The sequence below is a fragment of the Chiloscyllium plagiosum genome, chromosome 17 (genome assembly GCF_004010195.1).
Source record: "Chiloscyllium plagiosum isolate BGI_BamShark_2017 chromosome 17, ASM401019v2, whole genome shotgun sequence".
In the NCBI taxonomy this organism is placed as follows: Eukaryota; Metazoa; Chordata; class Chondrichthyes; order Orectolobiformes; family Hemiscylliidae; genus Chiloscyllium; species Chiloscyllium plagiosum.
In genome coordinates, this window is record NC_057726.1 from 4,342,733 (window position 1) to 4,449,019 (window position 106,287).

Sequence of the window (106,287 nt, forward strand, 5' to 3'; positions counted from 1 at the left end):
TTGTGGGACTATGAGGTTGGAGGCGGTGGATGGGAGATCCCCTGAGGTGATGAGGTTATGGATGGTCTGGGAGATGATGGTTTGGTGGTGGGAGGTGGGGGTCATGGTCAAGAGAGCAGTAGGAGGAGGTGTCCGCGAGCTGGCGTTTATCCTCAGCAATGTAAAGATTGGTGCGCCAAACTACCTCCGCGCCTCCCTTGCCTGCCGGTTTGATAGTGGGTTGGGGTTGGAGCAGAGGGAGTAGAGGGCTGCATGTTGCGAGGGTGAGAGGTTGGAGTCGGTGAGACGGGTGGACAGGTAGAGGCAGTCAATGTCGCGGCAGCAGTGCTGGAGGCTTCGGATTTGTTGTAGGTACTGGTTGTCCTGGTTGGGTCCAAATTTTGTTGGTCTGAATGTAGTCTGGAGTCCATGTGGGGTCATTCGGTTCCGTAGACAGATGCTGAGGAAGGAGATGTGGCTGTGGATGACTTGGGAGGTGCAGTGAGAAAGGGACTCACTGAAATTCTTGTAGAGGGAGGAAGAGAGCTTCTTCAAGGAAGGCATCCTTGCAAGATGGCCTCCTTCTTCAAAGACCGCAATTTCCCCTCAGACGTAGTTGACAATGCTCTCCACCACATCTCCTCCACTTCCCGCTCCTCCGCCCTTGAACACTGCTCCTCCAATCGCCACCAGAACAGAACCCCACTGGTCCTCACCTACCACCCCACTAACCTCCAGATACACCTGCACCAACCAACCTAACCGCCCCGTGGCGGAACACTTTAACTCCCCCTCCCACTCCGCCAAGGACATGCAGGTCCTTGGCCTCCTCCATCGCCAGACCATGGCAACACGACGCCTGGAGGAAGAGCGCCTCATCTTCAGACTACAGATGGGAGATGGAAGACCTGGGAAAATGGTGCACTGAGAACAACCTAGCTCTCAATGCCAGCAAAAGTAAGCAACTCATTATTGACTTTCGGCGGGATGTTATTCATGTCCCCCTATACATTAACAGCACACAGGTGGAATGAGTGGAGAGTGTCAAGCTCCTGGGAGTGGTCATCAACAACAAGCTTTCTTGGACTCTTCAGGTGGACTCACTGGTTACCAAGCCCCAACGACGTCTCTTCTTCCTCAGGCAGCTGAGGAAAGTTGGCATGATGGCAAATACCCTTGCCAATGTTTATAGGTGCGCCATCAAGAGCATTCTGTCTGGATGTATCACTACCTGGTCCTGATACTGAATGGCCACTGTACCATTTAAGATCGGAGATGGTTACAGAGAGTGGTGAACTCAGCCCGGACAATCACAAAGGCCAACCTCCCATCTATAGAATCCATCTACCAGGCCCCGCTGTCATGGAAAGGCCACCAACATTCCCAAAGATCCGTCCCACCCTGGCAATGTTTTTTTACAACCTCTACCATCGGGGAGAAGGTACAGAAGCCTAAAGACATGCACCAGCCGGTTTCAAAACAGTTTCTACCTGCCTGTTGTTAGGATACTGAATGGACTCTTAAACTCTTAACATTCACCTGTACCTGTGTTTTTGTTTTTGCTGTTGTTTACCTATTATCTACTTATCTATGCTACTTAACTCTGTGATCTGCCTGTGTTGCTCACAAGACAAAGCTTTTCACTGTGCCTCGGTACACGTGACAATAAATTCAATTCAATATCTGGTCGGCAAGGACAAGTTGGACTGAAGGGTCTGTTTCCATAGAGACATTTCTATGATTCTATGACAGTATAACAGCCTGAATCATCCGCCATTGAAGAGTAGACATGAATAATGGCTACCTGAGGGACATGAGGAGGTGGGACTTGTAGACGGTGCCATAACAACAAGGAGTAAACAGTGAAGAGCCCAGAGGTCTGGAATTCACCTTTTAAACCTCTGCCTCATCCTCACACTTCATATCATTACTTAAAATCCATCACTTTAACCAAACCTCTGGTCTTATGTCCTGATATCCCCTTAGGGCTTTGTGTTAGACTTGCTTTGAGAATTACTCACATGACTCAAGTTTTGGTGTTTTGATTGATAATTACTAGCCTAACCTAAATGTGGCTGGGTTATCTTATTAAGAAGGGTTGGACTGGCTTGTTTTCACTGATGGGACATGAGCATTTCTGGTTGGGATACATTTATTGCAGAAACCTGAGGAACTCCTGCTGTGATGTTTTGGAGTTTGCAGTGACTGACCTCCTACAACTACAACCATCTTCCTATGTGTCAGGGATAACTCATACCTGCTGAGAGTTCTTTCCCTTGATTCCTATTGACTCCAGTTTTGTTAGGGCTCCTTAACTAGGAACTTTGACAGATTGGATGTGGAAAAGATAATTCCTCTTTTTGAGGAATTTAGAGCTGTTTAAAATAAGGATCGCCCATTTAAGACAGAGATGAGGTAAAACTTTAGTCTTTGGAACTCTCTTCCTCTAAAGGTGATGAGTAGTAAGGCAGAAATAGATTGTTGTGAAGCAAGATCATCAGGGGTAGGTGGAAATATGGAGTAATCAGATGAGGCATGTTCTTATTGAATGGCAGAGCAGGTTTGAGTGGCTACTTTTCCTAATTTATAAGTCATGACTTGGAGGTGCCCGTGTCTCAGGGGTAGGTGGAAATATGGAGTAATCAGATGAGGCATGTTCTTTTTTTTTTCTCTTTACCACCTAAGTGCGGTAGTGCTTATTTTTTCCCCAGCACCCATGGTGGAGGCATGTTCTTATTGAATGGCAGAGCAGGTTTGAGTGGCTACTTTTCCTAATTTATAAGTCATGACTTGGAGGTGCCCGTGTCGGACTGGGGTGCACAAAGTTAAAAGTCACACAACACCAGGTTATAGTCCAACAGGTTTATTTGGAAGCACTAGCTTTCAAATCACCGCTCCTTCCACCTAAACCTGTTAGTCGATAATCTGGTGTTGTACAATTTATAAGTGCAGTTGTATAATTGCCTTTCATGAGATGTGGACAACACTGACATGGGCAACATTTATTGCCTATCCCACCTGCCCTCCTGAACCAGGACGGTTTCATCTAGACTTTGGTCTTAGAGGATAGCTTGAAGAAATTGAGGTTATTCTCTGGGAAGTAAAAAAGGCTGATCTGACAGAGTACGTAGGGACAACATGTTCCCACTTGCAAAAGGAACAAGGACTCGAGGGAATATTTTAAAATAATCTAAAAATGTAAGGCTGAGGCAAGGAAATACTTTTTCACACTGAGTAGTTAGGATGTGGAATGCAGTGCCTGGAAATATGGTGGAGGCAGGTTCAGCAAGTGGGGCACTGGATGGCCATTTGGATAGAAATAGCATGCAAAGGTTAGGTGTGAGAGGTAATTTCGGTTTAAACTTTAAGATGTGCCTGGACCACAGACTGATCTATAATAAAAGACAAAACTTTTGTTTCTTTTCTATAACATTTTATATACTCAAAAGTAGAATAGTTTAAATTGCGCAGAATGCTGACAATTTGTGAGCAGAGTAAAAAAACAAACAGGCCCTTGATTGATGAAACCATTAACACAGGCAGGGAAGGATGAGTCCTTGACTGATAAGACTCCAGGATAGGGAAACGACTCGAGAGACATCTGCTACAGATTGATAAGGCCGCTAGCACGGACAGAGAAGAATAAGTCTTTGACTGATAAGACTACAGGGTGAGAAAAACAACAACTTTAGAGACTCTGAAGACATTTGTTGCAGACTTTGTTGATAAGAGTGTAAATTGGAGAATAATGATGTTTTTAAGAATGTGAACCTCATGGCTCGTTAGAGCCAAGGAGGGGAGGGACTTGTACTGTATATAATGGGAGACTTTGTAAGCCTCAGCGCGCCTTTTTGTCGTTCAAGGGTGCCCAACTCTGCAGACTTGTTAATAAAACTTTGTTTTCCTGAATTTGTCTAGAGCGATTATTGAGAAGCGATTTTCGTTTCTAACATTAGGTTAAAAGCAAGAGATAGGCACTGGTTAATGGTGCCCTTCAATGAGCCGACGTAGCCAGGATAGGCTGAAAGATCTCCTTCTGCACTGTAAATCCTCCGTGTTACATAGTGGACCCACAGTTGACATAGCTGGTGTTGGGAACCAGATGAGTTCTGACCGGATTCTAAACAGAACCAAAGATCCCATCGGAGGAATAAAAGATCCCAGGATGACTACTTTGACAGAAATGGTGAGCAGTGGTACAGGGGAAAGCACAGAATCATACAGTGTAGAAGAGGCTCTTCAGCCCATCCGGTCAGTAATGCTGTCACTAATACCTGCAGTGCTCCTATTTTCCTGCACATGGCCAGTAGCCTTGAATGGTGTGACACTTTGTTACATTTTCCCGCCTCCACTCCAGACCCTGTCACGTGTTCCACTCTTGGATGACACGCCCCGCGAGAGATGACGTCATCTCCAAAACGTCACCAGAGGTGACGTGTTCGGCGCTATTCATGGGGATGACGTCGCGCGACGTGTGACGTCACCGCGGACCTCACACGTGACCCTGGCGCCGTGGCCGCGCAAGGCGAGTCGTTAAACAATAAATGATCATAAACACGCTGTCAGGAGCAGCCGGAGAGAGCTGTCAGTCACCTCACATTACCGTAAAACACCTGACTTTACCCCCCACCCACACGCTCTTGGTTGTGGCTGAACCCCTACCAGCGCCTGAACTGTTAACAGAAAAACAAAAATAAATATTAACCCGTGTGTTAGGGTTTCGGGAATGAATTAGAATGGAGCTCTGACTTCATGTGCAGCCTTGTTGTTGTTCCCTCAGGCGGCAGCCACGGTCCCCTCCTTCCTCCAGGGGCGGGGTCCTGCCGGACGCCTGACGTCATTGATCCGGGTCCTCGGCCGTGGCTCAGTGGCCAAGATGGCGCCTGTGGGGGAGAGGAAGGTTCTGGGCGGAGCGGCAGAGGGGCAAGAGGCAGCTGAAGAGGATGAGGGCCACAACCTCTGGTAGGTGGCGGGGAGGGGGAGACCGTGCTGAGGTGGGACGGTTTCTCTCTGTATCCTTCTCCTGTCCAGGAGGGCACTGGGCGGGTTTCCTCCCTCCCCAGCGCCCGCCCGGGCCGGCTAGGCGGGCGGGCCCTTCTCCCTCCCGTTTCCTCTCAGTCCATCTCCCCGGAGACACAGGCCGCGGGCGGGCAGGCTTTGGTTTTGATGTCTGCACACCTCTCTCTTCTTCCCGCCCACCACCCAAAAAAAACCTCTGTCTTGGTTTCTAACAACAAGCCACCTTTATTTATACAGCGCCGTGTACTCTGTCTTTCCCCTCCTCTTCCCCACCCACTGAAGGGAAAACCCTCCACGGGGACATCAGAAAGCAAACTTAACTCTGAGCCGTGTTCATTGATGTCCCAAATGCTTAGTCAAACGAGTAGGCATTCTCGAAGCAGCGAGGTATAGAATGTAGGGCCCAGGAAAAGAGTTAATGAAACTGGGGTTGCTGGTGACCTGAATTAAATGAACTATTTCTCTTCCCCCCCCCCCCTAAAGGGCTGTTGTGGTGCAGTAGTAATGCCCCAATCTGGAGCACAGGTTCAAGTCTCATCTGCTCCAGATTTGTGACATCACATCTTTAACCACGTTGATTTACAAAAAGTCTGTTTTCACCTGATATCTCTTCTATGTCTGCAGGACATCTATCCTGAGTGAAGTGTCCACCCGCTCTCGATCCAAATTACCCACCGGGAAAAATATCCTTGTATTAGGTAAGTCTGTGTCAAATAGAATAATGTGAAATAATTGCAATGTGCTAAACATCAAAGCTTCTGCTTTATGGGTCTGAAGGTATTTTGTGCTGTCACAATGTCAAGCAGTTGTCTCCATTTCTGTAATAAAACCAAATGTTTGCAGTGAGGAACAAATGATGTTACATGATGAGTTGGTGTCTCTTAAACTAGCTTTTCTTTAAAAGCATAATTTCTGTGCTGTATGTGTAATTAAAGCAGACTTTTTTGAAATATGTAATCACTGCCTTCTGTAATTAGAAATGAATGCTGTAAAAACTCAGATCTAGCTGCTTCAGTGGAGAGAGAAGCAGAATCCAATATGATTTTCTTGAAACATTGTGCCTTGTGTATTGGGCAGGGCTATTTGTATCAGCCTGCTGATTTTGCTGTTCCTGCAGTTTGTTTATTGTTTCTGTAATGCAGCTATTGCCTTTCAATGACTGCTAATGAATGCTAACTCTCTCTGTAGGTGAAGATGGCTCAGGCAAGACAACACTTATGGCCAAACTCCAGGGTGCAGAGCACTACAAGAAAGGGAGAGGATTGGAGTATTTGTATCTAAATATACATGATGAAGACAGAGATGGTCAGTGAGTCATCTGTTAAAAACAGCATGATGATTGTGTGTCTGTGTGTCAAGTGCTGCTGTGTTATATGAGGGATTGGGTTAGAAGCGCATCACAGCAGAATTTGATTTGGTGTGTGATGTCATTCTACCACATGTTAATTTTATTCTTGTTATTTACCTTTTTTTATTTTCACCCAGTGAAGTGAGTTTAAATGCTGAAATATGAGCTGATCTGGTGGTTGAAAGGTGTTTAGTTTTTTTTATGCAAGTCACTATTGGGAAACTCTAATCAAAATGGTTTCTCTCACTTCTCTGCATCAATCCAATCTCCCTGCCTGCCCACCTGTGGCTCAACAAATATTGTCTTCAAGTGGCAAAAAACAAACTGACCTGTAGGTGGACCTTAGGATGGCATGGTGGCTGAGTGCTGCCTTACAGCGGCAGGGATTTGGGTTTGGTTCCACCATCTGATGACTGTGCGGAATTTGCACGTTCTACCCGTGTCTGCATGGGATTCCATTGGTGTCCTTCCACAGTCCAAAGGCATGCAGGTTAGGAGAGAGGGAACTGCAGAAGCTGGCGATCAGAGTCGAGAGTGTAGTGCTGGAAAAGCACAGCGGTCAGGCAGCATCCGAGGAGCAGGAGAATCGATGTTTCAGGCATGATTCCTGTTGAAGGGCTTACAGCTGAAACATTGATTCTCCTGCTCCTCGGATGCTGCCTGACCTGCTGTGCTTTTCCAGCACCACACTCTCAATGCAGGTTAGGTGGGTTGGCTGTACTAAATTGTCCATAAATCTAGGAATGTGTAGGTTAACTGGATTAGCCATGGGAGATGCCTGGTTACAGGAATGGGATAGGGGGTGAATCTTGGTGGGATGCTCTTCAGAAGGTTGGTCTGGACGTGATGGCCCTAATGGCCTACTTCTATACTGTAGGGATTCTGAGTAAACCCAGACGTTCCTAAGATGTAAACTGTTGAGATGCACTTGCTAAGCCACTTGGAATATCTTGAAAATGGTTATCCTTGAAGTTTGTGTGTTTCAGAGGTAGAGCTAGAAAATGTGTGATTTGACTATAACTGAAGCAGTGATCAACCAACCAATTAAATTTGTTTTGAACTGTGTCAGATAAACTTTTGTTTTGAAGTGGCAAAGAAAGTGGTGTGTGCACGTTGATGTTTTTCATTGCAGATGGTTACGTTTGGAATGTGTCTGAAATGGGTACAAACCAATGTGTAATCCAGAATGATATCTGCACATTGTGTTATGAGAGCTTTGTTATTTTCCCTTTTTTTTTTGTACTGTTTTAAGTGGAATTCTGTTTTTGACTACTTACCTGTATCAAGTGAGAGCATCTTTTCAGTGCCACCGTTTGTTGTGAAAACTTAAGATTTTGTCATTGCTAAGATTAATAATATTCAATTGTGTGACAGAGCGCTGGATGGTGAATTGTTTTCTATAAATGTTCTGGGTCTCTGAGTTGCTCACCATGCATTGTTACACAAGTCTATCAAGATGAAAAAGGTGAAAGATTTGATTCCCACTGAGATGATTTTAACAGTTCGAGTGCTCCCATTAAATAATATTCTTGTTGGTTAATGGAAAGTTGTTTGTATTTGGCTGTAATGAGGGCAGGTTTGGGTTTGTTCATGCGATCATATCTAACTCAATTACATCCTGAAAATCTGGAAACTTGCTGATGGTGGAACTAGACAACAGTAAGAATCATTCCCTCGGTGGGGAAGAAATAATTCAAAATTATTATAAAATGTATAATTTGTGAAAGTAAGATTGCTGTGATGTTGCCTCAAAGTAATGCTGATTGGAAAGCTGTTCTAGGCCTTTTGCTATTCATTTTGTTCAGACAATCTAGTTGGCTTCATCAATCATTTCCACAAACCTGGTTCTGAGAGAGCATAAAACATTACACCGCAGGACAGGCCCTTTGGCCCTCGATGTTGTGCCGACCTGTGGAACTAATTTGGAAACCCATCTAACCTACACTGTTCCATTCTCATCCACATGCCTGTCCAATGACCATTTCAATGCCCTTAAAGTGGGCGAGACTATACTGTTGCAGGCCGTGTGTTCCATGCCCCTATGGTGCAGTTATTGTGGAATTGTGTACTAGAGTTTTGTTTGTAGGTGCCATCTAAAGTTCTTTGCAGTATTTTATTTCCGTACATTTTAATTCATTCATGACTGCTTAAATGATATACATGCTAAAGAGCCAGGAGATAAACTGGGACATAATTGAGTTTGGGGATTGACATATGGACACCCATAGTAAGGATCAAGTTAGAATATAATCAATAGATAACGAGTACAGGACTTCCATATATAATTTAGCTTGAATGTGTATTACTGATAAAATGCTGCTTTAAGTGTTCTGGTTTTTGGTCGAGATTGAGGTATTCGCTGTCTGAGTGGCTGAGCTGAATGTGAAAGGTTGTTTCATTCTGGCCAATAAAACTGAGCTTTGGACTCCATATCCTCTCTGCTACAAAGGCAGCCTAATTGATTTACACAACATCGTGCACTTAAGCTCCTGTTTCAAGGCTTCTGCTGAAAACTTCAACCATTCTTTAGTCATCTGCAGATTCAACTATTCCTGTACTGTCCTGAGGACTTCTCAGCCAGTGCATGCTCTAAAGTTCAGCTCACCTGAAACTCTGGTCCTACATCCTGTCCTGCTCACATAGGTGAGCCCTCATTCATGTTCATTGGCTCCTGATCTCTCAGCACCCTAATGTAAGATTCTCTTTTGCCTAGATCACTTCAAGGCATAAGCCCTGCCAATCTGACTTGCAGCACCATAAACCCCTTGACCCGTTGCCTTCAACCACACACCATCACTGCTTCCCATCTTCTATGCTCTTCCTTAAAATTCATCTTTCCCATGTTTATGGATACACCTCTTAATGCCTCTTCCTTTGACTGGGTGTCCATCTATTTCTGATCATACCTCGGAAATGCCTTCAGATCTTAGGATGAAACTCATTCTTAGCTAGTCATATTAATTTAAAGTTTAATGTCCATATTCAGCTTATCTTGCCTACTTCAAAGACTTGGGTAATTCCACAGGTATCTCTGTTCCTGCATTCTTTTTAAAATTGCAGTAAATAGTACTATTTGGTGCAGTATACAGTGACCTGTCATTACCTGTCAGCCTGTACTTAAGAATTCATTTCCTGAGTGTATACATGGACAATTTTTTTTTTGAAGTGACAGGATGAGATGAAAGGCTCTTTAAAGATATTCACTTTAGTTGAGGAGTATGGGTCAAGAAAACTGGCTGAACATTTTAGAAAGAAATCTACCCCAGCCTCAGCTGGAGTCTGCTGTCCAGTTCTGGGCCTTGCGTTTTCACAAGAATCTCAGGCCTTAGAGTGTGTACTGGAGATTGATTAACTGCTACTGGACTGCATACAAAGACTCTGGAAACTTGAGTGGAGATTTGAGAGCAATGTAACAAATCTTGAGTTTTGAAGGGGTAAGTGTGGCACAGCTGTTTTCAGTGACAGAGGGTCAGTAACCAGGCGATACGATTGGCAAAAGCACCAGAAGCAACATGAGGAAAGGTTTTCATGTGGCGAGTTATGAGCTGGAATGCTGTACATGGAAGGGGTGGTGGATGCAGATTCAGTGATAACTTTGAAAGTGAAATTGACTGAATGCTTAAAAAAGATGAATTTACTGGCTGAGACGAGGAACAAGGTCGATGGTTCTTTCGAGGACTTGGAGCAGACTTCTATGACTTTGACCCTATCACTTTCATCTCTTGTAGACATTTTGCCTTCCAACCATCCCATGCTCCCTTCAGTTTTAGCCTCTTGTATGTCTCCGCTTCTTTGAGGAGAAAGTGAGGTCTGCAGATGCTGGAGATCAGAGCTGGAAATGTGTTGCTGGAAAAGCGCAGCAGGTCAGGCAGCATCCAGGGAACAGGAGAATCGACGTTTCGGGCATAAGCCCTTCTTTTCCTGTCTCCGCTTCTTATCAGTTCACGATTGGCAGCTGTGCCTTCAGATGCTGACACTTGGAGCACTGGAATTGTCCCTGTGCTGCCCCAACCCAGATTTTCTGCCCCTCTACCTCTTTTCCAGGAAGACAATCTTTTAAACCTCCCTCCTAAAATCTTTGGCCTCCTGTTTGGATTGTCCTCATTTATTTGTCTGAATGTAGGTTTGATAATTGTTCCTTTTGAAGTACTTTGGGATGGTTTACTAATATGGTTACCAATAGATGCAATTTTTTAAAGACATTATTATTTAAGAATTGGAATTTAAACTAAGGGCAAGAGAGGGTTTGATCTGAACAATTACTGAGTGCTAGTTTCATTACAATTCTCTGATCGCTGTTGCCTGAAAAACTACTTTACTGACTCGAGACAGGGTTTGTATATTAAAGGTTGCTTTTAAGCTGTTGGAAACTTAGCCTGGTGTGTTATGAAGGTGTAGGTGTGTACTGTACCTTTTAAGACAAAGGAAGCTAGCAAGGACTGACCAAAAGCGCACAGTACTGGACAAAGTAAAAATGTAATACTTAGTTGAAACAAATAGCTGGTATTGTGTTGCCATGGAACAAAAACAAATTCCAATTTGGCCCATCAGTTTAAATTATGCCCCAGATACCAAAATCCAATCGAAATTGAATTTATTGTTTTGATGACATCAAACCTAATGAAATGATCCGATGTTTTGGGGTATAAAATCAGATATTTTGAATAGTGAGAGGGAAAGCTGCCAAGTACCAACAAGTACAGACTGCTAGCCAAATAGCTCTTTGAAAGGTACCTGTCCATAAGTAACATTGTGCAGCAGAAGACCGAAGGTCAACGGGAGGAAGGTCGTTTTGAAACGTAATTTTTTTTTCTAAATCTTAATTGGGTTTTTTTTATTGGGCTAGTATTATAGAGTGGGAGGTAAATGATGGATTTAAAAGAAAGGAGTTGTAAATAGTTGGTTAACGTTCTCTCTTTCACTTCAAGAATAAATTTGTTAATTTTTAGTATAAATGAAATCTGGGATAATTCTTTGCCTCAAAATGTAACAGATTACGGCGCGAGGTGAGCTTCTGTGTGTCCGGTTTAAATTAGCAGAGGGGTTTAACCCATGTCGTAACAGGTATCCTTTAAGCATCTTGCTTTTATGTCATCCTTTTTCTTGCTGCATGCCACACTTTGGCAACAGCATCCAAAAACATGTTCGGGTTTGTGTCGGCGCTGACAGTGCACAGCTCCAAGTCACAGTTATCTTTCTCCACCTCTCCACTGGCTAAATTGTCTGAATTCTTGTCTGACGTCCAATACTGGTTGAGCAGGAATGTTCAGCAACTACACATTGGGAAGGCCAAAGCTGCGCCATTATGACTATCTTGGTTCCTTCACCCAGCAGTCTTACTGAACCAAGCTTTTCATAATCCTTGCACCATGTTTAACCCTGAGATGAGCTCCAACTGCCTATTCCATATGAGCATTACATATTTCCATTTTTTGATGTTGCCCCTGCTTCAGACCGTTTGCTTCTGAAGCTCTCATCCGTGCTGTCATTAGCTTCAGACTTGACTTTTCCAACATTCCTCTCTCATATTGTACCCTTTGTAAATTTCAGGTCATCCAAAACTTAGGCTAAGACCTGTTTGTGGAAAATGTAAGGAGTCAAGTGGGCCACTTGACAAACCCACCGACTCCCACAGCTACCTGGATTACACCTCTTCCCACCCTACCTATTGCAAAAATGCCATCCCGTATTCCCAATTCCTCCGCCTCTGCCGTATCTGCTCCCAGGAGGACCAGTTCCACCACAGAACACACCAGATGGCCTCCTTCTTTAGAGACCGCAGTTCGTGGATCCTTCAGGGATCTATGGATTTGGACACCAATGTCCTTTTGTTCTCCAGTACTCCCTCGGGACCGTTCCGCAAAGACCGTTCCCTCCGTGTCTACCTGGTCAGTTCACGCACCCCCTACAACCCACCCTCCCATCCTGGCACTTTCCCCTGCCACCGCAGGAACTGTAAAACCTGCGCCCACACCTCCTCCCTCACCTCTATCCAAGGCCCGAAAGGAGCCTTCCACATTCATCAAAGTTTTACTTGCACATCCACCAATATCATTTATTTTATCCGTTGCACCCGATGCGGTCTCCTCTACATTGGGGAGACTGGGCGCCTCCTAGCAGAGCGCTTTAGGGAACATCTCTGGGACATCCGCACCAATCAACCACACCGTCCCGTGGCCCAACATTTCAACTTCCCCTCCCACTCTGCCGAGGACATGGAGGTCCTGGGCCTCCTTCACCGTCGCTCCCTCACCACCAGACGCCTGGAGGAAGAACGCCTCATCTTCCTCCTTGGAACACTTCAACCTCAGGGCATCAATGTGGACTTCAACAGTTTCCTCATTTCCCCTTCCCCCACCTCACCCTAGTTCCAAACTTCCAACTCAGTACTGTCCCCATGACTTGTCCGGACTTGTCCTACCTGCCTATCTCCTTTTCCACCTATCCACTCTACCCTCTCCTCCCTGACCTATCACCTTCATCCCCTCCCCCACTCACCCATTGTACTCTATGCTACTTTCTCCCCATCCTCACCCTCCTCTAGCTTATCTCTCCACGCTTCAGGCTCACTGCCTTTATTCCTGATGAAGGGCTTTTGCCCGAAATGTCAATTTCAAAGCTCCTTGGATGCTGTCTGAACTGCTGTGCTCTTCCAGCACCACTAATCCAGAAAGTGGGCCACTTGACCCATGCAGCCAAACCCCACCTTTTAGCTCTTACCCTGTAGCTTATGGAACTTCGAGTACATCTCTAGTTAAAAATCACTCAACGTAGTTATAGTCCAACAGGTTTATTGGGAAGTACAAGCTTCTGTAATGCTGCTCCTTCATCAAGTAGTTTGTGGGGCAGATTCCTAGGAATAGGATTTATAGCAAAAGATCAGTGTCATCAACTGATGCGATGTATTGAACAAACCTAACTGTTGCTGTTCAGTCTTGATCACTTAGAATGATTAATGTGTAAATCTCAGAGCTTCTTTCAAGTCACATTCCTGAGATAACTTAAGGCTCTTTCAGAAAAAAAGTGACATCCTAGCTCAGATAATGCATTAAAGGTGAGGTTAGAGTCTGTCTGTACTCAAACGTTGAAGCAGACTGGATCTATTTCCAAAGTAGAAATTTATAAAATGTCACTAGGATTGACTGCCTCAGGGTTATTGGACTCAAAGCGTTAACTATGATTCTCTGTCCACAGTTGCTGCCAAACCTGAGTTTGTCCAGCAATTTCTGCTTTAGATGTTGAGAAAGATGCTAAGGAATATCTTTTCCAGAACATGGGAAATATCTGAAATTTTTTACCCCACAGAGGTTTTTTTAGATTAGATTAGATTACATTACAGTGTGGAAACAGCCAACAAGTCTACACCGACCCGCCGAAGCGTAACCCACCCATACCCCTACATTTACCCCTTACCTAACACTACGGGCAATTTAGCATGGCCAATTCACCTGACCTGCACATTTTTGGACTGTGGGAGGAAACCGGAGCACCCGGAGGAAACCCACGCAGACACTGGGAGAACGTGCAAACTCCACACAGTCAGTCGCCTGAGGTGGGAATTGAACCCGGGTCTCTGGCGCTGTGAGGCAGCAGTGCTAACCACTGTGCCACCGTGCCACCCACGGTGATGATCACAAACTATTTAGAGGAGGTAGCTAGAGTTTTGAAATATTGAGGTTCTGAAGAGTATGAGGAGTTGAGGCAGGTCAGCCATGATCTTGCAGAATGGTGAGACAAGCTTGAGAGGCTGAATTGCTTACACATGTTCACATTTCTTACGTCCTTCAGAATATTTGCGAGATTGATTTACAGATTGAGTTGTCTATCTGGATTTTCACCCTTTCATCTTCCATTCTGTTTATAGCTGTTTCTTAAATATAATGATTTACTATGCATTTTCCCTTTCGTATCTTGAACTTTTGTCATCTTTGGCCTTGTGTGTTTTAAAGTGCAGATATCTGGGAAAGTGCTCCAATAGTATGGTGGACTTATCCACTTAACAAAGTAAAGCATTGTAGGTTTGAGAAACTGCAATAATATTGAGTTGAAACCGTGCTGATATACAGCGCTCAATACAGTTTTAAATTGGCTTCAGTATTTTGTCATATTATTGCTCCTCTTTTAGGTGTATGTTCTTTTACATGCATAATTAATACTGTCTAATATTGTCATGTCCATGTGTGAAAGAGACTTTATTTATTGATAAACATTTAAATTAATAATATCCTTCCACCAATACACTTTGGTGTCTAGCAATGGATTGATTAATTGGAATTTTTTGATATTATTTTTGAGGCAAGTGTTGTCCAGGAAATTGAAACTTTTATGCTTGTATATCAATCATGATGTGTGATCTTTATTCATCAGATCAGGCATGTAAGATCTTATCCTTTTGAAGGATAGCATCTGGACATTGTAGCTGACACTTAACCTGAAAGCTACAGATCAAACTATGAACAAATTTAGATGTGGATGAAAGAAAAATCAGACATTCTTACCACAACCTGCAAGCACTCTTAGGAAATAGTCAATGTTCTGTAAGTTGCTTAAACATAATTCTCTCAAACGTATAGGTATTGAATTGTTTCTTATGCTCCCTAAAATAGCTTTCTGAAAGATGTTGCTCTTGAAGTTTGTCTAATGAAAAATAGATTCTAGTTGAGCAATAATTCATGTAATGCTGACAGATGTACATTAAGATGCAACAATGAAGGATTGAAGACGCAGGCTACATACTCCCTTCTGATCCACATAGCACATGCTGGAAATGCTTTGAGCCATTTCACTTAGTGTTTATATCTTTGGGAGTTTAATCCTGTCCATCATGAGGGAAACCTAATTTAACAATAAAATTCCTGCTGTGTGGCACTATCAATCTGTTAGTGCTTAGAGTTTGGAAGCAGGAGAATAGAATATTTTAATTCTCTTTGTAATATTGAATGTGGTCATGAAAAGTGACTTAACCCAACATTCACCTGTCTTCTCTAGTCACAAAACTTACATATCTGGATGATAATTGGTTTACTGAAAAATTGTCATGGTAGCAGGTGTTGAATTGTGATGAGAATGCAAATGAAACAAGAAACGATAAATAACATAGAAACTATCATTAAAATGTGTAAAGTGAAAAAGTACAGTTAAAGATACTTTGCTATACAAATGTAAATTTGCGGGTCTGCTTAATTAACACGAATGAAAAGTCTATGGACTACAAAGCATCAGTAGATTATGTTATCATGTAGAATTCATTCATTACTTAAGTGCTATTTAGGAATCTTATAAAGTAGGGGATTAAGCTATCTCCTGGTAAAGTTCTACTATATCTTATTTGTAGAATGGCATGTCTTCTCTTACATGCGGTTATATAGTTGTAGTGCTCCCTCATGACGGTAGTGTGCTTATGTATTGCAATCATCTTGCAGCTTATGATGATGGGCTGTTTTGGTTCAACCAACTTGTGCAGTCTTTGATGTCAGCTGCATGGTGCTGGCTGGATGCTGAATCGCACTTCGACATCCCTTGCATTTTGAGGGTTGGAGTAATCAACAGTGGTCAGGCAGGACTCAATCCAGCACAGAATGGAACATGTGGTACAGGGAAACCAGACTCCAGGAGGGTTCCAGGCTACAGAAAATAAAATTGGATGAACAATTTAGGACAAAGGAGGGCTAGTTGCCTTCAAAAAAAGCTCAAATTAGTTTCTGGGGAAGTACAGCTGCTGGTTCCCAATGGCTCAAAGTGAAATTCTGTTTTTGGTTTGTTATCAAAAGCCTTTTTTATAAATGGAGAGGGCAATCATCATTTACTCATTTGTGGATATCTTTCCTTATTGTAACAATTGAATTTTATTAAATTCCAGGGTTTTTCTTTCCTCATTCTATCTGAAAGTTTAATTAGTGATTCAACTATTCTGTGAAGAATTATATTCTAACATCAATCCTAAACTTACCATTATCTACTATGCCACTCCAGTTTGTTTTAATATTTTGGGTGGTTTGTTTTTTACTATCTAGATTCCTCAGGAATATTTCTCCAGTCAGAAAGTGAAATTTCTACAATATTTTTCCTTCTAATTAATTTCTTCTGTGGCTCCTTTATGCACGTTAAATGGGATTTATGAATCTTTGCTATGAAAATTACATTGCAACATCCTTGGCGATGTCCTTTTCTTTAATTGAGTCTGAGGCAAATTGCATACACTGTGGTGTCATTCGTCCTGCTAACGCGAATCATTTCAAAAATGTCAATGTCAGGAGCTTTTAATGCATCTTGCCAATGGTGATCATTCCTGCAACTCTGATCTCCTTTGAGCTTTTTTTTGTCCTTTTCTATTTCCTGGAACCATAGTTTGTGCGAAGATTTGTAGCTCGGGTGCTAGTTGTTGTGGTTCTGTTCGCCGAGCTGGAAGTTTTTGTTGCAAACGTTTTGTCCCTGGCTAGGCGACATCATCAGTGCTTGGGAGCCTCCTGCGAAGCGCTTCTTTGATGTTTCCTCCGGTGTTTATAGTGGTCTGTCCCTGCCGTTTCCGGTTGTCAGTTTCAGCTGTCCGCTGTAGTGGCCGGTATTCTTCCTGTTTGTCCTATATAGTGTTTAGTGCAGTCCTTGCATGGTATTTTGTACACTACATTCGTCTTGCTCATGTTGGGTATCGGGTCCTTCGTTCTGGTGAGTTGTTGTCTGAGCGTGGCTGTTGGTTTGTGTGCCGTTATGAGTCCTAGGAACCATACCTTACTGCTGTGGCTTTTTATTTTGTTTTCGATCATTCTTATCTAGGTAACTGCAAATGTATAAACTTTTCCTTTGTTCCTTCCTTTGCCAGCATTTATTACCCATTCCTACTTGCCCTTGAGAATTTGGTGAGCTACCACCTTAAACCACTGTAGTCTATTTTGACCAACATGCTATTAGGCAGTTCCATGAATTTGACCCTGTGATAGTGAAGGAATATGCTCTGTTCCCAAGTCACAATTGTGAATGGTTGGAGAGAAACTTGCAGGCAGAGATGTTCCTATGTATTTGCAGCGTTTGTTCTTGTAGCAGTTGTGGGTTTGAAAAGCACTTTGAAGAAGCTTTGGTGAATTTCTGCAGTGCATCTTGTAGGTAGTACACTACTGCTACTGAATGTTCCTGTTGGAGGGAGTGAATGCTTGTGAATATGGTGCCAAATAAGCTGGTTGCTTTGTCCTCGATGGTGTTGAGCTTCTCAGGTATTGTTGGAGTTACACCCATTCATGAAAATGGGCATTATTCTATCACACTCTTGTGCTTTGTGAATGGCAGACGTGCTTTGGGGATTCAAGAGGTGAGTAACTTGGTTCAGGATTCCTGGCCTCTGACATGCTGAATTATTTGTGTGGCTAGATTGTTTGTTTCTGGTTGATGGTTGCCCCCAGCATTCTGTTGATTGAACCCGGACGTCAAATTCAACTTGTGATGTGCTCTGGGTTGTTTGACTGTTTAAAAGATCAATCTGGCAACTCACATCAGTGAACCAAAGTGTGGTCAAAAGATGTAGCCTTTAGGGGTGACTTAGGAGGAGAGACAAATCAGAGCTCTTACAGTGCGGAAGGAGGCTATTCAGCTCATCAAGTCTGCAATGAACTTGCGAAGCGCATCCCACCCAAATACAGCCTGCATCCTAACCCTGTAACCTTGTATTTGCCATAGCACCTAGCCTCTATGTCCATGGACACTACGAGGCAATTTGGCATGGCCAGTCCACCTAACCACATTTTTTGGACTGTGGGAGGAAACCCAGTAAAATCCACGCAGACAGTGGGAGAATGTGCAGACTCCACACAGACACCCAAGGCTGGCATCAAACCTGGGTTCCTGACATTGTGAGGCAGCAGTGCTAGTCACTGAACTGGCCCAAGTGAAAAGTTTTATCAGTTCCAGAACTGAGGACTTGGACAGCTGAAACCACCGCCACCAATCACAGGCAAAGGAAGTTCTGAAAGTGTAAGATGCCAGAATGGGAGCAGTTGTAGAGTTGGAGTTGACAGCAGTAATTATTTTGCATGCTGTTGATCGGAACCATGGCGTTCTGGGCAGATATGTAAATATACAATTTCATTCGTATCAAATTATAAAATGCAATAAGGTGTCAGAATCAGGACTGACGATCACCTCTCCCCATTCAAAACAAACTATCTAACCCAACAGCTGCAAAGTGCCGGTGCAATGTACGTGCTGTCAATCCAGCTTGCGTCAGGTAGTTTATTTCAGGAGCTGTATCTTTTTAGTATATCTGATTTAGGTGCTACATAATACACTAGTTTTATCTACTCTGCCTTCAAGGATTAAGATCTACCTAACTATTTACCTAACTTTCTACCATCTGCAGTCACTTTTATGTGAAAAAAGTATTTTAGAAAACAGTCGTTGTAAATGTTTAGTGTTGAACTCTGATCAGAGAGGCGTCAAGGATACTTTCTCCCTTCGAAGGGATAGAGAAGGATCACTGGACAGATTTTGAAAGTTGGAAATCTGAGGGTCAAGAAAGCACAATTTTAAATTGGATCATGACTACAGACAAGAAAATGCAGGAGCACACTGGTAAAAGTGAAATCTACAAGTAATATTGAGTCAAAAAATTCTTTTGAAAGTCTGATATGTTCCTGGATTGGCCAGTATTCCAAACTGTTTGGAATTGGCTTGTGAAAGGGTAGTGAAGACATAAGTTATGCGAACAGCTTCTTTTGGGGTAGGAGATGTGGAAGAAATCTTTGTTTCTCTTTTTATAAGCTTATGATTTCCGTATATGCGAGTTGTTTGTCTGTTTATTCTGACTTGAATTCCATGTCTCCATGTGGAGTCTGTTTCTATTCTAAACCAGCCACTGCAATATATCGAATTACCCTTCCCACACTTGTGTAATGGAATGTATGGGATAGAAATCATGTCAGCGAGTTGGTGGATAATAGGAAGTTCAAGCATTCCTTCATGTCTGGCTATTAACCCTCAAACAGGCTGTAGAACGTGGCAGTATGAAAAGGCTTAAGGCAACTCATAAACCTCTTCAAATATTTGTGTTTCTTTCTGGAATTGTTGGTAGGAGAGCATTCCTTTTGCAACTTAAGTACAAACTGCAATGGTGACTCAGTACTTGAATGATGGACGAACTTCATCACTTGAAGCTTAATGTAGGAGAACACAATCATGTTAAGTATGTTGTGTTCAAATTTACCTTTTGAAAGTAGCTGGTAGATTTTGAAATATTGTTTTGTCTTGCATCCACGTGTACTTAATAGCCTGTTTCTGTGCTGATAAAGCTCTGCAATTCATTTCAATACTAATCAGATTTGGGTTGCCAAATGGTAGGATTCTTTGCTTTTTTTGGTGAGGAATATAGGGAATGAAATGAAACCTCACAGATTTAATGGTTTCCCTCTCCACCGTCGTCATTGTGTCAAGTGGTATTTTTATTGGAACAGTTTACTCAACAGCATGTTTTGTATTTTGTTGTTGATGATACCTAGGTGTGCCATCACTCAGATTTCTCACCTTGACTAAAGTGACATTACCGGAATCTCCCCTGTTTGTGCTGAATGCCATAAGAAGTTTCACAGGAGCATCATCAAACCAAATTTCAACACTGAATCACACGAGGCATTAGGGAAAGTTTGTCAAAAGCTTCTTCAAAGCAGTAGGCTTTTTAAGGATCATGAAAAGGAAGTTGAGGAGGAGAACCGTTTAGGGAGGCCATTCTAGAGCTTAGCTTCAGCTGCTAAAGACTATGCTGCCCATGGTGGAGCGATAAAAATAAAAAATCAGGGATTTAAAATCAACCAGTTAGTAATGAAGCAATTCATCATGAACGTCCCAGATTCAAGATCAGATCTGTCTTGAGAACAGCGTTTGATGGCTGCATATGGATTTATGTTGAGAGTGAGTATGTTCGTCCATAGTTCACAGTCATTTCCATTAGTGTAAAATACCTGACGCAGTTATGATATCTTTTAAAATGGAATAGCAAATTGATACTCTCTGCCCAGGCTAAAGTAGGGAGTAGCCACCTTAGTCCCTCTGGCATTTGCCACTAAGCATCTGTCAACTTGTAAACGTTCCAGATTGGAACATAATCTAGCTATGGCATTGAATGTGGTTTTATGGTGTTGATCCAATGCAGACCCTGTATCAGCCTTATTGCTGACTAAGATTGAAATCTGTATTCTGCTTTTTTTTAAAAGAAGTGTACATAATGGTGAGAATTCATTTTGAGATGCTTGATTCCAATACTTAAAGCTTTAATTTGTTGCAGTTAGCAATTCTGCACTAACAAGAGAATTCAAGCATTAAGACTTTGGTAACACCCGTATGCAGCATGTTTCACCTCCCTGGATGTGGTGGTTCCCTCCTTCCCCTCAGGCTATTGTATTCTTGTCAATGGTTGTAATATGAGCAGGTGATGTCCTGGTTGTATACTTTCCCCTCAGAAAATTCAACTGTATTTCATCTGCGAATATAGTTAGCATTGCTGTTAACTCTCAGAGAATTTAGAGGAATATCCCTATAACAAAGCCTTTTCTAGGGCCCATATGTTGCTACCCTTGCTACCCACTGTTTTCCTTCATTTTTTCTCAGCATCTTTTCTCAGCATCTTCAGGAATTAATTCCCCAGTAGTCCTGCAAACAAGCCAGTAACACCCTGACAAGGTGGGAACCAGCGTTAAAAAACATACGCAGTGACAGGATTAGGTCATATGATCCTGTTAATATGGCTGATCTTTAACCTTACCTGCACTTTGCTGCCCTTGCCACATTTCACCTTAATCTTTTATGTTTAAAAAAACTTAATTCAAGCTAATAAATTATTACCAATACTGAGAGTGCATGCACACATTATTTATTCGTCAATGTTTAAAAATGCGCATGAAGATTTTGGTTGATACTTAGCCTCTTGCATTATTAGATTAGATCTTGGCTGATATTTTAATTTTAACTCATCCTGATGCCTTGTCTAACAAAAAGCTAAATTTCTCAATTTTGAATGGTTTAATTGACCCCCCCACTTCCAGTTTCAACAGATGTTTGGATAGAGTGTTCCATTCTTCCACATTTCTTGAATGAATGAGCGTCCTGACATCATTCCTGAATACCTGTCTCTAATTTTAAATGTTCTGGACTTTTTCAAGAAAGCAAATATATTCACTATTGCTCCCCTTTTAATCATCTCAAAGGTATGTAAAATATTTGTGTAAGATTTACAGTTGAATAAGGAATAGGATGGAATACCAGAGAGCGCGCAAAGTTTGTTTCACTGTTGAGTGTTGGTTGGGAATGGTGGGGTGATGTTTAACTTAACAAGCAGGCCAGAGGTGTCTCGTCTTGAGATATCAGCTCAAATCCTACCATGACAGCTGGGGATAGTAATGATGACCAGGTAACAACTGAATTGTTGTAAAATCCTTTATTATTCTTTGGTGTGGGTGTCACTGGCTAGATCAGTGTTTATTGTGTATCCTTAATTGCCTTAGAGGAGATTGTAGTGTACTGCATCTTGAAGCACTGCAGACCGTGTAGTGTCGGGACAGTGGCAGTGCTGTTAGGAATAGAATTGCCAAATTTTGATCCAGTAACAGTGATATAGTTCCATAATCTGATTCACCAATGTATTGAACATGTGACAAAATATTGTGATATTGCTCAATTTTTTTTGTAATAACAATGCATTTTGTCTATCGTCTAAAGGTTGAGCTTTCCAGGCTGACTAGCTCCCGTGTTTTAATCTGTATGGGTAATCCTAACTGTGTTTCTCTCCACAGATCACACACGATGTAATGTATGGATTCTAGATGGTGAGCTGTATCACAAAGGCCTTCTTAAGTTTGCAGTTTCTGCAGACAATTTAAACAACACATTAGCAGTCTTTGTGGCAGACATGGCCAGGCCTTGGACTATCATGGATTCTTTGCAGAAATGGGCCAGTGTATTGCAGGAGCACATCGACAAACTGAAAATCCCACCTGAAGAAATGAGGGAACTGGAACAGAAATGTGAGTATGTTTTTTTTTTATTATTGATGTGGGATAATTTCAGTTCACTTAGTTTCCATGTGTTGCTTTGAGTTGGGTGGGATGCACTGGAGAAAATGTTACCATACTGCTAGAAGCTCAGGTGCATTCTGCAAGAACTATTCAAGGCTAGACACATCTAGTGCTGATTTATGGCTGTTCTTTCCATTAATAACTTTGTGTGCACGTACAACTTGTGATAAGGTCCAGTTTTTGATGTTATTATCTCGGTTGCAATGATTGGTTTTGTTAACTTGGTTAGATGTGTTACTTCTGAAATTCTGGAAAGTAGTCTCCAGAAAGGCGAAAAGAGTTTTTTTGCTTTGGATTAAATTTGATTTGTACTTTAGAGAATGACAGCTAAAACAACAAAGAAAGGTGACAGCTGGAAATGTTCTGGAGGATCTTGATATGGTCCTGTCTTGTTTTGACGTGGTGCAGAGAAAGATAGCCACAGTGCATTAGGAAATGCTGTTACTCACTGCTCTACCCTCCACCTACACTCTCAGAAGATCTTTGATAGATCAAATGCACTGAACTTTGCAAATGGATGAGTTTATGTTCTCAAAGATACAATTGTTTTCAGTTTTATGATGCTGTATTACTTGTTTCATGATGCTTGCTGGAGATTGAGCTTCGTTGCCACGAGGGCATGGGTCAGCCTGGTAGTTGTGGTAGTGCATCAATGTGGAGGTTGAAGTCCTACTGTGGCAAATTGTGAAATTAAATTCCAGGGAGTTTGTGGGCTCATATCCTCAAAAGATATAAATAAAGTAATTTTTTTCAAATATCTATGGAAACTTACAATATACCCTGCTTCTGGCCTTGAGATCAAAACATGCTGAAGACCAGACATAAAGCTCTCAAACCTTTATCACGGCCATTACCTTTGAGGACCTGTAAACTTTATTAACATTTTTGGATTTTGGAGCTGGTTGATGCTGAGGGCTTTTGAGTTTCTGAGATCTTGGTCCAAAACCGAACCAAAGCAAATGTCACTTGGTGGTACAGTGGCTCAGTGGTTAGCACTGCTGCTTCACAGTGTAAGGGACCCAGGTTCAATTCCAGCCTCAGGCAACTGTCTGTGTGGAATTTGCACCTTCCTGTGTTTGTGTGGGTTTCCTCCCACAGTCTAAATCCAAAGATATGCAGATTGGGTGAAATGGCTGTGCTGAATTGCTCATTGTGTTCAGGGATGTGTAGGTTTAGGTGCGTTAGTCAGAGATAAATGTAAAGGGTAGGGGAATGGATCTGGTTTGGTTACTCTTCGGAGGGTCAAGGTGGACTTGTTGGGCCAAATGGCCTGTTCTACGCTGTAGGGGTTCTCTGATTTGCTGGCTCTGCATTCTTCATCTAGGAAACATAATTATGTTGCAGAAATAAACTGTTTTTCCAACTTTGGTTTCACCCCAGAGTATAATGATGCCGCACTTCAACCAATGACATCACAGCATGACAATAATGTGGCTGTGCGCATATTTGTCAACTTGGGGAATGGCCTCAGGGGAATAAATGAGTAGACTCCAGATTTCCACTCAATAACTGGCTTCCCTAACTCTGAAACCAGAAATACCTTGGTTCCCTGTCTGAAAAATCCCTTCATTTAATAAAACAGTTAGAACCATTGAATCCCTAAGTGTGGAAGTAGGCCATTCACCCCACTGAGTCCACACTGTCCGTCTGAAGAACATCCTGCCCAGACCCACTGCCTACCCAATACCTTTATGCCTGCATTTCCAATGGCAAACCCACCTATTCTGCATATCCCTGCATGTTATGGGGCAATTTATCAGGACCAATCCACCTAACCTTCACACTTTGGTCTGTGGGAGGAAACTGGAGCACCCGGAGGACATCCACAGAGAGCATGTGCAAACTCTGTGTACAATTGCATGAGGCTGGAATCGAACCTTGGTCCCTGTACTACCTATTTCCAGAAGTTTGCAGAGGTATTTGCTTGAAAAGTGACTCTTGAACTGATCATGTTGCTTTGGCAGCTGACCAAAATAATTGGACAGTATGTATTAAAGATGCAGCTTAACTTCGGTTCCACACACGTCCGGGAACCCCTCTAGCCATGTTGTCGGTCTGTTTCTGGCTTCTTTTCCACTATCACATGTCAAAGATGACCAAAGGCTCAAGGTCCTTGTTGGCTCAGTGGTAGTGTCCCTACCTCAGTAGTGCAAATTGATCAAAATACCTAAACCAAGGCTCCTTCCTATTGACTTTTTGAAATTTGTGAGGTACAGTGTTTCTTTAAAGCAGCTCCTGGTGATGTCTTGACATTACTGGCATTCAATTGAACCATGTTGAATGAGCAATTATGTTGTAAATTAGTGGCCACTTCATTTTGGAATTGTTATCTTTGACCAGATGTAGCGTGTCACAGATCGAATTATAAACCCTAGATCTCCACTCATTCTGTGTATATCATATGTATGTGGCCATCTGGGCTACGTTGCCTTCTAAGAACAAAACATTGTCAACAGATAGAATGGTTATACCACAACTTGCTTGTGTGAGTAAAGATGCTTTAGAATTTGATTGGTTCATTTGTGACTAGAATCTGACTGTAACTTAGCCAAATCATAACAAACATCCAGTTCTTCCTCTAGTGTACAAATCTGTCATAGACTTAGTTCTAAACAGCACGGAAAAAGGGCCTTCAGCCCACTGTGCCCATTGTCAACCGTCAACATATATTTTCATCCCACTTTCTGACACTTGGCCTGGAGCCTTGTATGCTGATGTTTCAAATGTTGGTCTGAATAGTTCTTAAATGTTATCATTTGTTTAAAATTAATATTGGAGAAATTTTGCTTGTGGCTACATCATTCTTTTATCAGTGAATGGTCTCTGCAAAAGATATGAAGGTCATTTTATTCATGACCACATATTCCCAGACTAGTATTATCCAATAGAAATAGCCACCAATATGGTTCCAGTGAATCAGTTTTAGCCACATTTACTCATTTTACCAAAAAGCACTTGACTTGCAATTCAGGTAAATTCACATCGCATGTACATTTGCTTAAAAATCAACCATCTTTTAGTAAACAAGGAAATAAAACACCAAGACATTTCAGACTGTTTTCATCTTACCATTTGACAAAATAACACTGAAGGAGTTATTTGAGTAATGTGCTTATTACTATTTGCAATTCTGATATTTAAATAGAAAAATGTTATTATCCATACTTTGATTCCCTGTGGCAAATGACTGTATTAAACAATATCATCCTAAGTTATGCACCTTCCATGTTCTGAAGGTATGGGAGAGTGATATAGTACCATATTATCAGCCCATTAATCAACACCACTTACTTGATTTTACCTTGTGTTGATTACAACAAGGGTTGCACTTCAGGCTCTCAGATGTCATTCTAAACACTGTAAATGCAAGTCATTCTTCCTTTCTTGCTGTCTCTTCCCATCTATTCACCCCAAGACAGTTGAGACACAGTGATTCATACTTTGTCAATACTTCCAGCTTTCATACAACATTTATAACTCATTATTGATTGAATATCGATGTTTCAGACATCAAGTATGATCTTAAATATTTTTTCCACAATGTTGAGGTAAATGACCAATTAACCTGAGTCTCACTTGGTTATGTTTGAGCAAAAAACATTAGCTACACAATAAAGAGAATTCAATACTGAATGAATATTGCTGTGGGATCTGTAAAAGACACTGCAAACTTTGAATTGAGATGTTGGCTATGTGTCAGTGATTGAATGTTGTTACATGGTTGTTGATTTGTCCTGGAGACTCGAGCTTGTGATTAAGACAGTTACTTCCCAATACAGAGGGTGTGCTGCAGAGTGCTACATTGGGCAGATGAAATGTTAAAGATCTGGCCATCAGGATGGATGTAAAAGATTTCATGGCACTACTTGCAAAAAAGCTGGAGAATTTGCCTTGAACAGATAAATTCTGTTCAATATTTATCTTGTCAGCAACATAGAAGATTATGTGGAGGAGGTTTCCAGATTTTCACTATCCTTTGTGTTTTTAAAAAAGTGTCCTAACTGTCCTGACTTCAATTTGAACTAAATGCTCCCTTATTCCAGATTATTTCTCTACATCTGTCCCTCAATTTTCTATTCATTTGAGATGTGGACTTCTTTGTCCAGACCAGCATTTATTGCCCATTTCGGTTGTTCAAGGAAAAACAGTAATGAGCAGTCACATTAAGTGACTGCAATTTATTGGTATAGATAGATAGACCCACGATGCTGTTATGAAGTTCCGGGATTTTGACCCAGTGACACAAGGAACAGCGATATTTTTCCATATTAGAATGGTGTGTGGCATTGCTGGCGGAGAGAATGAATTTTTGTGCATGTGGTTCAAATCAAGCTGGCTGGATTTTCCTGGAAGGTATTGAACTTCTCCAGTTACACTCATCCAGGCAATGGGGTGTATTCCATAACCCTTAAGCCCCAAAATCCTGCTACTTTTCTCTGCTTTCTCCTTCTCCTCTGAAGGCATAAAGGTATACTGGATTACAATTGATTGAGTGCTGGGAACTCCCAGTGTCTAGCCCAAGTCGTCAAGCGACGCTCTGTTTGACCTTAGAAACTTGCCAACTGAATGCATTCAACACTCGTTCAAGCTCCAAGCATCATTGGCTTGTATTCCAGATACCAGGACACTGACTTTAGTTCCAGTTTACTCCTGTCCCAAATGCCTCACGTTACATAAACTGAGGCCCATTGTAGCACTCCAGTTAATGTTCCAGGAGCACTTCATACAAAGGACAGGAAATTAACTCTAGAGGCTACTATCCAAAGAAACTGACCCCAGGCTAATCCTGTATCATTGTAAAATTACCTCTTGTGGACTTTTTTTCTACTTTGACTGTGCTGAGTAAATTTGTGGGCTATGCCTTGGTGCCTTCTCCTCTAAGGCTTTTGGGGTGGATGAGTAAGCACTTGCCTTTGTTTTTAGTAATTGCTTTGCTGGCAAATTTTAAACTTTTTACCAGCAGACAAGCCACTATGTAAATTCAGGAAAACGTTGGCAACACATGTAAGAGTGTGTTGATTTTCCCAAGACTTTGACGAAAGAGTTTACATAGCAGGGTCAGCATAGGTTCCCACCTCCCCAGAAAGATTGTTTTATTTCAGGGTAGGTATGCATCCCATTTGGCTCAAAGATGAGCTCATGCATCACAAACAAAGCTTGTATTCTTGAATGCAGTGTACTGGCTGCCAAAAAGATTACATCATACACAGTCATTGCTACAGAATGTCTAATCCTCTGCATGGATAGATTACCATCTGAATGAAAGCTAGAAGCAGATTTACGTTTTTTCTTTGTCAGAATGAGACATGACGGGTAGTGCAGCATGTTCATGCTCACCAGTTGCACATAGTGGCGCGAGATACTCTTTGAATTTTTTGTCCTTTCTGAAGATACTGACTCTTGGAGGTGGGATCTAATGTAGCCACTTTCTACTTTTACATGTCCTCCTGAACTCAGATGGGCTGATTTTCCTGCATTTATTTCAGATGTTTTTATGTTCACCTTATAAAGGAGACAGCATTGCATTTTATCAACTCTCCCAGTGATTCCCTTTGTCCCTTATATACTTTCCTCTTTCTTGTCCTTGGCAACGATCTGGAAACTGCTGGACAGTGAGCAGGAACACAAACACTTGCTTATTTCCCCCTATTCCCTAGAAGGCTAAAGTACAAAGATTCTCGTTCTATTTTGTTTACTTGAGTGGTCAGTGTAACCAGAACAGACAAAGGATCAAATATGTTAGCACTTGATCTGAAACGGTTTACCAACTAGACCATTATCACGGTGCCATCATTGTAAACCTTCATGACAGTTTCATGACCGTTCTAAATATGCAATACAATATACGTAAATACCTATACTTTTTAAAAACTTGCCATTGCATCCTCACTGATGCATTGCTTTTGTCTCCAGGTACTGTCTCTGAAGCACATTGTTTCCTGCATGTTTTGTGCAGATTACTGATGGGATCTGGTGTAATTACACTACACAGTGATATTGCTTTCAATGTTTGCTCTTTTTGAAGCTAAAAATAGTGTGAATTCTTGTAGCGGTCATTGGCTGTTTGCAGTATTTTAAGAATTAAACGGTCTATTAAATGCAGTGTATCATTAAGCAATGACTGGCATCTGAGTAGTTCCAAACCAGTTTCCAAGTTATAGAATGGGGCAGATATATCAGAAGTTGATGGGACTTTTGTCTGTGGCTCAGTTTGTTTTGCTATTGTCACAGACACCTGGACCTTTCAAGTGCTGTCCAACTCATATAACAGGAATACAGTATAAATATTCAATATTTATAAGCTATTCTCAAAGTGTCCTGACAGAAATTAAAGTCAGTACCCCTCCATTTAGCAGGAGTGATAAGCGGATTAAAATTATTCAGGAAAATGTGCTTTGAAAATCCTTAATTCTCAACTTTTCCTAAACTAAGTGTAACAATAGGACAAGAAACACAGGTGCAAATTTCTCACAGGTCTTGAACTACTTTACTTGAAAGATGATCAGCACAGGACAAATGCTACTCAGAGAATGTTGCTGTTGTAATAGGACCTGGAGTCTTTGGCATGAGTATCATCCTGAACAGTAATCTATGAAATTTTGCAATGACTCTCTATCCACTGAACTATTTTCGAGGCTCAGGTGGAAATTCATAGTGTCTCATTTAAGAAAGTGGCCACACTTGGTTTAACTGCTTCAGAATTAGCACCCAGCACAAAAGACCAAGAAGGCAGTTTCTGAACCTGTGCTGATCTTGGCTAAGCTTGTTAAGCATTATGATTAAATATGTGAGATTGTTAGTTGCAAAGCAACGTTGACACTGAAGAAAAGATGGTTTCCTTGTGAATAGAGCTGTTACAGAGGGCTTTTCTTGTAGAACATGGAAATGTTTAAACCCTGCAGTAGTAGCTCATGCCCGAAATGTCGATTCTCCTGCTCCTTGGATGCTGCCTGACCTGCTGCGCTTTTCCAGCAACACATTTTCAGTAGTACAGCACTGCCAATTAAGTATAAGAAATTTAATGAGAAGCTGTTACTGCCAGTTTCTACTTAATCTGTATTAGCTGTCCACATAGGCTTTTAGATGCAAAACTCTGATATGAGTAAATAACTTTCTGCATTATCAGAAGGTAGTGCAAGTATCTAAAATTATATCTCATGACTGTCATAGTGTCCCACAGATAGAAAAGAGATGGAAAGATTTGGCCAATCTGTTTCAGGAAAGTCTTTTGCCAGAAGCATGATACCAAACTATAATATTTTCTGCATTCAAGTGAGCATGCAAGAGAGGACATTGGATCAACCTGTTTGCGATGAATAATATTTGTAACAATGTCAGGTTTCATCAGTCCTATATCTGTGATTGAAAATGCATGATTTAAATATATTAATGTCACTTTTAGAGTTTGGATTTTAAACTAATGGCATCATTAGTGGTGGTCTTTTTATATAAAGGGGTTATTAATTAGCTAGAGTGGTCTTTTGGTACCATGATTTTAAACCAGCATGTTTTAGAGAGCAAAATGATGAAAGGCTTCCTCGTGTGTTAATGGAAGCTTGTTCATATTATGGGGTTTATGAAAAGAGTGGGTAAGAAGGCACTTCACTTAGCGGAAGTGAGGACAAAGTGTTTTAAATTGGTTTAAAAACTTTTGACTTCAGTTTGAAAGTGACCTAATGAAGTTATAGAGTCATAGAATTTTACAAAACAGAAGGCCATTCTGTACCAGCTCTCAAAAGCTAGTCCCATTCTCTGGCTTATTTCTGTAGCCCTCTAAATTTGACACAATTAAATGTATGTCTATCTCTCTCTTGAAACCAAAATGGATGCAAGGAAAAATTCTTTCCAGAAAAAGAAGTTTGTTCAGCACCATTAAGGGAAGTTATCTCCAATGAGCATTTCAACTTCCAGGCTAGGTGGCGTTTGGTTAGAAATTTGCAAAATTGACCAAGTCCAAGACCTTAGTTGTGGCAGTTAAAGAAAAAATGCCTTGCAACTCATTGAACCTGAACTGAAAAGAAGCAGTTAAATTATGTGATTGTGTTAAGGAGTAAATGGGATTTTGTTTTACCAAATGGTTGAAAGCTTTTAAATGGTTATGAGGATAATTTGGTTTGTTTTGTTCTTTATTTTGTATGATAAACTTCTCTTCTATTGTTAAAAGTAAATCTGCAGCTTGGCATGCTTATGCTTTAGTGGAAGATTGCTATGTAAATTAAGAAACACACAATATGTCAAGCCAAATTTCATTCTGGGATCTGACTTGTACAGTAGCATCATCAGCTGCCACCCTAGATAATCTACTCAGGTCCTGGCAGGATTTAAACCTATGCCCCTCTGCGACGCAGGTAGGGTACCATCTCAGCCAAGTTGACACAGGTTGTGACTGAAATAAGGCTTTAGCATGTATTATTCTCAATCAACATTCAAACGTGTTGTGACACACTTTCAGCACAGATGGGATTTTAACCTAGACCTTCTGGCCCAGAGATAAGGACATACTAAAGTGCCATAAGAGCCCTGACCCTTCAGCAATTCTAAGTTTGTACTGTCAGCCCTATTACAGATTGCACACCCTTCATTTTTTTCGTTCTTTGACAGCAACTCCTTGTTATCTATATGATAGTTTGGACTTGGACAGAAGCCAAACTAACACACAATACAGAGTCTGTCAAATGGGAAGTAACAGATCTAATTATAGAGTAGGCCAAAAGGAAGTGACTTGATGTGTTGATACAAGATTGCTGCGTCCATTTCTTCCATTTCATAGAATGAAACAGACCAAAACCTCTGGCCATTGGCAACTGAGAGTAATTCAATTGTACGCTTTTAATTTGAAGAATATTTGAAAAGTGCTGGTGTTTTCATAGTGCTAATGCTAGGCTATGGAAGTACTTCATAAAGGAATTAATTTGGTTTGCAGTAATTGTCATCTAGATAAATAAAGCAGCCTCAGATAGTGTAAGCAGAATCCTGTGAACAATGAGATGAATGAAGTTCACCTAAACAAATAAAAGGAAATGAAAATTTAAGCAAATGAGGAGTGAGAGTTACCACAGTAACAACTGTGATAATACAAGGTTGTGGGAATGCTGTACTTAAATCATTGATTAGGATAGTCACAGTGTAAACCTTACTCATGGCCTGGATTTGGATATACAAGACAATTTCAGAACTTCAGAAATAGCTGCTAGCCCAGCTGTCCTAGTTCACTTAGAACAGTAACATCACTCAAACTGATGTAGAAAAATGCCCAGGTATGTCCAGTTCATAGTGTCAAAATGTGACCATGTCAGTTATCAATCTAATCTAATTCAGCAGCACAATGATGGAAAGTGTTGTCAGCATGACTGCTTAGTAGCATTTAGTTTGTAACTTGCTCATCGGTGCTTTATTTGGGTTCTGCTAGGATCATAACTTCAGGCTATGATCCAAATGAAGATAAAAGAGCTGAATTCCTGAAATCTGAGTGACTACCCTTGATATCAAGACAACATTTGACTTGAGTGTGGCATCAAGTAAGCTGCGCAAAATTTAGGTCAAGGGTTTGGGGAAATGTCTTCTGGTTGGACTCGCACCTAGTATCAAGGAAGATGATGTGTTATTTTGAGGCCAGTGATCTCTGTCCCAGGACAATGCTGCATGAGTACCTCAGTGTTATGTAATTGGTCAATAGCACCGTCAATGAAGTCACCTCAATCAAAAGGCCAGAAATGAGGATGTTTGCTGAAGACAGTTGAGTCTCCTTTGTAGTTAGTGTGATCAGACTTGTTTCATTTGAATTCCGTTGCCATTGCCGTATTTCTGAGATGTCCTCGCATGCAGTCCTTTTCCCAGAAAATAAAGTTGAGTAGCCTTTTGCACTGTACATCACAATTTTGTCAGGGATTCTATCTGTTGTTTTTACAACTCTTGGATGAATTTCTCAACTTCACTCTGAACTGGAGTGATGCTGAAACTGAAGGTTGAGCTATGAATGTTGCAGAATGTACCCATAAAATTGTTTAACAAAGTTCGAGGGCTGCTTTTTACTTGGATTATTTTCATATAACTTGATGCAAAATGCATCTTAAATCAAAAACAGAAAATGCTGGTAGCCCTCAGGATGTTATCCAGTACCTGGGATTGAGGTGTTGCTGATAAAGTCCAAGTCGATCTCACTATTCACACTGGCTAATTAAAGGTGTACACTTCTCAAAACTGGCTATGTACACACCAGTTTGTGTGTCATTAGGTTCTGTAGTCCTGAGTTTTTGATTAGATTAGATTACTTTTAGATTAGATTACTTAGTGTGGAACTAGCAGGGCGAGTGTCAGGTACGATTCACATGTAAATAAACAATGATTTAGTGAAGGGATACCAGCCTTCAATGATGACTTGAAATGTTGACCTGTTGCATACTGAACATTTTCTATTTTGATTGCATCGTTTTGTGGGTCTCGTGAATCAAATGCCCCAGACAGCAGGTAGGAATGAGGCACATATCATTTATACACAAACCTGAACCAAACACCACCACAAAGGCCCTTTGGCCCAACAAGTCCACACCGACCCACCGAAGCGCAACCCACCCAGACTCATTCCCCTGCATTTACCCTTTCACTTAACACTATAGGCAATTTAGCATGGCCAATTCATCTAACCTGCACGTTTTTGGACTGTGGGAGGAAACCGGAGCACCCGGAGGAAACCCATGCAGATACGGGGAGAATGTGCAAACTCCACACAGTCAGTCGCCTGAGGCGGGAATTGAACCCGGATCTCTGGCGCTGAGAGGCAGTAGTGCTAACCACAGTGCCGCCCACAGGCCATTACATATTTCAGTTACCCTGAATGTGGTTTCAAGCTTGATTTATTGCCTTTTATTTTAATTTTCAAACCATGTATGTATATCTATATATCTCTTTTTCTGTCCATCCCTCTGTCCTGGCATCAGGATGTTCCCAGATTGGCCACTGCACAGTGTAATGTAACACCCATTAAGTCAACTTCTAGAGAATCAAAAAGTGAAGGATAGGTTCAGATCCTAACCTTTACACATTTGAACACAAATTGGAGGAACTAGCAGCAACATTACAACTGAGGTGCCATACTGCAAGATAACGAGTTATTCAGCTTCTGTTACCAGGTACTTTGACCCTTCAATGCAAGTTAGGAAGGAAGTGTTGGATTACTGGACGTTTGCTGATAGTTGGACTGTGTGAACAATTTAAGTAGTAATTAACTGCCACTGTTAAATAGTTTGCATAATTTGTCGTTTTGTAAAATAAAAACCTTCTGCATAGCCATACTCAGCTATGTTATGATGGGAGCAGTTTGTGTTTTTCAGTGGTTTAAATAGTCTAGGTTGTGGGAGGGTAATGCTGGTGCACAGAACCTCATCTCTGCTTGATAAGAACCAGCAACACTTGCATAAGGACTGATCTCGTTTGAACCAAGTCAGCCCCAAATTGAAAATGCTTTAGTGTTAAGTTTTAGATGTCCTATCTTTCTCTTGTGGTTATGGTTTTGGTTTTGGGGCAGCATGGTGATAGTGATTAGTAATGCTGCTTCACAGCACCGAGGACCCAAGTTTGATTCTAGCCTGGAGTGATTCTCTGGCGTTTGCATGTTCTTCCTGTGGTTTTCTTCCAGGTGCTCTTGGAATGTTCAGGCTAGGTGAGTTAGCCATGGTTTTAGAAAGTGCCATGCAGGTTTGGGGTGTAAGTCTGGGTGGGCTGCTCTTTGGGGGTTTGGTGCAGACTTGATAGGCTGAATGGCCTCTTACTGCACAAAAGGGAATCTATGGTCCCAATAGATGATCTACATTCATCTGCCTTTGTGGTAGTGTTTGGTTCAGGTTTGTGTATAAATGATGTGTGCCTCATTCCTACCTGCTGTCTGGGGCATTTGATTCACGAGGCCCACAAAACGATGCAATCAAAATAGAAAATGTTCAGTATGCAACAGGTCAACATTTCAAGTCATCATTGAAGGCTGGTATCCCTTCACCAAGTCATTGTTTATTTACATGTGAATCGTACCTGACACTCACCCTGCTAGTTCAGAGACAGCTCCTAGAGTGAACAGAGCCCCTGACACTCATGTCTATATTTGCCAGCAAGGACTCTCTGATGGACAAGCTTAACAGCCCCAATCAGGAACTCTTATTCTGAGATCCACCTGACTGACCTCATTCCAATCACTGCAGTCATTTTCCATTGGAGCAATAGGTACATTTAGCTATCATCGTGAACAGTTTCACTGTTTTGAAAATATTTTTTCTCATCAACCTGATCAGAGATGTTACTTCGCATCTTCAGCCCAGGTGAGACTTGAACCTAGTCTCTTGGCTGAGAGGTTGGGATGCTACCACAACTCCATAAGAACCCTTGTAAGTTCATAATTGAGATATCTGAGAACTGAACCCAGATCAACTGCTTGGGAAGTGGCTGTGCTCATTGCTATACCACCATCACTATCAGTTTGATTATTTTGTATCTAGATGTGCTCATACTGTTATGAAGTTGAAGGCATGTACTGTACCTTTAAGAGAAATTGAATGCTGTTCTGCACTGAGATTACAAGAGCAGTCTCATAGTGTACTGGAAAATTGAAAATATGTAACATTTGGCTGTGAAATAAATAACTGAGTTGGTTGCTTTGACAAATAATTCAAACTTAACCAATCTGTTTAAATCATGCCCCAGGATACTAAAACCCCATCAAGTTGAAATTTATTGTTTTTGCCAACGTCGAAACAATGAGACAATCCGATGTTGGGGTTATAAAAAAAGGCAGGAATTTTGAAAATCGGACAGAGCAACTGCCATAGAGAGAGAGAGACCCAAAACGTTGAAACACTCCCAATCAAAGGTACCTTTTCATATGAAACATCATCACGGTAAAAAGCAAGAAGACAACCCAGGGAGATCTTGAGCCGGAAGAAGAAAGACACAAAAGATGACAGCTGCTGTATGGTTTTGAAATTAAGTTGATGTAATTTTAGTAAGTGTTTTATTGGAACAGTGTGTTATAGAGTTGGGGGCAGGTAATCAGTTAAGAGAAAGGATGACTGAGTTGTGAATAGTTGTTTAATGTTCACTTTTAGAGTTAAAGAATTAATTGATGTTATTTTCTTTAAGTCGTGGAATTTGAGAGCTCTGTCACTTATACCTTAACAGATTATGAGGCGAGGTGAGCTTTTCTGGGTGTTAGGTTTAATTAGCAGAAGGGCTCACCATTGTGTTGTAACAGTACACACAACTGTACACTTTGTTCCCATCACCAAATCAAATGTGGTACTTTTCACCTGTTATCCACTGCCATTAAATCGTAGCTTGACAGTTGATTTATATTTTCTGATCTACTTGTTCAGCAATGTTGTTGCATACCTCTCTGGAGCAACTGGGTTTTGAACCAGGAAGACTTCCTGACTCAGATAGGGACAAGAGCATGGTGCTACCAGAGCCTTAAATTAAACCTCAAGCTTTTCATCCTCATGTCCTTAAGATATCGTTTGCAATTTTGTTAAAGCTTGACCGTTTACCCACGTTAGAGGTGGGGATGTTACCACTGCACCACAAGAACCCCTGAGCTTGAATGTTTGTTTATATTTTGTCTTATCAACCTGTTGAGAGATGTTAAGGTACATCTCTGGAGCTAATGCAATCTGAATCTGGGGCATTGCCACTGCACAGCAAAAGCCCCCAAGTACCTTGGGTGGCACAGTGGTTAGCACTGCTGCTTCACAGCGCTAGAGACCCGGGTTCAATTCCCGCCTTCGGGCACTGTCTATGTGGAGTTTGCACATTCTCCCCGTGTCTGCGTGGGTTTCCTCCGGGTGCTCTGGTTTCCTCTCAGTCCAAAAATGTGCAGGTTAGGTGAATTGGCCATGCTATGTTGCCTCTAGTGTTAGGTGAAAGGGTAAATGTAGGGGAATGGGTCTGGGTGGGTTGCTCTTCGGAGGGTTGGTGTGGACTTGTTGGGCCGAAGGGCCTGTTTCCACACTTTAGATTATTTACATTAGATTAGATTACTTAATCTACCTGTTCCTACTTTTTGTGCCCTTTTTAATCAAGCTGGTCAGAGATATTTTGATGCATCTCTAGACCAAGTGAGACTTGATCCTGTGTCTCCTAGTGCAGTGGTAGAGACATTACAACTGTGCTACAAGGCCTGAGCTTAACTGTTTACACTTTACCATTGACCACACCTGACCCAGGTGAGAGAGTGAGAGAAAAGGGAGCCTCCAGTGGAAATAGGGGATGAAGGAAGCAGGAGATGACAAAGGACAGAGGAAGCTGCAAAGATGAGGTTCGGTGAGGTAAGAGCAAGGAAGAGGTTCTAAGGAAAAGAGCAATTTTAAGCCTGTCAACCAAGAAATGCTCAGCTAAATGAATTGCTTTAATTCTGTAGTTTAAGGCTGCAACTAGTCAAGAACTACTATATGGAGCAAAGTGCCATGGATGCGATGATGATGAATACTGTCAGTTGTTAAACTTGTGAAGTCGATGATGCAGTGAGAAGAATTCTTTGCTGAATTCCTTGTTAAAATATTTTTCCAGTTTTGTGTATGCACTGGAAACTTATGAGTTGTGATGTCAGCAATCTGGAAGGTCTTTATAATATTGACTTTGTGTGTAGAAGAGTCAATTATGTTGAAAACTTTCACTGGTTTATGCCTTTGGTCTTTTGCCAATGTATGTGCTATAGTTTCTGTGAAATTAATGTCTACCTTGTGTTGTGGCTTAGTGTTGATGGAGGATTAATGATTGAGTATATTGATAAGTTATTCTAATTCTGGTGTTGTTTGCGAGTCCCAATGTCCCAAATGTCAACTCAAATATAGAAGTACTCCTACTATGTGACTGCATCATCTAAATGAGTTAGTGAGAATCAAAAAGAGCTCCTAAATCAAGAGAAGAATTCAAGACCAGCTCTCCAATAAATACATATGTTGACTCATGACAATTATTCTGTTGCATTTGTCAGTCTAAATTATTTGCTTAAATCTTGGGTGGAGCAAATAACCTGAAACTTCTAATTTGGAGCAAAGGTGCAATCATGTTGAGTCAAACTGAGTTATATGAAGGCAGTGACAGAATGAGTTTTTTTTTTAATGCAGATAACCTGAGCATTTTTGTATTTAACCAACTCCCCGGAGAGAAAATAAATGGTCTAAGATTCAGAAAATGACTGGAATATTTATTGGATCACAAATCATATCTGTGGTCAAGTAAGTTAATCACGATTGAGTGTCTTGTGCTCTGGGTGTATCCAAAACATGATATCTCTGAAAACTGAAAAATCAAGAATTCCTTTTAGGAAATAAAATGTATTTCAATGGTCTGTGACTAGCTTCTTACAACTAGATTTCACATTTTAACCAGTAAACTTGCTGGAGGTTGGGAATTCTTTAAATGGCTCAAATAGCGAGTACTTAACGTCAGGCAATATTAGAAAATTCATAACCTTAACTAAAGATTAGAAAGCATAGCCTTTTCCCGACAGGACAGTGAAAATATGGAATAGCACACTGGGATAGTGAGCTACATTGTGATGTAGTTGCCTTTTTTTTGAGACAAAGGAACAGCTTGTATGATTGTTGACGTGCATCTTTTTTGAATCGTGAAGGGGAGAGAGAAGAGGGAAAGGACCTTCTGGATTGAGTGGTATAGAGAAAGCTGGCACCTGATCTGAAATGGACTGAGGGATTAATGATCCAAATAACTTTTTTTTTTGCTCTGAATTTTGTCTCATGTCATCTTGTCTCTAGTGGTGAAGGAATTCCAGGAGTATGTGGAGCCTGAGGAAGGATCTCATGGGTCCCCGCAGAGGAGAGCCCCAGTGTCTGGTCAGGAAGATGAGGAGGTGGTTTTGCCGCTGGGCGAGAATGTACTGACGCACAATCTGGGCATTCCGGTACTGGTCGTCTGCACAAAGGTAGGATTGTTATCCCATGAGGCTCAACGTAGCAAAAAAATCTCAATGTCCTGTTGTTTAAAAACTAAGTTACACTGGAGCTTGTTTAAGGTTTTTTTTTAGCAGCTGGAGTACTGTTCCAGTGCTCGAGGAAAACTCCTCTCAAATACAATAGATTTTTTTATGCAAGAATACTTGTTGATTTTGTACTAGTGATATTTTAGACAAGTAAATCTTTCGTTTATTCTTGTTTATTGACATTTTGAGCTAGTAGTAGACAGAGTACAATTGGGCTCAGTGCCTTTAAGAAATATTGTGTGTGTTTGTTGACGAACAGGAGGATTGTGCCAGGTCTTGATTTACCCTCAATCCCTGTCCAGATTAGGCTGTCTTAAATTCAGCAACTTGAGATTCTGGCTGACTGCCATTACCCATAAAGCGCAGCCCCATCCTGTCTTCAAGAGGATGGTGAATGCAAATAGTTATCGCCAAGATGACATGCAGTCAGGAGATAAGCAAGAATCCTTTCGAATTGGTACACAGACCTGAAATGCTATCACTGCTCAAGTTCTCTCTCAAGTTGCATGTTATTGCAATTCTCTGTACTGATGTTCACTGTTGTTATTCTGTAATCCAAGAAATTCTGACCTAACAGCATTATAGGTTACTTTGACCATGAGGACTGCAGTAGTTCAAGAAGGCCTGCTACTACTACCTTCAGTCAACTGGGGATGGTAGTGTTAAGCCATATCCTCATGAAAGATTTTTTTTAACATGTTTTGGTTGTTGTGTATAGGTAAGATGTAATCGCAAGGATTAGTGGTTCAAGAAAGCAGCTCAGTACTACCACTTTCCAGGGCACTAAGGGAGGAGCAATCCATGCTGGTCCAATAAGCAACACCCACATTTAAAATGTAACAGAATATTGGTTAGTGGTGTGTCCCCGCCTGCCATTCTTGCGAACTTCTAAAAAAAAAAGGCAGTAGAGTCATAGAGATGTACAGCATGGAAACAGACCCTTCAGTCCAATTCACTGCCACCAGATAGCCTAACCTATTCTAGTCCCATTTACCTGCACTTGGTCCATATCCCTCTAAACCCTTCCTGTTCATATACCCATCTGGATGCCTTTTAAATGTTGTAATTGTATCAACCTCCACCACTTAACCTAGCAGCTCATTCCATACACAGTGTGAAAAAGTTGCTCCTTGGGTCGCTTTTTAAATTTTTCCCCTCTCACTGTAAACCTATGCCCTCTAGTTCTGGACTACTCCATCCCAGGGAAAAGACCTATTTATCCTATCCATGCCCCTCATAATTTTGTAAACCTCTATAAGGTCATCCCTCAGCCTCTGATGCTCCAGGGAAAACAGCCCCAGCCTATTCAGCCTTCCCTATAGCTCAAGTCCTCCAACCCTGGCAACATCCTTGTAAATCTTTTCTGTACCCTTTGAATTTTCACAACATCCTTCCATAGGAGGGAGACCAGCATCGTACATGCTATTCCAAAAGTGGCCGAACCACTCCTGGACAGCCACAACATGACCTCCCAGTTCCTATACTCAATGCTGTGACCAATAAAGGAAAGCAAACCAAATGCCACCTTCACTCTCTTATCTACCTGCGACCCCATTTTCAAGGAACAATTGACTTGCACTCCAAGGTCTGTTCAGCAACACTCCCCAGGGCCTTTCCATTAAGTGTATCAGTCCTGCTAAGATTTGCCTTTCCAAAATACAGCACCTCCCATTTATCTAAATTAAACTCCATTTGCCACTCCTCAGCCCATCGGCCCATCTGATCAAGATCCTGTTGTACTCTGAGATAATCTTCTTCGTTGTCCACTGCCACTCCAGTTTTGGTGTCATCTGCAAAATTACTAACTGTACCTCGTATGTTCACATCCAAATCATTTATATGAATGATGAAATAGTGGACCCAGCACTGATCCTTGTGGTGCTCCACTGGTCACAGGCCTCCAGTATGAAAAGCAACTATCCACTACAACCCTCTGTCTTCGAACCTTGAGCCAGTTCTGCATCCAAATGGCTAGTTCTCCCTGTATTCCACGAGATCTAACCTTGCTAACCAGTCTCCCATGAGAAACCTCGTCGACAGTAATGACCCTTCTACCCTGATTCTTTTCTCACTTGCTACCAACCTGGAGTGGGTTTTTGGGGATGGGGGAGCACAGGCTTGCTGTGGTGGTGTAGTTTGCGTGTAAAAGACATGTATCAGGGTGATTTGGAGACAAAACCCTGAATGACTCCAGTTCTTGGCTGTTCCTAACCTGGAACATCATAATTGCATGACTGCTTCAAATGAGGTCAGCTAACTCTGCGTGTACCAGTGCATGATCCCAGTCCCAAAGCATAGCTGATAATACCTTCATGTCACGCCTGGTCTTATTCTTCCCATTATTGAAACTACAGTGAGAGCCAGAGCAGGTAGTGATTAGCAATAAGTTTGAATTAGTAATTCGGTTAGAGTCTGCTGATGTTTCAAGATATTCCATCCAGCATTGCTGTTGCTAGCTGTGATACGAGAACAGCTTGATTCAATTACAAACATTTAGCTCATTGCTGAATCTCCTAAAGCTCTGCTATATTTAAAACTTCTGGCGTGGGTTGATAGCTGAGTCACAGTCTACATGCCATTTCAACCAAGCAGGCATATTTTTTGAAGTCAATTTTTAAAGGAAATTTGTTGAGGATTAATTTTTTTTTGCCAGTTCAACTTTAGTATTTCTTTACTTTTTATTGGAGAAGAAAGTGAGGATTGCAGATGCTGGAGATCAGAGCTGAAAATGTGTTGCTGGAAAAGCGCAGCAGGTCAGGCAGCATCCAGGGAACAGGAGAATCGACGTTTCGGGCATTCCTGAAGAAGGGCTTATGCCTGAAACGTCGATTCTCCTGTTCCTGGATGCTGCCTGACCTGCTGCGCTTTACTTTTTATTGGCTTTGCAAAGTACAAAAGCATATATTTATCAATTTGTTGAATGCAGAATTATGTATACAATAAGTTTAGATAGATTGGAGATACCTTTCCTGTTGTTGTTTTACTGTTAATGTGTATGCAGGTTTAAACATTTTATGTTCATATTATATCAGCTGTCCTTTATTCACTCATGGGATATGAGTGACACTGTGAGCATTTATTGCTTGACCCAAGTTGTTCCAAAGGTGGTGATCTGCCTCCTTGAATCATTGCAAACCAAGTTCAATAGGTGAACCCACAGTTTCCTGAGGAAGGGAATCCAGGATTTTAACTCTGTGACAATGAAGGAACGGCGATAATATTTCCAAGTGAGTGGCATGGAGAGAACTTGTAGGTGGTGGAACTCCCATGTGTCTGCTGCCCTCATCCTTCTAGCTGTAAGTGGCTGTGGGTTTGGAAGTTGTTGTCTAAGGATCCTTGTCTAAGGATTTCTGCAGTGCATCTTGTAGATGTTGAACACTGATACGATTGAGCATCGTTAGTGGATGTGGTGCCAATCAAATGGGCTGCTTTGTCCTGGAGGGTGTCAAGCTGCTTGTATGCTGTTGGAGCTGCACCCATCCAGGCAAGTGGGGAGAGAGTATTCCATTGCACTCATGTCTTGTGCCTTGTAGATGGAGGACAGGCTTTGGGGGAGTGAGGTTGTGAGTTACTCACCACAATATTCCTATGCTTTGATCTGTTTTAATCGCCACTGTGTTTACGTGGTGAGTCTAGTTTAGTTTTTTGTTAATAGTACCCCCAGGATGTTGAGCAGTTTCATTGCATGGTGCCTGAGGGAGGCTGGAATACTCTGATACTGTTTCTTTACCTGACTGCCTACACTGAAAAAGGAAAGTTGATGTATCTCTCTTACTCCAGTAGTTTGTTAGACTTGGCATCTGCTCCCTACGTTAACCCTTTTTATTGCCCATTTGGCTTAACCTAAGATTTTTAATATTCTTAAAACTTCATTTGTCCATCGTTGTTTATTTTCTCATGTATTGCAATCCTACTGCATTTATCAATTCTTTACATATAGACCAGCCAAGGAGAGCCAGAGAATTCACATGTGTGGTGGTGGTAATTGTATATTAATTACACTAAATTGTATGGAGGATATTGTGTGGTGATCCACTTGTGCCACTATTAATACAAACTGTTAGGAGGAATATATTTGTAGTATGCACAATAAATAACTGATAATATAAGTGTGTAAAGATTAACTCCAGCTGGCTCTTGAAATACAACTTGTCACCTCCCTCCTTTAATCAGTAGCATTTTCCAGTAGCTGCTCCTGAACCAGTGCTCAGGAGTCAGAATGCTGGCTGATTTCCCAACCTCCAAATAGGCCTTCTGTTCTTAACTCTGGGGTACAGGCTCTTCATAGTGACCTACATGCCACTGCAACAGAAATTTGATTACAAAATGGACCTGGATTCTTCAAGTATTAATCAGCAGTTGGGCCTGTGATTAGTCACTGGGCATATGTGCAGACATGGACCAATCCATGCTATTGCTTTATTCTGAATACTTGGTCTAAAGGTGACACCTTCTGGCAAGATCGATTATTGCATTAGAATGTTGCTTTAAAGAGCGTACAAGAGGAAGCCTGTTCAAACTTGTGGTTGTCCTCCATATGCAGTAATCCTAATCCCAGTTAATGTTCCATTTCCAAATCGCTTTATGCTTTCTTTCAGTTTAGCTAATCTGTGTTTAAATGATGACATAGTATCTTCATTTTGCTATTTCCATCTCAGTATCTTTACTGTTTGAAAACACTGAAACCTGCACACACTAACTCTTGCACTCTATGCACTTGTCAGTTATGGGAAATAACTTAAATCGTGGGTGTCTTACTACAAACTACCGATTTAATCCCTCTTCCTGCCAACTATGAGGCTGAACCTGACTATTTAGAACCTTTTGATCCTGAAATGTGCTCCGGGCTATATCTCTGCACTGTCACTAAAAATATTTCCAACTTGGTAATTTAGCCCTGTTTCATCCCCCCCTCAACTTACTTGCTGTCAAAATCTTTATCCGTGCCAATACTTAGAAGCTTTACTGTTCTAATGCACTATTGACTAACTTGCCTCAATCTTCAGATTTCCCAAAACTGTTCTGTGTATCTGCTTGCTTACACAAGGTTTCGTTCACCCAACCTTTGTTCACTAACCTAAATTGGCTCGATGAATCAGCAGCATGTTAGTCCAGATTTTCCAGTCCCTGGATAGTAAGAAACTGAATGCAGCCTGGAAGTTGTGCAGTGCAACCCTTCAAAAATTCTGACATGCTGATTCTGGGAATTGTCTCTAAAATTTGAACTTCTGATGAATTCTCTGCTCCTTGGCACCCTGTGCTCTGAGTTAGAGATTTGATTACTGGATGGTTACTCAGCAAGCGTTAGAAAGAAAAGTCCTATCCTAAATCCTGGATGACTGACTAGCTCAGACCCCTTGCCCCACCATTAGTCACATTGATCATCCCGAAACTAACCTCACCATCTGGCATTCCCGCCCCCTAACTTTTGCTTTTCCAGAGTTCCTGGCTGTAACATCCCTTTGAGATTGATCAAAGTTTTCATTTTGTAGGGCAATCAGTGCTATTGCTATATTCTAAATGTTTGGTACTATTTTGTTTTGGTAAATAACTTGGTTTGAGCAGGTTGAGTTAAACTATCCTCTCTGCAATCTTTACAACGCATTTGTTACTTGAACTCCATTCAGCATTGGAAATATTATGGAGGCACCATGATACTTTATATTGAAAAATGCAATGGCTATTTGTTGAGACATGTCCATGTAAACTCCGTCGTGTATACTCTGTACAAACATCTTCCTACTCTAATTTATTTTACACTCTGCATTGCCTCTTCCTTTCTCCTTCATGTACTTGACAAGTTTCCTCTTTGGCTAAATGTTTCGGCCACTTCTTGTGGTATGAGAAGGTTCCAGATTCTCACTGCCTTCCAGGAACTGACTCCTGTGTGGACGACATGTTGAGACTGGTTTCTCCAGAGCAAAGCATGGAGAGATGAACATTTCAAACCAGATAATAAACAGCTCTGTTAGCTGTGAGTGCTACTTCTACAAAGACAGACCCTCGATGCATGGGGGTTGTGCCAAAGCTCAATAGCTTATCTGCCTTACTTTGCCCATCAAACCTTGTTAATAAAGAAATATGTATTGTGGCCTTTGATTTCTCTGTGACAACTGGAGGGTTTGACACTTGTGATTTCATCAAAGGCAGTACAAATAGAATTTGCTTTGTTTTTAAGAATCACTTTTAAACCCCCCGTTCCTGTTCCTATATTCCCTCTGCATTGTTATACATCGCAATTCCTTATTTACTTTGCGAAAAATTATGACTTTACATTGTGCTAGATTTCACCTCCCATGTGTCAGTCTGTTTCCCCAGCTTTGAAGTACTCCTGAAGTGTGTTCTGTCCGCCTCATTATCTTACATTTGAGCTTTGGGTATTCTGCAAACTTTGAAATGATGCTCAGTATATACCTAAGTCAGGTCATTAATATAACACATCACACAATATTTGTCCTAGTAGTGTAATAGCCCATGGAGAACACCTGGCAGTACTTCATCCAGTCTGAGAAACAGCCATTCACCACTGCCTCCTGGTTTCTATCTTTATCAGTTTGTATACACACTACTACGCTTCTTCCCCCCCCCCCCCCCCGCCAATAATTCCACGCTGTGCACTTTATTAACAGGGCTGTTGTGTTGCCTTGTCCAAATGTGGCTTTGAAAGTTCAAGTACACAGTATCAACTGCACAATCTTCATTCACCGACTCAACTACTTCATCAAAAAGCATGATGAAGTTAATGGGACATAATTTGCTGCCTACGAATCTGCTCTGAATAAGGTAGTATAATAATAATTGCTGTGCAAGTAATCTGAAATCTTGAGTGGATAATCTATAATAAATTCAAATCCCTTCTTGGTTCAAAACTCATTTAGTTGACTTAAGCAAAAATTCCAGAGATATAAATTTACTGGCATCTGTCTCTCATTTCAGTGAGCCAGTGCAGCAGCTCATGTTTTTGAGATTATCATCTGTCCTTAACAAGGTTGTTTGTTTTTGCACTTTCACTTTTGGTGTCTTTTCACTACACTGTTTTGGGTATTAGCCCATTTATACTGATGACCAGAAACTTGATACTGCCTTAGATTTTAATTTTTGCCACATTCTTTAAATATCCAAATAAAGAAACTTGCTAAGTTTTTATCCTCATTCTCCTGAAGTCTTGCTGGCATATGAATTCATGACATTTGGCAGTCATGATTGCTAGACAAGTAATCTAAATCTTGAACTAACAGTTCAGAAGTAGTTCTGCCATTTAAAGAATCTTAATTGAGTTGAACAAATAGTCGAATTTATTTTTTAAAATACTAATATGAGTAAATTGATCAGCTTTGACTGTAAAAATCCGTCCAGTTCACTGATTTCCTTTAGAAAATAAAGCCTCCATCCTTAATCAGTATGGACCCCACAAAGATTTCTCATTCCATATCAGCATGGTCAGTTGTTAACTATCTTCTGATGTAGATTATCAACACACTCAATTGTATCAAACCAGCTACTAGTGGTTCAAGGAGAACCCCAGACTATCATTTTGGAATGAATAGGGATGGACATTGGTTATATCAAGCACGTGTAAGAACTAAAATGTAGAGTTTGGGTGGTATCTTTAATCTCTAGTATCTTTGTTTTAATGTCCATTATTGGTGAAAGGTGAAATTTATGTTTATCATTTTTTGAGTTTTGAAAGTATCATAGAAGCCCTACAGTGTGGAAACAGGCCATTAGGCCCAGTAAGTCCACATTGATCCTGAGAAGAGTTTCCTCCCCAGGCCCATTCCTATACCCTGTTATACTACATTTCCCCTGACCTACACATCCCTGAACAATTTAGTATGGCCAATTCACCTAACCTGAACATATTTGGATTGTGAGAGGAAACCCACACAGACACTGGAAGAATGCAGACTCCATACAGACTGTCACTAGTGGCTGGAATCAAACCCGCATCGTTGGTGCTGAGAGACAGCAGTGCTAACAACTGTGCCACCGTGCCATCCTTACACAGTCGGTTTTTCTATAACGTGATAGTTGCGTTCTTGTGCAACCCTACTTCGTATAAAAGTTAAGTTTTAGAAACAGCACTCAACATATTCGCATTACACCCAGCACACTTTTTAAAGGTTCGTGCTGTAGAATGAATACAGAAGTTGGGAGGTCATGTTGCAGCTGTACAGGAACATTGTGTGCAATTCTGGTCTCCTTCCTATCTGAAGGCTGTTTTGAAATTTGAAAGGGTTCAGAGGATTTACAAGGATGTTGCCAGGGTTGGAGTATTTGAGTTATAGGGAGAGGTTGAATAGGCTGGGGCTGTTTTCCCTGGAGTGTTGGAGGCTGAGGGGTGACTTCCTAGAGGTTTACAGACCTCCTCGAGGGGCACGAATAGGATAAATAGTCTTTTCTCTGAAGTGGGGAAGACCAGAACTCAAGGGCAAAGATTTAGGGTTTGAGGGGGGAAAGATATGAGAGACCGAAGGGGCACCTTTTTCATGCAGAGGGTGGTGCATGTGTGGAATGGGCTGCCAGAGGAAGTGGAGACTATTACAATTGCAACGTTTACACAGCATCTGGATGGGTATATGAATAGAAAGGATTTGAAGGGGTATGGGGAGGGTGCTGGAAAGTAGGACTAGATTGGGTTGGGATATTTGGTCAGCATGGGCAGGTTGGACCTAAAGGTCTGTTTCCGTGCTGTACATCTCTGTGACACTCAGTAGTGTCCCTGGTTTCATCAATCGTTTTACAGCAAATTCACATTGACGAAAAAGGGTGTTATAACAGACCGACCTGTAGTGGTGTGTGTGTTGGCCTATTTTTTTTTACAAAGCGTTTAAAAATTAGCTAGGTGAGTATTTCTGGAATCATGACTGTAAGCTATTGTTGGCCTCTTGGAATGTCAGTGGAAGCTTGTTTATTATGTAGTAGTTTACAACTAGCAAGAGAGAACATCAAGCTACTGGCTGAGTAAATTCTAGGATAAGTTATTTTTAGTTCAAAGTTTATGGGAGTTTGAAGGAGACCTAACTGGGGTCAGAAGTAAGTATAGTCTCTCTCAGAAAAAGAAGATTGTCCAGAGTACTTTGAGAAATAAATTATTTCCGGGATGTAATTAGTAAGGATGAAGTAACTGGCCAGAATTTTGAAGTTTATTAAAAGATCGAGAAAGTCCAAGCTCTCAGTTGAGTGGTTAAAATACTTGCAGGGTAGGAACTGCGAGAAAGCAGTTATGTTAAATGTATAGCTTTGATGGTGAAGAAATTTCCTTGGATTTTTGAATAGGTATTATGATGGTGTTTGGGAGTAGATGGAAGTCTGTGCTGTTGTTTTGAAATCTTTCAAACTGTTGTATGTAGATAGCTTTTTGTTTTAGTTTTGTTTGGTTAAGTCAAACTACTTTGTAATTTTGGGCCATATACCATTCTGGTATTTGACTTATTTATTGGTAACATCAATTAGGATCATAACATACTGTATATGCCTTGTGTGAAATGAGTTCCAAATCAGATATGTTATGGAAAGAGCTCCAGGGTTTGCATTTTGGGGCCCTTGGCCTTACCTATCAACATGATTGTTCGTTGTCTGTCTGCCTGTCCTCCACGTATTAGAAACAGAAAAGTGTTTTTAGGTTCTGAGGTGTACAAATTGGCTATATTATGCTTGCTAGATTCTGCTGCTGTTTATTTATGCTGCTCAGTTACATTGTGCTCATCTCTCTTTTGTTCCCCCTGCAGTGTGATGCGGTCAGTGTACTAGAGAAGGAACATGATTACAGAGACGAGCACTTTGATTTCATTCAGTCACACATTCGCAGATTCTGCTTACAGTGTATCCTTCAAATTAGAAATGAGTGCTGCTATAGTGAAGTTTGCTGAATTCACTCCCGTCTATATCAGGTGGCTGTGTTTGTGAACTTATCACACCACCCGTTAGATATGGAAATGGTAAAGTGCAAATATGAAGTTAATTTCATTGTCCCTTGTCTGTCCTTGCTGTGCCATATTTGCTTCAGAAATGGGTAGAAGCATTTTCTTTTGCTGTAATGAAATTGGCAGTAACTTATGAATGTCAGAAACCCTGGACGAATGTGGACTTACTCTTTTGCTATTGCTCTCTTCCTTTTTTCCAAGGCCATGAAGAAAGTTTGCACACTGATTATCCCAGAAACCAATTCCACACTAACAAGAAGCTGGTGTAGGCCATTTGTCCAGTTGAGTTTGCTTTGCTTTTCATAAGCTCATGAATGATCTGTTGGGTAATCTCAAATCCATGTTCCCACCTACCCTGATAAATTCTTAAGCAAGAGGTTATCGACCTCTGTCTTAAAAATATTCAAAGACTCTGCTTCCAACACTTTTCAGGAAGAGAGTACCAAAAGCACACAAGTCAAAAAGTTTGCTCCGCTCTGCTTTAAAAGGATCACCCATAATTTTGAGTGTTCTAGTTTCTCCCTTAAGAAGGAATATCTCATCCTGTGTCATGTATTGGGATGTCCAAAGCCCTCTGTGTCTGACAGCTCTGCAGTCTCTCATCATTTGGATAATTATTCTTCCTGTCAAAATGGGCAGTTTTACATTTTCCCACTATATACTTCCAGATCTTTACCTGTTTACTTAACCTGTCATCTTTTTATAACTGTGCGTCCTCTTCGCAACTTTTCTTTCTATCTTCATGATTAGCAAATTTGACAGCCATACCCTTCATCCAAGCTATTGATATAATTTGTAAACATTGAGTCCGAGCAGTCATGCCTGTGGAAATCTGTTCATTGCATTTTGGCAACCTGAAAATGAAACATTTAATACCAATTATGATCTTACACAATGCTGTCTCATATCTGAGAGGAGAGCTTTCCTGTTTTATTCTGACAATCCTACTGGCTGATTATGGTTTAAGGCTAGGCCTGTTGAGTGAGCTGACCTCAGCCAAGACTTCACAGAGAGGACAGGGTTAGGAAGGGAAAATTCTAGACAGTGTTTTCATTCCCAAAAGCCCTCCTTGTCAAGTAGCTCCCTGATGGCTGCTGTCAAGGTTGATGGTAGATGAACTAACAAATGGTGATAGGGGAGAGACACCAGCTGGCAGCCTGCACCTGTGAATCCGAGACAATTGAGGGGTGGGTGGGGTGTGTCGATAGGGTGGAGGAGGAAACCACTTTGAAGATAATTCTCTGGAGGGGGAAGGGCATTAAACACACAACAGATGTTAGTTTGAAACAGGAGTACAGCATTGAATTGATTTGCATCTGTTGGTTTAAAAGTGTGACTAAAAACACAGGCATGCCATTGTAAACTAGTTCTGAGCTTGGGACATTGAGGTCTAATTCCATTCAGCGATTCTCATGTATTGCCTCAAATAATTAATGTAATAACACTGGTAGCTACTTAGACCATTTTATTCTAAACACTCCCAAATTCTTACATTCTTTAAATATTTTCCTTTTTTTTCCAATGTCTGTTCAGATAATTGAGCTGCAAGTATGAAATTATGGACACGAGGCTAATGGTTTTATTAGTTTGAGCATCATGTTTCAAAATTAGAGCAAGATATTTTCTCCTCTCCCTGCCCTGACTTGATCAAGCATAATTCCCAGCCAAATACTTTCCTTAATCAGCCTTTCAGATGGTGCTGCCTTGATTTACACATCAATAAAAGAAGAGAAAAATATTGATCTCTTGTATAAATATCTTGTCCACAAAATGTATGATTTCCAGTTTACTACACCTGCCTTAGTGGTGGAGAAAGATGCGGTTTTTATGTAAGTATCTGACCTAACTTAGTGTATTTCAGAACTGTGCAAGTGCACCAGGAAGACATACTTGCTGTGTGTGTCTTAAAATAAAACTGATGATTAGGTGCAAATATATATTGCTATCTTGAAGCCACTCCTTTATAATGATTCTATATTGCCAGCAGATCTCTAGTGTTGTTGGCAGAGAACTGGAAGTCCTGCTGAAATGTGATGGCACTGTTTGTTGTATCCATACATTAATGTTTGATATTGCTATCCTTGTAAAATAGCACATTCTCTGATTTACTTTGAGTGACATGTACAATTAATTTGAAGTGCATCTGCTGTGTAGTTCCAACTTTGTTTTGTATTTTTCAGTCCTGCAGGATGGGACAAAGATAAGAAAATTGCTATTTTACATGAAAATTTTGCAACGGTGAAACAAGATGATGCCTATGAGGATATAATTGGGAAGCCCCTAGTCAAAAAGGTAATGTAGTTGATAAGCTCAACCTGCATTTGCTTTGCTATACTGCTTGGATAAAGGTTCATTGTATTCTGCTCCTGAAGGCAGTGGCTTGTGGTCAGAACCCTCCCCCCACAATTCCCAGCCCACCATCCAACTTTTAATTGTGCGGCCCACCGAGTCTAATTAGTGGGCTTCTATACAGAAAATGTTCAGTTGGTGTCGTCCGTGACCATCTTAGATTGTAATGCATTGGGGGCGTGCGGAGAGGAACAGGGATAATAATAGATTATATCTAGCATATAGTTACAAATAGTGACTGACATTGAGTCAATCCCAGCTATTCAGGGAGAGAGTTTGATAACTACTTGGAAATGTGTAAATGCTGCATGGAAAGATGTGGAGAATGTGGTCCAAGCACTAAACTAGGAATTGCAATGAGACAAAGATGATAGATGGATTAATCATTCCAAATGTTGTCTTTGAGAAATGGAAATAAATTAGGGAGGACTGTTTTGAGGGGGAAAGCATGATTTTGTGGCTATCTCTTTCTTCCTTTTAATTCACCACCAGTCTCATCTAATTACACTTCAGTGCACTTGGATTAGAGCCAGGTCCTGTGTGGATGCTAAAATTCACCTCTGTACCCATTGAAAACAAGAAGCACTGCAAGTCCTGATGATTGTCCAGTCTGTATGGAAGCCCACTAATTAGACTCTGTGGGCCACACAATTAAAAGTGGTGGTGGGAAGTGCATTTAGATGGAATCATAACTGGATCAATTTCTGTTATGATTTGTGTCATTGTCAAGTAGCTCATTATCTTTGTTGTGATATGTAATAATTCTCTTTTTGACTACTTTCAATTACCATCTCCAACATTTTTATCACAAAGATGAAAGTGTTCAAAGAAAATGGGGGAGAAATGTCTGCTTTTTTTTTCCCCTAAGATCTCTTAAATTTTCTCCTTATTCTAAGCAGTGTCCAGGAGATTAATCTTCTAATTCCTGGAGGCTTAAGCTCAAACACAAGGAGTGATCTCTTAGGAAGTTACTAACATCAAAACTGTTTTAGCATGAGTTTTAGAGACCTCACATAGTCTGATCGGTTCTGGAGACGACAGCAGGACAGATGTGTTGTAGAGCAGATACACAGTTGCTATCATTCTGGTGTAAGTGTTAAATTATGTAGACAGATTGCACAGACAAAGCTTCTTCCTTGAGTGTAGAAGATCTAGATGTGATTTAATTGAAATCTTAAGAATGATTAAATAGTTTGACCAGATAGATCAAGAGAAATGGTGTAATTTCTTCTACTTGGTGGTAGGAGTCTGGCCAAGAAATGGAAACTTAAAATGGCTGTTCAGAGGTGATGTAAAGAAGCAGTTCTTAATTAAAAAATCTGAAACTCTTCAACCTTTCCAAAAAAAAAGGCTATTCGGACTGAAATTTGATTGAAAACTTCAAAGCTGAGGTTGCTAGTTTTTATTTGATGGGATGTCAAGAGTTACAGAACCGAGGCAGGAAACAAAGTTAGGATATAAATCAGCCATTATCCGATAACATTCTGGAACAGGCTCCAGAGGCTTTTCCCCAATGTTTGATCCTCTGGCAAAAAGGAGGAATGTTGCTGTTTTCTTTGAGCTGTCAACACTCTAATTTTCATCTAAGACTGTCTTTTTTTCCAGCCTGTCCATGACAAAGAAGTGGCTGCGGAGGATGAGCAAGTTTTCCTCATGAAGCAGCAGGTAAGTCTATAACGTTGTGTGTTTGGGTCATCCCTTCTTTACTCCTCCTCCTGCCATAGAACATCCTGCATCTTGCGAACTGAGTGACCCCCAGTGCACTCAGTTTTGATTAGGCAAAGGTGGGCTTTGTTGCCCTCCACTGGTGATATTGCAGACTTCTAACTTCCTAAGTATCACTGTTAACATGTTACTCGAGCTGTTTTCATTTGAAACTCAGATGGACTGCCACACAGCACAGCCAACTGATCGGCACACTGTAAATTCGCAGTCAAAAATCTGCGGCCAGTATCTTGCTGTAAATTCTGATCACTTGTTACCCTTATTCCCTTCGTGTTTTCTGGCCACACAGCTTCCTGGTTAAGAAAAGGCTGTTTTAAGATTTTTATTCCTGAGCCCTTCCCTAGCTCTGTAATCTCTAGCTCCTCTATCTCCAGATCTTGTGATTCTCTAATTCTGCCCACTTGTGCATTTTACATTAAATCACACGGTCATTCTTGGCCATGTCTTCAAATGCCTAGGCTTGAAATTTCTTCTGTAAACCTCTCCAAACCTCTACCCCAATCTTCTCCTTTTAAAGATTTCTCTGAAAACCTGCCTGTTTAAGTCCTTGGTCACTGGCTATAATATCTCCTTATGTAGAGTCATCCATTGTTTTATAATTCTCCTGTGCTATGCCCTGGAGAAGTTTGCTAAAAGGTACTTTATAAACACCTTGTGTTGTAGGCTTCTCTGACCTGACTTTCTGTATTTACAGTGCTAATTTCTGTCTCCCCAGACCCAGCAGCAGACCTCGAGCCCACTGCTGAATTTTCTTATTTGAAAGGAATTCTTTTGAGACTGTTATTTCATTTATAAGGCCTTTGCCTTATCCTGACGTTGTGTTCCCTGGTTCTAAACTCACTAATGAGCAGAAACGTCGTAGACACATCGCCCTGTAAGAGATCTGCAAGTTTCTATGCAATCGCCTTTTCCTCCTTCAAACCTCTCGAGAACACTGGTCCAATTTCTTCAGTGTTTTCTCATAGGACAATCCCGCCATCCCAGAGATTAATACGGTGCACCTATGTTGCACTCCCTTTAGGAACATTGGCCTTAGGAGTGGGAATAGGCAATTCAGCCCTTTGAGCCCACTTCGCCATTTAACACAATCATGACTGATCCTGTCGTGGTCACAATTCCACTTTCTTGCTTGCTTCACATATCCACCTTCGTTGCATGTATGTAATTCCTTAGACAAGGAGACTAAAACTGTACATAATATGGCTGTATGTAATTGCAGCAAGATCCCATTATTCTATATTCAAAGCCTCTTGCATTGAAGGTTAGTGTGCTGTTTTCTTTCTTAATTGTTTGCTGCACCTACATGCTAGCTTTAGTCACTTGTGAACAAGAACATCCGCCTCCCTTTGGACAATAAAAATCCTAATCATTGCCTTTTAAGAAATATTCTGCCTTTGTTTTTCCAACTAAAGTGGATAACTGCACACTTGTGTGTTAGATTGCGCCATAATTTTGTTCATTCCTTTAGCTTTTTCAAGCCTCCTTGAAACCGTCTTGTAGTTTCTTGCAACTTAGGTATCCACCTAATTTTGTCATCAAAATATTACATTACAGTATTATATCCAAATTATTAATTTAGGTTTTGAACAGCTATAGCCCCAACACTGATCCTTGCAGTGGTCTTAGGACCCCTTTCTAGTCTTGTTTTGTATGAACTGTTTAGAAAATAAATTCTTGGTGACCAAATGTTATGCTTGCTGCCCTTTAGAAACTGACATTGGGAAGCCTTCTTGAACTGCAAGATACATGTGATTTGAGGTTATTCCAGAGAGCTGTAAAGAACCAATCACATTGTATGACCACACCATACTTAGCAACATTCCTCCTTCTGAGCGTCAAATGTGGCTCACTTGGTAGCACTCTTATCTCTGACACTTCAAATTGATGCTTTATCTTTGATGTTCAGGTGGATGTGAAATATCCCGGAGATTATATTGAAGAGGAGCAGAGGAATTCTCCCAGTTCTGGTCAATATTTGTCACTCAGTCAGGATCAGTGACAGGTTATCTGAAGTTACGATGCTAGCTAATGTTACTACAGCTCAAGTCAAATTCCAAAATGAAATCTGGTCTGAAAGATTGTCTTTTTGTCTTAGTTGACACGGTGGTCCATCACAGGTGCCCAATGAGACGGAAAATTGCCCAGTTATGTCCTGTACGCACACAGCAGGTCCAGTCCAATCCAACCCAATTGCCACTCTATTAGTCTACTTCTGATCATCAAAGTTTTGTAAGGGGTCATTAACAATGCTGCAAGCAGCACTTGCTAGATAATAATCAGCTTCCTGACATTCAGTTTGGGGTTCACCAGACTCAGTCAGCTCCTGATCTCATTATAGTCTTAGTCCAAACATGGATACACAAACTAAACTCCAGTGGTGTCAAGTGAGACTGACTGCCCTTGATGTCAAGGTTGTGTTTGACTGTGTGGAGCTGGAATTTCTGAGTGTAGTATTCTAGTGCTAAGGTCATCTGACCATTCATCATAAAGTTAGAAATAGGGATATTTACTGCATAATATTCAGCACCGTTTGTGACTCCTTAGATACTAAAGCTGTTCATGGCCAAGTGCAGCAAAACTTGAACAATATCTAGGCTTGGGCTGATAAGTTGCAAGTAACAAGTGTGCCAGAACATGCCAGACAGTGACTGTCTCCAACAAGAGAGAATCTGATCATTACCTCTTGACGTTCAGTGGTATTAATATAGCTGAATCCCTTACAATCAATGTCCTGTGGTTAGCATTGACCAGAAACAGAACAGGGCTAGCCACAAACAGATGTGGTGACATAGTTATGGTGTCATTGACTCGTATTTCAGACACCTGGGCAGATACTCTGAATTGAACACTCGTCCTCACTACCTAGTGAAGCTCTCGATTATTGTTTTGAACTATGCAGTGTTTCGTATCACCAATTAAAATAGATAAAATAAAGTTTTTACTGCACTTTCCTCTACCATTCCTCCACAATTGCTGGCTTTTGGCTATTCTCAGCACATCCTGAGGTTTAGCTTTTGCAGGAATGCAGGTTGATATTGATTTGATGAATGCTCGGGAAGGTTTTCAGTTTCTTGCTGTGGTGAAAAGTGTTTGCCTTTCAGGTGTATTCTAATGCTGCCTACCCTTTCTCTTGCAGTCTCTTCTTGCCAAACAACCTGCCACTCCTTCGAGACCTGCTGTAAGTCTGAGAAAAAGAGCTTGTAACTGTGAAATGAAAATGTGTTTTTTTTTAACGCGTTATAAAAAAGGACTGTTCCTATGGACTGACCCAATATTTCAGCATACTCTGCACTTGAGTGGTTTGCCTAAAGGTGCCTGTACATCGTGCTGCTTTATAAGTCAGAGGCCAGTATTTGGGAGTTCCCTGATCATGCCAGCAGACTTCTGAGCAAGATCCTTTAGTCCCGAGTGCAAGCAAAAAACTCAAACTGATGCAAGAGGAAAGCAGGCAAAATTGTTCCTCCTTGTTTGTTGTGCTGTAGAACTGGCAGTAGTAGAGGCCAGGGTACAGCTGTTCTGTACAGCAGAGCTGACTGTTCACCTTGCTGCAGTTGGAGTTTAGAATGCCAGTTGAATGATTGAGGGGATCCATGATCATATTGTTGTGCACCTCCAACATCAGGGTGATAACACTAGCACCTTGAAGTTATTCTAGCCAGTGGTGTTTAAAGAGTACAAAATGTGTCTGGAGTTGGTAGGGAACATGCAGAAAATAGCAGCAATATGAAAGCTGTTTGAGTTATTGCTGAAGGAGGATATTTAGTCCATCATGACTGCACAAAAGGATTCTAATCCTGTTGTTTTATCTTTGTTTCATTACAGCAACATACATACTAACTCATTAGCCGCCACCTTTTAAGATGCTAGGATAAAGTTGCATCTGGACCTGAGACTGGTCAGCCCACAACTCTTATCAGTTTTAGTGCCTGTTCCTCAAGATTATAATTTTACCACATTCCTCTCTCCCTTCCACTTGCTGATTTACAGCTATCGCTGGAATAACTTTTTTGTATGCTCTATAATGAAGCCAGAAACAAAACATCTGTTCACTTTGTTAGCTATTTTCTTATTTTCCACTATTGATTACACATTTTAACTTCTGGGCCAACACTCACTTTGCTTTCTCCTTTCTAAATGCTTGTTCAAACTCTCTCTTTATCTGGTTTTACATTTACAACTCTTTCCTGAGTTTATTTTTTATTAACCGGCTAGTTATTTTCTTGAGTTCTTCATCAGCTCAAATGATTGGTCATACAATTGCGCAAGCATGGGCGATATTATGTTTTTCTTGAGCCTGATGCATTCCCTAACTACTGTTATAATTATGAATAGTGGGTTTCCCCTTGGAATTTTTTGTCATAATGGAGATGTATTTTGAGTAGTCTCCCGTTGAATGTGTATCATTGTATCTCTATTGATCTGTGACCTAGTTTAGAATTCCCAGTTTATTTCAGCTTGCTCAGCTTTCATGCCCACATACTTATCCTTTATATAGGTTTCAAATATATGTTTTAGACCCAGTCTGCTCCCTTTTGAAGCTGGATGTAAAATTCAATCACCTTGTGGTTGTTGCTCTCAAGGAGTGCCTTTGCTCTGAGGTCATTGATTCTGTCTCATCACCACATCTTATGAGTCACCCATGATTATTGTTGTCCCTTTAACACAAACACCCAATATTATTTCTTGTACACTTGGCCCCACATTGTGGTTACAATTAGAGGGTCTGTACATTACTCCCACTATTAACTTCCTTCTCCGTCTAGTCCGCATTTCCACCCAATCCTATTCTACATCTTGATCTCTTGAACCAAAGTCAGTCATCTTTAACTATTGCGTAAATGATACTCTTCTATTTTTCCAGCTACCTATCCTCTTTGAATGTCATTTATCCCTCAGTATTTAGGACTCAGTCCTTGTCATTTTGTAGCCAGATCTTGATAATGGTGATCAGATTTATTTACTTCAGAGTGCGCAATCAATTTGTTTACTGTTGTAATGAATGCTACACACTTTCAACCCGTCCATGCCGACAAGATATCCCAACCCAATCTAGTCCCACCTGCCAGCACCTGGCCCATATCCCTCCAAACCCTTCCTATTCATATACCCATCCAAATGCCTCTTAAATGTTGCAATTGTACCAGCCTCCACCACATCCTCTGGCAGCTCATTCCATTCCCGTATCACCCTCTGTGTGAAAAAGTTGCCCCTTAGGTCTCTTTTATATCTTTTCCCTCTCACCCTAAACCTATGCCCGCTAGTTCTGGTCTCCCCACCCTAGGGAAAAGACTTCTTCTATTTATCCTATTCATGCCCCTCATAATTTTGTAAACCTCTATAAGGTCCCCCCTCAAACTCCGACGCTCCAGAGAAAACAGCCCCAGCATGATCAGCCTCTCCCTATAGCTCAAATCCTCCAACACCGGCAGCATCCTTGTAAATCTTTTCTGAACCCTTTCAAGTTTCACAGCAGCTTCCCAATAGGAAGACCGATCCCTCACTCCCACTTTTTAGTTGAAATTTTTATTTCTGGTTTGCAAGTACCAGCATGGTTCAGGTGCAGACTGTCTCACTTTCTCCAGTGGTCCACGAGTCAGAATCCATTACTCACCTACCAGTTTCTGAGCCAAACGGTCATCTCTCATTTTTATGTAACGTGTGCTAATTTGTACAAAGTTCAATTAGTAATGCGGCAGAGAACAATCTCAGTCTCTCTAATTGAATGATCCTTGCCAACAGCGTTCCTTGTTGCTCCTTCCACTTGAATGGCTCCCTGTACTATGGTGCCATGTACCAATGGACCATGCCCAGCCCCAAACTCCAGAAATACCTTCAAGACGGTTTGGGAGAACATCAGACATTGGACAGTTCCAGAGACTGGAATTCTGCACCCTGTCCTCTGGACTCTTACCTGCCTTACACTGTTATACTGTCTTGTCTCTAGCCAAATTTGAGACTTTGTTCAAAGTGATGTGATTGTGATTGTCTCTTTGATATAGAGAACATCTCCCTCCTTAAAGGATCACCGTGTCTAAAGTTCAGCCTTGAGCTCGTAAAATCTAAACCAAAGATGTTCAGATTTCAAATATCCACTGCAACTGTTTGCCTGGGATCACTGTGGCATCCAGAAGCTCCTATATATTGCAGCCTTGACACGCCACCTGTACTGTTGTTGTAAATGAGTTTTAATTATGTTCACATTGATATTGTGGTTGATTAACCTTACCAAAAATTTGCTATCATAAAATTTAAGAATGGAAAAGGTCTTAACCACTTACCAGAGACGCTCAACAGCCAGTTCTTTTCTCTGTTGTAGAGCAAGACCCAATTCCAGTGGTTCCAGTGAACATAGTTTTTGTCTCTCCATGTCAGCAAGTCCTTTTGTAACCACCTTTTTTTTAGGTGATGCTGTCTGTCTCTTGGGTCCTCCTTTTGCCCACTCCTCTTGATGCTTCTTCCTCTGTTTCAAGATCTGCTACTCTAGCTGATGTTGATTGCCTGTCATAAGTATGACGAAAATTAGTGCAAAATGCTGTGAATATAATGAGACATGGTTAGACTCTTTTTGTGCGTGCGCTCTTGGTTGAGAAATATTCATTGGCACCAGACTGAACCTGCTTCCCCTCTCTCCACCTGAGAGAACAGATAGAGGACTTCAATTTAATAACTTATGCAAAATACTGCATTTCTGACAGTACAACAACCCTTCAGCATGGAACTGGTACCCATCACTGCTTAAAATAAAAAAAAACAAATTGAACTCTTCTTTGCCACCTTATGGTCAGATTAAATTCTTAATCAAAAAGGAAAGTTGGCTGACAAACTGAGCAGGTGTTAAAATCTGGCAAAGACGGACTATAAGATGCATATTGAATTTTTTTTTGAGAAGTTTAGCATTCAAGCAGTTCACTGTAAGGATAGGAAAAACCGATTCAGCAGTAAGTTTGAAATAAATTGGCTACATATTCAAAGCAGTTGGACAGTAGGAGTGGAGTGAATTGGTTACTGTCAGCTGACTCAGGAACATGATGGGCTACTCAGTAACTGAGGGTCTGGCAGTCCGGAAGACTGAGCTGAAAGGCCATTTTTGTGCTCTAGGTTTGGTCAGTTCCTGGACATCACAAGAAAAATAAGCTACTTGTGTTTTCGGGTTAATGTGGGGAACCTCTTTCCCTATTCTAGCAATGTGATTGTGTTTGTGTTCTACTTTTTGCAAATACATTAATGCATTTAAGGTCAACATGAGTGATACTGTGATTGCTCTCAGGATTCTCCAAGGCAACCTGGTGGCTCTCCCAGGACCCCAAGACAGCCAGGTGGAACAAACATGGTGACTGCAGTCCCACCCATCACATCGGGAACTCCAAAAGGTGAGTGGTGTAAAGTGCAAGTAATTTCATAAGTCTTGTTCAGTCTCCTCTGGGAAGCAAAATGTGTGATCCTTTGATAGTTTTAGAAATTTATTTGATATCAGGTGCATAATATACAAGTAAAACTTTGCTATTATGTCACATCTTTCCTGACTACTGGGCTTCCCAAAGTGTTTCACAACTAATGAAGCAGAATAACTATTTTTGTAATATAGGAAATTGGCAACCTACTTGCACTCAGGAGGATACCACAAACGGAAGTATCAGCATAACTGGATTCTTTTTTAATGTTGATTGAGAGATAAATATTTGGCTTTAATACAGTGATATCTTCTCAGCTCCTGTTCAAAATAGCATCACGTAAGAGAGTGGGCATTTATTGAAATTAATATTTCCTCTGAAACAACAGCATCTCCAAAGGTGTGGCTGTTAAGAATATCTCCCTAGATTTTGTTTTTGTTTTTGGAGTGAGACTCAAAACCACCACCTTTGCTTTTGAGATAAGCGTGCTGCCCACTGAGCCACAGCTGACACAAAATATTGAGCAAAGGCAATGACGATCAACCCATCGGTAAAAGATCAACAAAATAACTCTGGAAACTTTGCACTCACAAGAATATAGTTGTGAAGGAGAAACAGCGTTTTATATTCAAGAAAGCATTGGCAATTTTATTCTTACAACAGTAATTTCAGTGCTACCAAATGACAACAGCATTCCATTATTATTAATTATTCAGTGAGTGTCTTCCCTCGTTGCAGTTCTGGTTGCTGATGGCAATGGTTCGCAAATGGATTCAACTCCTCCTTCTTTTGGCATCCAGGGATGAGGAGTAATTGTGGCAACCTTCACATTTTGATGTAGTAAAAGTAATTGTCCAATTAATTCATCCAAGGACAGACTCCAGTATTCACTGCACAGTTCCCTCAAAGTTTCTGTTCCTCTTCCTCTTCTTGATGGTTTTGAAATTTATTTATACCAGCTGTTACACCCAAACTGTGACGCTACTTACTCTAAAGTTCTCTTGACTTTCTCCATTTATCCTTCTCACTACGATCCTGGCCTCTCCCAGGGCTTCAGTTCACCCACAAGTCCTCGCTGCCCTCTTTCCATTGACAGCAGGATATATTTAAGGTTACCGACTTCTGATCTTCAAGGAAGTTGAGGAATATGAGGAGTAGATAGAAAAGTAGAATCCGAGTCAGATCAGCTGTGATCGTATTGAATGGCTTGAGGGACTGAATGGCTGAAAGTACTCCATTTCTTAGGATCTGATCTGTGCTGAGAAAATCTCTCTTTCGAAGTTCCACATTTTTTCTCGTGTTTCCTGTACAATGTTTCTACTTGTGAAGATTAGGATTATGTCTTGGCCACAGATCTTGGTTAAGCTTAAAGTTGAGAATGGAGTCTTAAAGGTGACATATTCAGAATTCTAACGAATTCAGCTTAACCTGAATACGTTTGACAAGTCTATAAACTAACAACGTTGGCGTGTGCGTGGATGAAGACTTAAGCTCAGAAGTGAACAGGTGTTTTAGATTTTACTGTTTATGGTGAGGCAATTGGTGAAGCTATCAGTTGTTTCTGGCATTGACTATGAAATAGAAGATAGAATATATTACATATTAGAACTTCTTTGAAACTTTGGGGCTGGTTACTTGAACTCTGTGCTGTAAATCCCCTCAGTTACTAAAAATAATCCCCTGCATCTAGTTTACCACCTTAAAGTTAAAACATGCTGCTGATCTGTTTTCTGACGTGACTGAACTCCTTTATGGATGGGTCTTTGCTTCCAGAGCACTCAGACCTGTTATAGCTGTAATACTGCATCCAGTGGGACTGTGATTAAGTAACTTCCCAATTTACCTACTTTATATCAGATTTCACTTGTGAACCATGGGAAGATGGGACTTTGTAAGTTTTAATAACGAAATGAAAAATTCAGTCTCTGAATTGGCTGTACTGTAATTATCCCTCAATCTCTCAACTGTTGTTGTGTTTAAAATCAATGACACTTTTTCAACTGCAATTAGGAAGCTGAACACTGGAGGGCCCTCTCTTCTGCTTCAACTATAATGAAACTCAGTTCAGGGGAAGAGGACAGTTTTGGTCTCATTCCAGAATATCAATCCTGTTGCCAACCTATTTCTGTTATAGACTTCTTTCTGATCTGGCAGACAGGATCATCTTGTCCAAAGGACAGTAGCTCTGACAATGTTGTCTTCACTTTGTAAAGCACTGATGCAGTTTAATACTCAAACCTTGATAATTCTGTTCTTTGCTCTAGTCATGGCTAATAGGTGGCTTTAAAGTAAGACATTGCCTGTTTCCTCAGTATTGATCTTACTGTTAAAACTTCAAAATTAAGAAGGGCCCTGGGGAGAGTGTGTGGCCTGGAGATTAATTTTAACTTGATGCAAAGCTGTGGGGGTTGGCGGCCCAAAGACATTGGCGTGGCCCAAACACAGAACATAGTTGCAAGGCTAATGGAGCGCAAGCTAATGGAGTAGAATGCAGTGAGGTAAAGTTGTGCTTTGGATATAGAAAGCCCTGGTTACACTGCACCTGAAATTTGTGAGCAGACCTGGTAATCCTGCTTTAGGTCTTAGGGCGGTGTGCAGTACTAACTTACCAGGATGATGCCTGGACGGAGTTAAATTAAGACGTGTTTACACAGACTGAAATTATATCCTTCAACCTGGAGTGGCAAGGTGGCTCAGTGGTTAGCACTGCTGCCTCACAGCGGCAGGGACCCAAGTTCAATTCCAGCCTCTGGCGACTGTCAGTGTGGAGTTTGCACATTCTCCCAGTGTCTGAGTGGATTTCCTCCGTGATCTCCGGTTTCGTTCCACAATCCAAAAATGTGCAGGTTAGGATGGATTGGCTGTGCTAAATTCCCAGTGTTCAGGGATGTTTAGGCTAGGGGTCAGTGTAGAATAATGCGGAATGAGTTTTTGGGTGGGATACTCTTCGGAGGATTGGTATGGACCTGTAAGGCCAAAGAGCCTGTTTCTATGCTGTAGGGATTCTATAAAATATTGCAGATTATACAGTGATTTAATTAGTTTTCTCGAGATACAAGAGAAATTCCAAGGGAAGGACCTGCCAACTGTGGTTAACTTAAGGATAGTATCAAACTTGACAAAAAGCAAATAATTACACATAGATGCATGGCTGGAGATATTTGTAAAGGAAAACTAATATAGAAATTGAATCTGAGGAATTAATGAACAAAGCGTAGATGACAGATGAATTGAACAGATATTTTGCAGTGGTCTTTGCTGTAAAGATACAAGTACTATTCAAGGAATCAATGTCAATCAGAAAATGAAGGCAAGGAGGATGTATTGTATTTGCATTTCCAGAAGGCATTTGACAAGCTGCCCCATCAAGTTACTGTGAAAATATCAAGTCACCTTGTAGGAGGTAATGTATTGATGTGGATAGAAGACTGGCTAGCTGACAGGAACAGGGAGTAATCACAAATGGGTAATTTTCAGCTGGCAGGTTATAATGAGTGGTATGCCATAGAGGGTCACTGGCTGAAGGTGCAGAAGCTAGGATTGCTAAATTAGCTGATCACACAAAGACAGTGAGGAAAGTAAGTTGTGGACAGGACATAATGAGGCCTCAAAGGGATCTTGATAGGTTGTGAGTGGGCAAAGATCTGGCAAATGGAGTACAATGTGGGAAAGAAATAGAAACAGGAAGAATAAAGAAACTTGTTACCTAAATGCTGAGAGATTGCAGAGCACTGAACTGCATAGAGATTTGTGTATGAATTGAATGAATCTCAAAAGGATAGTATGCAGATACAGTAAATAATTTAGAAAGCTACTCGAATGCTATCATTTATTGCAAGGGGAATTGAATACAAAAACAGGAAGATAATATTTCAGTTATACAAGGAATTGGTGAGATTACAACTGGAGTATTGTGTGCATTATTGCTATCTTAAGGAATGATGTAAATGCATTGGAGGCATTTCAGAGAAAGTTCACCAGATTAATAGTAATAGGTGGACTGTCTAGCGAGGGAAGGTTGGATAACCTAGACATGTTTCCATTGGAGTTTAGAGTAGGAGGCAACTTAAGTGAAATGTACAAGATCCTGAGGGACCTTGAAAGGGTGGATGTGCAAAGTATGCTTCCTCTTGTGAAAAATCTAGAATTAGAAGTTACTGTTCGAAAAAGAAGTCACCTGTTTGGCAGATAAATGTTTTTAAACATCATGAATCTTTGGAATTCTCCTTTAAGGTGTGGTAAGAAAAGTTCTTGAATACTTTCAAGGCAGATGTATTCTTGAACGGTTGAGAGTTAGGCAAAATGTTGAATAGCTAGAACTTATTCATCTTTGTGGGATGTAGGTGTCACTGGTTGGACCAGCATTTATTGTCTCCCCCCAGTTCATAGAAACCCTACAGTGTGAAAGCAAGCTTAGAGTCCATACTAACCCTCCGAAGAGCATCCCACTCAGCCCCACTCCCCTACCTAGTCCCTAGAACCTTGCTTTTTCTATGGCTAATCCACCTAGTTTGCACATCCCTGACACTGTGGACAGTTTTGCAAGACCAATCTACTAACTGCACATCTTTGGACTCTGGGAGGCATGTGGGGAGAAAGTGCAGTCACCCAAGGATGGGATCAAACCTGGGTCCCTGGCACTGACTCAGCAATGCTAACCACTGAGCCACCGTGGCTCCCTACTTGCCCTTGAGAAGGTGGGGCTGAGCTGCCTTCTTGAATTGTTGCAGTCCATGTGCTGTGGGTTGACCCACAATGCCCTTAAGGAGGGAATTCCAGGATTTTGACCCAGCGACAGTGAAGAAATGGTGATATATTTCCAAGTCAAGATGGTGAGTGGCTTGGAGGGGAACTTGCAGGGAGTGGTGTTCCCATATATCTGTTGCCCTTGTCCTTCTAGATGGAAGTGGTTATGGGTTTGGAAGATGCTATCAGAAGATTGTTGAAGTTCTGTAGTACATCTTGTAGATGGTGCATACTGCTGTTGCTGAGTATTGGTGGTAGAGGGAGTGGGTGTTTGTGGATGCAGTGCCAGTCAACTGGGCTGCTTTGTCCTGGATAGTGTCAAGCTTCTTGCGTGTTATTGGAGCTACAATCACCCAGCCAGGTGGGGTGTATGTCATCACATTCCTGACTTGTTCTTTGTAGATGGACAAGATTTGGGAGTTAGGTGAGTTATTCACTGAAGTATTCCTTGCTTCTAACCTGCACATATCGCCACTGTTTACGTGACAAGTCTGGTTGAATTTCTGGTCAATGGTTACCCGGTGGATGTTGGTGGTGAGTGATTCAGTGATGTTACCACCATTGAATGTCAAGGGGCATTGGTTAAATCGTCTTCTTACTGGTGATGGTCATAGCCTGGCATTTGTGCGACATAAATGTTACTTGCCACACGTCAGCCCAAGCCTATGGAACCCAAACTGGGTGTCACTAAGCAGGTTATTGCTGAGCAAGTGCTGCTTGATAGCACTGTTGACAGCATCTTCTGCCACTTTACTTGTGATCTAGAGTAGACTGTGGCAGTAATTGACCAGGTTAGATTTGTCCTGCTTTTTATGTACCAGGACACACGTGTGCAATTTTCTACATTGTTGGGTTGATGCCAGAGTTGTAGCCCTACTGGAAGAGCTTGGCTAGCAGAGCAGCAGATTCTAAAGCACAAGTCTTCAGTACGATTACTGGAATATTGTCAAGGCCCATTGTTTTTGCAAGATCCAGTGCCTCCTAATTTATATGTTTGCATGTTCTGCAACAGATGGGTGGGAGTGGCTTTCTCTGCAAATGTCAACTAATGAACGATCAATTATAAATTTTAAATTAAGGTGGATAGATTTTGATTGTTCAAAGCTGTTAAGGAAAATGGACCAAAGAAGAGTAAATGGAGTTTGCTTGCAGTTTATCCATGATCTCATTAGCTAAAAAGGCTCAAGTAACTAAATGTAGCCATCAGCCTGTTGGGAGAATGTGTGACAAAGGAACTATTTTTGGGTATTGGCAGGGCATTGGGACCACTTGGAATGGTTTTAGATTGATGCAGGATAGTGGGGGAAATATAGTTAATTGGGAAAATGGGATTGATACTGAGTGGTGGGGTGAGAATAGGACCATTTTTTGGATTGATGCAATTGAGGGAAAGTAGGTCAGATTTGGATTATTTGCAGGTGAGTTGAGGCAGTATGACTGTGTTTTTGAGATTGGATAGTGGCCATGTCTTGGGTTGCTGCAGCAAAGGCCAAGCATAGATAATAGACGCTGAATGATCTCTTGCAGCTCTCTTGTAGCTCTCTTGCAAACCACTGGTTCTATAATAATTTTCTCAGTTTGAAGTCACCTATTTGACCTGGAGCTGAGATCCCAGCCCAATCACACTTAGAGTCATAGAGATGTGCAGCACAGAAATAGATGCTTTGGTTCGACTTGTCCAGGCCGACCAGATATCCTAACCTAACCTAGTCCTATTTGCCAGCACTTGGCCCATATTCCTCCAAACCCTTCCTAATCACATACCCATCCAGATGCCTTTTAAATGTTGTAATTGTACCAGCCTCCTCCACTTCCTCTGGCAGTTCGTTCCAGACATGCGCCACCCTTTGCATGAAGAAGTGTCCCTTTTGAATATTTCCCCCCTCACCCTAAACCTATGCCCTGTAGTTCTGGACACCTCCAACCTTGTTTATTTACCCTATCCATGCCCCTCATGATTTTATAAACTTCTACAGGTCACCCCTCAGCCTCCAACACTCCAGAGAATTAAACTATTATTCTGTAAACCATTGTTCTTCTGGCTTGTCTCCTGTCCTACAATCTTGATTAATGCAATTCAGCCGAACCTTCACTAAAAACAACACTGAAGAGGTTTTGCTGCTCCGTACATCTGCAGTAATTTCACCCAAACCTTTCCTACCCATCTCCTGAACAAAGCTTCTCTAAGCCATCACTCTGAAGTTTGCTGTCTTAATTGATTCCTAATATCCTGTTACCTTCAGTTTGAAGTTTACACATCGGTATTCAAATCTCACAGGTCTTGCCTTTCCCTGCCTTGAGTCTCAACTATGTGAGAAAATGAGGTCTTCAGATGCTGGAGATCAGAGATGGAAATGTGTTGCTGGAGAAGCGCAGCAGGTCAGGCAGCATCTAGGGAACAGGAGAATCGACGTTTCGGGCATTAGCCCTTCTTCAGGAATGAGGAAAGTTTGTCCAGCAGGCTAAGATAAAAGATAGGGAGGAGGGACTTGGGGGAGGGGCGTCGGAAATGTGATAGGTGGAAAAAGGTCAAGGGGAGGGTGATAGGACAGATTGGGGTGGGGGCGGAGAGGTCGGGAAGAAGATTGCAGGTTAGGGAGGCGGTGCTGAATTTGATGGATTTGACTGAGACAGGCGGGGGGGAGGGGAAATGAGGAAACTGGTGAAATCCGAGTTCATCCCTTGTGGTTGGAGGGTTCCTAACCGGAAGATGAGGCGTTCTTCCTCCAACCATCGTTTCGCTGTGGTCTGACGATGGAGGAATCCAAAGACCTGCATATCCTTGGTGGAGTGGGAGGGGGAATTGAAATGTTGAGCTACAGGGTGGTTGGGTTGGTTGGTCCGGGTGTCCCAGAGGTGTTCTCTGAAACGCTCCGCAAGTAGCCGGCCTGTCAAGATGCCTCTTAAACATTGCTATTGTATCTGCATCTAATACCTCCCCTGGCAGTGAGTTCCAGCTAACTAACAGACTCTATATAAAAACAGCATATGCCTTGCATATCTCTTTTAAACTTTCCCCCTCTCATTTTGAACTTATGTCCCCTAGAGGTTGACATTCTATGCTTTGGAAAAGACTCTGACTATCTACCCTATCCATGCCTCTCATAATTTTATAGACTTCTAGTAGGTCACCCATCAGCTTCTGATGCTCGAGTGAAAACAATCTGAGTTTGTCTAACCTTTCCATACAGATAATACAATACAATCCACTCTCATCCAGTCTGGGCCCAGTGTTCTGAAACTCCCTCATACACCTTTTTAACTTTACTACGGTCTCCTCCAAGACAGTCACTCATTTTAAAAATCGTCACCTGGCCAAGGTTTTTAATATCTCCCTGATATGTCATCTTGTGGCTCAGTTTTCTGTCTCTCAACTTGGGTGGTTCAGAATGTTATTAGAAAATGGTTATCTAATCATTATCACACTGCCATTTTATACAAACTGGCTGCTTAGTTTCGTACATTACAATACTGGCTTCACTTCAACAGAATACATTGACAATAAGACAATACATTAGTCCAAGATTGTGTAAAACACTATATTGTAAGTTTGAAACAGAAGCAGAACTTGCTGGGAAAAAATCTCAGCAGGTCTGGTAATATTTGTGGAGAGAAAGCAGAGTTGAGGTTTTGGGTGCAGTGACCCTTCTTCAGAACACCCTTCAGCATTCTGAAGAAGACTCACTGGACCCAAAATCTTAACTCTGCTTTCTCTCCATAGATGTTCCCAAAGCAGCTGAGATTTTCAGCAATTTTATGTTTTTGTCTCTGATTTCCAGCATCAAAACTTTTTTAAATATTGAGTTATTGCCTACCAATTAAGTCTGCAACATACTCCTGCAAGATAATATTTCTCAGGCTTTTGAGAATCTTCATTTGCAAGTGGTGAAGATTATTTTAAAATACACCATCACTACAGTCACACTTCCAGCCTCCTGAATTTATGTAAACAGGTAGTTTATTCTTGAACTCTTCTGTAACTATATATTGAGGCAACCATTGTGTAGTCAACTCATTTTCTCAGTGTGATAATATGGCTATAACTACATATTGAGAAATTGAGAGCTTAGTCAAAAGGAAAGGGAGGCATACATAAGGTTTAGGAAACTGAAGACAGAGCCCTGACACATAGAAAGATAGCAGGAAAGAACTCCAAACAAGGACTTAGAGGCCTGAAAGGAGCCATGAAATGTCTTTAGCAAACAATTAAGGAAAAACCCAAAGAGATTTTATATGCAATATAAAGATCAAGAGGCTAGCTAGGGAAATAATAGGTCCCCTCTAAGGTAAAGGAAGGAATTAATGCATGGAGCCAGAGGAAGTGGATGAGCTCCTTAATAAATACTTTGCATTGGTATTCACATGGTGGATGGCGAGTCTTGGAAGGAGTATGTTGTCATATACAGACGCATGTCAATATAGCAAAAGGATGTGGTGTTGGGTGTTTCAAAAATCACTAAGATAGGTAATCCCCAGGACCTGATGGGATCTATCCAAAGTGCTGAGGGAGGCAGGTGAGGAAATTCCTGAGCCTTGTATGCAGTCTTTGTATCCTCTTTAGTCATAGGCATGGTCCAAGAGGACTGGAGAATAATCAATTTTTGTTCCTTGTTTAAGAAGGACAACAGGAATCATCCAGGAAACTACAGGCAAGTGAACCTTATGACAGTAGGGAAATTACTGGAAAAAATTCTTATGGAAAGTATTTGCTCACATTTGGGAAAAATATGGACTTATTAGTCATAGGTATCATGGCTTTGTGTGGGGAAGGCAGTGTCTCCTGAGCTTGATTGAGGTTTTGGAGAAAGTGACGCATTCCTGAAGAAGGGCACATGCCCGAAACGTCGATTCTCCAGCTCCTTGAATGCTGCCTGACCTGCGCTTTTCCAGCAACACATTTTCAGTTCTGATCTCGAGCATCTGCAGTCCTCACTTTCTCTTTTTTGGAGGAAGTGACAAAGGTGATTGAGGGTAGGGCAGTGGATATTGTCTATATGGACTTTAGGTAAAAACAATGACTGCAGATGCTGGAAACCAGATTCTGGATCAGTGGTGCTGGAAGAGCACAGCAATTCAGGCAGCATCCGAAGACAGGATGCTGCCTGAATTGCTGTGCTCTTCCAGCACCACTGATCCAGAGTATATGGACTTTAGCAAGGCCTTTAATAAGGTTCCTCAAGGCAGGCACATACACAAGGTGAAGTTACATGGGATCTGTGGTGACATGGTAAGATGGATTAGTCATAGAGTAGCGGTGCAAGGCTGTTTTTCTGATAGGAGCTCTGTGATCAGTGATGTTCTGCAGGGATCAATGCTGGAGTTGCTGTTGTTGGTGATTATATTAAGGAGAATGTAGGTGGCCGGGTTAGTAAATTTTCAGATAACACAGATTGGAGGAGTTGTGCATAGTGAGAATTGCTGGAGGATACAGCAGGATATAGATAGGGTGGAGACTTGGACGGAGAAGTAGCAGATAGAGTTTAATCTCGATCAATACAAGGTGATGCATTTTAGAAGATCTAATGCAGGAGGAAAGTATAGACTAAATGGCAAAACCCTTAGTAGCATTAACATACACAGGGATCTGGGTGTACAGGTCCACAGTTCCCTGAAAGAGGCAAGTGGCTAAGGTGATCAAGAATGCCTATGGCATGCTTGCCTTCATCAGTTGGGGCATAGAGTATAAAAAAATTGCCAAGTCATGTTGCAGCTGTATCAAACTCTAGTTAGGCCACATTTGGTTGCGATGGTACCAGAAGGATTAGAGGCTTTGGAGAGGGTATCGAAACTGTTTACCAGGATGTTGCCTCATTTGGAGGTTTTACTTATGAGGAGAGATTGGATAAATGTGGTTTGTTTAGTCTAGAACATTGGAGGATGAGGAGGCGACCTGAGTTTACAAAATTAAGAGGCATGGATAAAATGGATTGTTGGAGTCTTTTTTTCCCAGGGTAGAAATGTCAAATACTATTAGTCATAGGTTTCAGGTTAAAAGGGGAAAATTTAAAGGAGATGAGGTAAATTCCTTACACAGAGGGTGGTAGGTGCCTGAAATGCACGGCCAGAAGAGGTGGTGGATACAATAGCAACATTTAAGAGGCATCTTGACAGGTATATGTATAGGCAGGGAATAGATGGATACAGACAGCATAGAGCCAAAAGGTTTTTAGTTTAGAAAGGCTTCATCTGTTGGTGCAGTCCTGGTGGGCTGCAGGACCTGTTCCTGCCATGTACTTCCTTTGTTCAGTGTGGCCTTTGCCATTCTCTTTACTCACTTTTACCCACATTTCCTGTGTTCTGACTAGCTGCATTTCAAAAAGTCTTAATGGCTGCAAAGTGCTTTGGACCATTGTAATTATTTTACAGTTAGTCTATGGAATATGAGCGCTGTTAGCTGAGACAGCATTTATTCCCTTTCCTTGGTGGATCTTGAGATAGCGGTCATGCCTTGAAGTCCATGGGCAGTGCTACTAGGTTAACAGCTCCAGGATTTTGACCTGAAGGAATGGTCCTCTTTCAAAGTCAGGCTGAAAGATTTCCTCTGCAAAGTGGAAGGTTATGGTGGTTGGTTTCCAAAAGAGTGCAGGGTTTTTAATAGAAAGCAGGGATGCTGTAATTGCCATCAGACAGTATTGGAATGGGGGATGGTGAAATGGTAATTTACTGTTAACAAGTAGGGTTTTTTTGTAGCTTGAAGGTGCTAGTGGTATTTGACAGCCTAAGAAAAAATGTAAATATAGCATACTTCCAGTTCCCTGCAACTATTATTGACAGGATGCAGAGCTGGGCTGAGAAAAATGTGAAGTGATTCATTCTGGAAGGTCAAATTTGAATGCTGATTACAGGGTTAAAGGCAGGATTCTTGACAATGTGAAGGAACAGAGCAGTTTTAGGGTCCATGACCATAGATCCCTCAAAGTTGCCTCCCAAGTTGATAGGTTTGTCAAGAAGGCATATGGTGTGTTGGCTTTCATTTGCAGGGATATTGAGTTTGAGACGTGAGGTTATGCTGCAGCTCTGTAAATCCCTGGATTGACCAAAACTTGGAATATTGTGTTCAGTTGTGGTCGCCTCATTATAGAAAGGAAGCTTTAGAGAGTGTGCAGAGGAGATTTACCAGGCCCCTGCCTGGTCTGAGGGCATGCCTTAAGAAAGGTTGAGGGAGCTAGAGCTTTTCTCATTGGAGCAAAGAAGGATGAGATGTCAGTATTCACACTGGAAAAAGACAAAGTTGTTGAGGAGAATACTGAGAAACCGGCTACTAGAACAGATGGGATTGAGGTTCACAAGGAGGTGGTGTTAGAAAGTTTGGAAACTGTGAAAGTAGACCAATCCCCTGGGCTGGATGGGTTTTATCCTAGGATTCTCCGGGAAACCAGAGAGGATATTTCCGAGCCTTTGGCTTTGATCTTTGTCGTCATTGTCGACAGGAATAGTGCCAGAAGACTGGAGGATAGCAAATGTTGTCCCCTTGTTCGAGAAGGGGAGTACAGACAACCCTGGAAGTTATAGGCCAATGAGCCTTACTTCGGTTGTGGATAAAGTGTTGGAAAAGGTTATAAGAGATGGGATTTATGCTGATAGGAATAAGTTGGTTAGAGATAATGAGCATGATTTGTGAAGGGTAGGTTGTGCCTCACAAACCTTTATTGACTGCTTAGAGAAGGTGACCGAACACATAGATGAGGGTAAAGCCATTGATGTAGTGTATATGGACTTTTAGTAAGGTGTCTGATAAGAGCTGCTCTTCTTCCCCCCCCCCCCCCTGCCGTGTGCATGCACGCATACAGCTACTGCACAAAATACACAGGAAATGTTCATCCTGGAGTTCAGTTACTTATGGGGTACCACAAGGATCTGTTTTGGGTCCACTCTTTGTCGTTTTTATAAATGACCTGGATGAGGGCGTAGAAGGATGTGTTAATAAATTTGCAGACGACACTAAGGTTGGTAGGGTCGTGGATAGTGCCAAAGGATATTGCAGGTTACATCAGAACGTAGGTAAGTTGCAGAGTTGGGCTGAGAGGTGGCAAATGGATTTAATGCAGAAAAGTGAGGTGATTCACTTTGGAAGGAGTAACAGGAATGCAGAGTACTGGGCGAGTACCAAGATTCTTGTTAGTGTAGATGAAGCAGAGAGATCTGTGTCTGTGTACATAGATCTTTAAAAGTTGCCACCCAGGTTGATAGGGTTGTTATGAAGGCATACAATGTGTTAGCTTTTATTGGTAGAGGGATTGAGTTTTGGAACCATGAGGTCATGCTGCAGCTGTACAAAACTCTGGTGTGGCCACATTTGGAGTATAAGCTTTGGAAAGGATCTAGAGGAGATTTACTAGAATGTTGCCTGGTGTGGAGGGAAAATCTTACTAGGAAGGGCTGAGGGACTTGACTGTTTTTGTTAGAGAGAAGGTTGACAGATTACTTAATTGAATCCTCTGATTATCTTACATTTCTCAATCGGGTGGACAGTGGGAGCCTATTTCCTAGAATGGTGATGGCTAGCACGAGGGACATAGCTTTAAATTGAGGGGTGACAGATATAGGACAGATGTCAGAGGTAGTTTCTTTACTCGGGTGTGAAACACACTGCCTGCAACAGTTGCAGAGTCACCAACTTTGCAGGCGTTTAAATGGTCATTGGATAGGCGTATGGACGAGAATGGAATAGGATCGGTTAGATGAGCTTCAGATTGGTTCCACAGGTTGGCACAACATCCGGCGCCGAAGGGCCTGTGCTGTTCTATTGTTCTACCTAGCAGCAATGAAAAATACCTTTCAAGTCCATTCAGAAATTCCAGCGATCATTTGTGGTCTCAGACCAAGGTCCAATTGGTCAGTCTTCTCTAAGTTACCTGATCTAATCGTGGGTGATAATTATTGGTGATGGTGGGAGCACTGCAGTCAGCCCCCTGACAATGGTTGGGCAAGGGCACCCCTCCTTCCTATAATCCTCTTCCCCACAGACTAGTACTCATCCCTGCCCCCATCTGATATCAGGTTATGAAAGTCAGCTCCCTCTCGGCTCAGGTAGGGGAGAAGAGCCATTTGCCTTAGATGTTACAAGCTAGTGAAATGCATGGTATAATCTCGAGTGAGATTTGGTGCTTTTTGTGGGTGGAGTTGAGAACACTGGACTGGTGGAGGTTGAAGTTGAGAGTGTGGTGCTAGAAAGGTGCAGCAGGTCAGGCAGCATCTGAAGAGCAGGAAAATCGATATTTCTGGCAAAAGCCATGATGAAGGGCTTTTGCCCGAAACGTCGATTTTCCTGCTCCTCGGATGCTGTCTGACGTGCTGTGCTTTTCCAGCACCACACTCAACTTCAATCTCCAGCATCTGCAGTCCTCGCTTTCGCCAGGTGGAGATTGAGGAATATTTTTCTTCCTTTTTCAGCTTGGTTTTAAAGTGCACATGCTTGTTCAGATCCCTCCATGATTATGCCCTCTTAAAGGAATGTGTAACCTCTTCAATGCTCCCTCTCCCTCAAACTCTGCATCTCTGAAGTCTCTGCTACACCTGCAATACTGGCCCTTTGCATTTCCCAGCCTACTTACTTCCGTTGTTAGTAACTGGAATGTTAGCTGCTTAGGGCTCCTTGTGCTAGAATTCCCTAACCCTGTTCACTTCGCTTCCTGTTTTCTGCTTTAAAGATATTCAGAACCTCCTTTTCAGATGCTGCCACTTTGTGCTCTGTCCCCTCATGTGGCTCAGAATGTAATTATTTTCATTTTGCACCACGCCTGGGAAAAATTTTAGGATGTTTTGCTCTGCTCATGGTCAAGTGAAAAATGCAGATTATTGAATACTCCTCAATGTGCTGGGGGTTTCAGCTCCATTGGTGCTGATACCTCATCCAAAAGACCACACCTCAGCTTTGATCCAAGGCAGTGAGTTTTGTTGTCCTTGTGGGCCAAATTGATGATGCTGGATTGGTTACTCCTATGAATGACCAAAAGCTAATGTCTGAATGTATACCTCTGCATTTTTGGCAGGAGTCACTGGTTTGTTATTGGGAAAGCTGGAAATTACTTAAGCTTTACTACCCAATTCAATGCACTGTGGCAGATTGGAGCAGCATCTGCTGATGCCCTCTTAGAGATGAGGTAGCACAGCACAGTCAAGACATGCGGGCTGGCTGATCTTTTGTCTACTGCAGTTGCTTCATTGACAAACTCCTTGATCCATTCATGAAGTGGTACAACCTCTCCTAAGCGTGCTACGTTGAGGTGCTTCAGTGAAACACTACACCCAACAAAATGTAAATATCAGAGTTTTTAAAGTTTGTTGAGAAAGCATACTGAAAGTGCAGGCTCATGGGCATGAGTGAGGATGATGAGGTTTGTTACAACTATCTGCTGTTATAGAGGCTCTACCCTTCTATAATTTGTGGACTCCTTTGCACTGACATTGGACTTGGATTGAGACAGTTATGGCTAGATTTTCTCTTATTTTCAAATTGTCAAATGATTGTCATGTTCATATCCTGTGTTTTTCCCACCGACTAAGAGACAGGAGGCCGATCAGTCCCTCAAGCCATTCAATTTATCTGTATCTTAATAGCCAATCCTTGTCTAATTAAAAAACATTGATCTTCCCACCCCTGCTGCATGTCATTTTTTTCTGGTGGTGATGGAGGGGGAAAGAGGCACTGATCCACTCTATCAATTGCTCCTGATCCACTCTATCAAATCTCTTAATCATCTTAAAACACCTCAATTAGATAGCCCCTTAATCTTTATTACTCCAGAAAGCACAAGCCTAATCTATGTGACCTTTTCTAATTCAACCATGTTAGTCTGTTACCACTTGGGTAAGTGTGCCACACTCCCTTCAGACTTGATTTAGCTTTTGAGATATGGTATACAGACTGGGCCCAGCAGTCCAGGTGGAACTGAAGCAGAATATTAAATAACTCTCACTCCTTAGTAATTTCTTTAAGGAGTAGGCAGACGGTCATCTTTATTGGCCTCATTAGTTGAGCTTGTCCACACTGAGATTTGTGTATGAAACCCACTGCAGTCTGTTCTTCTGTAACACGATAGTAGTGTTCCTGTGTGACCCTGTGCTACACAAAAAAGTCACACAATATAAATAAGTGTTGGCAATCTATAACACGTTATAACCAAAACACGTTTTACAAATGTGCGTTTTACAAACAGCGTTCCCAATTTGCCAGTCGAGTTGGTCTTTTATTAACAAAAAACTCAATATAGCAGATCTGACTGTGTATTTGATATCTTACTGTAGGATGTGTAATTAAACAATGATACAAGAATGAAGACCAATGTTTCACCACACATTCCCCATCTCCCCTCCTTCATTCGTCATGATTACTCTTTCCTTCTTCGTTATTATTTTTTTGCCTTTATCAAAGAACACAGGTTAAGAACCCATACTGAGTGGGGTCTTGCTGTTCACAAATTGACTGCTGTATTTCATAGGAAATGTAATCGATGTTATATCCTAACAGCACTGTGGATGTAGCCATGCAATGGTTCAAGAGGGTAACTCGCCGCCACCACCTTGTCAAGGGCAATTAATGCTGACTTTGTCAACAGCACCTACATCCCATGAACAAATTTAAAAATGTGGAAGTTCAAGTGTTACATTATGCAAGTCTTGACCTTGTTAGATTGTATCCTTGCAACTTGAACAAGTGAGAGATGGTGAGCAGTGAGTTAGTTTGGTGAGAACTGGTTCGCATGCTGCTCTTGGACATTGTACCTTTTTTCCATTCCTTCAAGGGATAATGAGCTTAGTGTTTACTACTTGTATCGCACAGTTAATTGTCCTGGTATGCGGTCTGCAGGTGTATTTAACCATTAACAATGTCGGGACATTCTGTTCGACAACCTGTTAAGCAAATACACTTTACAAATACCATTGTCCATGTTAGAGAAAAAATAGAGATGGAAGAAGCTGGAAAAAAAACTTAACAATGGTGCTACTGGAATTGAGATGTAAATACCTCAAAAGGTTTGATTCTCCTTTTCTCGAGAAAGGAGAAGGTTGAGGGAAAACTTGACTGAATCACAGAATTGTTGAAATACTAAAGGAGGCCATTCAGCCCATTGTCTGCATCACCTCTCCAAATCAGCAATTCTGAATGCTGTTCTCCTGCTTTGCCCCCATAACCTCAGTGTTCCTTTTCAGGTAACAGTCAAATGCATTCCACCCCTTAACAACTTGCTGTGTGGAAAGGGTTTTCTTTGTCACTTCTGCTTTTATTACTTCCTTTCAATCTCTGCCTTCTTGTTTGTGATCCTTTTACAAGTGGAAGCGGTCTCCCCATATGTGCTATCTGGATCCCATGTGATTTTGAACCTCTATCAACTTGTGAGCCTTCCCTTCTCCAAGGAAAGCATTCCAAAATTCTTCAACCTGTCTTCATTACTGAAGTTCCTCATCCCATCAACCCTCTTTTGAATATTTATGTTTGCATTCTTTCCAAAAGCTTTGACAGGGGTTAAGAGTGGTGAGAGATGTGTTGTTGGTGGTATTTCTGTAGAGATGTCTTTCAGTTAGGAGGGGGTCAAAAATCAAAGATGGTCACTATTGAATCAGAGAGAAGGTTAGAGAAACTACTTTACACAGACTGTGATCTTGCCATAGTCTGGAAATGGATTTAAAAGGAAGTTCGGTAAGCATTTGAGGGTACAAGGATTAGAAGGCTGGTGCTTATAACATGGGTCAAAGTAAGATCCATGTGAACATAAATGTTTGTACAAACCATTTAGCCTAAACGGTCTGTTTCTGTGCTGCAAATGCTATGTTACATTTTCCTGGCATTTTGTAAGTGACTAGTCACAGACATTCTTTGGTCAGTTTGATTATGTTCCAAATTGAGTTGGCAGGAGCTGAAAAGTGAAACTGAACTATGTACACGACAGCTGTTTTGAGCATTCCAGTTTTTTTATTGTCTGTGACTGAGACCTGGAGATCCAGCTGTCTCTGCTCGCTTGTTTTGTTTAATGGTGACTTTTTAAAAATAGAAACATCTTTGCTAACTTAAGACACCATTGGAAAATCTGTATTACTTTTGCAAAGTTTTTTTGTCAAAGAAAAATCCCTTTGAACAGAAATTATTTGCTGTAGGCTAGCCAGTGAAATCAAATCCATGCTTTGTGAAGCTGTGCAATTTTTGTTCTCCTTACCTACACAACCATTCTGCAAAAAATACCCCACAATTGATGTTTTCTTTATATTCTGTAAAATGCTGGAACTGATCAGCAGCCCTCATCAGCATTTAGAGTCATAGAGATGTACAGCAGGGAAACAGACCCTTCAGTCCAACCCGTCCATGCCGATCAGATATCCCAACCCAAACTAGTCCCACCTGCCAGCACCCGGCCCATAGCTCTCTAAACCCTTCCTATACATTTACCCATCCAGGTGCCTTTTTAAATGTTGCAATCATACTAGCCTCCACCACTTCCTCTGACAGTTCTTCCATTCCCGTACCACCCTTTGCAAGGAAAAGTTACCCCTTAGATCTCTTCTATATCTTTCCCCTATACCCTAAACCTATGCCCTCTAGTTCTGGACTCCCCAACCCCAGGGAAGAGACTTTGTCTGTTTATCCTATCCATGCCCCTCATGACTTTATAAGGTCACCCCTCAGCCTCCACGCTCCAGGGAAAACAGCCCCAGCCTGTTCAGCCTCTCCCTATAGCTCAATTCCTCCAACCCTGGCAACATTTTTGTAAATCTTTTCTGAATCCTTTCAAGTTTCACAACATCCTTCCGATAGGAAGGAGACCAGAATTGCACGCAATATTCAAACAGTGACCTAACCAATGTCCTGTACAGCCGCACAGGACCTCTCAACTCTGTACTCAATACTCTGACCAATAAAGGAAAGCATACCAAATGCTGCCTTCACTATCCTATCTACCTGCCACTCTATTTTCAAGGAGTTATGAACCTGCATTCCAAGGTCTCTTTGTTCAGCAACACTCCCTAGGACCTTACCATTAAGTGTATAAGTCCTGCTAAGATTTGTTTTCCCAAAATGCATCACCTCACATTTATCTGAATTAAACTCCATCTGTCACTACTTAGTTTGAAAGATCTCCCTTCTTGACTTCAGTCAGCATCAGAAGATCTCCAAATATTGATCTCCAAATATTGATCTCCTCCTCCTTCTGTCATCCTAACAAAAACAAGCAACCAAAATTAAGTTTGGAACAGGATAGGGGTGTACAACTTTGCTAGTGAAAGGGCAAACTTAGATTTCAAGATGCACAGCAATATAATACACCTTTTAACTATCCCTGAAGTGAACCCAGCAAGCGAAGGTTCATTACCACCTTCCAAACCCATGACTTCCAACATTGAGAAGGACAAGGGCAACAGATACTGGGAACACTACCCTTTCCAAGTTTGTACCCCATCCCCAAAATACTCACCATCCCTTCAGTGTCACAGACCCATAGCGATGTACAGCATGGAAATAGACCCTTTGGTCCAATTTGTCAATGCTGACCAAATATCCTAAGTAAACCTAGTTCCCTTTGCCAGCATCTGGCCCATATCCCCCTCAACCCTTCCAGTCCATGTACCTTTCCAGATGCCTTTTAAATGTTGTAATTTTACCAGCGTCCACCACTTCCTTTGGCAGCTCATTGCATACACGCACCACCCTCTGCGTCAAAAACTTGCCTCTTAGGACCCTTTTAAAATCTTTCGCCTCTCACCCTAAACCTATGCCCTCTGGTTTTGGACTCCCCCACCCCAGGGAAAAGATCTTGTCTATCTTTCCCATCCATGCCCCTTCAAATCCTGGAATACCCTCTGTAATGACATGGAGTTTACCTTCTTCAATTCAGTTCAGAAAGCAGTTTAGTGCCCCCCTTCTCAAAGGCAACTCCAGATGGGCAATAAATGTTGACCTAGCAGTGATGCCCACATCCTATGAAGGATTTTTGTTTTAAAGTCACTCCATTGCATGTGTGGATGTGCCATCCTCATTGTTTATTCTCCCACGGGATGTGGGTGTCACTGTAGGCTGGCATTTATTGCTCATCGTTAATTGCTTCTGGGAAGTTGGTGGTGAGCTGAGTAAAACAGCTGCCTCTTCCAGCACTAGATATGGAGTTCCAGGATTTTGGTTCAGTCACTATCTCGTGTTGCACACTGTTACTTTCAGTTCATTTGTGATATTTCTTATGGTTCTGTTGTTTTCAGTTCCAGATGTCTTTATTTTAAAATTTGTCTCTCTTTTCTCCCCCCACCCCCCACCCTGATAAACTGAGAGATCGTTGCAGAAATTTAGAGAAAATGTTCCTCAGTCATCAGTGAATATGAACTCCATGTTCCCTTGAAAGCATCGAGACTGAGCAAATCTGACCTTTTTCTGATTTCAGGTCCTGCTGCTGCAAATGAAGGAGTGCTGGCAAACTTCTTTAACAGTTTATTGAGTAAAAAGACAGGTTCTCCTGGGAGTCCTGGAGCTGGAGGAGTACAGAATACAGCCAAAAAGTCAGGTAAGCCCTTATCACCAGTTAGAACCAGCAGGGTTGGAAATGGCTCATTCAGTCGCAATGTTATCACTAAGATTCCTCAGATATTCCAAGGAACTAGAGGTTTTGGTGAAGGACGTTTTCATGGAAAGCGCTCACCAGGGTTGGAAACATCATACAATTGAGTAGTGAATTCAGGCTGACCTCTGAACCATGAGACCAGAAAGGTTCCATATTTAATGCTTCACTCATCCCAAGCTAATTGATCACTGAGTGTAGTAATAGCTAGCTGAGATCTTCCATGATTTATATATCATATCCATAGGTATTTAAAGTTTTTGTGAAGATCTGTATCTTGGGAGCTGGTTGGATTTGTTGTTAGTCTGTTCGCTGAGCTGGTAGGTATGTTGGCAGACATTTTGTCCCCTCTTGAGGTGACATCATGAGTGCTGTGTTGCCTCCTGTGAAGTGCTGCTGTACTGTTCCACTTTGAATTGTTGTTGTTCTGTTTGAGCTGGTTCTGGTTTTCCATTGCAGCAGTTTGTATCTTGGGTCCAGGTTAAGGTGTTTGTTGATGGAGTCCGACGGCAAGCACCATGCTTTCCAGAATTCTCTTGCTGTTCTTTGTTTGGCCTGTCGTAGTTTTGGTAAGTTGTCCCAGTCAAACACATGGTTGTTGTCCGTGTGTATGGATGCCGCTAGAATGGAAAACTGGAACCGGCTCCAACCGGAAACATCTCACACAGAGCCAAGTAAATTCAAAGTGGAACAGTACAGCAGCGCTTCACAGGGGGCAACACAGCACTCATGGTGTCACCTAGAAAGGGGATGAAATGTCTGCCAACAAACTTACTGGCTCGGTGAACAGACCAACAACGCATTTATGAACCATAGAATCGGTGTGGTGTAGAAAGAGACCATTCAGTCCATTGTGCTTATGCTAGCTTTCTGCAAGAGCAACTCACTTAGTTCCACTGCTGTTCTTTATCATCATTGATCTGCAATTGTTTCTCTTTCAATAATCAATTATCCCGTTGAAACCTTCTATTCAGTCAGTGCATTCCAGATCCTAACTGCTTTCTGTTGAACTCTTGCTTTTTTCATGTTAGTGTTGCCCCTGACTGGAGTTTTTTGCTGTTAATTCTATGTTTGCAGCAGGAGTTGTTGTGCATGCATGTCCAGCTGTTGGGTGGGTATCTGAGGAATCATGGGAAATGGCCCCCGTGGGAAATGATCACTTGTAAGAGATACTGAAGGTTGACCGATCTCAGTTTGAATCACGTCAACACAGAATGAGTATGAGTTATTTAATCTAGAAAGCTGGATGGAAGAAGGAAGGAACTGAAGCCAGTCTTTGCACAATCTTATTAATCTTTATTTGCAGAAATACTCATTATAAATATGCACCACCTCACTTCACTGCCCAAAGTTAGATCCTTGTCTTGGAATTAATGCATTCCCAGTTAGTGCCCTCTACCATGTGCAATTCAATGCAATTTTTATATCCCAAAGCCCTCTAGCACCTCAGCAACCAAACTCCATCCCAACAATCCAAAACTGCTCCCATTCAACCATCAGGCCCTAGCTGCAGCATACCCAAGCTCAACAGATTTAATTGGTAACTAATGGGAAAGATGAGGCCTTCAGTAGTTTTGGACAGGAGTAAGGTAATTCCTGTCTGCAGACAGAATGATGCAGATAGACTCCAACAATTATATTTATTGTCTCTCTGAAAATAAATAGTCATTGGAGTCTTTCCGATTAGTTGCCAATTAAATGTTGAATGGGAGCAATTTTGGATTATTGGGATCGAGTCCAGCTGCTGGGATATCACATGGTTTAGGGGATGTGTTGTTTCCAAAATTGTTTTTTGTTGTTGATGGGGAAAGTCAGATTAATTCCGTTGTCAGGGACTGTGCGCTCAGGAATTCCCAAAATCTTTGTGTCAGTCAGGCCATGACCAGCCAGTCAGTTCCCTTTGGAGTTGGTTGGAATTTCCTGAAATTCTTTGGAGCAGAGAGACTGGAGCTTCGGGCTGTATGAAAAGTAACCAGCTGCATTTACTAAAAGAATTCACTACAAGCTGGCCAAGAGGCGTTGTCCTGACACTTTATACTTGTACCTTCCAAATAATTTCACAGATTTTTGAAACCTCTACCCCATCCTGGGGATAGATAAGCAAAGAAAATAAGTCATGCTTTTATTTGTTAACCTTTCACAGCCTCTGTTATAGATTAGACCCTTAGCAGAACCCAGCAAGCAGACCTGTATTCTGTAGGTCTGGCTGGTGTGCTGTTGCAGCACATGGTCTCTTTCAAGTGAGGGTCATGAGTTCAACTGTGCAATCCAGAGATTATGCAAAAAAAATCAAGGCTAGCACTCAAGTATATTAGAGTGATTTCCACACTGTAAATGGTGTCACCTTTTGGATGAGAGATTGAAACCTGGGTCTTGTATTTGCCTCTCGTTGAGTTAGATCGCACTGTACTGTTTTGCAGTCCTGAAAGATTTCCCTGGAATCTTGGTTAAATATCAATCCTTCAACTAGCTTCATTTGGAGGAATTTAAAAATCTGTGACAGCTTGCTATGTGTAAATTGGCTTTTGCATTTTTTGACATTTCAAAGTACCTTGTTGCCTATAAAACACTTCTGGAACATTGAGATTGTAAAAGGTGCTGTATCAATGCAGTTCTTTTTGCTCTTTGCATGAACTTCAAGTCAGTTTGAGTCCATCTCCATATTTCTGCAGTTGAGTCTCTGTCTCTGTGTCATTCAGTGGATCATAATTGCACAAGGTGTTGATGCTGATTGGGTGCTGCTAACAAAAGATAAGCTCCATTCTTGCCCTGTCTCTTCGTTTTCTTCCTCCTAGTGCACATTCTCTTCCCTATTCACCACGTCCTCTGTGGTTCTCTCAATTTCCTGGTAATATCTGGAATATAATGTAGGAAAAGGTGGTGAATCAAGAATCCACAGTGACTTCCAAAAGGAAATTGTAAAGGACTAAGAAAAAATTACAGGAGAAAGAGCAGGGGAATGGAACTAATTGAATAGCGCCAGTATAATGGGCTGCCTGATTCTATACTGTAGACGAGGAGAAAGAACTGGAAAAGAGCTTGGTGGCAGAGTTTGCAAGCTTGCAGTTAGCCTGCTTTAACACAATATTTTGTGATCTTTAAATGGTCTTTTTCTCATTTTAATTTCCAGGACAAAAGCCGGTTTTAACAGATGTTCAAGCAGAGCTGGACAGGATGTCTCGAAAACCAGATTCTGTGGTCGCAACAAATAACTCTTCTGCAACAGAGAATGAAGCCTAAAAGCTGCAAGAGACACTGTATAATATAATATTTAAAAATAAAAGACCAAATTAGGCAATTGTATCATTCAAGAGAGGGCCAGCAGATGTCTAATGCGGCAGCCGCTATCAGTTTTAGTTTGGGGGTGGGGGGGAACATGAGGCATTAACTAAACTTTTAAAATGACTTGTGGCAGGATAGGTGTGTGCATTCCAGAAATGTAAATAGCCTCTGTCTGACAACTCCTTAAATCGAAAAATAATCGTTTTATCAAAGGTTGAGTGAATAAAATCTTGAGTAGACTGGCAAAGCGGTGTTTGTTACTGGGTTTTAAGAGAGTGGCTGGAAGGAGGTGAGGGGAGGAGGCAGGTGGTGATCAGTCATTGGACTGGCTTGCTTAGCTTACAATTCTTGGGCAGTGGGCTGTGACAAGATTTTGGAATCAGCGACTGAGATTGGTAGTAAATTCTGTACTCTTATTTCCCTTTTGCTCTTGACTGCTTGTAAGTGAGATGGGGAGCAGGGTCAGTGAGGCACACCAAGCAGTGCCAGTCAGTTTGTGACTGGCAGGTATTGGAATGAAGGAGCAAGCTGGTGCTTGAGGTGAGACTACTAACAGTGGCCGGTCGCAGGAGGAGAGGTAGTTTCATGCAAGAGGAGTTAGCATGAAGGAGATTGAATATTTAGACTCATTGGATGTACTGTTAATAATTGGAAGTTAGAAGTGTGAAACTGTTTATATTAAAGGAACTGTCCAAATTAATCAGGATTTGAGGGTGAGCAGGGAAATGACTTAAAATAATGAAATTATCGAAGATGATAGAGATTGTATCTTTGAATTTAAAAGGCTTTTAGGATGTTTAGAGGGCATTTTGAATCATTAGTTATTGAGGACATAGGGTGGAGAGAGAAACCTGCTGGAAACAAGTGCCTGACACATCACCATGCAGGTGTCATAGTAAGCGCCCAGCTCAAACATGCACTATAGCGTTAGCGGTCAGTCGCTTCATGGTGTTTTATTTTTATTAAAACTTAATTTAAAAGTTGTTTTATCCAGTAATGGAAAGTTTTTTTTTAGCTTTTATTTTTTTTCTGATAGCTCCTGCCTTCCTTGACTTGTGGTGAGTTAGGCCATGTTAAATGAAAAGGAACATTTCCCCCCGCCCCCATCCCCATCACATCCCTCCCACTAAAAGATGAATGAGAAAAACATCATTCCGTTGTTTAGCTGCAATTAATGAAATGGCACATTATTTCTGAGTGTAAACACTACTCAATGTAAAGTACCTTATTGCATTCTCCAGGGGATAACCACAAAATGGTATTGTGCAGACCTCTACTTCCTGTTGTACAAACTGTCCTAACTTGTGCTGAAATGGGAGTTTGGCTAGTCAGCATTTTCCCTATAACATTGCATATATATTATTAAAGCAGTAATATATTTACCATTGAAAGCTGGGCATCATTAGCTTGAGTATTTTCCAATAGCAAAATTGTTTTGTATAATTTTTTTATTTGTTTCTTTTGTTTTTTTGAGGCTCTTATCTGTATCATGTACTTATGGAGGGTGACCAGGGGCAACACTATTGTTCCTGGCTTCCTTTCACTGAGGAGAGCAAGGGGGATGTTTCCAGGTTTGGCTGGACAATTTACCTGACATTCAAAGTTGGTGTAACTTTGGAGGAACTGCACAATTGGTCCACTTTTATTTTCAATATTTTTATGATTTAACTGCTGGAACCAAACAAGCAAACTTTAAATGGCTTTGAAGAAAACAGAACAAAATGTTAATCCATATAACTGTTGTATAGAGGATGCTGAATGATTGATTGTTACACTAACCTTAAGAAACCAATTTAATGCTTAGTGGACTTTTTTCTGTTTGTCTCTTTCTGATCCATTCCCCTCCTCACATCCTTATCTGTTTGTACCTCTTCCATTCTGTGTGTTTTCTGCCTTCCTGAACACCCATGTTCCCTTCTTTATTTCTACCACTTGCATTTTTGTCTCTTTCAACTCTAGCTTTTTCAGTCTGGGCATCTCTTTCCAGTCTTCCACTTTGATCTCTCTCCTCCATATTCATCCTTTCCTGTTTCTTAACTTTTTGCATTTCTCCATCTTATCCCTCCTTTTTTTGGTTTGTTTTCTTTGTATTTCATTCCCACCTCCCTCTTTCAATCTGTGCCTCTCTCTTCATTTCTCTCTCCCTCTCTGTTTATCAGAGTTACAATACCATTAAAAGATGTTGTAATCTAAAGATCTGGTTTGATCATGTTTATTTTCAGTAACTGAAATATTTATGCTGCTTAACTTAAAGTTTGCACTTGAAATATTTTGCAGGAAGGAAACAAATTGGCATTTTAGAATCAAGTTTTAAATGAAAAATTATTTAACAAAATGAGTGCTTTTTTTCACCTTTTGATGAAAGTCGATATTTAATGGAGGGAGAGAGATTGGGGAGATATATATATATGTATAAAGTTCTCTGTTAACCCTATTAGGTTAAACATTTTTTGTACTGTGTTGGACTGAAATTGTAACATTTGAGAGGAGCGTTCTCATTTAGTTCATTGTATGGCTTTAACCTGATACCGTCATGTGGAATCTTGCTTTCTCTCTAGTGCTGACAAAGACAAAAATGTGTGTCTTCACGAACCGGCTTCAATAAATGTGAATCCAGACTTGCCGTCTGTTCTTGCTTATTGATCTGTAGATTTCTTGAAAATACTTTGAAGGCACTTTTTTTTTCCTGCATACACTGAGTGCCAGGATATGGTGTCCAGAGCCTGAATTCTGCTTGATTGGATGTTCTGTGGGCCTTGATCTGGCACTTCATCATTGGTTGCATGAGTACTGACTTTACTTTTTAACTTGCTGTTGTAGATCAGACAAGCTCGTGCTCACTGTCCTGGTCCATGCAGGATGAACAGGAATTTGGATTTGATGTTGGTGTTTCTATTTCAGAGATTAATAATTGTTGATGGTATCATTGGGAGCCAATTAGTGCCAGGAGCAGGTTAAGCTTCTTTGTCTGGTATACTCCTGTCCTTCACTATTCACTGGTTTATGATACTGCTTCTCCTGATACTGTATAGCCATTGCTCCAAACACCAGTATCCCAGTGACTCAGCAAGTGTATTCATTGGGAGCACAGTGATTTGCAATTTATATAAAGCACATTTAGTATCCTCAGCATCCTGACATGATAGTTCAGAAACCAGCTCAAATGTCAAGCGAGAAGGGTACCAATGCTCCTAGGATGGTGAAGGGAAGAGATTCTGATAGAAACAGAAAAGTTTAGTGTATGACATGTCAGATCAATTCTTCACATAAGGTGCATGTCAATAGGTTGAGATGGAAGGCTCCGAAGAAAATAAGACTGGCAAAAAGTAGAATGATGGTCAATCCTAAAGGGTACTCAGAAATCATCTATTAGCATATAAGTGGTTAAAAATCACAACATCAGGTTATAGTCCAGCAGGTTTAATTGGAAGCTTCCAATTAAACCTGTTTGACTATAACCTGGTGTGTGATTTTTAACTTTGTACATCCCAGTCCAATACCGGCATCTCCAAATCAAGTGGTAAGTGAGTAGGCAGTGGGCTGGATTGTAATCGAGAGAAAGGGGTTGATATGATTAGAAATCCAGGGTAAAACTAGAATATACTTATATTGGTGTTCACTGCAGAGGGGGAAAATGGACACCATTAACAGAAGTGGAGATGGTGGAGGTAGTGTTATGAGAGTATTGATAGGGAGGAGGTACTGGAAAGGTTGACTTGGCTTACTTTGGTAGGTCACTTTGTCAGGATGGCTTACATTCCAGATTGCTGAGTAAAATCAGGGAGTAGATGGTGAATGGGCTTGGCTTTGATTGTCCAAACTTCACCAAATATGGTGAAGGGGCCAGAGGATTGAAAAGTAGCAGGTCTTGGCAGTTACAGGGTGGTTGGTTTAATATTCCGTATTTGCAAATTTTACTCGTCACTGATCAGGGACAAAAATCAACCAACTTTTGGTGATGTTTGTGTCAATTCAGGAGATTCTGCAGAGATTTGTAAATGGCAGATTGTGCTCTATTTGAAGTAACCCAACGTGAATGAAGGGAACGTGGTGGAGGTTATCCATATCGATTAAGAAAATTGGATGAGGTTCCACTTAAAGGCTGGTTCACAAAGTTGAAGCTTATGTCATAGGAAGGTCAGTGCCCAATTGGATTAAAATATTGACTTGGGGATGGAGAGTAGCAAGTCCTGGTAGATGGTTGCTTTTAGATTGGATAATAGTGTTTCTCATGGATTATCCTCATCTGTATGTGAGGAGGACACCACTTTGACTGGGACCATACATCTATCCTAGGACAAGTAGAAGAAAGTGAGGACTGCAGAGGCTGGAGACCAGAGTTGAAAAGTGTGCTGGAAAGGCACATCCAGCCAGGCAGCATCCGAGGAGCTGGAGAATCGACGTTTCGGGCATAAGCCCTGAAGCCTGAAAAGGGCTTATGCCCGAAACTTCGATTCTCCTGCTCCTCGGATGCTGCCTGGCCTGCTGCGCTTTTCCAACACCACACTTTTCAACACTATCCTAGGACAAGCCAAACTGAGACATGAGTGAATTCCTAGAAGCATGGCATTCCAACTGGAACACACTTAAACACATTGACTTGGATCCCATTTACCACATCTTGAGAAAAAAATCAGGAAGTGACATCACCACAAAATAATATGATGATATCACCACTCCAAGGAAATGTAAACAAAAAGTGGGCCATGCCACCAGTGCTTCAGCTGGAGGCTCACTGGTGATATTACCTAGTGTGGTGATGAAATGTATGAAAACAAACCTTCCAACTCAGCGAGCAAACCTTCAGCCAGAACTTCAACCTGAGCTTAATGTAGTCTGAACCCATTAAGCTTCTTACTATCCGAGGAGCTGGAGAATCGACGTTGATTGGTACCATATCCACCAGCATCCACTCCCTGCACCACTGACGCTAAGTAACAGCAGTATGTACTGTCTACAAGATGAACTGCAGAAATTCACCAAAGATACTCAGACAACACCTTCCAAACCCATGACCACTTCCATCTTGAAGGACAAGGGCAGCAGATCCATGGGAACTCCACTCCCTGCAAGTTCTCCTCCAAGCCATTCACCATCCTGACTTGGAAATATATCGCTGATCCTTCACTGTCAATGTGTCAAAATCCTGGAATTCCCTCCCTCGGCATTGTGGGTCTACCTACAGCACATGGACTGCAGCAGTTCAAGAAGGCAGTTCACCCCCACCTTTTCAAGGGCAACTAGGGATGGGTAATAAATACTGGGCCTGGTCAGCGACACCCCTGTCCCAGTGACACCCCTGCTCTATCGCTCCTTTATGGCATAGGTGATTGTGGGGGGGAAAGAGGGCAGGGGAGGCGGAAGAGTCTGTAACCAGGAGCCTTAATTAAAAAGGTGATCACATAATCCAAATGCAAACATTTGAGTAATGTCTATATGCAGTGTTTGGAGTGTGAAGCTTTGTGGTACAGGAGTGGTTGAGATGAGTAATGTTGATGCATTTAAAAGGTAGCTAGTATAGGATGAAGAAGAAAGGGATAGAAAGATAAACTGGATTAGATAGAGCTGGAAATGTGTTGCTGGAAAAGCGCAGCAGGTCAGGCAGCATCCAGGGAACAGGAGAATCGACGTTTCGGGCATAAGCCCTTCTTCAGGATTAGATAGAGGGATGGTAGGCAGCTCATAAATACTGTCACAAGCTTGGGCCAAATGGCCTCTTTCTGTGCACGATGTTCAGCATAACTTGTTTTATGGAATAGATTTTTATCCATAATTACCACTGCGAAGGGGGCTGTAGGTTCCTAGTCCATCAAATGCATCAAATTGTGACATGTTAGGACATTTCAGATTACAGTTAAGAACAGACGTTGTTTCTATGGGACTGGAATCATCTCTAGGGCTTGCTTGGGTAAGAACAGATTAATAGTACAATGATAATAGTGGCTCTGGGAACCTGGGTTCAAATCCCTCCACAGCAGATAGTGGAATGTGAATTAATAAAAATCTGGAGTTAATGGACCATGAATCCATTGTCAATTGTCAAAAAAAACCCCATCTTGTTCATTTACTGTTCTTTAGGGAAGGAAACTGCCATCCTTATTTGGTCTGGGTCTACATGTGACTCCAGACCCACAGCAATGTGGTTGACACTTAACCCGCCCTCTGGGTAATTAGGGATGGGCAATAAATGCTGGCATAGCCAGCAATGCCCGCACCCTCGGAATGAATAAATACAACTGATGTGTTGCCCCATCTTACAACAATGAATCCTAATGCCCTTGGGTTTGAGAGGGTTCTCCCTTTGGGTCATCTCCAAGGTTTTGTGCTGGAGAGTCTCAGACCACACCAAGCAACATGGAATAAAAGATCAGTTAAAATAAAACCTGAGAATGCAATGATGATTTACAACAGCTGTTACAGGAAGCAACCATGACTTTTACAGGAAACATCTAAATAAAGTGTCTTTAACAGAGTTAAACATCCCAATGAGTTTCACCAAAGTATGATTAGCCAGGAATTTTCAAATGGCCCAGGACCCACTAAAAATTAATAAGCAAAGGTTGACAGGCGACTGGGACTTGATGTGAATTCAGAAATATTCAGTCGAGCTTGATTTTAACGCATGTGGAAGATGGGAGGTTTGGTCAGAAAAAAAAAAAATCAAAATACTGAAACTTTGGCTTTCGTATTTTGGGGAAAAGGAAGAATCAGAATTGTGGATTTCCAGGACATGAACATGAAAATCAAGATGCCTTAGGGAGGATGATCTTTCCAGAGGTGCCATCTTTAGGGTGAGGTTCTGACCAGAAGTTCCTGTCTGCCCCCTCAAAGATCCCCTGGTGTTTTGTAGTGAATATTTATCCCTCAGTTAATGTCACGAAGGATCATATTTATTACGTTGTTCATTTGTTAGTTACCTTGACAAAACTTAGCTGTTGCATCCACAACATTACAAATGTGGCTGCATTTCATTGGCTGTAGAGTGCTCTGGGACTTCCATGACTTGTGAAAGGTGCTATATAAATGAAATTTCTTATTCACAAACTACCTTGTAATTTGTAAATGTTTCATTGCTTCTTCGATGTCTCACTCCAATGTATCTTAAAGTCAGTCCGTTATGATGGAGAGGAAAACTGTTCTGGAACATAAAGCCTTGAGCCTTAAGCCATAATGTCTGCAGCTTCTAACTGGAGCAGAATTGTTGCTCTAACCTGAGGCCAAAATAGTAATTTCCCTTAATGAGCTGAGTTATAATTTAGAGCCTTAAAGGATACATCCTATACTCCCGAACCATGTTTGTGCTGATATAAATGCCCATAAGACAATGTGTTACAGCAATTTGTGGATTTGATATAAAATAAATACATCCTGTGCTTATCTTTCTCTGCCCAGCTGTCTATATGCAAATTTCAAACCGTTTCTGAAAGACAAAATCATTTTCCGGCCAGACAAATAGCAGGAAACAAGCAGAGACTCATCAATTCAACACGAGAATGAATTTCTCAAGTGAATGTGCAATATCGCCTGGCACTGCTTTGACAAAAAGCAGCAGTTACCCTCTGTGTCCCGGGCCACAACTAATCCCTCAATGAATATCGCCAAAATAGATTGCCTGTTTATTTATCATTTTATATCGAACAAGTCCCCATGATCGTGAGATGTCACAGAGGTTAGCACTGCTGCCTCACAGCACCAGGTACCCGGGTTTTATTCCACTCTCAGGCGACTGTCTGTGTGGAATTTGTACATTCTCCCTGGGTCTGCGTGGGTTTCCTCCAGGTGCTCCAGGTTCCTCCCAGTCCCAGGTTATGTGAATTGGCCATAGGAAATTCCGGATAATGATGTAAGGGGTGGGGGGGGGCGGTAGAGTTGGGAGAGGTTTTCAGAGGTCAGTCTGGGCTTGATGGGCTGAATGACCTGCTTCCACACTGTAGGGATTCTATGATCAGTAAATTGGTTGTGCTGCTTGCCACAATACAAGAGGCAGCACTCAGAACTGATTCTTCTGCTGTTAGAATGTGAAATACGGTATATAAATGCAAGTCAGTATCAGGCAGGCTATTAGAGAGGTGTGGATGGTCAGAGTCTTTTTCTCAGGATGGTAAAAATAAAGGGAAGGATTGTAGGAAAAGGGGTAATCTGCCATGGGTGGCTAAGGAAATAAGGGAGGCTATTAAATTGAATGAGAAGGCATATAAAGTGGCAAAGACCCAGCAGGAAACTAGAAGATTGACAAAACTTTAAAAGTCAACAGAAAGCCACAAGAAAAGTTATAAAGAAAAGTAACGAAGATTGAGAGTAAACTGGCTCAAATATCAAGGCAGATCACAAAGGTTTCTACAAATATATAAAACAAAAAAAAGGGTGGCAAATGTAAACATTGCTCCTTTAGAGGATGAGAATGTGGGTTTAATATTGGGAAATGAGGAAATGGCAGAGACATTTAATAGGCATTGTGTATCAACCTTCACAGTAAGAACACAAATAATATGCCAGTAATTGATGACAAGGAGGCTAAAGTAGGTGAGGGCCTAGAAACAATCATTATCATGGGGACAAGCTAATGGAGGTAAATGCAGAAAGGTCTGATATAATGCATCCCAGGATACTAAAAGAAATGGGGGAAAAATAGCAAATATGCTCGTGGTAATTTTCCAAAACTCGCTGGACTCGAGGGCAGTTCCGGCAGATAAAACAGCAAATGGAGCCATAGAGTCCAACAGCAGGGAGACAGGCCCTTCAGCCCAAACTGGTCCATGCCAATCAAAATGTCCATCAACACTAACCCCATTTCCCTGTACTTAGCCCATATCCTTCCTTTCCTATCCATGTATTTGTCCAAATGCCTTTTAAATGTTGTTAATGTACCCACCTCAACCAGTTCAGTTGGCAGCTCATTCCATATGCATACCACCCTCTGAGTAAAAATGTTGCCCCTTAGGTTCCCTTTTATTCTTTCCCCTCTAACCTTAAACTGATGCCCTCCAGTCCTTAATTCCGCAATCCTGGGAAAAAGACTGAGTGCATTCACCTGATCCATGCCTCTCGTGATCTTATGCACTCCTATAAGATTCTCCGTCAGTCTCTAAAGAAAAAGTCCTAGCTTGTTCAACCTCTCCCGATAACTCAAATAGTTGAGTCCTGGCAAAATCCTTGTAAATTTCTTCTGCACTCTTTCCAGTTTAATCCAGTTTAATAACATCCTATCGCAAGCTGACCAAAACTGAACACAATACTCCAACTGGGGCCTTACCAATGTCCTAGAGGTAAAAACCTTACCAATGTCCTGTCCAACTGCAACATAACTTCCCAATTTCTTTACTCAATACCCTGAACTGATGAAGGCCAGTGTTTCAAAAGCCTTCTCCTCTGCACTTTTAAAGAATCATGCATCTGAACTCCAAGGTCCCTCTGTGCCACTACACTCCTTAAGGCCCTACCATTCACCATTTTGCCAGGACTCAACTATTTGAGTTATCGGGAGAGGTTGATTTGACTTTCCAAAATGCAAGACCTCACATTTATATTAAACTCCATTTGCCATTTCTTAACCCACTTCTCCAGCTTATCAAGGTCCTGCTGCAATTTCTGATAACCTCCCTCACTGTCCACGATACTTCATATTTTAGTGTCATCTGCAAACTTAGTAATCATGCCTTGTACATTCTCATCCAAATCATTGATATAGATAGCAAACAGTAATGGGCTCAGCACCAAACCCTGAGTCACACACGCAGATGACAAGCAACATGAATTCGACTGGGGCAACACTACCATTATAGGGAAAGCCAAACAGAGAACAGCCAGGGAATTCCTAGAGGCATGGCACTCATCCACAAACTCCATCAACAAACACATCGACCTGGACCCAATATACCGGCCACTACAGCGGACAGCTGGAACTGACAACCGGAAGCGACAGAGACAGGCCACTATAAATGCCGAAACTCCATCAACAAACACATCGACCTGGACCCAATATACCGGCCACTACAGCGGACAGCTGGAACTGACAGAGACAGGCCACTATAAATGCCGGAGGAAACATCACAGAAGCACTTCACAGGAGGCTCCCAAGCACTGAGGATGTCACCTAGACAGGGGACGAAACGTTTGCAAGACAAATTCCCAGCTCGGCGAACAGAACCACAGCAACGAGCACCCGAGCTACAAATCTTCTCCCAAACGTTGAGCACTCCACTAGTCACAGGCCTCCAGTCCGACAAGCATCCTTCCACTATTACCCTCTGATTCCCACTATTAAGCCAATTGTGTATCCAATTTGCCAGGTTCCCCTGGATTCCATGTGATCTTACCTTCTAGAGCAGTCTACCATGTGGAACCTTATCAAAGGCCTGACTGAAATCCATATAGAAGACATCTACTGCCCTGCCCTCATCACCCTTCCTGGTCACTACATCAAAGAATTCTTAACAAATTTCTGTGGCATGATCACCCATGCAAAAAGCCATGCTAACTATTCCTAATCAAACCCTGTCTTTCCAAATGCATGCATATCTTATCTCTCAAAATCTTCTCAAGTAACTTAGCCACTATAGGTGTCAAGCTTTACTGGTCTATTGTTCACAGATTTTTCTTTGCAGCCCTTCTTGAATAAGGCACAACTATGACATCACTGATTAAAAATGGAGGTAGGCAAAATTATAGGCTTAACTTCTGTAGTGGCAAAAATGCTTGAATCAAGGTAGAAATAGCAAGACATCTAGATAGAAATTGTCCCGTTGGGCAGACACACCATGGGTTCCTGAAAGGCAGGTTATGTTTAACTAATCTACTGGAATTCTATGAAGACATTATAAGCACGGTGGACAACGGGGACCTGGTAGAAATGGTGTATCTAGATATCCAAATGGCATTTGAAGGTGTCACACAAAACGCTGCTGCATAAGATAAAGATGCAAGGCATTATGGACAATGTATTAGCATGGGTAGAGGATTGATTAACAGGAAGCAAAAGAGTGGGGATAATTGAGTTTCCTGTTTGGTGATCAGTGACTAGTGGGGTGCCTTAGGGATCAGTGTTGGGACTGCAATTATTCACAATTTACAAAGATGATTTGGAGTTGGGGACCACGTTTAGTGAGTCAAAAGTTTGTGGTGAGTGGCAGAGCAGAGTGAGCAGAGGACAGTGAAACTTTACACAGGGACACCGATAGTTTAAGCGAGTGGGCAAATGTCTGGCAGATGGAATACGGTGTTGATAAATGGGAAGTTATCCATTTCAATAGGAATAACAGTAAAAAGGACTATTATTTAAGTGGTAAGAAATTACAGCACGCTGCTGTGTAGAGGGACCTGGGTGTCCTTGTGCATGAATCACAGAAGGTTGGTCTGCAGGTACAATACGTAATTAAGAAGGCAAATGGAATTTTGTCCTTCATTGCTAAAGGGATTGGTCTCCTTGAGAAAGGATGGACTGGCACTGGAGAGGGTGCAGAGGAGGTTCACTGAGTTGATTCCGGACTTGAGGGGGTTGGTTTATGAGGAGAGACTGAGTAGACTGGGATTATATTCAAAGGAATTCAGAAGAATGAGGAGGGATCTTATAGAAACATATACAATTATGAAGGGAATGGGTAAAATAGAAATACAGAGGATGTTTCCACTGGCAGGTGAAACCAGCACAAGAGGACATAGCCTCAAAATTAGGGGGAGCAGGTTTAGGACTGAATTGAGAAGGAATTTCTTCACCCAGAGGGTTGTGAACCTATGGAATTCCCTGTCGAGTGAAGTATTGAGGACTCCTCAGTAAATGTTTTTAAAGCTAAGATAGATAAATTTTTGAACAGTGAAGGAATTAAGGATTACAGTGAGAGGGCGGGTAAGTGGATCTAGGCCATGAAAAGATCAGCCGTGATCTTATTGAATGGCAGAGTGAGCTCAAAGGAGGTGGGGCTGCCTTATTAATAACAAATGAAATTAAATCAATAGTAAGAAATGAAGCAGGGTCACATGGTGTAAAACCTGTGTGGGGAGAATTGAGGAACCACACATTCCACAGTTGGAATTATGTACAGGGCTCCAAACAGCAGTCAGAGGCTAGGGTGCAAAATAGACCAGGAGAAAGAAAGGATGTGTCGGAAAGGCAAAGTTAGTGACCATAGGAGATTTCAATGTGCAGGTGGACTGGGAAAATCAGGTTGGTAGTGGATTGCAAGAAAAGGAATTTGTGAAACGTCTTCAAGATAGCCTTTTGGAGCAGCTTGTGGTGGGGCCTGCGAGGGAGCAGGTAATACTGGATTTAGTGTCGTGCAATGAGGCAGACTTGATAAGGGAACTTAAGGTGAAGGAACGCTTAGGAGGCAGTGATCATAATATGATTGAATTTATGCTGCAATTTGAGAGGGAGAAAATAGAATCAGAGGTATTACAGCTGAATAAAGGCATGAGGGAGGGGCTAGGGAGAATTGACTGGCAGAGGAACCAAGCAGGAAAGACAGTGGAACAGCAATGGCAGGAGTTTCTGGGCGTAGAGTCGTAGAGACGTACAGCATGGAAACAGACCCTTCGGTCCAACCCATCCATGCCGACCAGATATCCCAACCCAATCTAGTCCCACCTGCCAGCACCTGGCCCATATCCCACCAAACCTTTCCTATTCGTATACCCATCCAGATGCCTCTTAAATGTTGCAATTGTACCAGCCTCCACCACTTCCACTGGCAGCTCATTCTATACACGTACCACCCTCTGTGAAAAATTTGCCCCTTATGTCCCTTTTATGTCTTTCCCCTCTCTCCTTAAACATATGCCCTTGAGTTCTAGACTCACCCACACCAGTGAAAAGACCTTGTCTATTTATCCTATCCATGCCATTCATGATTGTATAAATTTCGACAATGTCACCCCTCAGCTCCAGGGAAAACAGCCCCAGCCTACTCAACTGTAGCTCAAATCCTCCAACCCTGGCAACATCCTTGTAAATCTTTTCTGAACCCTTTCAAGTTTCACAACATCTTTCCGATAGAAAGGAGACCAGAATTGCACGCAATATCCCAACAATGGCCTAATCAATGTCCTGTACAATAGCAAGGTAAGCTCCCAACTCTAGTAGTCAATACTCTGACCAATAAAGGAAAACATACCAAACACCTTCTTCACTATCCTATCTACCTGCGACTCTACTTTCAAGGAACTATGAACCTGCACTCCAAGGTCTCTTTGTTCAGCAACACTCCCTAGGACCTCACCATTAAGTGTATAAGGCCTGCTAAGATTTGCTTTCCCAAAATGCAGCACCTTGCATTTATCTGAATTAAACTCCATCTGCCACTTCTCAGCTCATTGGTTCGTCTGATCAAGATCCCACTGTAATCCGAGGTAACCTTCTTCGCCGTCCAATACACCTCCAATTTTGGTGTCACTTGCAAACTTACTAACTATACCTCCTATGTTCACATCCAAATCATTTATATATTTGAGGAAAATTAGTGGACCCAGCACTGATCCTTATGACACTCCATTGGTCACAGGAGACACAGCCAGATTCATTCCTAGGAAATAAGAAGGGACGGTGAGGAAACCATGGCTGACCAGAGAAGTCAGGGAAAGCATGAAAGCAAAAGAGAAAGCATATAATGTGGTGAAGGGCAGTGGGAAACCACAGGATTGGGAAGCTTACAAAGACCAACAGAGGGCAACAAAAGAAGAAATAAGGAGGGAGAAGGTTAATTATGAGGGTAAGCTAGCCAGTTATATACAGGAAGACTGTAAGAGTTTCTTTAGATATATAGAACATAGAACATAGAAGAATACAGCGCAGTACAGGCCCTTCGGCCCTCGATGTTGCGCCGATCTAAGCCCACCTAACCTACACTAGCCCACTATCCTCCTTATGCCTATCCAATGCCCGCTTAAATGCCCATAATGAGGGAGAGTCCACCACTGCTACTGGCAGGACATTCCATGAACTCACGACTCGCTGAGTAAAGAACATACCCCCTAAACCTTCTTTTCTCCAATGAAAACAACCCCAAGTGCCTCAGCCTTTCCTCATACGATCTTTCTACCATACCAGGCAACATCCTGGTAAACCAAAGGGCAAAAGAAAGGCAAAGGACATTGAGCTGCTGGAAAATGATGCTGGAGAGATAGTTGTGGAGAACAAGGAAATGGCTGAGGAACTGAATAATTACTTTGCATCAGTCTTCATGATGGAAGACACGAGTAATATCCCAAAGATTCAGGAGAGTGAGGGGACAGAGCTGAGTATGGTGGGCATCACCAAGGAGAAGGTGCTAGAAATACTGAATGGCGTGAAGGTGGATACATCACCTGGACCAGATGGACTACACCCCAGAGTTCTAAGGGAGATCGCTGAAAAGAATCCCTAGAGTGTGGTAACAGGCCCTTTGGCCCAACAGGTCCACACTGACCCTCCAAAACGTAACCCACCCAGACCCATTCCCCTACATTTACTCTTGACTCATGCACCTAACCTATACATCCCTGAACACTACGGGCAATTTAGAATGGCCAATTCACCTAACCTGCACATGTTTGGACTGTGAGAGTAAACCGGAGCACCCGGAAGAAACCCACACAGACACGGGGAGAATGTGCAAACTCCACACAGACAATTGCCCAAGTCTGGAATTGAACCCAGGTTCCTAGTGCTGTGAGGCAGCAGTGCTAACCACTGAGCCACCGCGCTGCCCCGAAGGACCCTTTTATCTTTCAGGAATCACTAGAAATAGGGAGGATCCCAAAGGATTGGAAATTCATTGACATGACACTCCTGTTTAAAAAGAGAGTATGACAAAAGATGGGAAATTACAGACTGATTAGCCAAACCTCAGTTGTGGGTAAGATCCTGGGATCCATTGAGAAGGATGAGATTTCTGAATACTTGCAAGTGCATGGTAAGATAGGGCAAAGTCAGCATGGTTTCATCAAGGGGAGCTCATGCCTGACAAATCTGTGAGAACTCTTTGAGGAAGTAATGAACAGGTTAGACCAAGGAGAGTCAATAAATGTTACCCACCTGGATTTTAAGAAGGCCTTTGATAAGGTTCCGCACAGGAGGCTGCTGAGTAAGATAAGGGCCCATGGTGTCAGAGGCAAGGTACTGGCATGGAAAGAATCCAGGCTGTTTGGCAGAAAGCAGAGAGTGGGGATAAAAGGGTCAGTCTCAGAATGGCAGCCGGTGACAAGTGGTGTTCTGCAAGGATCAGTGTTGGGGACCACAACTTTTCAAGTTATATATTAATAATCTGATGAAGGAACTGAGGGCATTCTGGCCAAGTTTGCAGACAATACAAAGATAGGTAGAGGGACAGGTAGTACTGAGGAGGCAGGGAGTCTGCAGAAGGTTTTTGACACGTTAGGAGAGTGGGCAAATAAATGGCAGATGGAGTACAATGTGGAAAAGTGGAAAGTCATGCACTTTGGTAGGAAGAATAGAGCATGGACTATTTTCTAAATTGGGAGAAAATTCAGAAGTCTGAAGTGCAAAGAGACGTGGGAGTTTAGTCCAGGATTCTCTCATTGTAAACTTGCAGGTTGAGTCAGTAGTTAGGAAGGCAAATACAATGTTGACATTTATTTTGAGAGGATGTGAATATAGAACATAGAACAGTACAGCACAGAACAGGCCCTTCAGCCCACGATGTTGTGCCGACCATTTATCCTCATGTATGCACCCTCACATTTCTGTGACCATATGCATGTCCAGCAGTCTCTTAAATGTCCCCAATGACCTTGCTTCCACAACTGCTGCTGGCAACGCATTCCATGCTCTCACAACTCTCTGTGTAAAGGACCCGCCTCTGACATCCCCTCTATACTTTCCTCCAACCAGCTTAAAACTATGACCCCTTGTGTTAGTCATTTTTGCCCTGGGAAATAGTCTCTGGCTATCGACTCTATTTATGCCTCTCATTATCTCGTATACCTCAATTAGGTCCCCTCTCTTCCTCCTTTTCTCCAATGAAAAAAGTCCAAGCGCAGTCAACCTCTCTTCATAAGATAAGCCCTCCAGTCCAGGCAGCATCCTGGTAAACCACCTCTGAACCCTCTCCAAAGCATCCACATCTTTCCTATAATAGGGCCGACCAGAACGGACGCAGTATTCCAAGTGCGGTCTAACCAAAGTTTTATAGAGCTGCAACAAGATCTCATGACTCTTAAACTCAATCCCCCTGTTAATGAAAGCCAAAACACCATATGCTTTCTTAACAACCCTGTCCACTTGGGTGGCCATTTTAAGGGATCTATGTACCTGCACACCAAGATCCCTCTGTGCCACCACACTGCCAAGAATCCTATCCTTAAACCTGTACTCAGCTTTCAAATTCGACCTTCCAAAATGCATCACCTTGCATTTATCCAGGTTGAACTCCATCTGCCACTTCTCAGCCCATCTCTGCATCCCGCTGCAGCCTACAACAGCCCTCTATAAAAGCAGGGCTGTACTTTTGAGGTTCTGTAACACTCTGCTCAGACCACATTTGGAGTATTGTGTGCAGTTTTGGGCCCCATATCTCAAGAAAGATGTACTGACCTTAGAACGTGTTCAGGAGAAAGTGAGGAGTGCAGACGCTGGAGATCAGAGTCAAGAGTGTGGTGCTGGAAAAGTACAGCTGGTCAGGCAGCATCAGAGGAGCAGGAAAGTTGACATTTTGGGCATAGGCCCTTCAATAGGAATGAGGCTTGTGGGTCGGGGCTGAGAGATAAATGGGAGTGGGGTGGGGTTGGGGGAGGTAGCTGGGAAAGCGATAGGTGGATGAAGGTGAGGGAGAAGGTGATAGGTCAGAGGAGGCAGTGATGGACAGGTTGGAGGCTGGTGCTGAGTTGGAGGCTTGGGACTGGTATAATGGTTGGGGGGGGTGGGAATGAGAAAGCTGTTGAAATCCACATTTACCCCATGTGGTTGCTATCATATCTGATGCTACCATCTCTCCTGGGCAATGTGTTCCAGGTACCTACCATCCTCTGTGATAAACCCTTTCCTCACACATCTCCTTTAAACTTGTCCCCTCTCATTTTAAACCCTGTGCCCCTTTGTATTTGACATAAGAACCAGGAGCAGGAGGAGGTCATATGGCCATAAGACATGGGAGCACAAATTAGGCCATTCAGCCCATTGAGTCTGCTCCACCATTCAATCATGGCTGGCTTGTGTGGTGTTTGAGTGTAACATATTATCCAACACTCTGCCAAATCAGAACATTTTTAATAAAAGATACTTTCTAACCAGCCTGTAGGAAAATATACTTTCTAACTTATTGCCCACCTCTGGAGCTGGTGGGACTTGAACCCAGGCCCCCAAAGGATCCCTAGAAAATTAAATCAGCTGAAATACCTATGATTGGAACTTTTTATTCATTTGGAAGCAAGTCTTTCTCTCCTGGATGCCAGTTATGAAGTGACCTCTTTGTTAATGCAGCTAATTAAGATTTCCTCCCTCCAGTAGTTTAACTAATTAGAGTTATTCAGTGTTGCCACTTGGTTCCAGAGTTGGTACTAAAAATGGTGATTACAAGGCGAGCAATTTCAACTTCTCATCGAAATCAGCAACAACACATAACTCTGAATTTGGGATTACTGTGACAGCACAAATGTAATAGCTTCCAGTTTACTTAGTTCCTTTTACATAGAGTAATGTCCCCCAAGATCTATCAAAATGTTTAGCAATAATCTAAGTAAGATTAGGCTCCTAGGACACATGACCAAAGGCTTGGCCAAAGAGTTGGGTTTTAAAGGTGAGAGAGAGAGAGAGAGAAGCAGAGGTTTGGGGGTAAGGTAGGCAATTCCAAAACTCAACCTTCAGAAACACCTGGTACATTTTCTGATGGCAGGCAGTGAGATTCAAGGTCACATTGTGAGGAGTGCAGTTATGTGTGGGCTCCCTCAGGGCTGGAGGAGGTTCCAGAGATGGTGAGGGGGTTTTCAACATGAGAATGAGTGTTTAAAATAAATCGGCATTTTTTTTCAATGAGAATCTGGAGAACTGGCCTCTCAGTGTCAGGGATTGGTTGATTTGAACAGATACAGCATTCTCTGTGTTTGCCCTCAGGGGAGATGGTGATGCTGTGGTTATGTCACTGGAGTAAACCCCCCCCACCCCCTCCAACCAGGCCAATATTCTGGGGACGTGGGTTCAAATCCCACCCTGGCTGGTGGTGAAACTTAAATTCAATAAAAATCTGGAATTAAGAGTCTCGTGATAATGTTCAAACAAAATCATTTGGTTCATTAATAGTTTTCAACATCCATGACAATGTGATTGATTCTTAGTTGCCCTCAGAAATGGCCCAAGCAAACCACTCAGTTCAAGGGTAATTAAAGGTGGGCAATAAATTACGGCTTCGCCAGCAATATCCACCTGCAGGTACAAATGAAGAAGTCTTCATGATAGGTTATTCTTTTTCAGTCTTAAAACTGTCCAATTGTCCCAATGAGTGCTGATTACTTTGTTGCTTGTTACAGTGTACGTAGCGCTGCATTGTGGCTTGATATTCCGTCCATCGTTCTGTCATGTTACTGATCTTCAATCTGCTCCATGTCGAAGCAATCTTTGAGTACACAGGCAGTCCCCAAGCCCGGTCATTATTTCTCAGCTCATGACTCCCACTTCACAAAAGTTCTCTGTCAGTCTTGCTACCTGACAACAAGTTGTGTATGAGTCTGAACCACCGCAATACCCTCCCGCACTGCCCAAACTTTAGCAGCTGCTTGTCTGAAAAAGGCACTGTGGATGAGGAGATTCAACACCATCTTCTACACACCCCATCTTCTACACACCACAATTGTGTTTTTCAAAAGCAAAGACCTTGACAAGTCAATGAGAGCCCTGGTGCTATCATTAAACTCCTGTACTGGAGTGAGGGCTGGCCTGTGTACAGAGTAATTCCACCATTCAACCGGAGCACCATCAAACAGATAATACTGTCATAGAACCATAGGAGTGTTACAGCATAGATGGTGGCCATTTGACCCATCTTGCCTGTACCAGCCCATTAAATGAGCATTGTTACCTAGTGCCCTGCTCTCCTGCTTTCCCCCTAGCACTTGCACACTGTTTCCATCCAAATGCTCTCTGAATGCTTCCATTGAACCTGCTTCCATCACATTTCCAGTCAATGCATTCCAGAGTCTAACTCATCCTGGGTGGAAATGCTTTTCCTCACTTCACCATTACTTCTTTTGCAGATCCCTTTAATGCTCCATCTGTCTTAAAGTCAGCTCCACAAGCACTCAGAAAAAAAAACTCGCACAAAGTCAATGAACTGCTCTGACTGGGTTGCAGGTGTCCATAAAGTGTCTCCCCAGCAGCTTCCGTTTAGTTAGCTCTCAAAATGGCCAGCATTCTGGCCAAGAGAAGGGCCCTGCAGAGAGACTCTCCTCGAAGTCCAGCCAGCGATGACCAAAGTAACTAGGAGGAACTTGATCCTAATTGTTCAAAATGGCAGCAGTGTGTCTATGAAGGTGCATCATGGTCTGACACTGAAAGGAAGGGAAAAGTGGAAACTGATGTTTGTGCTAAAAAGCTAAAATTCACAATTAAACTCTTGTAAATCTCTGAAAAGGTCTTTTTCTGCCTCATTGAACAGATGGATATCAGTCTGTTAAACATCTCGAACTACTAATGAAGAGAAACGCAACATTTAAAATCAGAATTCCTCTATTAAAAACAAAGCCAAGAGACCAATAGGTTCGCATTTTCAAGACAAATGATACTTCTGTCTGACAATGACTCACTGGCAATTGTTAGAATTTGGAAAATCACCTCTCTGGAGCAAGACTCAGTCAAAAAGAAATACTCAGAATCTTTTGATTCACTGTTGGGGTCTTTTGTTCTATTTGGAATCCGGTCTGAATTTACGTGGCTCCCAGCACCAGCTGTGGGTCCACCTTGCAACAGGGAGGGGTTATAGTGCAGAAGGAGGTCATTTGGCCCATTGTGCCTGCACCTATTCAATTAAAGAACACCATTATCCGATGCCAATCTCCTGCCTTTGCCCCATGTTCTTGCATTCCTTTTCTATCCAAATAACCATCCAATTCCCTCTTCAGTGCCTCGGTTGAACCTGCATCCACCACATTTCCAGGCAGTGCATTCCACGCCCTGACTACTCGCTGACTGAAACAGATTTTTCTCACATCACCCTTGCTTCTTTTGCAGATCACTTTACTTCTATGCCCCTCTTGTTCTTGTTCCTTTTATAAGTGGGAACAGCTTCTCCCTCTCTTCTCTGTCAAGCCCAATCCTGATTTTGAAAACCTCGATCAAAACTCCTCGCAGTCTGAACCTCTTCAATTTGTCCTCATTGTTAAACTTTCTTACTCCTGGAACCATTGTTGCAACTGCTTCTGCATTCTTTCCAATGCATTCACTGCTTTCACATGTGGTACCCACACCTGTACACAGATTTAGCAGTTTGGATTGGAAACTGGCTTTCTGTAAGAGGATAGTGTGGCTGATGGAAAATATTCAGCCTGGAGTCTGGTTACTAGTGGTGTGCCACAAGGATCTGTTTTGGGACAACTGCTGTTTGTCATTTTTATAAATGACTTGGATGCAGGCACAGGTGGATGGGTTCGTAAGTTTGCAGATGACACTGAAATGAGTGGAGTAGTGGACAGTGTGGAAGAATGTTGCAGGTTGCAGGGGGACTTGGATACACTGCAGAATTGGCCTGAGAGGTGGCAAATGGAGTTCAATGCAGATAAATGTGAGGTGATGCACTTTGGGAAGAATAACAGGAAGGCAGAATACTGGATCAATGGAAAGAGTCTTGGTAGTGTGGATGTGCAGAGGGATCTTGGTGTCCATGTACATAGATCCCTGAAAGTTGACCCCCAGGTTGATAGTGCTGCTAAGAAGGCATACGGTGTGTTAGGTTTCATTGGTAGAGGGATTGAGTTCCGGAACCGTGATGTCATGCTGCAACTATACAAAATGCTAGTGCGGCTGCACTTGGAATATTGTGTACAGTTCTGGTCATCCCATTACAGGAAGGATGTGGAAGCATTGGAAAAGGTGCAGAGGAGATTTACCAGGATGTTGCCTGGTGTGGAGAAAAGGTCTTATGAGGAAAGGCTGAGGGACTTGAGTCTGTTCCCACTGGAGAGAAGAAGGCTAAGAGGGGATTTGATAGAGACATACAAGATGATCAAAGGATTAGATAGGGTAGATAGTGAAAGTCTTTTTCCTAGGATGATGACGTCAGCTTGTACGAGGGGACATAGCTGAAAATTGAGGGGTGATAGATTTAAGACAGATGTCAGAGGCAAGATTCTTTACTCAGAGAGTGGTAAGGGTGTGGAATGCCCTATCTGCTAATGTAGTCAACACAGCCACATTAGGGAGATTGAAACAAATCTTGCATAAGCACATGGAGGATGATGGGATAGTGTAGGGGGATGGGCTTAGATTAGTTCACAGGTCGGCGCAATGTAGAGGGCTGAAGGGCCTGTTCTGCGCTGTATTGTTCTATGTTGTATGTACACAATCTCACTCTCACTCCTGGCATGTGCACTATGCCCTTGGTTGATGGACAGATCACACTGTGCTTGACGTGTAGGGTCAACACAGGAACATTCCTGATGACGGGCTTTTGCCCAAAATGTCGATTTTCCTGCTCCTCGGATGCTGCCTAACCTGCTGTGCTTTTCCAGCACCACTCTAATTTTAACACAGGAACAGGTCTTTTGGCCCATCATGTCTGTGTGACCATGATGACGTTCTAAACTAATCCCACCTGCCTGCTCATGGTCTGTATCCCTCTATTCCCTTCCATTCTGTGTAAATGTTTCTTACACTTTGCTAATGTATCTGCTTTTCCCATCTCCCCTGGAGGCATGTTCCAGGCACCTACCACCCTTTGTATAAAACTCTTGCCTCAAATATCACCTTTAAACTATTCTCTTCTCATCTTAAACCTATACCCCTCTAGTATTTCACACTTTCATCCTAGAAAAAACACTGACTACCCACCCTACCCGTGCCTCTCGTAATTTTATATATTTCTATCAGATCAACCCTCAGCCTCCAATAACTCAAGTGAAAACAATCCAAGTTTGTCCAGTCTCTCCTTGTGACTAATACACTCCGATCCAGGTAATCCTCTCCTGTACCCTCTCCAAAGCCTCCATATTCTTCATGTAGTGCAGCAACCAGAACTGCACACAAATGTGGTCTAACTAAAGTTTTATCCAGCTGCAACATGATTTGCCAATTCTTACACTCAGTGCTCCAACCAATGAAGGTAAACATGCCATACACCTTCTTATCCACCTGTGTTGCCACTCTCAGGAAGCTATGGACCTGCATCCTAAGATTTCTCTGTACATCAGTGCTCCTAAAAATCCTCCCATTTGCTGTATACTTTCCTCTTTCATTCAACCTCCCAAAATCCGTCATCTCACACTTGTTCAGGTTGAACTCCATGTGCTGTTTCTCCACCTGACTTTGCAACTGATCCATATCCTGTCGAATCCTTTGACAATCTTCTTCACTATCCACAACTCCACCGATTTTTGAGTCATTTGCAAACTTACCGATTAGACCACTTGCATTTTCACCCAAATCATTTATATAAATTACAAATAACAGGAGGTCCCGGCACGGTGGCACAGTGGTTAGCACTGCTGCCTCACAGCTCCAGAGATCTGGGTTCAATTCCCGCCTCAGGTAACTGACTGTGTGTTAGACCACTTGCATTTTCACCCAAATCATTTATATAAATTACAAACAACAGGAGGTCCCGGCACGGTGGCACAGTGGTTAGCACTGCTGAGCACTGCTGCTGAGCACTGCTGCCTCACAGCTCCAGAGATCTGGGTTCAATTCCCGCCTCAGGTAACTGACTGTGTGGAGTTTGCAGATTCTCCCCGTGTCTGCGTGGGTTTCCTCCGGGTGCTCCGGTTTCCTCCCACAGTCCAAAGATGTGCAGGTCAGGTGAATTGGCCATGCTAAATTGCCCCTA

At 41.9% G+C, this 106,287-nt stretch overlaps 1 protein-coding gene across 1 annotated transcript; it reads left to right on the forward strand.

Annotated features, from left to right (window-relative positions):
• Window positions 1-4,796: 4,796 nt before the first annotated feature.
• On the forward strand, window positions 4,797-85,953 carry dync1li2 (dynein, cytoplasmic 1, light intermediate chain 2). Its single transcript, XM_043706535.1, has 13 exons — window positions 4,797-4,941; window positions 5,623-5,696; window positions 6,187-6,303; window positions 22,114-22,344; window positions 38,154-38,320; window positions 48,109-48,202; window positions 49,997-50,132; window positions 50,484-50,595; window positions 52,258-52,317; window positions 55,514-55,555; window positions 59,645-59,747; window positions 79,880-79,999; window positions 83,184-85,953. Exons 1-13 carry the CDS (start codon window positions 4,856-4,858, stop codon window positions 83,291-83,293), a joined length of 1,452 nt encoding a protein of 483 aa, XP_043562470.1. The 5' UTR covers window positions 4,797-4,855; the 3' UTR covers window positions 83,294-85,953.
• Window positions 85,954-106,287: the final 20,334 nt, after the last annotated feature.

Bases quoted from the DNA above. Each gene is read 5' to 3' on its own strand.
- dync1li2 (XM_043706535.1), top strand. From the start codon at position 4,856: ATGGCGCCTGTGGGGGAGAGGAAGGTTCTGGGCGGAGCGGCAGAGGGG. The intron at 4,942-5,622 runs GTAGGTGGCGGG...CTATGTCTGCAG, and splicing joins GATGAGGGCCACAACCTCTG to GACATCTATCCTGAGTGAAG. The intron at 22,345-38,153 runs GTGAGTATGTTT...TCTTGTCTCTAG, and splicing joins GAGGGAACTGGAACAGAAAT to TGGTGAAGGAATTCCAGGAG.